Source organism: Nycticebus coucang, chromosome 18 (genome assembly GCF_027406575.1).
Source record: "Nycticebus coucang isolate mNycCou1 chromosome 18, mNycCou1.pri, whole genome shotgun sequence".
Classification (NCBI taxonomy): Eukaryota; Metazoa; Chordata; class Mammalia; order Primates; family Lorisidae; genus Nycticebus; species Nycticebus coucang.
This window is the reverse complement of record NC_069797.1, coordinates 52,986,497-53,108,392: the sequence shown is the minus strand read 5'-3', so window position 1 is coordinate 53,108,392 and position 121,896 is coordinate 52,986,497. Positions and strand designations below refer to the sequence as shown.

The window sequence follows — 121,896 nt, the reverse complement described above, 5'->3', positions numbered from 1 at the left end:
CCAAGACCAAGAATAACTCAGAGTAAGAAAATAATTTAAAAAATGTCTTAAATGTGAATATAAAAAATAGGAAATCACTACCAAATACTACGTGCCAGGCAGTGTTTGAACATTTCTCGTACACACCATTTATTCTTCCACATCCTCCATTGTACATCTGAAGAAATGAGAGTTGTACTCCAGAATGCCATCTACCACTCTAAATCAGGAACCTGAAGTGTCTTCCAGACTTTTCCGTAATAGAAAAGGAAGGGAAGGGTGTGGAGGACATGGCTAACTCTCCTCCTCTACAGGTGAGTAGGCTGAGACTAGAAAAAAAGAGGTCTCAGCCAAACACACCTGAGGTATTCTCAGCTGCTGAGAAAAGAATCCTTCCTATTTGTCTTTAGTCTGATAGACCTATCAGGAATCAAATGAAATATGAGGGTAAGAAATGGGTATAATCAAGCTCTGCTCTGGTATAGATTGGGTTCTATAGAAAAGAGCACATATTCCCTTTAATAATGTTAATAATTGTTATAGCTTACGTCTATTTATTAGGAACTATTCCAAGCATTTTACACATATTAACTCATTCAATCCCAACATTCACCCCATAAGATAGCAGCTGTTAGTATTCCCATTTTGTAGATAATGAAACTGGGCATGGGGAATTAGGCAACTTGCCAAGGCCACAGGGCTATGAAGAAACAGGATTGGGTTGGAACTCAGATATCCCAGATTTTCTCCGACTCCCTGGTCTGGCACTCTGACTCATTTTGACCTCCCTCATTTGGTATCTGGAGATCCCTTCCTATCCACACTTCCTCCTAAACCCCTTCCCACCAATTCCTCAGCAGCCCACAGTGTTGGCACAGGCAAATTCACAACAAAGAAATGCACATTAGAAGTCTGAAGAAAAAAAAAAAAAGAAGTCTGAAGAACTCTTTAGGATTTAAAACCCTCTTTTTCTTTTTCTCTTGTCCAAGAGATCAAAGGATCTCACGTTGGGAGAACAAACGCTGAGGAAAAAAGCAAAGGAAAGAGGGTAAGTTCACACTTGGGCTGAGAAACAGATGGCACAGAGGCTTGACTGCCCCCCTCAACTGGTCTACAGGGTTGGTGGGGCTCTCCTTGAAATCCTTGATGAACTTTCAACCAGCCCCTGTGACTTCTCCTGTGAAGAATCAAGACAAAAAAAAAGCCCTCAAGATTTTTATTTTCAAACTGGACACATTTTTGCAGATGTGGAAAATGGAAATGTGGGGACAGAGAGAGTCCTTTCAAATTTTGCCAAAAATATACTTTCAGCCCTCCTGTTAAATATAATTCCTCCCTTTCCCAGGGCTGTGAAAAAAAAAAGCAATCTTAAAGGCTTTGAGGATCCTATGAGTGAAGCAGATTGGCTTCTATTCTGAAAAGTTCAACAAGGAAGACCATCAATTGAGTTCAATGGGAACAAAATGTGTTTTTGTTTGCTTACCATTCTCTCCTTTTGTCATTTGTACTGGGAAAATATATGGTAATCATTTCTTTCTCCAAATAAATGTTTTCTGTGTAGACCTGCCTGAGGCCTCAGGTTGCAAGTGGGACACAGCAGGAAAATGCAAAGTGGGGAAGGGGTCAAGATCCCTGCATCTAAGAAGATGGAAGGCTCATAGATTGAGTCTGCCCCTGTGTTAACAGAGAATTGATTTGCCCCTCATTCTTCCCTGGAAGAATCTGATAGTTTCTTTTACTGGGACAAAAAAAAAAAAACAGCCCGTCTTCCCCTTTCCTCCTGTCCCTCTACACTTCTCCCACCCCACCAGTCAGCCCCAGTCTGAAACCCAGCTCCTCCATCTTTCCTTGCGGTGGGCTTCTCTCTAACCACTGATTCTCCCTACTTTCTTGCTCACTTGTCCAAATTTTGGAAGATCCACAAGTACCCCGACCAGAAAGCTCTACTGGATCGCACTAAATGGCTCCAAGCAAGAGGAGTGCCCACAGTCTGTCCTCTCTGTCAAGGTGACCTCTTGGGGGAAGCCAAGGTTGGTGGCAATTTCAATTAAATGCAGAAAAGCAGTTAATAGATTTTTTTTTTTTTTTAAAGACTGAGGGCAAGACATCAGCCCCTGGGAAAGTTAGATTTCCACTTGCAACCCACTTCTCTTCCTCTCCAGGTGGGCTGTGCAATTATTGATAACTGCAGCCCCTCCTATAATGGCACCAGTTTCCTTAGGAAGCAAATGCTCAGCGTTTCTTATGTACATTCCTAGCGCTTTCGGCTGCCTCTCTTTCTTTGAAAGGTCACGAATTAAAGAGATGAGAGTGTGGATAAGACGCCCCACCTTGGTCGCCGCTGCCCCTCTCCCCTCAGGGCACGTGGGCTTTGGGGGTAAACCCCAGCCGAGGCCTAAGGCCCGCTTCTTCTCGACGGCACCGAGGGGCGAGTGAGCCCTGGAGGTTTGTCGAGCGACCTCGGAACTTCCTGAGTCCCGCCACCACCCCCACTCCGCTGACCAAAGGTTTGCCAGTGGGACCCGCCCAGAGACAATAGGCGCCCCCGGGGGCGCGCTGTTAGCTTGTTTGGAAAGCCCAAAGGCTCTTTGAGGTAAAAAGGTCAGAGCGGGATCCCGGTTCACCTCCGTCGCCTCTGGCCACCCGCAAGCCCCCAACTGTTCCTAGACTTCCTCTTCTTCACCACCTGCAACGCCTCCACCCCTCCCCCACTTCGGGCTATCACCTGTTCTCCCGCATCCATTTCACAGCCACCTCCTTCCTGAAGTCCAGCTTTTGGAGACAGAGGGCAGGCTTGGGCCAAACTCTCAAAGCCACTGGGGCCAGACATCCCCGCAGAATAACTGTGAGGAAGGGCGTTGGGTTGGGGTGGTGGGTTTAATCTGTATGCCAATCTGGGGTTTGTCAGCGACCCATGGGTCTATGCCGGGCCTTGCTCTGGGCAGGAGGAGGGAGTTGAGGGCTAAAGGAAGGGGTACTTTGATCCGCCTTCCCCCACACTTCCTCTTTTTATACCCCCTTTCTGTGCTCTCCAAACAGATGTTTCTCTTCTTTCCTGTCTTCTTTTCAAGACCCTCTGGGAACTGTTTTATCCCCCTGGTCTTCTTCCTCCATGCCTTTCTGGGTTCTCCCAATGACCAGTGGACTGACCCTTGTCAGGCCTGGGGCCCTGGGGCCCAATTCTGCTTAGGCCCAAACACAGTCAGTCTTTCTCTTTATTTAGCTGGATCTTAAAGCTCAGCTCTTTCCAGCCCAACCAGCCAGAAACCACTCTTTCCTTACCTGTTCCCCAGGGCTTATGGAGTGTGAGGCCTCCTCTAACCCTAGATGGAGGAGCAAAGGCAGCTGAGAAGAGGGAAAAAAACACAGACTTTATTGAAATGAGGTAGTTGGAGGTACAGAGAGAACCTGGCTTGCTTGGAGCTCAGGTTTTCAGAAACTTGGATGGGGACTCCACTGTCTTCAAGGTAGAGAGAACCTGTGGCTAAGTCCTCACTGTACCTGCACTTCCCTAGGTTGCCCCCAGGGGTGGGGTGGAGATAGATAAAAGAGTCCTGGGTTTTCCAGGAGGCAATAAATAGGGGAGGAGCTAGGGGGGAGGCGTGCCTGCACCTTCCTGGTTGAGGTTTAGTGGGAGCAGGCCTTGCACAGTGTTCCAGAAGTCTCTAGAACACTTTGGTGACTTACTGATGAGGGAGGAAGCAGGTGGGAGGAGGCAGGTCTCAGAAAACCACCTTTGGGGGCTGCATTAGTGCAATACAAATGTGTCAGGAGAGGGTGAATAGGGTTAGATGGGGAGCTTTTTAGTTTGTCACAAGGCAGCTGATGCTATTGTAAGATCTGTGGTGACTAGATTAAGGAATGGTAATATTGGCATCACCCCAAATCTCCCACATAAGAGCATTCAAGGCCTTCTCTCTGCCCTGGGCCTAGAAGAGGGAATTAGGGTAAGAGTTCATGAAGAGAATCCTTGAAGCTCAAAGGCACTGGACTGAATAAACAAACTGCAGTTTGAAGAGAAAAGAGAATCCAGGAGGATTTGGCTCTGGATTTGTCTGGTTCCCACTCCCACCCCTGTGTTGAGGGTGAGCTGATCCCCAGATGGAAGGCCTTCCTTCTACATTTGACAGTTTCCGTGCCTCCCAGGGCCTTCATTTGCCCACCCAGATTTGAGAAAAAGGTTTCTCCACCCACCCACCACCCAGCTCTAAACCAATGTTTCAGCTTTGGAGAGGATCAACGGGCCAGTGAAGCCGGAGACCCAAATTGAGGAGAGCCTAGGAGAGGGCTGACTGGGGCGCTCCAGTGCTTGGAAGCCCTGCCGGTAATAAAGTTCAGTTCAGGAAGTGATGGAGCTGGGTGAGGCTTCAGGGGAGGTGCATGTCGACTGGTCTGAGGCATCTCCTGCCGCCTCCTTGGAGCAGCCTGGTGGGACTGGGGGCACCCGGCCTCCCTCCCGCTCGCGCTTCTTCTGCTTCATGCGCCGGTTCTGGAACCAAATCTTGACTTGCGTTTCATTGAGTTCCAGGGTGGCGGCGATCTCCACCCTCCGGGCGCGGCTTAGGTACTTGTTGAAATGGAACTCCTTCTCCAGCTCGGTCAGCTGGCGGGTGGTGAAGTTGGTGCGGAGGCCGCCGGGCGCTCCCGTGCCAAGCTCGGATACCTTCGCTAGGGGTGGGGCAGGGAGAAAGGCCACTGTCAGTTCTCTCACCTCTTTCTCCTTTTCCTCCCCTCCTCCCGGCACAGCTCTGCACCTCCATTCGCCATTCTGTCTACTTTCAGTTCTCAAAGTTCCTATAGATCACCAGGATCCCTGTAGTGATCTCCAATCTGGAGGAGCCTCCGGCATACGTCCATTCCCTACAACAACGCACACTAGACCCTGGGCCTGTGCTGGGTGCACAGATCCGGAAGTGGAGTGTGTAAGGACGCTTACTCCTGGGGATGCCCAGGCATTTACTGGGTTGGGAGACTTCACCTGATCTGAGATGGGGTGGAATGCTCTTACCTGCTTCTATCAGGGAGGCTGAAGAAACCAGCCCAGGCCACCTCAATGCCCGGCTATAAAGCTACTTTGGGCCCGGAGAGGGGGTGACCACGTTTGAGCCCTACCTGTCTTGGGTGGGTTTCTCTTAACTTTCATCCAGTCGAAGGTCCGGGCTGTGGGGGTGCTGCTTTCTGACCGGCAGGACGATTCCTTGTCCTCAGAGAGGAGATCAGCGTAGGCTGGTGCAAAGCTCACCGCCTGCTCTGTCCCACATGGGGGCTGCGGCGGAGGGTACGGCCCTGGGCCCGCTCCACCGGCTCCGAAGCCGTCGGATAAACCCCCTAGCTGGGCCACGTAGCTCGAGGGATGAAAATAGCCTTCGTCTCCTTCAGACTGACCCAGAGGGTAATACTGAGAAGGCCCATAGCTGGGTCCACAGGCGGCCGGGGCGTACCCCGAGGGCGCGGAGCTGGGGAAGGGCACCCCCAGCGCTGAGGGCGGCTGCTGAGCGGGATAGCCCGAGTTCTGCTGGAGTGCCGGGCTGGGGAGCCCCCCGCCATAGCGGCCCTCGCCTGTGTAGCTGTCAATGGCCGGAGCTGAGCTGATGGGGAAGGAGGTTGGGGCGCTGTGGGCGCTGTAGGCGCTAGGTCCCCGGTTACAGAGTGGGTACTCTAAGAAGGAGTTCATCCTATTATAGTCCATGCGTAGAGGCCGCAGGAGGGTCGGCCCGTTTGGGGGAGACACCCTCTTGCCCTACAACCTTTCGGCAGTATGTCACAGCGCTGAAGCTTGCATCCATGGCCTGGCCCAGCTCGCCTGGGCCAGCGCTCCCCTAGGAGAGGATAGGGAGTGGGGGGGGGGGCACATGTGATCTCTCTCAGGCCAATGGGTAAAGCGGGCCAGAGTTTGGCAGCCCCAGCGCCCATCCATCACCCCCCAAGCATTAGCATGACAAAGACACTTCAATCACCCACAGCCCATCCATCTGAGAGCGACATGGAAGCGTCAAAAACATCTTTCTTCAAAGAGTTTTGGAAAGAAGGGACCAGAGGGAGAGGGGGGAAAAGTTAGAAGAATATTCAAGACTTTCCTCCCCTCCCAACCCCCAAGGCCTTCAATAGGCTTCTGGGTTATTAGATTTGGACAAATTCAACCCAGCTGCCCCTAACCCTTCCCACCCCTCAGAGAAACCTTTCCCCCCACCACCACCAAGGCTGTAGACCTGGAGGTGGGGAATCTAGCCTTCTTATTTTGCCCAGAACTCTTCCATGTTTCTTTCCCTCAATTTGTCTGGGGTTGATGGGCTAGGACAGCCGGGTGAGGTATGTTATCTTGGGCCAAATGGATGACTGTGAAGGGAGGGGGTGCAAAAACACCTAAGGGTGTGAGGCAGGGTCTAGAATCTCGAGGAAGAATTCATTAAGTGAGGGGTGGGAAAATGGCATTTCAGGGAGCAAGACAGGACTACAGAAATACGGAGAAAAGAATTAGAAACGCCCCATTCCTCTCTCTATTTCTCTGTATAAGCGCTCTCTCCTCATTCACACATCCATTTCTCTCCCTCAGCCTCTCTTTATATTCTCTCTGTCTCAATCCATCTCTCTGTTCGTCCATCTTTCTCCATATTTATATTTGTTCCCTATCTATCCATCAACTCATCTCTCTAGATGTATTTATCCTCTCTCTAGCCATCCATAGCTGTAGCTGGCTCACTCACTCAGACTTAAATAACTCTCTATATCTCTCCAGAGAGCCACAATGAGCAGAGCTAGGTGATGTTTACAGGGGGTGTGAAGAGGAGGCGAATTTTTATTCTCCTCCGCAAGTGTTCGAAACTAGTGGAGACCCTACATTCTGGTTCCCTCCTGCTACTCTCTCACTCATCACCCTCATCCCCTTCCAAAAAACAAAAATTCCAAGTCTCAAATCCATAAATTCAATACCAGTTCAATCTTAAAGGTTACTCAAATTTTCAGTGAATTTTTTAGAATTGATATAGGGAGTTTGCTCAGAGAGTGGGAGAATCCGTGTGGAGGCCCTAGGCTTTGAATTCTAAGGTTCAGGAGTGGAATTTCACCCCTTTCTGCTTCATGTGTCTGTTGGGGAGGAAAACAGGAAGTGCCTGCCTTCCTCACTCTCTCAGACCCCAGACCCTGAAGGGACTGGAAGAGAAGCCCTTCGGTAGAGCCCATTGATTCTCTTTCCTCTTCCTTCCCACAGACTCTGAGAACAAGAGCTTGGCAATCTAACACCCACACTCATTTGTAACCTGTCAGGGTGTCTGCCTGGATGGAGGCCTGAAGCTGGAGCTCGGGCAAGTCCAGGAGGGCAAGAGTTCAGGAAGGGATCTCTGTAAACAACAACTGAGCTGAAGAAAGGAAGGGGAAGCAGGTGGGACAGGTTCAGGGAGGATCCTGGAAACTTTCTAAGTTTCCCCACACCAGAAAGGGTAGGATGAGTGCTCTTCTCTTTCCAAGGGGCCCCAAAGTTGTCTCTGTGACTCTCCACCCATTTTCCATTGCTCCTGGTTTTGCTTGTCCTTCTTTATGGTTGCCTCTCCTGCTTTCTATTCTGTATCATCAGCATCACACTGTCTTTCTCTTCTCTGATAACTGTGGGCCTGGCTTACCCCCCAACTATGAAAGAACTCAAAGCATTTCCCAGAACCCCTGTCTCCTTTCCCTCAGTGTGCTCTGCTTCAGACCCTGCTCCCAGTGGGGGGAAGGGACCAGCTGGTAACTTCCTTAATGGAGGAAGAGTGAGAGAATGTTCACTTGCCAAAGGGGTAAGAGCAGACAAAGGAAAGAACTGAGATGTGAGGTGGTGGGGAGTGGCCTGGTAGAGAGATTGAAAAGGATCCTTGAGGTGGGAGCAAGCTTTTTTTATTTTCTATTGCACCTTATTGAGGGAGGGATTTATAGATGCTCCCAATTTTTCCCCGTCATTTTAAGATTTCCTACACACAGGCTAAGACCTTGGGAGAAGATTTTGGGTAGAGAGAGCCAGGATTTGTCTTCTAACCCTAAATCTGAGCTAAACCTATATCTGATCTGGGTATCCTGCTTCTGAGAGACTTCACTTTCCACCTTTTCCTCATCCTAGGGAGAACTTTCTTACCCTATCCCTTGCCCTCCTCATTAAAGGAATAATTTGAGGTCTAAAGGGAAAAGCAAATTTCAAATCAGTTAATAAAGTCACACAAATATGTCTAGGAGTTGGGGAAATGCATCCCCTCTAGAACAGTTAAAGTCACCAACAGTCTGTTACTAATGACAGGAAGAAAAGTGCCTCAAGCTATACAATCCTTTGCAGTGTTTGCTTTGGCCTCAGTCCTCCAAATTCACTATGCTCTCCAATTCATTCCTAAGTCTTGCCACCATCTCTTGTGTAGCAGGTATTTTAAAACTTCCCAAAATTCCTGCTGAACCTCCCAGACCCAGCAGAAAGGACTGGGAAAACCAAGCAATTTAGCTCCCTAGGTTCTCAATCTCCTCCTCCTCCGTAAATGAAGCTTGACCAGCTGGAGTAATCTATGGACTATAGGATTTTTTTGTTGTCTAAATTAAATTCATTAGAGAGGGTCTGTGTGGACTAAGCACCAAAATGAAATAAAGTTTATTTCCTACTTTATACAATCTGCTTATACATGTAAGAGAGCAAAGAAAACATAGAAATGTTTAGAATCGAAATTATCTTTGAGAGTTGATCAGTTTTATCACACTGAGAATGCAAGGCAGAGAGACCATTATAACTAGAATGGGGCTATGTTAGAAGTTTAAACCTCAGATTATGATCTGTGGAGGAAGCTGCTTTTGGCTAGGGGTTTGGCAGGAGCAATCTAACAGTTTTTTCCTGAGGCTTTAAATGTCTCTATCTCCTCTCATCAGCCCAAATCTTGGGAGGCCAAACCCAGTATCAAAGGTTGGAGCTTAAGAACTAAGAAGATACCCAGTGTTATGATTTTTTCATTGTAACAGATGTCTTCATTTTTGCAATTTGGGCTCTTGTAGTGTTGAAAAAAAATAAAATTAAAAATAGAGATGGTTTTTTGTTACCATTGGAGGAAGAATGAAATCTGAATTCAATGTTGTTTCTTTTAATGCATACTAGTTAAATCATCATGAATCTGGTTGAGAATCTTAGACTGTCTGGAAGGCTGAGGCAGGAGGATCCCTTGAGCTCAGGAGTTTGAGACCAGCATGAGCATGAGCAAGACCTCGTCCCTACTGAAAATAGAAAGACTAGCCAAGCTTCATGGCACACACATGTAGTCTCAGCTACTTGGGAGGCTGAGAAAAAAGGATTGCTCAAGTCCAAGAGTTTGAGATTAGTGTGAGCTATGACCCATGGCACTCTATCCAGGGCAACAGGTTGAGACTTAATCTCAAAAAAAAAGAGAGAGAGAGAAAGAATCTTAGACTGTGGTGATGCATATGGTAATAAGATGAGTAGTAGGTTTGAGGCCAGAATACTTGTGTTCAAGTCCTTACTTGGCCATTTTTAACGTTATGACCCTGGACAAGTTTCTTGACTTCTCTGAGTCTCAGCCTCCTACAAGAAGAATGGGTTTAATACTATTTACTTCATTGCATTGTTTAGTAGTATTAAAGTGAACAAGAAAATGGCTCTGTGCCTGTGGCTCAAGCGGCTAAGACACCAGCCACATACACCCTGAGCTGGCAGGTTCAAATCCAGACCAAGCTGCCAAACAACAATGACAACCACAACCAAAAAATAGCAGGGCATTGTGGCGGGCGCCTGTAGTCCCAGCTACTTGGGAGACTGAGGCAGGAGAATCGCTTGAGCCCAGGAGTTGGAGGTTGCTGTGAGCTGTGATGCCATAGCACTCTACCCAGGGTGACAGCTTGAGGCTCTGTCTAAAAAAAAAAAAGTGAACAAGAAAATATAAACTATAGAGAACTCTCTAAATGTATATTAACCATGTACATTCTGAAATAACATGTCAGTCTTATGTTTTTTAATAGAACTAGTATATTAAAATATGGAAATATGTGATAGTAGAATAGTATATATGCTATATTTTCATGTAACATATCACCATGTATTATTCAATATGTACTTTATTATATGAAAATTTCATTGAGGATTGAGAAGTTTGGCTCTGAACTAAAGATCTTTATGAAAACTAAAATCTAATGCTTTGTATCTATAAATGATTCAAATTGGCCGGCACCTGTGGCTCAACGGAGTAGGGCGCCGGCCCCATATGCCAGAGGTGGCAGGTTCAAACCCAGCCCGGACCAAAAACTGCAAAAAAAAAAAAAAAAAAATTTAAAATTGTAGTAGATGGTGCTTACACCTATAATCCTAGTATTCTGGGAGGCTGAGGTGGGCAGATTGCTTGAGCTCAGGAGTTCCAGACCAGCCTGAGCAAGACCCCATCTCTACAAAAAAAAAAAAACAAAAAAAAAACTAGCCAGGCTTTGTGGCAGGTGCTTGTAGTCCCAGCTACTTGGGAGGCTGAGGCAAGAGGATCACTTAAGCCTGAGAGTTTGAGGTTGCTGTGGGCTAGGATGCCACGGCACTCTATCCAGGGTGACAGAGTGAAACTCTTTCTCAAAAAAAAAAAAAAATTGCAATAGAAAGGTTTGAGGTTGGATAGTGTGAATGACTTCTTGATTTTTCGGGCGGCACCTGTGGCTCAGTCAGTAGGGCGCCGGCCCATGTACCGAGGGTGGCAGGTTCAAACCCGGCCCCGGCCAAACTGCAGCCAAAAAATAGCTGGGCGTTGTGGCGGGCACCTGTAGTCCCAGCTACTCGGGAGGCTGAGGCAAGAGAATCGCTTAAGCCCAGGAGTTGGAGGTTGCTGTGAGCTGTGTGAGGCCACGGCACTCTACCGAGGGCCATAAAGTGAGACTCTGTCTCTACAGAAAAAAAAAAAAAACTTCTTGATTTTTCCAAATATTTGGGAAGTTTTCTAGGGAGAAGGTTGTCTCTTTCCATAAAGGATTTAGCTTAGAAACTGTCCTTCCCAGACAGAGAAGGGGCTGAACCTGTCTTCTGGGATCTAGATAGATCAATAGGATGTAGCCTCTCATCTTGAGTGAATAATTGGGGGCACAATTAAATAAAGATTGGGATCTTTCCAAAAGGAAGGACTAGAGTGACATGAAGAATTGAAATAATTTTCTACTTATTGGGTTTATCTAAGTATGACAGTTTGGGCCAAAATACCCACTTTGGAAACTTGTCAAACACTGATCACCTGAATTTGGATCTGAATGACTGGCCAGACTGTGATTTTTCTGTGGAGACTGAGACTTAGAGATTTTAAGAGGGATCCTTCACTATTTACCTTTTCCTCTGAGGAAGAAGCAATTTGTTAGATCTGCTTCAGCCACTAAATATCTGCCTCACCACTGCGTGTGGAGAAAGAGATGGGGCATTGTGGGGTGGAGAAGAGGAATGGGGCAGAACTAAGCTGGAGAAGTCAATGGAGAATCTGGGATATGCCAGGGTCAGCAGGCAGAGGGGATGAGGGGGCCCTAGAAACCACCTTCTGCGAAGTGAGGGCATACAACTGTGAGAACATTCCAAAAAGAGGTGCAGTGGGCGAACAAGTGCTTGCCAGAGACTTGAGAAAAAGGTGGGTGGGGGAATTCGACAGGGCTGTTTAGGGAGACTCAGAAGATGTGCCTATGCTCTGATGTCTCAGCAACCAGATAAAACCTAACTAAAGGAAACTTTCGAAGTCTAGTATGCTATGTCAAAGACAAACTTTGGTGAATCTTTTTATATGAAAAGGCCTACTATTTTTTTTTGCAGTTTTTGGCCAGGGCTGGGTTTGAACCCACCTCAGGCATATGGGGCCAGTGCCCTACTCCTTTGAGCCACAGCGCCGCCCAAAAAGACCTACTATTTTAAAAACAAAAGTAAATATAACCTTAAATATTGAGGAAGGTGGCAGAGAATGAGAGCCAGAGGAAAACCTGGCTAGGACACTTTTTAATACTCATATTTATTGACTACCTGGCATATAGCACTGCACCCAAGTATATACTTGTTGAAAAGATTTTTCTCCCTGCTTATTTAGATAATGATTGAAGCATGATTTTCAATATAAAGATATAAATTAAAATTTTTAAAAAGGCCCGACCATATACATGGAGGGTAACTTATGTTCAAACACCAAGGGTCACTTAAGAGCACATGACATTGGCCATAATAAATATTTAATACATTGCTTGTGAAGACTAGCAAGTATGCATTTGGCATATATTAATGTAGAGTACATTAGAAGCATTTATTTCAGAAGATGAGAAACTGAGGTCCAGAAAGGGTAAGAGATTTGCCCAGGCATAAGTTAACTTTTTTTTTTTAATGACTCAGGGGTTATCATGACTGCAAGTAATGCCTCAATCTAATGGTCCTTTGCTTTCACCATAATATTAATGAGCCATGGATCTTAAAAGAATAATCCAGTAAGAGCAGGGCAGAGTGACCAGCAGCTTTCTGGGCTGCACTGAAACATTCCTACTCCAACCACAACCAATTTATAACCAGTTTACACTATAGACCACTCACAGTTGGTCCTGACCTAAGAAGACCCTTGCCCCAGTCAAGACAGGATAAGTAAGAGCAACAGCCTGGTGCTGCCCTCTAACTTTGCACCAGCTCTGGGGGGATGAGCTCCCTGTCCCCCTGTCCAGGAACCACTCCTATTCCCCTTCCTTCCCTATATCAAATGGGAAGGCTTGGGCTAAACAGGATGACCCCAGAAGTAAAACAAGGAAAATGAATTGACTTGGAACACAGGAAACCTGACTCCCAACCTTTTATGAATCCCAAATTGCCAGCCATTCCTTCGAATTTGAAGTTGTGTGGGGAGATTGAAAATGAGAATAGTTTCCTTCCAGAAACGGATTGCTTCTTTGTTCTGCCATGGTGTCACCAGAGTTAGTGAGTTTTGTGAATTTGGGAAAGGAGAGGGACAGAAAGTCTTGTGTGTTTCCTATAAAAAGAGTTGCAACTTCTCTCCAATAGTCAACCGACAGGAAATACCTGGACTGGGAACTTCACACCCCTAGGATATCCAAAGTACCTGAATCTAAACAAGTAGATTGAACCATGGGCTGGACCCTCCTGGCTTCTGGGTCACTTTGGCAATGAGGAATCAGAACTGCTGCACTCCCAGGCAGGAACAGAAATTCCCTGCTCATTGGGGCACTGAGTTTAGGTTGGGAGATTGGTAGGCAGTGGCCAGGTAAAGTAGATCCAAAATTCTTAAGCATGGAGGAAAGCAGAAAGTAAGGTAACATTGTAATCTAGCAGTACTTCTCCAACTTGAATGTGCATACAAATCACTTGGGGATCTGCTAAATTTCACCTTTTGATTCAGTAAGTCTGGAGTGGGGCCTGAGAGTTGCATTTCTAATAGCTGGTAGTGCTGATGCTGCTGGTCCATAGAGCAGCCAGGCTCCAGAGAACTGGCACCTCAGGGGCCACTGAGTGTTGTAGACCATCATTCTAGGATGGGAATTCTCTTCAGCAAAGCAAACTCTGCATTTTTTGCTACTGAGAAGGGTGCTATCCTTTTGACCAAAGAAACTGGAAGGCGAGCCATCAGCCATTAGCAAGATTCTTCTGGCATTCTTAATCTTCGTAACACCCTGCTATAGCTTCAAGAACATTTTTAATTAGACCAAATTATTTAGTTTGGTTGTCCATAGAAATCAAAGCCTCAGCTGAAATGTCTGTTTCATTTTGCTAGTGTAGAGTGCAGTGATTTTTAAGGTGTTCAACACTGCCTGTGGGCATATTTTATGGAAAAATAAACACACAGCCCAATGAGATCTATAGTGTGGTTTTAATATATTATATATTCACTTATTTATGGGGAAAATAAACACACAAGCCAATAAGCTGTGTATTATTACTTTAATATATTGAATTTATTTCATACCTATATATTTTATGAGGGAAAATAAACTAAGATACATGATACTATTATAATAACACATCTAATTGTTCCATATTAATTTATTTATGAGATAAATAAGCGCAATTCAACATGACATAAGATTATTTAATGCATGAGATGAATTCCATATTAAGACAGTTTAAGGGATTAAATTCCAGCTAAATAAGATGTATATACTTTTTTTTTTTTTTTTTTGTGGTTTTTGGCTGGGGCTGGGTTTGAACCCACCACCTCTGGCATATGGGACCAGCGCCCTACTCCTTGAGCCACAGTGCCTTTCTACACTGAGGGACCTGTTAAAAATATATGTAAAGGGCCTGCCTATCTAGTCCTCTGTGTCACAACCTAGGTTGGCTCCCAGCTCATCCTGATACTTGCTGACTAGAAGTGCCTGGTACTCTTAAGTCCAGTTCTGCTAGTTCAGGGGAAAGTCTGAAAGGCAGGCCCAAGAAATAAACGGCTTTTAGAGAATGGCAGCATCTGCCCAAGAAGTAGCCCCACACACAGTGTCTGTTTCTGAGCCAGAGAAATATTAAATAAACCTAAGGAGGATGGATGGCTTTCTAGGGCCTTTTCAATCTCTGTGTTCTCAGAACAAACTAGGAAGCAGATCGGGAGATCGATCCTTGGTTTACAAGGAGCCAGGCAAGGTGGGGTGAGGGACTGGATATACTGTTAGGGTGGAAAATGAAGTTGTTGGCTTAAGACAGGTGAATCTGCATTTGGAGAAAGCCCTGGCCTGGCTTCAAATCCCAGAGCAAAGGATCAAAAGTCAGACTAGGCCAGGCAGACCTGCCGCTCTTCTTTCCTCCCTACGTCCACAGACTTTTCTTCCATCTCGCATCCTCACTATCCGTTGAGGTCATTAAAAAAAAAAATAAAAAACCAGAAAGCAAATAACTAATGGGACACTGCCCAGCTCCCTTTCTTCCCTGGCGTCTGGAAGGCCCAGCGGGAGAGGGTGGAGGCGGGAGCGGATCCCCGGGCTGGGCTGAGCAGGGCGCATCCCGAAGCCGCTGTCATGGCGGCCGCAGGCTCTTCCCTCGCCCTCCCCGCTTCGCCGCCCAAGCGCCATTTTGAGCATCTTCCGGGCTTCCCGGTCTCCCTTTCTCCACGCTCCTCCTTCCCTCCCTGCGGGCTAGTGTCTCTTGATGTTGCTTCGGCCTCCGGGTGCTTGTGGCCTAGCTGCTCTTCGGATGCTCTTCTAACCCCAGCAACACCAGGGTGACCCACAGCGCCACATTTCACAGCGGACCTCTTTTTTAGCCCACTTGGAGGCCAGTTACCATCCCTGTATGAGGCTTTACTTCCCGAGAAAACCCCTGTCTCCACTTCCCTCTTTGGCTATCCTACAGCTCCCAGGAGCCCAGCTTGTGCCTCAGGCTGCCCGTTCTTAAGCTTTCTGCGTTCCAATAACCTGGGAAGCCCTAGTATCACTCTCAACTCAACTAAACGTCTGCGCCCCCACCATGCCCCTGAAACCTGTCCCCAGACCTCCACTCTGTTTGCAGCACACTCTCTCCCTCCATTCGCCCACCTTTATTTCTAAGTAGAGGGCTGGGGAACACCCGCGCAGTGCCAAAGGGCCTCTGTTCCTCTGTGTGTGTGTTGGGGGGGGACCCAGCTTCCAGCAACCCACCCCCCCACTCATCGCCGAGCCGTGGCAGAGAAGCAGCCACCAGTCGGACTACTTTTGTACCATCCGGACTTCGAAGGCCCAGGGGGCTTTCTTATCCTGTGGGCCTTTGAACCTGATCAACTTCACTCAGGTCCTGGAGGGGTGAGGATGGGCTTTGGGGACGTGGGGAAAGGGTCTAGGTCCCATTACAAACACTCACATTTGTATTATAAAGACATTTATTTCATCTATGAAAATAATGTACAATAAATACTTTCCCCTTTTCCTATTAAAGAATTTTAATAAATAATCTACAGTCTAAAACTTAAAAAAAAAAGAAAATAGGTCCCTCTAGTCCTTTTTAAGAAAGCCCCCCCTAGAGTTTACTTATTCCTGAGATTTCGTTGGAAGGAATCTACCAAACGGAATTTTTCTATGTGATTTGAAAGAGACGCCCAAGTGCCCAATATTTAAAAAGAATAAAAGGGAGTGGATTGAATGTTAATTCAATAATACCTGAATTTTAGCAAAATACTTGTCTACAGGACTTGGGGAGGGGGACGTGGGAGGCTCAATTTTTCCAGCCGATTGCCAAAGAGGGAGGGGGTCCAAAAGGCCGGGAGGAGGAAACGGATTAAGGAAACTGTAGGTCGATGGCACAGAGTGTGCTAGTGAAGAAGTCCAGATCTTCCTCACAAAAGGGGACAGGGCTGTCGAGAGAACCCTGTAGGCTGGAAGAGAGGCCTCCGGACAGCTGGAATAAGGAGTCGGCCGCGAAGAAGTTGAGGTCGGGCAGGAAAGGCGAATCCTGCCGCTCTGGGAAGGCGTCTTCTGGCAAGGGTCGGGGCTCCAGACCACCGGTACCGCGCAGCGCGCGGCCGGGGCTCGGCTCACCCGCGCCCTCCAAGCGATCGGCAAAAGGCAGGGGACCTGGGGCGCCCAGGGGTCCCGGCGCGACCTCAGACGCGTGACAGCAACCTTCCCGCGCCGCCTGTGAGGCGGAGGGGCCGCCTGGACTGGCCGCGGGCTCCTCGGCAGGGTCTCCGGTGTCCTCCAGGGCGCCAGGGCAAGCTGGCTCCCCGTCTGGCGGCTCTCGGTGCTGCGTTTGCCGCTTGTGCTTCATGCGCCGGTTCTGGAACCAGACTTTGACCTGCCTCTCAGTGAGGTCCAGCAAGGCCGCGATCTCCACGCGGCGCGGACGGCACAGGTACTTGTTAAAGTGGAATTCCTTCTCCAGCTCCAGCAGCTGCGTGTTAGTGTAAGCCGTACGCAGCCTACGCGCCCCACCGCCTCCAGCCTCCGGCAGTCCCGGGCCATCTGTAAGGAAAACAGGCTGGGTGTCACAGCGGGCCCTGTCCTCAGACCAACCTCAGTTCAATTGAGATAAATACTAGCCCATCCGCCAAGAACAGTATTATCAGTCGCCCCTTCCTTCCCCACCCCACAGCCAATGAGCCTTACTCTCACTGCTTTTCGGATTCTTTCTGTTCTCTTCCTAGCCGACAGCCTCAGTCTGGGTCAAGGCAGAACATTCAAAATCTCCCACGGGCCACGGGCTCCCTTTCGCACTCCAAACCTCAGAAGCCCTCTCCTCAGTGGATTCCTCAATTCGGAACTTTCCAACCCAACCCAGGACAGGGTTCACAAAGATTGTTCCTCACCGCTCTTCCTAGCTCTCAAATTCCCTCTCTTCTAGAGCTACAGGAGGGAGGATCCCATCTTTTCCTGCCTCCACTTTCGATCCCAGCAACAACACACTCATTCCCCTACAATTCACGGGTGAAAACCCCAATCGAATTCTTTTCTTCCAGCAGAGAAAAAGCGCTTTCCCAACCAGCTTCCAAAGTCTGCTGTGGGGGAAAAATTGCTGGCTGCGGCTAGGCCTGAACCCCAGCGGGATATTCTGCTTCTCCACCCCAGGAATGGACGGGACAAGGAATCCCAACCGGCTCGCCACTTTTTTTTTAACCTCCCCCACCGCTCTTTCTCCTAGGGTCTTCGAGCTGCCCCTCACCCCACCCCATCACGCTAACCGACCTGCAGGCGATCCGACCCCGGAGGCTGGGACGGAGGAGGCGGCCAGGGAAGGAGATGTGGCGGATTGGCTGGGTTTCTTGGCGGATTTCTTCTCTTTCATCCAGGGGAACTCGGGGGCCGGGGGGGCAGCGGGGAGCGGCGGAGGTGGCTGCGGTAGAGCTGGCCCATCTTCGGCTCGCTTTTGGCTCCCGGGTCTCTGAAGGGTGGAGGCGCCGGGCTGGAGGCTGAGGAAGGTTTGCTCGAAAGGAGGAGGTGGAGGAATTAATGTCGACTCTTTGATTGATGAAGTTTGAAATGTCTCCAAGACAGCGGGGAAGGAAGTCAGACACTCGGCGAGCGATGGCTGGCTGTTTATAAACCCAATCTCCCTCTCAAATTCAAAATTCATGGCTTTCAATGGTGGGGGAGGGGGCCTGCTGGGGGGGGCGTCAGGAGGGAGGATCGGAAGGGACCCCACCTCCTGCCCCCCCCAGGTTTATGTGATGGAGAGATTTGGGGAAGAGGAGATTTTGCGTTCTTTCTCTTTTTTAAAAATTTGGGCCTTTATAATTGTATATTGCTGATAAATACTAGCGTATGGGGACTCTCTCTATTAAACCCAGGACTCCGCGAAATTGCAGGGAATTCTTGGTCACGGGACCGGCCTCGGCCAATCGCTCGTCTGGGCCTGGTGGAAAACAGAGAGCATTATTTGCTTTAATTGATTCAAAAACTCCAGAGGACCACGACCTGGACACCATGCACCTCTGTTTCTACACCAGTGGCTCACACTCTCTCTCTCCAAGGCCTCCCTTCCTCCAGAAAAGCTAGAGGAACCTCTTCCTCATCCTCTTCATAGGATGGAAGGTTGTGGGAGCCTGGGAAATGACAATCTAAGAGAGAAATCTTCCCTCTTTTCCACATATTTTTAATAGAATAAATTAATGCTTTCTTTATGGCCAGCAACATCCTCTTCCCCACCTCACCCCACCCAAAAGAAAGAAGAATGAGAATCTTAATGTTGGAGGAAGAGTAGAAAGAGGCTAGTGTTAAGATGCAAATAAAGAAGATTTGCAATCATCAGCATGGGTATCTTCATTCCACCCTTCAAAAGAATAGTTCAATCTTAGAAAATGGACAGGCAATTCCAGGCTGACAGGAGTGAGGTAAATACTGAGGGGCACTTTTAAGGCTTCAGGTCTCTATAGCTGTGTGGCCTGGGTTCTCTCGTATGCCCAGTGTTTACAGCACTGGCTCTGCCCCTTATGTCCATCCACCTGCCTTCTTCACTTGTGGCATCCACACTCCTCTATGAGACCTCCTTTCCCACAGGCAGGGTCTAAGATGCATATGTACTCACTCAAGCCTCAATATCCAGAGGCATTGGATAAGAATAAGAACCAAGGTAGCCACAGATTTAACTTAGAGCACTCTCAAAGCTCAAGTCAGTGTATGGGTTGGGGGAGCTTTTTCTGCTAGGACAAAGAGCCTTTCCCTCCCATTTTTTACCATTGTGCTAGTCTCTCTCTCTCTCTATATATATATATGTATATATATATAATTCCTTAAAGATGAGGGGTGGGTGGAAGTAATGACCACTGAGATAATATTCCATTTTTGGCCCCTGGGGGAAAATGTTTTTTTAATTTATTTTATTTTGAGGGAACCAAGATCATCTGAACTTTAGAGGGTGTTGTAATTTACTTGAGGGAGGAGGCACAAGACTCAGAGCCCTAAGCATTTGGTGGAAAAGTAGGCCTCAAAGCAGAAAATGAAAAGTGATCTGAGGGAAGATTTTTAAATAAGTGGGTCAGAGGGACCAAGAGGCGATGAGGCGATCAATCTTAGCCCCCTGACAGCTCCCTCCTATTGCATCAAAGAATTTTGGTCTTTGAGAAAGCATAGGCAACAGCAAAAAATTCACATCCCTTAAAAAAGGCGGTGGGGGGAGCGGTGAGGAGAGAAAGGTGATTCTGAGAGAGCCGGGGAAACAGATGGGGAATGGGGGAATGAGGACAGAGGGAAGGCGCTAAGTTGGGTGGAAAGTTTGCCTTGAAAACTCCCACGGCTCTGGCCTCCCCTCCCCCTCCTCACCCTCTGCTGCCCAGTCTGGAGGAGAAAGCTGGTTAGCAGAGAAATGGCAACTCAGCCGGGAGCTGGATTAGAAACTTTCTGTCAGTGTAACATCCGCGTGGGTGGTGGTGAGTATTTAAAAAGAAGGGCAGAGACCTCTTGAGTAGAAGAAGGGTGGGGGTAGAGGACAGTGGGGCTGGAGAAAAGGGGGGCTGGAAGAGGTGGGGGCTACAGGGACATAGGAAGGAGGCTCTGGAGGGCTCAGAAGAGAAAGAGCTGCTTTGACCTGGGAAAACTGGCCAGAGACAGTTGTGTGCAACTCGGATCCAAAGAAAATAATTTTGGCCATTTGGAGATGTGGATGGGGGGGGCACTGAAGAATCCAAATAGTAGCTGTCTGGAAGTTGTGCAGGGAGGCCTATGAGGGGGTTCTTTTTCTGGCCACCCCCTTGAGTACCTCTGGAAGTTTAGTAACAGCCTCTCCAGCTGGCTGCAAGATCTTGAGCTTCTCTCTGCAACTCTGTCAGCCGAGACTATCTCTGCAGGAAATACAGCTCTCTCTAACCCTAGCTGACAGATTTTACAGCCAGATTAGCGAACACTGGAAAACTTGGGTGTTAAAAGGGGCCAAGAGAGCCCTCCTTCCCAGAGACATCCCTCCTCCGCCCCCCCTGTCGTGCTGTGAATCTTACAGCACAGATATTTTACCCAGGTCTTTGGCTGCTTTCGCTGAATGCCTGGAATCTTCCCAACAGAAGACTAGGAAACACCAAGCCAAGTCATTTCTTATTTTTCTTGTTTGTAATTCCAGCTTCAAGCCAAAGCTCTGTTTTTCAAACTCAAGTTAAATTCTCTCTTGTCCTGCCTCTCTCCCGCTAGATAAATAAGCAACCCAACGCACCCCCTAGAGCCAAACATGGCGCTTCATCTGGTTATATCATTCAGAAAATGTTATTCAGGGAATAGGAAGAGAAAGAAAGAAAAAAATTTTGAGCACTACACATTATTTGATCACAAGCAAACTTTGCACACTCTTATGCCTTTAAATTATAGCCTGACCCAGTGGTAAATTACTTGCTGCTTGGATGAGCCGAGTCCAGTTAAAATTCTACTTGGTGATAGTAGTGGTGGGGAGGGTGTAGAATTCAGGTTGCTTTTTTATTGTTATTTATTGTTGCATAAAGACTATAATTACTAACCTTGGACTGTCAGGATGCAACATAAAAATGAAAATCAGCCTTTGCTTTAAGGCTGAGGGCCTGGAACGATTCTCACTGTCCTCCCCCTACCCCAATCACTACCTCCAAATATATGCTCCTAATTAAGCAATGCGGGCGCATCGCTTACAATTAGAATTATGCAACTCTTCAGCAAGCAGCCATCGCTTCTCTTTCAACGAATTAGCTCCATATTTCAGCCGTCCTGTCTCCTGGCTCTTATCGGCTACAGCGACGGGCGGCGGTGACATTTCATCTTTGACAGACTCTCTCTATTCTCCCTCCAATGTGATAAAACTTTTATGGAATCACGACTAAGAAATGAAGTTCTCCCGAGAATGGTGGTAGAGCCTCACTTTAGCCTGGGGACCACTTTATTTACGCTTGGATCCAACAGCTTCTCCCACCCTTCTCTCCCCTTTCTCTGTGAGGAGAAATCAAACACTTGTCTCCTCTTCCTCGGCCCCGAGTTTTATTTAGTGATTTAATTTCACTTTGGTTTTAAAGTTTGACCTGATAAGTCTAGGCCTCAGATTTTTTTTTTAGATTAATCATTTTCCTTTGTTTTCATTTTAGACCCAATGGTGGTTGGGCTTCGGGTCACGTGACGACGTCTTTGTAGCTCCGGAAGAGGACTGTGAAGTTTAGGTTGCTGGAAGAAACAGTAATTGACCAGATTTGGGGGCGGGGGTGGGGCGTTGCGCGGGAGTCTGCGGCCGAAGCGAGCAGACAAAAGGTCAATGAATGAGAAAAAACGGGAAAGGCAAAGAGGACAAACAGAAAGACTTACCTAGAGCACTCCAGTCCCCAGAGCACCCCAGTCCCCTCTCCCCTCAACTTGTTACTTAAACTTTAGCTAAAGAACTTGGCAGAATGTTCGAGGCTATGTGTGAGAAACCGTATTTAAAGCCGAGACACATAAAGGCAGAGACAGGAACCTGTGCACTGGACGAACAGGCCAGGAAAGGGTCTTCAGTGTCCTAGTCTTCCCTGGAGGGAAATTTGGCAGTCAGCAGCCTTGCTCTGCTATCTAAATCGGACTACTAGGACAAGATAAAATTGATAACAGAAAATTTTATTTAAGAATTGTTTGACAGACAACTCTTTTAGGTAAAGAAAAAAGTAACTACGGAAGAACAAAGAAAGTTCCAACAGGGAATTAACTCTAATTCTACAAATTCAGGACTATACAGTGACGATTAGGAGCTGAGGTTCATGCCTTTTAGAACTAATTACAATTGCTCATAAGTACGAGTTTAACATAAATCTACAGCTCTTTTCTAGAGTACAATAACTAAAATGGCTGGTTTTACATGACAGGAAACACAACGTCCTTTGTAACAAGTAAATACTAAAAAAGTACAATTTTTTCCTTTTTCCCTCATATAAATACATAATGTAGGGGGGATAAATAATACAAAAAAAATATTTTAACAGGCTATAACCAATAAATATATATGAAAATGTTCACTAGAACACACGCTTTTTGAGCAATGCTGGACTTCTGCAGGCCCAGGCATCTCTCACAGTTGTTTTTATATCCATTAAAATGTAAACTCTAAGTGCAACAAAAGTGTCCTGTCAGGAGGTTGAGCAAGGCACACAAGCCCAGCTGCAGCTCCTGCCTGGGACAGACAGTTTGTTCAAATATACCCTGTTTTCACGTTAGGTCAAGAGAGCAACAGAAGAAAAGTGTAGAACCTTATGTCTCTGACTGCTTTCTGTGGAGAGAGGGGGATGGATCTGGAGCTGAAACAGAGGCAGCAGAATGGGCAAACCTTCAGTCCTGACAGCTTGCCTGCTCTGGCCTCCTAACTTTTTCTTAAAAGAAAAATATATATATATTTATGATATAGGCAGCTCTTTCAGGATCTCTCACCATCCCTGAGCCCTCTAACAACTGTAATTGATGGGAGTGGGGTATAGACATTAATGTCCTAGAGCAGGAAAAACATGGGGTTAGAAATAGAGAAGGGGCTCCAATAAACTTCCCATAGATGGGAGGAAATTTAAGGTTTCAGGAAAGTGAGAGGGGAACGTGCTTTGTGCCCTTAGGTTTGAAATGTGTTTTCTTATTTTTTAAAAGGAGAATTAAAAGAGTAAAAAATTAAAATTTGGGAGAATTACCTGCAGAGATGGAAAGTAAGTTGGTTAGTGATGGCCTAGCCATCTTGTCTGTTTTTTTAAATGTGCTTCTCTGCCTTGTTTTTCTAATTCGTTTTCCTCTACCCCACTGCCCTGCGTGGAATTCCAGCTGCTAGTGCTAGAGCCCTGGGGTTGATGGAGTCATCTCCAATCTGCTGTGGATTCCTTTCTCATGTGTTGGCAGGCAGATGGAACTAAGGATAGAGGATTTAAAAGCAACCTCTCAGGCCAGGGGGAGGGGAAGGAGCCCCAGGCCCGAACTATCCAGCAAGCCTGGCTACCAGCTCCCTGGCCTATCTGATACCAGAACTCCAGGCTGCCCTCCCAGAGCTCTGCAGTCCTCCTCACCTCTACCCTTCGCCTTTGACCTGGCCCGTCCGCCCTCCCTTTCTCATCACAGGTGAGTTAATTTGGGCGCTTCTTGGATTCTACCCTGAGGTGGAGGCGCGTGGTGAGAGGAGAGGTCTGTGTAGGTGGGGTGGGGGTCGCAGGGTCCGTGGTGCTGGCTGGCGGCCATAGGGGGCGCCCCATTGTAGTCCAGGTTCCCCGAAGGGTGATGGGAAAGGTGGTTGAGGCCATAGAGGGAGGGGCCGGCAGGGGGCGGCAGCGGATCCGCGTAGCCTCCACCGCCCACGTACACCGGGCTGCCCTGCATAGTGGGCGTCCCGTAGGCGCCCCCGTTGGCCTGGAGGACGTGGGGCTCATAATCCGGCGCCGGGGTCGGAGGGTATTTCTGGGGGGCGCCGCAGCCTTTGAGAGGGGGCTGATAGTTGGAGGGCAGCGCGTAGGCATTCTGGTGGGCTTTGCCGAAGGCAGGCGGGGACGGGCTCTCGTAGCTGGGTGTCATGGAATGTAAGGCGTTCATGAAGCCGGCAGTGGACTGCATGGGTTGCGGGGGACTGCCGGCTGGAGAGGGCCCCCCCGACGACGAGGCCAGCCCCTTGGCCTTCTGGTCCTTTTTGTACTTCATGCGCCGGTTCTGGAACCAGATCTTGATTTGCCGCTCGCTGAGGTTCAGCAGGTTGGCCATCTCCACGCGGCGAGGCCGGCACAGGTAGCGGTTGAAATGGAACTCCTTCTCCAGCTCCACCAGCTGCGCGCTTGTGTACGCCGTCCGCGCCCGCTTGGACGCCGCCGACCCCGGGGGGCTCTTGTCCCCTCCCCCGCTGCTGCCGCCGCCGCCCCCACTGCCTCCTCCGCCAGCGCTGCCGCCGCAGCCCTCTGCTGGAACCGAGGGGGAGGGGTGGAAAGGGGAGAAAATGAAATAAAAGATAATTACTGAACACGCCGAAATTGAATGCATCGTTTCTTAATAAATCCAGGCCTGGACTCAGAGCCCCCGCCGCCCTCCCCTTCGCGTCCCCGCCTCCTCCTCACTACCCCACTCCCACCGCCCGTCGCATTAGCGGACACTCTATAATAGTGGCATTTATTAAGAGACCTGTTCTCCTCTCGATGCCCCAGCTTATGAAAATTTGATCATGTCTCACAGAGCCGCATGGCCATTTATTTAGGGCTGGATTTTCACGTGTGTGCTTCCTCCACCTTATACCAAATTTCAGATCTGGGAAGACGTTCTCCCTACTCTGCCCCATGCTGCAGACACGGTGGGTGACTAAGGAGAACCCTTGGGGGAAATGTGGATATTCGTGGGCAGGACCCTGGAATGTGGCGCCAAGAGACTGCCGTGCCTGGAGGCCGGGATCCGGGGACATCAGGGCATTGTGATTAATACCCACAGTAATCATACTTAATAATAATCAATCCTGGATGACTCTTCGTCCTTCCAGCAGCACCTCTTGGCTCTGCGGCCTTGGGAAGGTCTCTAAGGCCCAGTACCCAGCCTTCTGAACCTGACAGCTCAGGTGGAGAGTGGATGGAGGGAGAGGGTGTTTGGCGGTGTCAGGGATCATCAGGCGGTGGTGTTACCGAAAATGTGCTGCCACCTGCTAATGTCCTCAGGCCGCCTCGTGGGCACCTAGGGGCTGGGTGCTAGAATAACAGCGACATTCCTGGCTTGGACAAAAAAAGCTGATGAGAGGAAGGCAGAGAGCTGGTACCTGTGCCGGGGGAGCTGTTTTTCAGCTTGGACGTTTGCCTCGACTCTTTCATCCAAGGGAATATCTGTTTGGTGAGGGTGGAGTTGGAGCCGGGACCGCACTTGGGGGGACCGCTTTTGCTGGGCCCGACCCCATTACTGCTGTTGCTAGTGGTACTGGTAGGTGCGGCGCTGGGCGGGGGTGAGCCGGGCGGGGCGGGCAGGGGCTCCGAGGCCCTGGGCCTCATGCAGCTGCCGTTGAGCTCCTTGCTCTTGGCATGAGGGGCAGCGTTGCCCAGGGACTGCAGCGAGCAAGCTGAGCGTTGATAGTCACCCTCCAGGTGCGTGGCAGCCTGAAAGGGGGGTTGAGGGGGGCCGTCGTAGCCGAAGCCATTGCTGCCAGGGTACGAGGAGTAGCCTCCGAAGAGCGCAGCCGTGGCGTTGTCGTAGTAGGTGGCTTTCTGCATCGCTGGGTGAGGCCCGGGCAGTGGGTGACAACTTGCAAGGGCCTGATACCCTCAGGATCGGACATTGGCACCCCTGAGGGTCACATGACAAGCCGGACCCCCTCCCCTTCCCCTCTCTGCCCCCCTCCTCCCGGGTTTGTTCCAAGCGGCTGACCTGTGGGGCGAGAGAAGAGACACAAGGGGGAGAAGAGGACTGGGGCTCCGCTCGAATCCATCTTAGGAACTGAAAAGGGAACTGACATCAATAGGCTTTTTTCTTCTCCCCTCCCCTACATCTCCAGAGCAGATGCTGAGGCCAGGTCCCTGACCTGAAGTGGATTTTTCTTATTTCAAAAATTTAATTTTCAAGGGGAAAAGCCCACCAGTTTTCATTTCTACTTAAAAAAGAAGGACTCTACTCCTTTGGGGACTGCCTAGGTATAGAATTCTACTACTGCAAGCAAGGGCCGTTGCTTCTCTCCGGTCTGTGCACTAGGCTCTGGCCTCTCCTACCCTTCCTACCTCCTTTCCCCCCAACTCGGGGATAGAGTGGCTCAAGGGAGGGAGCAGTAGGAGACACCAAAATCCTCAACACCCTGTTGTGAGCTCAGCAGCTTCTCTGACTCCTGCCTTTGCTTCCCTCCATGTCTGTTTAGGTCTCTCATCCAAGCAAAGTCTAGCCTGGAGAAAAACCAGAGGATCTCAGAAAAAAACAGCAGGGAGAAACAAGTTCAGCAGGGAATCTTCTCTTGTGAGGTATCTTCCCCTAGGCCCTCCCACAAAGGACAACAACAGCCTGACCTAGAAACTTCTGGAAGATTTTTAACCTCCAGAGCCAGCTAAACTCAGCTTCAACCATCCATGGCCCTGCTGCAGGTACCAACACCTCCAGTCTGGGACCTGGCAGCCAGCAGCCCCATGGGGGCCTCAAATGGAGCAGGATTGTTTCTATTTTCCAGGCCAGTTGGTGCTGTGACCATTTGGCCTAGGTCTCTCTCCTCATCTCTCTTTTCTCCTCATTGCCCTTTCCTTGGCAGTCTGTTTTTTTTTTTCCCCAAAAGAGAAGAAGAAAAAAGAAATTGCATAACTGCTGGACTTTTCTACCAAAAATAGGAGAAGTGCCTTCTAAAAGAGAAAATTATTCCTGAGGAAAAAAATCAACAAAGCAATTTGAACAATATTATTTTCTGGGTTGGAAACCTTGTTGACTGAGGTTCCACAAGGCAAAAAAAAAAAAAATGCAATCGCTATTTTAATACAGCCTTTTAAAAGTGTGCCAGAAAAATAAAGAATCAAGCTATCATAAGATTTTTGTTTGTCCTAAAACTTCTGACTGCATTTTTTCCCTCTTTCCTAACCCTTCACCACTTTTCATAAAACCTCTACACTGACCCTCTCTCCTGACATGTGCTTGGAAAACTCAGAATCTCATTCAGCCCAGCTGCTCAACTCCAAAGAAAATAAAAATAGGAAAATAAAAGGACTGCAGGTGAAGGAAGTCCCTCCCACACATAAATCCCCTTCTTAACGGCACAGATTTATACTCAAAAGGGAGCAGGAGTAGCCCTGAGTTCCAATTGGTTTGTAGAAATACACATGGGTCTGCAAAGCAGCAGGTCCTTTCAGGGAGAACCAGAGTTCAATTGACCAGGCTGACCCAGTCCCTTTATTATTATTACCATTAGCCTCTGATGATTTAACCAAAATTAGCTTGGAAGCAGCCCTTGCTGAAGGGGGAATTAATTAACGGCATCGGTTGAGTTTGTTATTAATAGAGAAGAGAATGAAATAAAAACGTTGGCGGGGTTGGCTGGATGGACCCTGGCTTTATTTAGTCTAAATGATTGTTACAGCAATAATAATGGTGATGATGATGGTGATGATAGTAATAATAATAAAACAATAATTTGACTGGACGCCTGAGGCCCAAATTCCTGTCGCTCCCCCTGCAATAAACCCCAAACCATCGCAGCACCGAGACCAGGCGACTGTAGGAAGCAAAGAAGCCAGAGACGCAATAGGAAAGAATGGAGACTCCACTGGCGGTGAGACAGGGCCGGCAAGGTTTGCGCACCCCGGTAGCCCCGACTGCCGCCCGCCGCCAGACTGTCTCAGCCACTGCTGGCTGGCGATGCAACCAGCCGACTATGCTGGCCCAAGGAAGCAAAGAAAAAGCGATTAGGACACCAAAACAGTTATCAGCGGCAGGTTCCAAGCACACCGGCCGACCGAGGGCCGAGCCCTGCAGGCAGCAGCAAGTTTGGGCGCTGGAGGTAACCGAATTAAAAAGCGCCGTAGCAACTCGGCTTCCGGACTTGACTTAGCAGAGCTCCGGGCTGGAGCGCGCGGAGGCCTGGCTTACGTACGGGACAGTGGGAAGAGGGAAAGGTGCCACGGGGATCGGAGATCTGGGATCCAGAACAAGAGGGGGTGGGGAACAGATCTACCAAGCCAAACATATCTATTTCCCTTGCCTCCATGTTGGAAAAATTCAAGCTCCATATGGCTCCTCCGGAGGGAGGGAGGGAGGGAGCCGGTGGCTCCCGACTTCCCCCAAGGGTCTCGCTGGACAAGGGAGGTGAGTCCCCCTAAGAACTCCACGTTTCCAGGCATACCCCTGGGAAAGTAAAGGGAGGGTAACAATAGCAGAGGATGCCCTGGGAGAGGAGATAAGTCACCTTCCAGGACTTAAATTAATGGAAGGAAAAAAAATAAAAGAACAAGAAAGGAAGAGAGAAAAAGGTTGGTCTCTTCTTAGCAGCGGGGGCGGGGGGGGGAATTTAGCCTTGGATCTGGCTGCTGAAAGAAAGAGAAGAAAAGGAGAGAAGCAAGAAGAGAGAGGGAGAGAGGGAGAGAGAGTGAGGGAGTGAGGGAGGGAGGGAGGGAGAGAGAGGGGGAGAGAGAGAGTCGCTGCGTGGAAGGAAGCTTAAAGCTTGTGAACTCTTCTTGAACCGAGATTGGAGTCATATGGGCCATAAATCATTGAGACATACTCTCCGCCATTCACAAACTGATAGCCTATTTCAGTCCAGCTTACCTTAGCCACCGACGAGGGGAGAACAGGCAGACATAATATATATTCACATCGAGCCCCAGCACGAGCGGCCGGCGAGAAATCTCCCCTCCTTGAAAGCAAAGGAAAAAAGACCACTGTTTAAATCTGCGTTGCCCCCCCCCCAAAGCCACCCCGGCTGGGGAGCCCGAGGGGCAGACCGGCCAGAGGAGCCGCGCAGCGTCCGCTTCAATTCACTCGGCTTAGGAGTGGGGGTGCGCAGGAGGAAGGGGGTGGAGGAGCTGGGGAAAAAAATAGAAGACCGAAAGGTGACGGGGCAGCTCAGTTCGCCGAGAATCCAGCTCTCGGCTCCAGCACGGCCAAGCCGCCACAGTGTGGTTGCCCTATAAGACTGGTACGCCCTACTCTCCGTAACAATGGCCTCTGCTTTTGCACAGGGAAAAAAAACCACACAGACACACACACACTCACTCACACACAGGCTCACACACATCCCCACCTCTCCCCCTTTAGCAAGCTTAGATGCCTGATAAGGAGGGAAGGTGGTGGTGGTGGAGGGTGGAAATTTTAAAACCCACACCCCCCAAAAAAAGAGTGAAAAGAAAAGAAGGCAGAGGGCGTTCCTTTTATTTTTAAGAACAGGTAAATTTTAAAATTGATATTGGGGGTTCAGGGAGGAAGAGGAGAGCAAAGGCAAGGAAGGCCAGTGAAGTTCACAGCTCCCCCCACTAGTGAACCCTTATGCTAATTTGAAAAGTAGCGATGGGAGGCTGAGTCAAAGGCAGGCCTCCCCCTGGGTGGGGGTGCAGGATGCCCCTCTGGAGTTCATTCGCAGTTAGAACACTAGGACTTTTTAAAGAAGTAGTTTCACTCCTGCGGACTGGTGGCTGGGTCTCCTGCTTCTCCCACTCCGACTCCCTTCTCCTGAGCCTCCGGCCTCTGCTCCTCCACACCCTCTCTATTTCAATTTCTTCTTTTTTCTCTCTTTCTGAAAATCTCCAGGCTCAGTCTCTAACCAAGGGAGGAGGAAGGCCGGACCTTTTTTATTTTATTTATTTTTTTTTTAGAACAGACAACAAGCGGTGAGTGATGATTTTTAAAACTCAGAACATCTTGTGGGGGGAGGAGGGTTGGGAAGAGGGTGACAAAAGGAGGACCCTGTGTTTAGCTTAAGGTCCAGACTGGCTGGCAGTAAAGATGCTGTAAGAACTTTACAGAGAAGTTTCTGTTAAGATTCTCACCTCTGGATAGGCAGAAGGGGCTAAGAGGTGATAAGGATATTTGTGCTTCTAAGAAGATGAGAAGAACTAGCAGAATGACTTAATTTTAAATGCACTGGCAGAAGAGAAGGAGAATAGTTATTATTATTATTCAGAATAAACCTGTTTGTTTCTCTCTGCTCTGCAAGATTTATGACTCTTGGCACAAGTGAGGAAGGCCACAAAAGCTAAATTTTTCTTAGGTTGTATTTGAGCAGAGTGGTAAAAGGCAAGGAGGAGGCCCGTAGGAGGAAGAAAGGAGCTAAGAATGTAGGTGTCTGCACATTTGAAGTGGGGGTGGGGAAGTCATTGGAGAGGAGGAAAAAGACAAAAAGAGCACCGGGACATTTCCCAAAGCAGAAGTGTTTGCAAATCTGCCTAACTGCTGACTCAGAGCTTAGGGGATAAAATAGAAGGCAGAAAGTCTCCCTTTTCTACAAAAGCAGTTTAGAAAACTGGTTCTCTTAACTTCGAATAGAACCAGCCACTAACTTGTCATTTCGTGGTTAGGATACTTGGCTTTTGCCTTCTCCCATCTGGATGCACCAGGAGAGGCCACTGGGACTGGGGAAGACAAAGGTGAGAGATGGTTTCCAGCTATGGTTTCCCCTCACACCCTCTCATTCCCCACTCAAAGGCACTGCTTTGGGATGAGGAGGGAGTGGTCCCTGGCCTCTGTTCCCCATTTCTTCCAGGTCAGCTAAGTCAGGCCAGGTGAGTTGAAGCGCTGGGGTTTCCTGGGACCTTGCTAAGCAGGAGGAACCTGTAGCCTTCCCTACCCTCCAATAACAGGGGCCACATGCAGAGCCTCAGGCTGCGATGTCCTTAGGATCCTATCCCCTGCCTAAAGAATTGGTCCCCTGCTCTGGGACAAGCTGGGAGAAAGGTGAGGATGGAGGGTGGGAGCATTTTTCTGTGTTTATTAACAGCAACAAGAAAAGAAAATGTCTAAGCCAGACCCAATGTTGGGGCTGAAGCCAAGATCCTCAAAGAGACCCGCTAGGGCCACCTCAAAGAAGTCTGCCCTGAGATCTCTAAACCCTGATTAGAGACCTTCAGGATTAGACCCCATGTAACTTTGGTCCTAGTGAGTCACGGACTGGCCCAGGGAGGCTCCCAGAGCTTAAGGGAACCAGCACCTTTGGTTATTTTTCTCTCTCCCTTCTGAAAATAAAAAAGTTGAGACTGCCTCCACCCCTCTCCTAGCTGTTACTACTACCACTGATGACTGGGAAATTGAGAGAAAAGAAGAACCTATTGCTTCAGGGACTGCACAGCTTTGCCTTGAGGAATAAGAAGAGAGTCCAAAGGGCACCCAGCCAGCTGCTGGCCTGTAAGAAGAGAAGCGGGCCTGGGCCTGGAACTGAGCTGTGGGCGGAGGAGTGTTCCAGAGACAGCGGTGAACCTCTCCTCTCCCCAAGCTTCCTCGACCTTTTGTGGTCCCTCTGGCTACACAAGACAGTAGGGTGGAGTGGAGTGGGAATGAAAAGGAGGGCTGAGGAGCAAGGAAACAACCTGGAGAAAATTTCAGAGGACATGTACCCACAAATGCAGAAGGAGATGAAGGGAGGGCTTCCTAATTTTGGACAACAAAGCCCATTTGGGCAACTAGATCCCAGTTCGGTTTCTTTCTTCCCATTTTTCTTCCTTTCTCAGAGGCTTCTGGCTAAGAGGCCGGGTGCCCCTGATTGGGGCTGGCAGGCTGGAAGGGAGATGATAGAACAGGCACCCCCAAGAGTGCCCCTTTCATTCGAGGTGTTCCTGCAGGCTAGGGGCTTTTCCAACTTCAGGGGACAAAGATTGGGTAGTAAAGAGCTTTAGCAGGGAACTTGTGATGGTGGACACCCGAAGGATCTCAGGGAAGACTTTGGGGTGTGGGAAAAAATGGGATGGGGAGAAGGGTTTAATCATCTCTGACAGTGAAGTCATGATTAAGAGGCAGACTGGAGAGGAGGGACCAATTTCTTCCTGGATTCAGGGAGAGAAATTTGGGCAACTCTGTGTGTGTCTGGGTGTGTGTGTCTGTGTATGAGGAGGAGGGGTTGGGGAGAGAAAGAGAAATCGAAAAGAAAAAGAAAATTGAGAGACAGAGACATTAGTGTAAAGTAATAAAGGCAACAATAATAAACGTAAAGATTAGAGAAAATGTCCCTCTTCGCAGACATCTTTTCCTCTTTCTTTCCATTTCCACAGAGCCACAACACTCACTAGGGGACAGGGAACACTTTTTTTTTTTTTTTTGTAGAGACAGAGTTTTACTTTATCACCCTCAGTAGAGTGCCATGGCCTCACACTACTCACAGCAACCTCCAACTTCTGGGCTTAGGCAATTCTCTTGCCTCAGCCTCACAAGTAGCTGGGACTACAGGTGCCTGCCACAACGCCCGGCTATTTTTTGTTGCGGTTTGGCCGGGGCTGGGTTTGAACCCGCCACCCTCGGTATATGGGGCCAGCACCCTGCCCACTGAGCCACAGGCGCCGCCCTGAACAGGGAACACTTTAAACTCCCCTAAGCAATCACTGGTCACTGCTTTTCTGGACTTTAGTGGTGGAAGTACACATATTTGCCTGTTTCTCCCTCCACAAATCCATCCACAGGCAAACGAAAATTTTTTCAGTAAGGGCAAACTGGCTGGCTCCTTTAAAACTGATTTTGGATCTCAGCCTTGGAGCAAACAAGGATCCTACCCCCAGCTCAAACAACAGAAAATTTGCCTGGCCCACCATGCTCACTAGGGAGCTGGGACCTGGAGCAAGGTGTTTAGGAATGAGTATTTCTGACCCTGTTTGGGTTCCTGGTACCACACCCTTTTCCAGTTTCACTGCACAACTTTGTGGCTGCGGCAGAGTGGTCTAAAATTCACACACTCAGGTGGCACCTGTGGCTCAAGGAGTAGGGTGCTGGCTCCATATACCGGAGGTGGTGGGTTCAAACCTGGCCCGGCCAAAAACTGCAAAAAAAAAAAAAAATTCATACACTCACCCATCTCCTCTTTAGTATTAATAAAGATTTCAAAACTGGGGATTGTAAAATGGAAATTGCTAATGAAGAAGGCTCCTGGCATTTGGATCCCCAATCCTGAACTCTAATATATCAGAGTAGGAAGGAACAAAGGGGTACGGGGAATGAGCAGATCTCTGCCCCTCCACAGAACCCTGTGCAGACCCTGTTCAGCAGAATCAGAATTGAAAGAAGAAAAAAGCCACTACAGTAGGAAGAGAAATATCCAAACTGTACTTTTCCCCATCCTAGATGTGGGGTGCCGCCCTCTTCCTGGCTAAGCATGAGAGTGGGAGGCAGGAAAAAGTAGGGCAGCCAAGAGGGTCTGCAAAGTCTGCTCAGTGACCCACAGAGGCTGCCTGAACACAACTCTCTAGTGCTGTGAGGGAAGTTGGGAGCCTGAGCAAAGCTGGTTCGTTGGTGGTGATACATCCCAGTTCTGAATTAGGGCTCCCGCCTCATTTGCAGTCTTAGACTGGCAACCCACATCCTGCCCCAGGGAATGTCCAGACAAAGGTGGGCAGAGTAAAGAAGGCAAAGGGAGAAAGACTTATCATCTTCTAATCTTGCATAGTTTGGGGGGTAGGGGTGCCGGGAAAGGAAGGGAGAAGCCCAAGCTGGCAAGAGAGGGACAGGGGCCCAGTCCACTGAAAGTGTCTGTGCAGATCTCTCCTGACAGATTGGATGTCTCTCTCCCAGTGACCTCTATTTAGCAGACAATAACTCACTGGATTAATGGCCAATCAAATTGGCCTCCAAATATAAAACCCCAAAGTCAGAATGGGATAGGGCCAAATGCTGGGCCCGCCAACCTTTTGCTTTTTTCCCTTTCAAAATAGTGTTTGAGGCTAGACTTTAGGACAGGCGTCTTCAAACTCTTTAAACAGGGGGCCAATTCATTGTCCCTCAGACCATTGGAGGGCTGGACTATAGTTTAAAAAAAAAACTGTGAACAAATTCCCATGCACACTGCACAAATCTTATTTTGAAGTAAAAAACAAAATGGAAACAAATACAATTCACACTGCTTCGTGTGGCCCACGGGCAGCAGTTTGAGGACGCCTGTTTTAGGAAATAGATTATGTGGCCATAGACTGAGATTTTCAGAGCCCCAAAGATGAGGTGTTTCCAATCTCTTCCTACTCTTTCCTCCCCTAGAATTCATATCTTAAGCCATACTTCCCCAAGCAGCCTGGAAGCCTCCCCTCCCCTGTGGGTTTCCTCATATCCCTGATCACACAAGAAATTTCCTTGTGTGGCATGGTGGCTCACACCTGTAATTCTAGCACTTTAGGAGGCCAAGGCAGATGGATTGCTTGAGCTCAGGAGTTAGAGACCAGCATAAGCAAAAACAAGACCCCTTCTCTACTACAAGTAGAAAAAACTAGCGAGGCTCCAGCTACCTGTAGTCGCAGCTATTGGAGAGGCTGAGGCAAGAGGATCACTTGAGCCCAAGAGTTTGAGGTTGCTGTGAGCTATGATGCTATGGCACTCTACTATCCAGGGGAACAAAGTGAGAGTCTCTCTCAAAAAAAAAAATTAAAAAAAAAAATTTTTTTTTTTTTTTGCTTTCTCACAACCATGTACCTGAGAAACTAGCTACCACTTCTTTCTAATTTTATCTTCCCCCCAATTGGGGGAAGAGATAGAAAATAAGAGCAAGAATAAAGTGTGGGTCTTCCACCATGCAGACCTTCTGTCCTGGTTGCCCTGAGGAGAACTGATAGAGTGGTGTGGCGCTGTGTGTGTGCCTCATCCCAGGAAGAGAGGGCCCAAAGTCCTAAGGGCCTGGGTGAGGCTGGGGAGGTGGTATCTGCTGTCACAGAATCTAAACTCTGAAATCACCGTTCAATCCCTGGGTTGGGTAGGAGGCATCTCAAACTACCATATTCTGAATAACTCCAGCCTTAGCCCAGCACCTGGCAGGGAAAGGGCCTTGCTCAGTGAGATGCAGCTCCTCCTTCCTTAGCTCATCTCCAAATACCAATCCTAGCTAGCTAGCCCCTCTCCACTGCCTTCCATTTCCACTGCTCTCCACTAGGTTCTTCCATGCTGAGAATAAGGACAGCTTCAGGAGAGGAAAAGCCCAGATTTCCTGGAGCTTTCCAGATTTTCTGGAAATCTGGAGCAGATTTCCTGGAGCTAATCTACAATCTACATAACCAACCACTGCTGGAGGCATATTTGTATGTCTGAATATTACAAATAAGCATGTAGTAACCTATACCCTGATGCCCACAGAACTCCAGGACACCCCAAGGAGCTGCTCCCAGAAGTTAAATACACAGAGAGGTACTCAATGTCAGAAGTGGGGAGAACTCAAGCAATGTCCTCTCCAACTCTGCCATTCTTACAGATAGGGAAACTGAGTCCCAGCAAAAGGAAGTGGTTTGTCTAGAGTCATGCTTGGGATAGGCCTGGGAGTTGGGAAGCTTATATTCTAGGCAGTCCGACTTGGCTGTGTGTTAAAAGATAGGATACTCCTTGAGCCTGTGTCTCCTTTTGTAAAGCCTGGACATATGAATGAGGGGCTGGGTTAGGCTAAAGGATCTCTAAGATCCCTTTTGGGCAGAAAGTTAATGATTCTTTATGTGCAGATATAAAAAGTGAGTGACAATAAGCAGGATTAAACTGAGTTTAGACAATTACAGGCACCATCTTGACTAGATGCAGAATATTTTTTCTTGGGATTTAAATGCTTATATCCCTAACCCTACTACTGAGCACAGACCCAATTCCTGGTCCTCCCTTGACCCACCGAGGCTCATGTAGTAAGTTTTACTGCTCTGCTATTCTGTGGAAGGTGGGGTGGGTTGTTTTCTATCCTCATCAAAAAATCAAAAGTGTTATTTTTGGACACAGCAACCTGAGCAGTAAATAATTAATTTATATAATTAAAGGAGAAGGCTTCAACCTGGCAATTTTTAACCAGGCATCAATGCACCCATTGTACCAGTCTAGCCTTCTCACCCGACCCCCACCTCTGCCCACACACCTACCAGCCTCCCCAGTTGCCTCCCCCACAGTTGGAGACCAGCATTCCCCAGATGGCCAGCAGGGTCCACAGAGCCAGATTCTGCTCCCTCCCAACAAAGTTCCATTCTCTACTATTGGGGGGGCCTACTGGGGGAGCCCACCCTCAGCCAGCAGCTGCCCCTCGAAGCTTGCTTTCCCTACCCCTCAAAGCTGTGCTGGGCTCTAAGTCCAGGCTCTTTGCTCTTGGGAAACATGTAATCCACCTTCCCAGTTCAAGATGCCTCAACAATGCAGCGAGTTTGCATTTCAAGAAACTCCCATTAATATCAATTTACTTCACTGAAACCTCGGGTTCTTCATCAAGTTGATGATTTATGATAAAATCAATTAAATTACGGCCACTTAGGGCCCAGCCGCTTCCTCTCAGATTTCATTGGTGCGGGGCCCAAGTGTCTGGTGGAAAAATGCAAGTTTAGCTGGAGGCGAGGAAAGATAATTCTGCGGCTGAGAAAATTTAATGCAAAACAATTTCCAGGCAAAGCTGGGTGTCTGCATAGAAATGCAAAAGCCACTAGTTGGCCGGTGGAAATAACTATCTGGGAGTCAAACTTGCATGGCTCCCTATCTTTGTCTGCCTTTGTGCTCATTTGACCTTTGCCAAGCAGAGACCTTGGGGGAATTTGAGCAGTAATGGTGGGCCCAAGTTTGTCATGGCCCACTCTCCAAACACATATCTCTTGGATGTCCTGAGCTCTACCATACCAGGCCTTTTCCTACGTCCCCCCTCCTTTCCCTACTCAACTATGCTCACTAATTCCCTTCTCTCACTGCAAAGTTAAAGATTCAAAGTGAAGATCAAGCTATAGCTACGTGGGCAGAGGGCACAGGAGGAGGACGAACCAGTGGAGAAGCACAGGCTAGGGGCCAGACCAAGTGACCTCTGTTGCATGTGGCTGTGAGGAAAAAAAGCACAGGCAGGAAGAATCACTACCTCTTGGACAGAGCAATGGGAAGCAAAGTGTGTCCAGTGCTACCCCATCCCACAGTCCCAGAACAAGAGAACACGGAATCTCCCTCCCAGCTTCCAATATGCCTGCTCACAAAGCGATCCTGCAAATCCATCCAACAAGCCCTGACTAGAGCACACACTTCTCCCATATGCAGATGTACTCACACAATACACAAACCCACCTACACATGTGCATGCTTGCACACTCCTTATACCTCACACAGACCTACCATACCAGGTGCCTGCAGAGGGACAGTTCCCACTATCTCCCCCACATCTGGGAAAATAAATCTCAGCACATCAGCCTGGCATCACCTCCCTCCCACTCCGAGGAGAGGGTCTCTCTAGCCTCTGCTCTGTTTGGTTTTTGGTTTCCAGAGCAGGCAGGGAGTAAACACAGCTTCTCTGAAGCCATAAATCACCTCCTCTCCTAGCTTCTCAGCTTAACACCCAGCCTCAGCTCAGCCCTTGTGGTTTTAGCTTCAAATAACCCGCTAGGTGCTAAAGGGTTGAGCCATGGTGGCAGCTGGACTGTGGGAGCAGGACTCAGCAGTCTTCCACCCCCAGTGGCCCCAGCAGATCCCCCTCACATTTCCCTCAACTCCCACAGCTCACAGCTCCCCCGGAAAACCTTCCAGAGCATCCAGCACTCTCCTGGGCAGGAGAGCTCTCCCGGGAATGCTGTCCACATCTCACACGAATAGCTTCACATTCTCCACACTCGCCCTACACCCCAGGTCTCTTTACGTCCTCTCAGCCCCCACCCCGACCCTCTAAGTTGTTCTCATCTTTGTCTTCCTTTAGGATCCAGGCCTGTCCCAGGAGAGAGGGCTGAGGACGGGGCTCTGCCCACACCTGCCTGGCCCTGAGTGCCCCGGCTCAGCAACGCACACTCACCTGTGCAGTCTCCCGCTAGGGCGCGGGCAGCAGCGGGCTGCTGGGCACCGGGGGCGCGCTGGAGCCGACTGCCAGGCCTCGGACCCTCGGACCCGCCTGGGGCTCTGCCGCCGCCGGCCGCCGCATCCCGGTCACTCAACCCCCAGCAGCCCCCGAGCGTCCCGCCGAGCTGGGGGAGAGGCCCGGATGCGCTGGCCCCCACCACGCCCCCGCCCCCGCCCCCGGCTTTGTTCGGTCGCCGCGCCGACGGCCGAGGCGCGCGCGGATCCTGCACGCCGGGCGCTACTCGACCTCTTTTCCTGAGAACCCGGAGCTCCCACTCCACCAGGGCCCTCGAGGGGCTGCGGAAAGAGCGAGCCCGTCTGGCACTGAGCTGGGCTCGGGCTTTGAGAGCGGGCCAAGTTGCCAGGCGAGAGGAGCGGCGACTGACAGAGGGACGGCGCGGGGAGCGCCGGGGGCGCCATGGCGGAAGGCGGGCACACCGGCGGCGGCTCTTCAATGTCACCAGCGAAATGGGTTCCATATGTCCGACCCGGCGGAGAAGGGAGGGAAAGGGAGAGCGTTCTGGGCAGGACAGAGGCGGGGTGGGGGGTAGGGGGCGCGTGGAGGAAGCAGAGTAATGGCGAGGGGGCAATAGGAAGGATTGGAGAGTAGAGAGAGGTTCTCCATTTTCCCTCGAGTTTTCTAAAGCTGCTTAGTCTGGTAGGAACTTTCCCCTTTTCCTTTCTCCTTTTCTTTCCTGAAAGATGAGGGAGGCAGAAGTTAGTAAGGGAAGCATCCCCTTGTGAAGGTGGAGGGTTTGAGAGAAGAGATGTAGATTGGAGGTGAAAGCTCTTAGGTGATGGAACATCAACAACTTCTTGTCCCTAGAGAAAGAAGAGGCCAAACTCACAATGGGGAAGAAAAGCCAATGAAGAATCCCGGAGTCTAGGTGTCCAGTCTGGCCTCAGTCCCCGCCCTACCCCCATGATGGAATTCAGCTTCCAGAGGTCCCAGTGAAGACTTAAGTGTCCAAGCCATCTTGGTCATTCCCTGACACTTCAGTACCTACCATGGCTGCCTCACACCTTATTTAGCACCCCCGGAGGGGTGGGGTCTACTGTAGGATCCTTCTGAGATGGCCTGGCTTTGGGCAGCTTCCTGTAAAGAAAGCTACTAGAAAGTTAGGAAGCAAGGATCTACAGGAGCTTCTCCCTGTGCCTGCTTCCCAAGGGAGTTAGACTCTGTGTTTCTGTCTGTTTTTCTCTTCTCCCTCTCTGCCTTTTCTAACCATTTCTATTGTCTCTGTTCCTTTCTCACACTACCTCACTCCTTGTCTTAGGTGAATTTGAATTGAACCTTGCAAAGGACTTAGGAGTGTCTCCAAATATCACTTCCTGGCTTGCTCATTAGCTGCCTCTTTTCTTACCCTTCCTTTGTGGGGGAACTACCTTATCGTGGAGAGATCCTTTTCTAGAGAGAAAGGGGCAAAGTGAGTGGTTTCCTTTCCTCTTCTGCTCTTCTCTCTTAACTCTATATATGTCCATCTGGGTTGTGGGGCTCCTTCTTCCAGGACAGGCTCCCTTCCCCCGACTCGTCTTTGTCTCTGCTCTGTCATCCTCTTCTTGGGTTCAGGCTTGATTTCTCAGCCCAGAAAGGGTACTTGTTCTCTCTCTGGGTTCCTCTCCTTGTCCTTCATCCTCTCACTCTTCGTCTTTCTGTCTGATTCCTCTGGTCATTAAAGTGTTAGCAGCCAGGCTTCTTAAAGGCAGGGAGATAAACACTACAGTTATACAGAGAAAGAGCATACCAGCAAAGAGTCTGGGGAGAAGATGGGATCAGCAGGCTTCCTAAAGCCCTGTCCACCAGATGCATTCTGCCTCATCCCCTGAACAAAACAAAAGCAAATCAGAGGGGTGGGGAGTACAAAACTGGTAAGAGACAGGATGCTTAATGAACATATATATATATATTAAGCAACAACATCTTTTCAAACTTGCTGATTTGGGGGTTAGGCCCAGATGCCTGGATGGGAGGCATCCGGCCTCACATACGGGGATTTAGTGTGATCATGGTAGCAAAGATGATCCCCCTGCTTTGTCTCCTGGGGAGGAATTTGTGTGTGTTAGGGAAATGGAGAAGGAGGGGGATATCCATACCATCTCTCCTTCCCAGAGCCAGGGAAGACAAAGACCTGAAGGGGGATGAGAGAATAAGGAAAAAAGGGGGGCTCAGACCTCCAGTCACTGGTGGGAGGGGAAATGGAAAAGGGGTAGGAGGAGGAGTTGCAAACATAGAGGTAAGGGGCCTGTGAAACTGGCTCCCAGATCTGCCTGCTAGCTGTAGCCTCGCCCAAAGAACAAATTCTTCAGCCCCCCACTTTTATTCCCCATCCTCTGAAATAGGCTGAATTCAGAAGCTAATAAAAACGATTCTGATTCTACCTTTTCCTTCATGTCTTTCTTTCTGTCCAAGGAAGAGGCAATCCTTCTTCCCCTCTCAGGGACTCTTAAGACTTTGGCCTAAACTCTGGAGCATCAGATTGGGGGGTGAATTAACACCCTACCCTCCACTTTGCAGGTGAGGGAAAATTAGAAATGCTCAGTCTCCCACACTCAAAAAGGGAGTGGAGAAAGAGACTGAAAGTATTGCAGCCTCTCCCCCCCAGACTCTTTGCTGCCTCCCCACAACATTCAGCTTTGTCAAAGCTGCCTATGAATCTAGACTCTCTCCCAATTCCTTTTATCCAGGACAGGCAATGCCCTTACCCATCCCAGCCTACAGTCTTGGCCTCTCCACTTTCTCCTCAGGCTCTTTTCAGCCCAGACTCCCAATTTGGGAGGCTTCGCCCACTGTGCAAATCACTCGTTAACAAGGATGGGGCTCAGTGTTCACTTAAAGCAGAGTGTGGGAGTGAGCTCCTGGAGGTTGCAAGGACTTTGGGCCTAAGTTGCCACTCCACGATGCTGATGCCATGAATAATTAACACCTGGGTGCATGTCATTCTAAATTTCCTGCCCAAAGGTTTACACTTGCAGACAGAGTTAAATATCATATCGAAGATAATTGTGGCTATAAAGTCAGTTGGTCTGGCTCCCGTCAGGGAATAAGCAGCTAGCAGCCCAGACTGGACTTGGTAAAGGCCCTAGCCCTCTGCCCCTCTATTCCATTGCAGGGGCACAGTGCAGGATGTCCCCCAGAAGCCACCTCTGGCTTTGCTCTTGACTAAGTAGCCTTTTTCCTAATGGAGAGGAACTAGAACCTCCACCTGAAACTACAGGGGAAAGTTACAGCTCTCTTCTCGTCTCAGTCTGCATACCATTTGCCCCCTGTTTGGATGGGAGCTTAAGGAGAGGAACACACCCCATGTCCTGGAACACTCTCTACCTTTCTGGGACCACCTAGTTCCTAGAACATTTCTTTTCTAGAAAAACTTGAAAAAACTTCTCTTCTCATTATCCCTAAACATACCCACAGCCCCTCACTTGGCTCAGGAAACTTTTCTTTGTTTCTAGAGGTCCGAGGAAGGCTCCTGTGGTGTGAATTCATTTCCTTGTTTTGTTAGCCTGGAGGGTGGGGAGCCCAGGCTTTTAGCTTCTTTCCCTGCTCTTCACCCTTTTGCCTGCCTCCATTGTCTCCCCCAATTTGGGTAACGCTTTCTCCACCTGCAATGATACCCCAATATACACATCTTATAAATCAAGTTTTAATATCACAACTGAATCCCTTCCATTCCTTTCCAGTTGCAGAGAACTTTGATTTGGTCTCCATCGATTACAATCTTTGCCTTCAACTCCAGTAATTTCTTTCTCGGCTTCCACTTCTCTTGCTCCCAGGCTCCTTATAAGTCAGAGTGGGGTTTGTTCACCCAGAGCTGGAGTTGGAGAAGCCAAACTCCTGGAGGGGAACCGCTGAAAAATGAAGCTCTGTCTGCAGCTGGAGGAATGTTGGCTCTATCAGGCTCGCAAATATAATTTTTATATTAGGTCGTGGTCTTTGACTGGGTTTATATGCCAATGAGGCATTTCTGGTTTACCAAATTTATACAAATCTCGCCTTAATTGATAATCACAGATGCTGTAATTTAAGACCTCCAGCTATAGAGCTTTCATATTAACTGCTGATATATTACTGTAAATCATCTGAAATAACCAACTCCTGGGAGCAAAGCAGAGAGGGAGGAAGTGCCTTGGAGAGTGACTCTCTCCCGGCCACAGAAACAGCCCAGCTTCCACATCATTTTCCATGAGAAATGATTTATCGGAGACATGGCCATAAACAACACAACTGGCTCACAAACACACGCAGACGCGCACACCAGAGCGCGTGCACGCACACACACACACAGAGGTACACAATGGTTGGCATGCCGGCCGAGAAGCTGACACCCATATTGCTATAAATCAAGAAAAAGGTTGGAGGAGAGAGAGAGAGCGCGAGAGCAGGAATATTCCTAAAATCTCTATGCAATGCCTTGATGGGTATAAACACACAGAGTACCGTGTGAAGAGAAATGGCAGGAAATGAAGATGGCTATTTGTCACATTTTACGACAATAACATTAATAACAAACAATAAATTTACATGGACATATAAGACGCGGTAGGTAGTGAGAAATCCCTTCTACTTACAATACCCTAGCCCGCGGTGTGGCTCCGGCTGCGGGGCTGTTTTATTGCTGCCTCCCTTTCTTTTTCTCTCTCTCCCTCTCTCTCTCCCCCTCTCTCTTTTTTTTTCTGGGGGTACAGGCTTGTTTTTCAAAGGACAGTTGAATTGCACGTCAGAAACAGGGAGACCGAGCCTGCGATTTTCCTGACGAATACATATCTATTCTGCAACCTCGGCATTAATTATTTAATGAATCACGTGACAGGGAGGGGGAAGGGGGTCTTTCGATTTCAGGCTCAAAGGACCACTATGACCTTCCCCTTCAGGAGGAGAAATTTTCCTGCAAAATAAGTCCCCCTACCCACCAATGGAATAGTAGCCAGTTCTCTCTCTCCCACACTCTTATCTGTACCTACTACCTCTGCAGCTCCCTAACCACCCCCAGACACACACTTACCCACAGCCCACCTCTCCTCTTTCCCTTCTCTTCCTGCTTCTGCTTAGTTCGTGGAGGTGCAGAAATAGTCTGCAGGGGTGTCTGGGGCGTGGGGGTGGGGTGGGCGCAGAGCCCTTCTCCAAGCCCCCGGATTTCTCAGCTTCTAACTCTTCTCTCCGTATCCTTTAGGATTAAGATTACCTCCCCAACTCTTACTTTCTCCCCTACTCCCAGGGTATTTATTTTAGTAGGACTCACTCCTTTTCTTCCTAAATAATTGACAAAATTTCTAAGGGGACTAGCTTAAAAAGAAACGCTTTGTAAGTCTATGTTATGTATGCATAAGGAATAGCACTTCTGGCTTTAATTCTCTTTTTGATCTTTTTTGGTACCTTTTGGAGGAACAAGGAAAAAAAGGACAGCATGAAGCAAAGACTCTGTAGCTTGTAGAGTTGAGAATAACTGCAAAGGGGACTTTTTCTGTTATGTTGTTACTACCATAGGTAAACAAATTCTACTGACTCTTTGAAAATAGGCTCTAGAGACAAAGACTGGGATAAAGGTTTCTAACAAAAGAAGTGGACATTCAGTCTCTGTCTACCTATGTCATACCCTGTTTCTGTTCCCCCTCCCACCAACACACCCTGAAGACAGCTGGAGATTTGAACAGGAGTGGAGGGAAAGGAAAGAAAGGCTTTGAAGTCTGCCAGGCAGCCCCAGGGTCCCTATTTCCTAGGTGTTAGTACCCTGAGCTTCTAATCACCAGACAATAGAGACTGATCAATGGGAAAAAGATGGGGCAGTGGGGTGTTAAAGGGTTAAACATCAGAGATAAGGTACATCTAACCTCTAGGCCTGAAGAGAGATACTTATACAGACCCCTTCACCTCAAATGCAAACGAAACAAAATTTTAAAATCTCCCAAACTTGACCAGCTATAAGCAGAATCAGAGTTCTTGGGCCAAGCATGAGGTGGGGGTAGGGGTGCAAAAGGAAGCAGAAAAGACATTCCTAAAGAAGCCCCCAGCTGCACATTCCCAGTCTTATCTATCTTCAGCCCCTACTGGGGTAGCCTGGACCACAGCTGCCTGGATAGGCAGGGAATGGGGGAAGAAAAAACATAGTTTAGGGGAGCATGGGGCTAAGGGGCCTTCCCTGGTTTGTATGAAGGGGGCTGAAGCAAAAGCAACTCAATTTGGAAAAGGTTGAGGACCTGGTCTTCTTAACAAATACCAAAGAAATAGCCACCCTGATGGAGGTTTCAGCTGTAGCAGCTATACCGCCACTGCACCGCTCCTACCAAAGGCTCTGGAATCCAGCTCTGGCTGCATGGGGTGGGGACTCTAGCGGGTCCAGACTCTGTAAAGGAAGGGGTGGCCGGCTTTGATTGTCCAGATACAAAACACAGACTGGTATTGAATTCAGCCTGATCCTGATGTGGGCCCTGCTCCTGTCTCCATTTAGGGTAATTCCTTGCAAGGTTCTGGCCACAAATTCATTAAAAATGGTCCTCCAAAGAAAAACACTCTGCTAAAGTCCAAAACAAAAATAGTGAAGAGAGAGAAGAGGAGGGAAGGATACGAATGAGGACATGAATATAATATAATATGCCGGACATAAGAAGACAGCAATCTCTGAAAATGAGATATTATTTATAAGAACAAAAAAAGAAAAACAGCAAAATGACATGAAGGCACTCCGGGCAGGTTCTGTTAAAATGCCCACACTCTTTGCAGACCCTGGGAATCTCTACATTCAAATAAACAAGCGCCTGAACGAGAGCCGAGTGCTTTCTTGCTGCCGATAAAGCGAACATTTAGACTGTGAGAAAGGCAAGATTGATTTACGAATCTGAACGCACTGGTTTTATGGCTGATCACAAATCCGTCAGCGCTCAACTCACGCTGGGAAACTTCCCAACTCCGTTTTCCAACCAGACCCCCTCCCCAGCTGCCGCTTCTCAGGGAGACCTGCCACTACCAGTGCTGGGGCTGTCTCAGAGGCTCTGGCAGGGCTAGGTAGCCCCTCTGCCCAGGCCAGAAGGTGGAAATAGGAGAGAGAGTGAGGAGGGCCCAGGGAACTGGGAGAAAAAGAGAGAGCAAAGTCCAATATTTAGGAGGACTGGTGCAACCCTAAACAGTTTAGGAGTGAAGGAAAGGGGAGATCTTGCTGCATGGGGCTGTGAGGCTTTTAACAGTGTCTCTGGTCTCTCTCCTCTTTTCCTTTGATAAGTCCCTAATCCTTACATTGCCTAGAGCAATTTGAAGCAACTAGATCTTTGTCCCATTGGATCTATAAAGGGTCCACAATTTGTTATTTGTCCTTGTGGGTAATGTACAAACATCTCCCCTGATCCCAAAATATTTTCAGTCCAGGAGTGTCCAAGCTCCCTGGTCTGCTCCACCTCTTTCTTTCTTTCTTTTTCTGCTCTACCTCTTTCCTTCTTGAGGACTCCAGCCCCTCCACTTATGCCACCCACGGACAAAGAAGAGGATATCAACCACTTAATTTATTTCGCCTGCAACAGAGTCTCCAAATTACAGGAAACAATTTGCAATCTACAAACCAACAACCCACACTATCCCAGCAAGGTTCTGTCTCTCCTAGTCTGAACCCAAGGGGAGCATTTCCTCTTCCCAGCCAGAGTCTGTCTGTCTGTCTCTCTTCCTCTTTGTTTCTGTCTCCCTCTAAGATGATGACTGCAGGCGTGGATTTTCAAGATTTTCTGTGTTCAGGGCTTACCTTCTAGCAAATCCTCCACCCATCTCTTAAAATTAAGTTTCTGGAAACTTTGCTTAATAAGAGCTGGCCCTGGAAAGTGGTCAGAACAGCCTTTACTGATTCTCCTCCCATTTCACTCACTCCTCTGGTGGGTGAGGTATTCCAAAAGCTCTGTATGTAGAACATGAGGATTAGGGAACAAGGGTAAAGATGATTATAGAAATAGTTTCCTAAACAAAGGAACTTCAGAAAATGGGTTGAGAGGCTATGGATTTGGATGTCAGCCCCCAGAGAGATGGCAGCCTCCAAAGGAATGTTCATGGTAGGAAGCCATTCTCTCTTTACAACCCAGGGGCTTATTCCTCTGGCCTTCTGAAGCCCCGTGGATTGAAGCCCTCCAACACCTCATGTCATCTGTCTTTGTCTTTCTTCCCTCAGCCCCCTCTAAACAAAAAAAGGAAAGGAAGGATGAACTGGACATGGGGTGGGGGGGTTGGAGCCTGGCTTAGAGAAGGGCCTCTATAGAGAGAGACAGATCAGTGCCCTACTTTTCTCCCCCAACTGGACCCTTGGGCTAAAGTTTTTAATTCCTTTTCTCCTCAATGGATAATAATAGAAAAATAATCCAGAAATTCCAAGATAGGGTTTGAAGGCTAGAGGGGACATAAGATAGCCCAAGGACTCCTCCCTGCGGAGGTGTGACTTTCCCTCCTGGGCAGGAGGCAAGAGCCAGCACATTGTCCAGTCTCAGGGAGGTCAAGGGGCTTCCGAGGTCATTTTGTGGTTCTAATACTGAGCTAATCGCCTAGAAAACGTGGCCTCTCCATGAACTCTCTCCTGCCAGCCTCCCGCCTCCAAACTCTAAGCGAGGCCTCAGGGAAAAATGGCCAGCACATTTCGGTCTGACGCAGAGCCCACTAACTCCCTTGGCTGAGAAGGAAAGGAGAGGAGAGGAGAGCACGGGTATCCCCAAACCAAGAAAAAAAAGGAAACCAAAGCAAACACCAAGACTTTGGGGGGGGCAGAATAGAAGAGGAATATTTATTTCTGCATCAATGCACCTCGCCTATGAACCGAGCAGTTGCCTGCGCCACAGAGTAGCACACATTTATCTAGAATCCTAGACAAAAGAAGAAAAAACCAAACATCCACTTATACCCGCTCCAAGACTGGAGCATTCTATCCAAAAACTGGTGGCAGTGACAACATCCCACAGGTCAACAGATGTAGGGGATACAAGCTCCCCGTGTAGACAGGCAGAATCACAACAGGAACACTCTGACCACATCCACAGTCACATTCATGTGCACGCGCTGGGGCTCAGCTGTGCCCATATGCATTTTCCAAAATCAGAAAAGCACTCTGAGCTGCTTCACAAACGACCTTCTTTTCAAGGCTTTTTTGCCGAGTCTGCCTCACAAACAACCTTCTTTTCAAGGCTTTTTTGCCGGGTCCTGACACCTCTGTCCTAACCAGTACATTCTCCAGGTCTCCAGGCCCCTCTCTCCCTCTGACCCAAGCATCTGTCATCATAAAAGGCAGCAAACCTGCCGAAGCATCCACCATAAACCCCAGCAAAGATAGTTGAAAAAGAAAAAGAGGAGGCGAGAGTTTCTTTTTTGCTTGTGAAAAGAGCTCATAAAACGATCAAAATGCCAGCCCGGGACCGGGACTTTGTTACCTTTTTGCCTCTCGCCTCCTCTCGCCTGAGCTCCGCAGATCACATTCATGACGAACGGCTTCTTCCAAACTGAGAGAAAAAAGTTTTCAACTTTATGGTTCCAAATTTTTTCCCCCTCGCAGATCCGGGAGAGACGGCTAACACTTTTTTCCCCCAACAGCCGGTCTGCGGAGATTTGCTGTTGAATAATAACAAAGGAGAGAGGATACGTATTTAAAGAAAAGAAGTGATTAATGGTTTTCTGTATAATTCTCACATTTTTCTTAGCTCTTGTCTACACAGAATGGCTGTGAACTTTAAGCTCCATAGAAATCTCTTTTTAAAAATTCTATTCATACCTTCCAAGGAGCAGCTTTGATTTGGTTCTTTAGAGACATTCCTGGGGGGGGCATATGCTTTTTAAGAACTATTTTTTCCCTAGACTAAGGGTTGCCCCATCCCCTTGGAGCTAAAACATCACACCAAGATCCTACCAAACAAAGCTCACCCCTTGCTTTCTCCAGGTCCAGGGCAATTTTTTGTATGACTCGCCTAGCAGCATTTAAACAGGGAGTTCAACCACCCTTTCCCTTGCTAGGGACACTGGCCCCATCAGTTCCAGCATCCTCCAACTACCCGCCTGCTGCAAACCAAAGGAATGTAAAATAATAATACAACATACAGATGGGATTGGCTTTTTTTATTTTCTGAAACAAGATGGGACCAGGAAAAAAAAAAAAAGTCTTCTAATTGCATATGCTCTCTGGTGCCCTGAGTTTTTTGGAGGCAAGGTGGCTGCACCCTGGGCTACCACCAGACCAGAGACCTGAAGGCTGGAATCCCCAGACTTCAGAACTTTTCCAGAGTGCTGCACAAAAGCGGCCCAAGGCTGACAGAGCTTCTAAGGGTCAACCGCACCCCTTTCCCCTTCCCCCACTCTATTCTAGGGGTGACTGGGACCTCAGAGACAAAAAGCTATTTGGTCCCCAGTCGTACTTTCGATACTTTCTATGAGAAAGAAAATGAAAATTAATACAGGAGCAGGGCTTCACAAAAGAGGCCATTTGTCTTCTTGATTATCTATTTGCTTCTCAGAGTTTGAGCTATGGCACTGGCTAGCTCCTTTGTAATATAAAAATACTTCGAAAACCTGCAAACACCCAGAAACATCTGTGCAAAAAATTAGACTCATTAAAGCCTTAAACACCTCAGAGGAAAGCGATACCTTCTTATGCTGGGAGGAAAGAAGCCGGCCTCGCAGAATCCTCTCGGACTTTAATAACCAAAGAGCAGTCTGTCTAGTAGGAGACAGCTTAACCGCATTTTATTTGCTTATGACAAATAAATCACAATATGAATGGCTTTTCCATACTTAAGCCTCTTGTGTCCTACAATGAAACATTTTCCCCCATTAGGGACTGGAATCAGCCCTCCCAAGTCCTTTCAATCCATTTTTGGACTGGAGGGAAAAAATTAAAAGCTCCGAACAAAATACACCCACCCCAAAAGAAAAACAAATGAGCTACCACAATTTGGAGTCCTCTGAGATAAAAATTCCCATCAGACTCTTTGAAGAAAATCTTCAACCACACACAATGTGAAGCTGAACCCACTAGGGTGCTTAGAATATATACTAGGTGGCATTTGTCCATATCTTTACATCAAGGTTTCAACAAAAACACACGTGCTGGTCACAAGAAACCGAACATTTATTTCTATTGTCACTCTGTACAGGACACACATTTTCACGCCAAGGAAAGGTTCTAGACTCAAGCAGCCCCAGAAATGGGAAGGGGCCTGGTTTGGAATGTCGGAAAGAGAAAAGGGGAGAGGACACACACACACATGATATAAAATAATAGTCATAATAATAGTCATAATAATAATAATAAATGATGCAACAATGATAAACTATAGGAGAGGGCTCTGCAACATCCTCCTCCCAGACTGGGAGGGGCAGGATATTTTTTCTTAGTTTCACATTCATTTTCAATCTGGGAGAGAGGCCTCCACTGTACAACTGTGGATTGGAGAGAGCTTGGTACTCCGCTCCCAGAATTCAACTGGCCCCTCATCCTGCCAGGCATGACTTGGCCTTCCAGAGGAAAGCCTTTCCCGTATCTGAGTCTGTCTTTTTTCCTCGGACTCAATTTCCCTGCTGCTACTGCATTGTCAAGGCCACCCTCTCCCCAACTTGTCCCCTTTCTTCTATTCTCCATCCCCCTAGCCCCAATGTGAAAGAAGGGGATGAGCAGTCACAGTCCCCAGTGAAGGGTACCGAGGAGGGGGGAGGTTGTGTGTGTGTTTGTTACCGTGGCCAAAACACTGCACTATCTGGCAGTCAGAGGGTGCTTTCGCTGGGTGTCAGGAGTGGGGGACAAAGAAAGAAAATCCAGGCTGTCTTCCAGCAGCGGCAGCAGCAGAGGCCGGGCCTCATTTGTTAGCTGGGTGTCGAGGTAATGGTCGCCACCGAGGCCCATCCTCTCCTCGGCAGAGTAAACAAGACAGATGGGCCTGGGCCTGGCGTGATTAAAGATGAAACGTGGATCCATCTTCACCAAAGCTGAAAAGGAGGAGAAGCTGCCTCCAATTCTCTCTCTTTTTTTTCTTCTTCCTTTTTCTGTTCTTTCTTTTCTTTTCATTCTTTTTTCTTTCTTTTTTTCCTTTCTCTTAAGGAAGAAAGCAGGAGACTTGAACCTTGCTTCTGGGGGGCCTCCTTCCCTCCCTATTGTCATTTCTATAAATAAAGCTTCCCCTCCCCCTCTTCTGCGTTTATTCCTATATAAAGTGGGGGGAGGGCAGGTAGGTTTTTCCAGGCCTAGGCCCCGGCCCCCTCCCACCCACCTCCCACCACCAGGCGCTCCATGCCCACCCCACACCAGGTTCATGACTCCTTCAAGGGGGACACTAAAGCGAGGGGGGGCCTCCACTGGGCCGGCCAGGAGGCCCTCCAACTGCGCCTGCGGTGCCACCAGAGCGGATCTTAGTGTTGGGCAACTTGTGGTCTTTTTTCCACTTCATGCGCCGGTTCTGGAACCAGATCTTGATCTGGCGCTCAGAGAGGCAGAGCGCGTGGGCGATCTCCACCCTCCGGCGCCGAGTCAGGTAGCGGTTGTAGTGAAATTCCTTCTCCAGCTCCAAGACCTGCTGGCGAGTGTAGGCGGTCCGAGAGCGCTTGGGCTCCCCGCCAGCGTAATTGGGGTTTACTGGACACACACAGAGAAAAGGAGAAAGAGAAAGTTTTATTGCCCCCCAAAAGAGGAGGAAGAGCCTTTTTTCCAACTAACACAGTGTCTCCTTTCCTCCCTCTCCCAACACGTCTTGCTTCAAAGGGGACAAAACCTAAAAAAGGCTAGAAGTGGGACCCAAGGAAGAGAAAGAGACCCCCAAGTTCTGGGAGGTATTGCTGTCCTTGTTCTTGTTTGGGAGTCCGGGGGTGAGGAGTGAGGAACCTGTCCAAGGTTTGAATGGCTCCACTCTACCCCTTTGCCTGGGCTCTCCTGGAATGACAGACTGCGGGGTAGAATAGAGGGAGGGGGTGTCCCTAAATCTTCCCTCTGTTCCGTTCCCACCCTCAAGCTCAGATTCCAAGTAGTGCCTGCCCTGGGTAAAAACTTTTGGTCACTTCTCCAGCCAAGGAGTCAGACTAGAAGAAAGGAAAAAGTAAATACTGGGAGTTGACTCAACTCTGCTTAAATACGGATCACCTCCTCCTTCTCCTCCCCCACCTCCTACACCCCTCCCCAACTTCCAGCTTCACTGAGACGGCATCTCCCTGGCGAAAAAGTCCCTGGTGAAAATGGCGGAGAGGATGGGGAACCGACTTCAAAGGCGCAAGGCCCACCAAGCCATAAAAATTTATGGGGGATGTAATTATGTGGCTCTGAAAACAGGCGACCGTAAATCTCTGGCAACGGCGGCGAGTTTATAGTGGGGACAATTGGCTTCCCCCAGCTCACCCGCCCCCCCATGCCTCGGAGGTCCCTTCGGTGTAAAGCGCAAGGGGGGGGAAGGGATGCCCACGCACTCACCCGTGCTCACGTGAACTTTGCGCATCCAGGGGTAGACGACGGGCTCTTTGCACGCGGAGTGGGATGGGCTGGGGTGCAGGGGGTTCTGGGCGCAGGGAGGCGGAGGGGGGCTGCCGCTGACCGCCTCGCAGCGCTGACCCGGCTCCGGGAGGAGAGCCCCGGCGGGTGGCGGCGCAGGAGCCCGAGGGGACAGCCCCGGCGGTGGCGGGGGCGGCGGGGGTGGTGGCGGAGGCGGCGGGGGCCCAGGGTCCCGGCAGGCCGCGTAGCGCTGCACTGTGCACGCCGTGCGCCGCCCGAAGCCCGCCTCCGGCTGGAAGCTGCTCTCTCGCCTCTGGCCGCCGGCGTAGTACCCCGGCGAGTGGTCGCTGGGTAGGTAATCGCTCTGTGAATATTCCTCGCACGGAGGGAACTTGGGGTCGACATAGTTTGAGTTGATCAAAAAAGAACTCATAGCCATTAATTTCTGGGAATTGCCTACAAAATATACTAAAATTTATTCCGACCCCTGACTCGTTTTCCTGTTTCCGAAAGCCCTCCTACTTACTGTCAAGTGAACAAAGTTAGGGGCCCACGTGATCTTCCGAGCCAATGGCCGCCCTGCCTGCGATTCCCGGATAAGGAAATCTGCTCACCCGGACCCTACTCCAGCCAAAGAGGTTTATTTCCCCTTCTCTTCCCCTCCCTACACACCCAACACCAAGATTTACATAGGGCTTCTGAGGGCGACCCCTTCCTCTCCTTGCTCCCTCTGGGATGAGAGAGAGAGGGAGAGAAAGAGAGCTCGCGCAGGTTGCGACTAGAGGGCCTCTTCAGGAGCTGGCAAAGCGCAATCCCTGTATTCCCTCCGAAGTTGGGGCTCTGGGAGTAGCCCCTCCTGTCTTGCCTCGACACTGCTGAACATTCTTTGCCTTCAGAGTCTCCCATCTCCTCCCCAAAGCGGGAGGGAGACTATGGGCCATGCATCTGTTTGGGGAGTTAAGCGACCTGTGGTTTGGGGGCTCCACCTTAAAAGGGGAACCCGTATAGGAGCGAGGGGCACAGAGCTTGGGGCTTTTTTCTGCAACCAGATGGGCGGAGTAGGGGGTGAGAGAGGAAGCATCGAGAGCTAGAGGGCGGGTGCACAGAGGGACTTGTCAGAGATGAATGGAACTGCGGGCGGATCGATAGGAAATTCATGCACTAATTCGGGGAGACCTCGCCTTCCAAATCGCATTTAGCTGAGCGATTAGCTTGACTGTGTCAGTCAGTCCGTCTGTACCCCTTCTCCTATCCACTACTCCTTTTACCCCACGCAGCCCAAGACAGCAGAAATGACTTGGTTTCCCACACTAAAGATGAGCGCTCGAGTGAAAAACCTGTAACTTTTAATAGCAAAATTGGGTAGTAATTTGATAATTCCAAAGCCACAGGAGCAATACAAACCATGGCGCTTAGATATTCTAATGTTCTAATAGTCGCTAATGCCGCCGCCTCCGCGGGGAGCAGAAATCTCACCTCTTTGTGATGCTGGGGATAGGAGACCTAGAGGTGAACCCCACAAACAATAATACCCCCTCGTAACCGCGTATGTCCAGGGCATCTTGTGCTGAACCCAAACGGAAAGGTAATCTCAGCATCCGTTTGAAAAGCGAATTTCCTTTGCCTTAGTACACTGACGACAACAGTCCTTTTTTCAGAATTTCCAATAAAGCCTCGAACCCGGAATAGGAAATAAGTGGGCTTGGGGCAAAAGGAAAAAAATTAAAATATTATCAACGACAATATTAACCTCTACAGAAAAGTGAAAAAGAACCAAGGCTCCTAGGGGCAGGCATGAAGAGTGTTCAGGTAGATGATTCCTCTGTCCCTAACCAGTGGAGGGAGGAAAAGAAAGGAAGAAAGAAAAAGGAAGGAGTCTTCGCGTGGTAGTCACCGGATTGTCCTCATTTAGAAAAATAATAGATTTTTTTCTTCTGGAAAAAAAATGAGCGGAGTGTTTATGTCAACTACATATTCCCCTAGATACGAATTTGTGACCACAAAATTCCTTACACAAATTCGGATCTACAGGGTATATACAGAAGACAGACAGATCTTCTTGGCCCAGAAATTTTCCAGTTCTCTTACTTTCCGCGTGTTCTTCGTTTGGGGTGTAGTTTGAGTGCTTTGATTTTATTTCGTTTTGTTCTAGTCTCGAGCTTTGGGAGCAGAAAAAGACACTGAGGGTTCATTTGGGGGATTACAAGGTTTTCAACTCTCCTTTCCTATTAGAGAGAAATAGAAGCAGCCGATTCGCAAAAGGACGTTAACCTCGCGGCCGCTGTGCAACTCTCGCCGGCGCATGAATTATGAGATGTAAACATTAGCTAAGCACAAAAGGAGGAAGGGTCATTCTGAGGCTGCGGAGAAGTCAGATTCAGGCCTTTCTGGGTGCCCTCGAGTCCCTCCCCTCCCCCTAGGACTTTTTTTTTTTTTTTAAGAAAAAACAAAACCCCAATCGGCTCCTCCGAGCCCCCTTGAAGCCTTTAGTTTGTGATCAAACGAATATCTAGATATTTTCCAAAGCGCCTCTCAGTGAAGAGAGGAGGGAGAGATGGCTGGGTGTGAAGGGGGTGTTATAAAAGTCCTTTTGGAAAAATTCAATGGTAAAAAGAGAGAGAAACAGCTGTAAAGAAAAATGCTGGGAGACCAAGCAGATGGGGCCCTGGATATTTAATGACAGGGCAATTCGGTTTACAACCTGAGAAAAAGATCAAAGGCGTTTCATTTCCGAATGAAGGGCGATGAGGAACCATAAAAGATGTAGCCAGATGATATACCGGCCCCTCCCAATCTCCCACACCTCCTGGGGGCCGGAGAGGGAGACAATCCTCTGGAGGTGTGGGGAGGAAACCCATTTCTCCACCTCTCTCGCCCCAGGCAGGTCCTGTAGGTCTAAACACACATACTAACTTGCCCCGTCACCTGTTTGGATTATTGGTATTGGGGCCAAAATGGGGATCTGGGGTTTCTGAACTGACTTCCTGTGATTCCCAGGAACTATGGATTTACTAGAAAGGGATTGGGCTGGGGGTGGGGGGCGGAGTACCCAGGCTTAAACTGTGGAATCTGCAACAGTGTGAGAGAAAGTGTGCACAAAAGCCTTTTTCTCCTCACCCAGACTCCCGACCTTAATCTCTAAATCTGAGAAATACTTACATTACCTAGTGAGCAAGTCAGAATAATATCAATTTCATTCACAAATACAGCAACAATGCAAAAATAACTCTTTACCATACTCCACAGGCCTCTGCCTACCCCTAGTCCTGGGACCCTTGCAGGTGGGTAGGTCCAGAGACCCTCTGAATTTAAAAAATTCCAAATCTAGGCATTACCAATGTTATCCTGTGGGGCTGATTTCTAACACCAACACATTCTGGGCCAGGTTTGACTGTACATATTTTGGGGAAGAAAATCAAACTATTACATTGTAGCTGTTATCTTTGCCAAGAGAGTTCCAATAGGTAGTCTCAGACCCCCATTTGGGCACTCAAGGAAACTGGAGTCTGGCCCTGGGCCCACAGACCAAATGTCCTTCTAGGATCCCCATCAGCCTTAGGGTCAAGTAGGGACCTTTCCAAGTCTTCTTAAAGGCCACTCAGGGACTCCAGAACCCACTCCAACCAGCCGGCCCCTCCCCCACCCCATACCTCCTGTCTTTCTCAACTCAGGCGCTCTCGGAAACCCGTCCAACCCGTCGGTGTTTCGGAAATTTGCCAAGGCCGCTGGGCCTCTCTGTTGGTCTACACTTCAGGAGGGATATGGCACAGGTACCCAGAGCACCCCAAGAGAGAGGAATGAGGGGCAGAGCCACTGCGGGGTTGGGCATGGTTGATTCTAGGGCCGGAGAGCAAAGATTTTCTCTTCAGCGCTCTGAGAGTAGCCACCTGCCAATCCCACCAAAGCGCCGCAGCCTCCCCCCACCCCCAGCCGTCAGAGGTGGAAGACAGGGTTTATCAGCCACTCCCAGTAGGAGTTTCGCCGGCGCTGGAGGCTGCCTCTCCCCTGCACCCCCAGAACACTAACACCAATACGCATAAATAATAAAGTAAGAGCAGGGGCTCGGGCGCGTTCAGAACCATCTCCCCTGCGCTCCCGGGGGTTCTGTGGCTGGTCGGCCGCCTTAGCCTGGCAGCCACAGGTTGCTGGCCTGACTTCTTGCTGCCCAGCACCCCTCCACCGTCCTGGGCATGCCCAGCCCGTCAGAAATAATCCACCTTTTGTCGGGCGGGTAGGAAGGGACGTAGCGATAGAGAGAAACCAAAAGGCAGAGCGGAGGCGAGTCCCTTGCACATCAGTAGCCGACAGGCTCGCGGAGGAGAGGAAGGCCCAGAGCAGGAGAGGGCAAGAGTACTCACCCGGCACTCCCCGTGCCCTCCCGGCCGCTGCCCTGCCTGCGGACTCGCTGAGCTCGCTCTTGTCCACTATCTTGTGTCCGGAAAACCGACTGCAGCAGCCGGCACAAGGAGCTACGGGCCTCCGGAACAAGACTTTTTTTTGTGTGTGTGTGTGTGTGTGTTTTTGTTTTTGAAGCGCAAGATTTTCGTATTAATCTCATACTTTGGCAGTCTTTGTTAAACAGCTGGGCGCGTCACGAGGCTCTAGAACATTTTAATAATTTTTAGACGCCGTGACCTGCGGTTCACCCCTCTCTGGTCCTCCCTCACGAGCAGACAGTTACTATAATATGCTCTTGCAGTTAGCTCCGTCATGTTGAATTTTGCCTAGGTCATTACTTGGCAGAAAAAATGATAGAGCAGGAATCTGGTTCAGCTCACTCCCTCCAGCTCCACTTTTACCCAGAAACTTCTCTTTTCCTCACCTGGCCCTCACCTCCCAAAAGGTCCCATTGGGATAGGAGTCAGCCATCCCTGCCGTCCCTGCTTTGCTTTTCCATCATTTCTGTATTTTTGTCAGCTCTGCTTTCAGGGAGAGGGTAGAATTCGATGGGGGACACTTTCAAGGCCTGAAAAGGAGGCTGGCACAAGGAAAACGGAAAATTTGCCTGGGCATCTTTGCTCCATCCAGAGAGTAGGCCTGAGTCAGAGGCTCCTTCCCTTGACCTTCTCCCTAAATGCCTGCACTAGTAGGGCCAGTATCTGGACCCCTTTGCACACTCCATCTGCTTTATTAACTCCTCTAGGTGCCAGAGATACATCCACTTTTGGAAAAAAAATTGGAGACTCCAGGGCCCAGAAATGACCCCTTCACCTCTTGAGCCAAAATTTATGCCCATAGCCCAGCAAGATTGAGAGAAACAGCATCCTCAGAGAGAGACTGGATAGCACAGGTCGAAGGTGGACTTGGCTTTCAGAGGCTTTAATTATCCTTTTAAAACAAAACAATACTCCCCCCCCCAATTTCTTATCTGTACAGTAACTCCTTTGCCTACTACCTCCATTACCACCACAGGAAGTTAACAAGCCAACCCCGGAGACATTTTAAATAGTGATATTTTCTTAGATTTGTCTCCCCAGAATTAGGATCTGGGGGATTGCCTACAATACACTTCTCCCTTTCTCCAGCCTCCTGGGGACTAGCAGAGGTGACTCTCCTTCTATGTAGTTTGAGTCTTGAGATGGAGACTGAGACTAGGTTTAGGCCTACGAAGAGTTGGCAGAGTGGTATCCCCCTAACAGAGAGGTCTGGAAAGAGCTCCCCTAAGCACTCAACTTATTCTGGATAAGTCTGGATATTCTGGTTTCTGGATAGCAGAAACCACCTCTTCCCTATCTGGAGGTCCCTCTAGCCAAGACCATGCACTTCTCCAGTATAATGCACAGATCCCTGAATTTGCTAACATCTTGTCCTGAAAGGGAGGAAAAGGAGACCCAGGGGGAATAGGAGATGAATTCTTCAGGCTTTGATCTTTACCTCCTCAAGACTCCAAGAATTCTTCCCTGACCTAACAGAAACTGACCTGAAAATTAAGTAAAAATAGGGATTTGTACCTAGTTGGTTTGGTGAAAAACAAAACAAAACAAAACCTGGGGTAAAATTGATTTAAAATTTGATATTAAACTTTTGTCTATTCTCACCATATTTCAAAAGGTTTCTTTACAGAAACTCTTAGGTTATCTCCATTCTAGCAGGACAAACACCCACAGTGCACCTTCTATATTAAATGCTTGGAAGAGAATATGAAGACTTCTCATAAAGCAGCAGTCATTTAAATACCCAAAATAGGCATATGCCCTGGTGTTATAATTACAGAGTCTCTCTAGGCACTTCGCTTATGAGTTAAGCTTAATGCATGGAATCAAGGTTCATTTCAGGTCGCCTGTTTCAACTCCAGTTAAATAGATCTCCCTTAGGCCATTTGGTATTTTTCCTTGCAATTTCCCCTCCCTTGTTCAAATAGGAAGAGAGGGAGTCAAGATGAACATACTGGGAGAGAGTGAGAGAATTAACAAGCTAACCTTTCAATATCCAAGTTCTTAAACCCATGCAATTTGGAGAGAGGAATGAGAGTCTGGAAAGCCTCCAATACTGGTGGTGGTCATGAGCCCTAGCTGCCTACACCCAGCCTTGGGGTTAGAGGATATTGAAAACAGACCAACCTCTCTGAAGGGAGGGAAAGGGGGAGAGAAGGAGCTAGAAGTTTGGGCCATTTAGGGCAAGCAGTGTTGATGAGAATCAAACCTTTACCATGGACGCCTTCTTTGGCGCAGACAAGCGTCCTTACAAAGATTCATGGGTAATTGAATTTTTAAAATGTGTGTGCGGCTGGATAGTTTTTAATTAAATTTATTATGGTGATTCAAAGGTTGTCTTTGGGAGAGAAAATGCACGAAGGATTCAACATGTCCTGGGTGCTCTTTTGTGCAGCTTCCCTTTGGGGGGAAGAATTTCTTGCTTCCTCACTTTCTCCTCCTCCAGATATCTGCCTTCTCCCTGCCCACTTCAGCTCCCCACTTCTCCCAAGTCTTCCTTACCTGGAGCATCCTTTTCTCTCCCCTTCCCCCTTTCCTTCCTCATCCTGGCCGCTAGACGACTAGAAAGCTGTAAACTTTTGACCCTCCAACTTTGCGACCCCTCTGGCAATAACACTGGCCTCACAGCCCAGGGTCTCATTCTGCTTGGCCCACTGCAGAAATCCAAGCACAAATAGCCTTCCTTACCCCTCCCCCTTTGCCAATGTTCTCCAGCGGTCCCACAAGGCCCTAGACTTGGGGAAGAGGAGTCTTTGCTATTAAATCTCCTTGGGAAATGCCACCAACTCTACTTCCCATATTTTCACTGATCTTATGTTGGAATGCTAAGGAGGGCTTTTGGCCACCCACTCTAAATGCTTGTCCCCAGGGTGTGGCCAAGATTGCTGGGAAAGGGTTCCTATAGGCTGACCGAGAGAAGGGTATTACTGGGGCGAAGAGTGGGGAGAGCTTCGAGCAGGGGCTTCGAGAGAGCAGAGGGAGCCACTGTACCCATAGGACTGGAGAGAGAGCTCAGCGTCCCAACAATGCAGGGCCCTGGGCCACCTTGCGAGGCCGATCGCTGACGCCTCGGAGGCCTTAGCCTGGCTGTGAACTTGGTCTAAGGCGGACTCTACTGGTAGCTTGGGGACGTTACAGGCTCTGCCGCTCGTTCAGCTTGGCGGCTATGCGGATGACCCGCACGCTTTCGGTTTCCTATTCGCCCAAATATCTCCTCCCAGGCCCCCCCGCCTCTCACCGTTAGGAAAAGTTTCCGTTTTTTCGTCCGTAAGGGCCCTTGGGAATCGGAAAGGGAAGACTAGAGAGCGAGTTAAAGAGATGCACAAAGAGAGAGAATAGAACAAGTCTGCAGAAGCCCCTATTTAGGGGTTATGTTTCAAATCCCAGAAGAGAAGACCCCCCCACGCGCTGACACTTTTCTTCCACTTCTCCCATAAATGTTTCTTTTCATGCTGACGTCCCACATTTCCATCTGCCCTGGGACATCTCTTGGTTAGGCAAGCCTGTCTGGGACTGGCTAAGCACCTTTCCCCCACAAGACGCATTCATCCCTACCGAACAGGGCTGCGAGGTCAGCGATCGCTGCAACCCAAACCAGCTGCCGTGCTAAGAGGCTGCGGACTAGGCTGCAGCTGCGGGGGCTCAGCCCAAATCCATTCCCAGAGCGAGGCCAGAATGCGGCCCAGCAGCCTGTAGGCTGTGTCCAGTCAGCAGAAGCTAAAGCATGCTGCAAAAAGTACATTTTCTTCTCCAAGAAGGATTTAGAGAGAGAAGAGACAGGACAGGCGATGTCCAAACCATAGAGAAAAGGAAAAAGAATGGAAAAGGGGAGAGAGAGAAAAATTAACAGTTGGGCAGGAGGTGATTTTCGGGTCTGACAGGTGCCAAACTGCCTGAAGTCCAATCCTCTCCAGGCCCCCAAATTCTCCTCTTCCTCTTAGAACCCACAATCTAGGTCTCAGTGAATTCACTAAAAGAGAGAACGAAAGATACACCTAAACCTGTGGGCACGCCCTGCCCCTGGCCTGGAGCTGCGGAGGTGGCTGCAGTAGTGCGGCAGGACTGTAATGTATGCGGCCCGCTGCTCGCAGCCCTTGTAGGCTGGCGCTGCGGCCCCCGTCTGCTGACCTCTGTGTGATCCCAGACTCTATGAATTATTGATGAGATATGAGCGTTGATTTCCCCTTTCAGGATGCAAACTCCATTATATTGTTAAAATGGCGATTTAATCGTTGAGAATAGCTTTGGTGTGGGTTTTTTCCCCCAACTCATTTGTGCCTCCTTCCTTTTCATTTAACTCTCTTAATTAAATCCTTTAACAGATTTTAATCACTTTTTGGAGGGAGAGGTAGGAGAAAGGGGAAGACCATAACATCATCACTACCAGCAACAAACGGGACACGGACACTAAAACAAAACAAAACAAACCCAAAAACCATCAAAAGTTTTTTACCTTTGGAAAGTTGAAAGGAAGGTGAGGAGGGGGTGTTAACCCCTCTAGAAAGGTCGTGGTGGTAACATCCACCAGAAACACAGCATTGGAGCGCTACCGACAAGGAGAGGTCAGGTGGGGGCCTTCAAGAACTGGCCTGGGGGTGTTTAATTCCACCCCCTAGGAGATGTGTGGGGAGTCCAATTGTGGAGACTGAGTCACTCTTACCCTTGCTGAGAACTCCAAGTACTTCAAGCTTGGGGAGGACCAAAGGATTTGGTGGAAAATAACTCTCCAATCTGGGCCTCTGGGCACTTAGGGAGAAATGTCCATTCTCTGTAAAGGGCCCCTGTTTCTCCCCTCCCCTTCCCATCCCAAACAGCTCCGTTTCCAGCCTTGTCTGGGTTAATTAATATGTATGTGTAACAGCACTGAAGCAATCGATAAATCCTGCTGTGGGCAGATCCCAGTCTCAGAAATCTGATTACTCTGAGAAACAGCCCCAAATGGAGAGGATTACCAGTAGCTCCTCCCCTAAAAGAGAGGACTTGGTTCTTTCTAGTCCTGTCCACTAAAGTTGACCAGGTTAGTCCCCAAGTTGGGGGAGCCCATGCAAGGGAGACCAGTCCTGGGAAGGGACTGAGTTTGGAAATTGTGTCAAGCATCTGTCTTCATCTTTGCTCTGAATCTTTGGCTTCCTCCTCAGTATCCAGATCCCAGGGATAAAGAAACCTGACATATGAATGAGCTTCCTTGTGGATTTCCCCATTCTGTCCACAGCCCTCATTGGATAACTTCTGACAGTCAGGGAAGGGTTAAACGTCCCTGCCACAGTTATGGAGAGGAAGCCGATGAAATATGGGCGCTTAGAACTCCAGGCCCAACTGGCTTTCCTGTTTACAGTTCTTTGTACTTCCTCCCACCCCTTGGCCTGGGAGAAACAAAACAAAACAAAACAAATAACAAAATAAAACAAAACAAAAAAATCAAAATCAAATTGCCCACTGAGTGATGGCCAGGCTGGCCTCTTATGAAAAAGGGAAACTACAGCCTTAATCCTCAGCTGTCACGTCTTGGGGCCAGTCCCAAGTTGAGGATTTAGCCCGAGGGTGTTAGCTTATAGTTCAGCAGGGGAGAGGAAGCTGTAGGAGAGGAGATACAACAGAGCTGAGGAGAGAGCAGAGCAGCTTCCCCAGAGAAAGAAATTACTTGAGGGAAGGCGGGAAGGGAGGGGACAGGTCTGGAGCATACGATGGAGTTCTTTATAACAGAACCCCCTTCACACCTCTCCTCCCTTCCCCAACTTGTCCTAGTTAGGGTTCAGGAAGGAAGGTTGCTCAGAGAGCCAGAATGGGGAACAAGAAAGCCCAGCAGTAGGATGTCTTTGCTAGGATCTGCTTAGAGAGAGGAAACCCTCCAAGGGTTTGGTCACTGAGGCGGAAGTGGGCACCCCTGCCCAGGGATACTGTTTGCCATTCCAGAAAATCTGTCCAGTTATGCCCAGCCCAAGTACCGGGGCAGTCATCCACACACACTCTTTATCTGTTTGCAACTGACATATGAGGGGACCAAAAAAACCCCAAAATCTTCAGGGGCAGGCCTGGTTAACTAGGGTTTAGGAGTCCCGGGAAGGCTTCCAGAGAGCGAAGCACATTACCATCATGAGACCAGGGCCATGTTAGGAATGGGGTCACCTGGAGGTCCCAGGTCAGATCTCTCCCTGCTGCTCTCTTCCTTGAACCACTCTTAACCCCTTTGCCTTGTAGACAGTGGAAGCCTGTGGAGCTATGCCTCCATAATATATTAGTATTTTAAATGGTGCTGGGGATCTTTTTGGAGCTAACCAGAGTCTCCTTCCCAAGAGATACAAATGCCCAGCATTCTTGGGATGATGTATCTTCAAACCAGGGCGACTCTGCTTTCAAAACCTGTTAAGATTCTCCTGCAAGACTGTAAGTCAGGCTTGGGCAGAGACTGAAGGGAACAGAGAGTGGCTTCAGGAGAAAAAAGAGAGGGGGAGAGTTCCAGTGTCCCTTAATGGGAAACAGGGAGGCTCATGACCCAATGATCATAAGCTCCTTGAGGTGCCACATGTCCAATCCTAGGAACTACCCATGGGAGAGTTGGTGAGCTAATCAAGAAATGATGGACTGATGAAGGGAATAGTGACAGAGTGGTTGCCCCGCGGTCTTAAAGTGGGGTTGGGATGTTTAACTTGGTGAGGAAGAGGACTCTGACTTTTAGAAGAAGGGTGACTTTTCCTTAAAAAATAACAGGCCCTCTTGGTTCAAATCCTGAAGTCCCTCTGGTTTGTGGTGGCATAAAACAAAGGAGCCTTTGAAGGTGTGCCTAGGAGAGAAGAGGAAAGAAGAGAAAAGAAAAACAAAGCGCCTTTCCAATTTTCTCTCCTAGCTCCTGAATCTCTTTTTTCCCCTCCTGACAGTTAGGGGGTGGGAATTTGAGTTCTTGAGCAGGTTTTATTTATGAAGGGCTTGCCAGAGATGTATTTAAACACCCAAATCTTCTCAAGAGAAGAAGCTCTCCCCTGCCCCTACTCCTGGCCAGGCATTAGGTTTTGGATCGGAAGGAATTGCCTCTCTCTGCACTCCCTACTCTGACCTCACGATCCTACTTAGAGTCAAATAGAAGTATTAGCTTGGGACCAATATGCTGAAGGTTGGTGTAAAAGGGCTATGCTCCCCATTCCGGACAGCCCTGGTGAAGCAATGGAGAACTGGAGGGACCCTCTTTTGTAAGGTTCAAAGATCTGAAAGTCAGCAAGTACCCCAGGGCAAGGCAGCCCACAGCAACCACTTCCCCTGGTGCTTTTTCTTAGCTCAGATATATCCAGATAAAAGTGTCCAGTGGGCACCCCCACATCCCTGAAGAGGGAACGTCATAAAGTTTATTTTCCAAGGGTGGAAGGATATCTGTGTGAAGATACCCAGCAGAGAAGTAGCCCCCTACAGCGGTCCCTTCTTTCAGTAATACGCACCCCTCATTATTGCCCCCTAAGTTTCCAAGAGCACTGAAAGAACGTGGAGCTCACACAACCCCTTTTCTGTGATGAGTCAGACACTCCTGTAAATAAAAACCAAACACCCAACGCTCTGAGGCCTTATGGAAATGAATGCCCTCACTTTGGGCACCCAGTTTTTCAGAACTGGATGTAAAAAACAGGCTAAATTTCCCTTACATCATCTCACAGCCCTGCTAGAAGCAAGATTTCCTTCCTCCAATCCCAAGTCCCAGAATTGCAAGGGGAGAAAGCGAAAGCTGGAAGCTACTTACTGCGGGAGTGCTGGCCCGGGCCTCCGCTGCCTTCTGGGCTGATCCGGCTGCTCTAGGCTGGGAGAGCGCTCACCTACCTCTGCCCCCTTCCCCACCACAGCGAGCAGTTAAAGTGTCACTTAACATTCTGGAGAATGTGAAATATACCGCGCGGTGTCAACTCCCCAAAACCATAAAACTAACTTTATGGATCTCACGTGACTTTCTCGAGCCAGTGAGGGGTATCTGCCTGACTTCTCGGCGATTTTTACGATCTAACTTCGAGATAAAACCCTATCCATTTGACATCTAAATGTCATAGCGACTTTTGGGATAGTTTGCTATGGACAAAGGGGGACAAAGTCAAGGGGTGAAGGGGAAAGAGGGCCCAGTAGAGCCTCCACGACCCTCGGCAGCCTCCTCACCAGCTCCCCTCCCCCCATATCCAGTAAGAAGTTGAGCCAAGCTGGAAGGGATTGACCGGGTAAGTGTCCAGACTTGACTCCTGTGCTCAGGGTGGAGGCTAACTTGGATGGAAGTGGACTGGGCCCTGGCCATGGGCTAGTCTGGCTGGAGGGGAAACTAGGGGTCTTTCAGGAAGAGCCCCAATTCCTAATCAAGAAGGAAGATCAGTCGGCCCCTGCAAAGGAGTCCTTGAGAAGTGTAGACAAGGCTGAGTGAGGATGAGAAAAAAAACTTTGAAATTGAGCTGATCTTTTTTTTTCTTTTTGCCTTAGTGGCAGAATTGAATTGGGATTTGGAGCAGGGAGCTGGTCAGGCCAGGAGCCTCCTGCTTAGGACTTAGGCCCAAAATATGTTCCCTAAAGAGTTTTCCAGAGGCTTTGCTAGCCAGCTGATGGAAAGCCAGAATGGAGTCCAGTTCAGCCTTTCCCATGCCCCAGCCCCACATGGGGTTTCTGGGCCCCTCAGTCCCCCAGGCATGAAGGCCTGTTCCCTGGCCCAAGCACTCTTGATCAAGCCAGGCATTTAGGTAGCTGACAGTGGCTGCTGGGAAGCATCCTGCTTTCCATTCCCTATACCCCAGATCTATTGAAAATGGTCTAGAATGTTCTAAGGTGTTCCAGTTGATTGGACAGGCAGACCCCCCACACACACCCAGAAAAGACAAGTGGAAGGGCAGTGTGGTGGGGAAAACATTTATTTGACTTCAAGGAAAGCTACAAACAAATACCAAAAGCGAATCACTGAGACAGGCCCGGCAAAGACAGATTTCACACGTAGTACAGCATCCACTCGCTCACTACAAATGGTCTTGGAATCGAAATGGGTAGGGAGGAAAAGATGGGTCTGACCTAGACTATTCCCATATTTACAAGCTTTGGGCCCTCTAGCCAGACCTATGGATTCACAGAGGAATACACAAGACACTTCACACTGAAGAGTATTTTTGTTTCCTTATACTCCCAGACCAGGCCTTGTGCGGCCTACCCAGGCGGCAGGAACTTAAATCTTAACTGTTTTCCTCCCCTCTTCTCGGCATCACTCCTTTGATCCTGCCTACCCCCTTCCTACCCCAGGACCAAGTCCCTGGAAGACCTGGGTCTGGGAAATGGGAAAGGAGGAGGAAGAGGAGGGTGAAAAAGAGACACAGTCATGGACTCCATCTCCCAGGCCAGCTCAGCTGGGCCTGAGACGCGGCACTACCCCACCTCCAATTGCCGCCTCTTAGAGAAGTTTCCAGCTGAAACTCAAAATACAGCAATTATCCTTTTATATAAATAAGTTAGAACACAGATGGGAAGGGGAAAGTTCACATTAAACATGCGAATTTCTTTTTTCTTTTTCCCCGGGGGGAAGGATTGCAACCACAGACACGAACATTCAGAAACATTGGCAGATTTGGGACCATCGGAAGGGAGTGGGGAACGTGGAGGGAAAATAATAATTATTATTATTAACAATAATAACAAGATAACCAGTCCAGGAGAGAGGGAGCCACAGGAAGACCTAAGACCAAACGAAAAATCGTAACACAAGGCCGGGGCAAGGCAGGCTTGTGGGAACCGGTCCCCAGCGGGCGGGCGGCTGCAGCGGGGAAGATTTAGAGGGGCTGGGACTGGGGTGACGCGGGCTCTTGGGCCGCCCGGGGCTCCTCTGGGCAGGCTCAGGGCTGGAAGGCGCTGCCGGCTGTAGCCAGGCTCATACTTTTCAGTTTGTTGTCCTTCTTCCACTTCATGCGTCGGTTCTGGAACCAGATCTTGATCTGGCGCTCGGACAGACAGAGTGCGTGGGCGATCTCGATGCGTCGTCGCCGGGTCAGGTAGCGGTTAAAGTGAAACTCCTTCTCCAGCTCCAGTGTCTGGTAGCGTGTATACGCGGTCCGGGCCCTTTTCCCGTCTGGCCCGGTCATATCTGGAGCGGATAGAGTAGAGCCGCAAGGCAACTGTTAATTCCGGTTAAGGGAGGGGGCACTGGGTAGGAGGGGGGCGGGGGGAGCAGGACCCAGGCGTCCCCAGCACCCAGCTCACCGCAGCACCAATCCTCCCTACTCCAGATGCTTACACCCAAGCTGGATGTCTGCACCCCCTTCTCCTACAGCCCCCACTTCTGCCGGCAGCTAATGCGCCCGGCTTTGTCTCTTGCTCCCTGCCAGAGCCTCACCCTTGGCTGGGCTCAGGCGGCCGCTCGCCCCGGGAGGGAGGAGAGAGGTTGCACTTTTGCCCTGGGAAGCATTTTACTGCTCTCCCCTTCTTCGCTAGCGGCAATCTTAAAATTTCAGGGGTAAGAAGGACCTTTTCCCATATTACATAAAGCCCATCCTTCATCCTAAAGCTGGTGCAAAGCGAATAAAACCTAAGCCGAAGCTGGAAACAAATTATTTAAAATATCCCCCTCCCAGATAGAGACTCTGTTTGGCTCTGTCCACAAAGCCCTGAGGACCCTCTTAGAGACTTCTCCCCCTTGGAAAAATAAATCTGTATTTGAGGAAAAGCCAAGCTCTCCTTGCGCCCCCCCCCCCCGCCCCAATGCAGAGAAGGAGAGCTGAGAAGACAAAAAAGAGAGAGAGAGAATTACCATGGCTGATGTGAAGCTTCCTCATCCAGGGGAATATCTGCGGAGTCTGCCCCTCCGGCGCGGCTGTGGAGGTGGCCATGGGCTCTGGCTGCGCCCGAGCTAGGCTCGGGCTGCTTAGCTGGCTTGCAGCTTCCTCAGGCTCCGAGGACGCGCTGGCCTCGTCTATTTCGGTGAAATTGGCGCTGGAGCTGGCCGGGGTCGCCTGGTCGGAGGGGGACGAAGCAGTGGGCTTGGCGCCGTGGCTGTCGCCGTTGGTGCAAGGCAGGGACTCGGGCGAGGACAGGGAGCAGCTCGACGCCGCTTGCCTGAAGCGGGGCTCCTGGGCTGGCGCGGGGAAGGCGCGCGAGCTCTCGCCCACCGCCCCAAAGTGGCTGGAGGAGGCCGAGGAGCGGTTGACGCTGAGGTCCATCCCATTGTAATTGTAGCCGTAAGAGCCGGTGTGCATGGCAGCGGGATCCCTGTAAGAGCCGCTCAGAGAGCTGCCACTGCCATAATTTAGCAACTGATAGTCCGGGCCATTTGGATAACGCCCCGAGAAGGAGTTTACAAAGTACGAGCTCATTTGGGTGATTTTGGAGGGCTTGATTTGTGGATCGTGGTCGTTATAACCCTGTGCTTCACGATTTATGATGTATTAATGAATTATAGCGATGCACTGTACTTCGTTTTGCTATGTATGCGGCCAAATATGGGGGGGGTTGGAAGGGGGATGGGGGGGCGTTAGGGAATCACGTGCTTTTGTTGACCAGTCGTAAATTCTCGCTGATGACCTCAAGAGGTAATTCATGCTCTATGGTTACAAATAATGACGATCCGAGAATCGTTAGGGCCGATTCAATGTGAGCCTCCAAGAGAGGGGGAAAAGGGAGAAGGGGGAGAAACAAGGAGAAGGTTGGCGTTGGCCTCTGAGCAGAGCGCGCCACCTCCCGGCGATTGGCGGGAGCGCGGGCCCAAGACCTCTATGGCGGCGGCTGCAGCCTCCCGGCTGACTCCCCGCAACCGCCGGGAAAGAAAGAAACCCTGGCCGTGGCTCAACCGTAGGGTTGAGCATTTTAGAGGAGGGGGTTTAGCTTTTCATCCACTTTCTTGGGGGTAGGGTTAGTCTGTTTGTGTCCTTCTCCCTATCATCATCATCATCATTTTAATTCTGGATGAGACATGATCAAAGATTGAATAGCTTTTTCCTTTACTTGGGCTTTGCAAGTCTCCCAGTTGGGGCGGAAATGGGGGGAAGGGTTGGAAGTTGTATGTGAAAAACAATTATTGCAATGGGTATCCCCCACCAGCTCAACCGGGCCTGCTTCCTGGCAAAATTGCAGAGGACGGTCCACAGCGCCCAGGCCGAACGCGAGCGAGCAGGGCTGAGACGGAGGCTTCAAGAAGCAGCAGGAGAAGCTTTCACTTCTCCTGGGCCCCATGGAAGTTTGGAATGCTCTTCCTAGCCTCCTTCTTGTCCTTAGCCCAAGCCTGGGGTATGGCAGAACAGTACAGGGACCCCAGAGAACAAGCACCGCTGAACCTAAGCGGCCTACTTGCCGAAAGGATTGCAGCGGTTACCGCATCAGCAGCGGCTTGGGTTTGGGTGGTAACGGCTGAGAGTTTGGGGTTAAAGTGAGATCCCTTGGCCTCCTGATTATTGGGGAGCCCCACTTGAGGTCCCTTGCTGGAGGCTGGGCAGTTTGAGAATTTGTCTGGTGGCCCACCGCCTTCCGGAAAAGCGGTTCCGAGGACAGCAGTCTTGCTGTGAGCGCTGGGCTGCGAGAGACCACCGCAGCAGGGCCCCTTCTGCCAGGCGGCTATTTTCTTTAAAAATAAAAAAGAGAGAGGGAGGGAGGAGGAAGAAAGAAAAACAGTGTCAGCAGCTTGCCACCTGGGTGCGGGTGGGAGCGGAGAGAGAATGGGCCATTTTGGGTTGAGAGGATGAGACCAAATGCCCCATCATCTGGCCTCGGTCCTCGGATCTCCAAGGAACGAGGGAGAAAGTCAAACCCTTCCATCAGTGCATGCTGGCGGCTTTACATTCCTCTACTTGAGCTTCTCCTTAGGTAGGAAAGGGCACCTAGTCTCTTTGGCTGCATGGTGGAGAGATACCCAGTGGCCCCATTTTTCTGTCTCCGGAGCCACTGGCCACAAGCTGAGGACCAGGACTGGAGGAGACCTGGCCATGTGGGAAGGCCAAAGCCAGGTGCCTCGGCAACCATGAGGATAGAAAATCCTGCAGAGGTGCCTAGGCTCTCCAGGCTCAGACTTTGCAGGGGCTCAAGATTGGGGACCTTTGGTGGCCTCCCTCAGTGCTGTGGACAAACAAGGAAAAGCTAAAGAATGACGTCCCCTTTCCGTCTCTGAAGTCTGCAGGCGGAGAGGCAGTCAGTTGTGAGCCTCAGCACTGTCCAGGCCCAGATCTGGGGCCTGGAAGGGACTGATCCCTCCAGCCTTTATCTCAACTGTAAGTTCCGAATTGAGTGGAGCGCACTGGGGAAGTCCCAGGCTGCCCAGGGCTCCCACCATAGGACACAGAGTGGGTGGGGGACAATGAGAGGGGAGAGAAGAAAAAAAAATGGCAGGGGAGGATTGGAGGTTGACTGAGTGGCAAGTTTTCACGTCTTTATTATTATTATCATCATTATTAATAATATTAATATTATTACTGAAGTATTTCACGTCCAGAGCTAAGACAAGACTACAAACACAACACATAGAAAATTAATAAAATAGAACTTTGTTTTCTTCTGAGGCTCCTCTTCTTAGCTTCTAGGTAGTATGTGCTCTTTCCAGTGGCTTTGGGGAGGGAGTGGGAGAGAGGACAGGTCTGGGGTCAGGGAGTCTTCGAGGCCCCAGTTGGGGGACAGCGAATCTATCTTTGAACCGTGCACAGGGACATGGACGAAATGAGACGCGACACGAACAAGAGCACTTTGCTCTGCTTCCAGGAAACATCAAGTTCGATCCTCAGTTCTCACCAGGGAGCCTGGTCCGGCCGAGCAGGTTTCTCAGGGAGGAAGGGGGGTCGCGGGGTGCAGGGTGGCTCGGGGCACAGCCTCTAAGCACCCGCCAAGAGCTCTGCGGGCAGGGGCGTCCAGGACAGCGCTGGGCCCCGCCTGTCGTGAGCTGGAAAGCAGTTCTCTGGGCTCCTCCACCCGCAGATCCTTCTTGGGGCTCTCCAACGCCCTAGGCTCCCTACAGGCCTCTCCCTTCGCAGCCCCCTCCCTTTCCAACACCTTCACTCGGCTGGTTTTTCTTCCTCCTCCTCGGCACTGAGCTGAGACGCGCTGAGCAGTTTGCTCTCTTTTTTCCACTTCATGCGGCGGTTCTGAAACCAGATCTTTATCTGCCTCTCGGTCAGGCACAAGGCGTGCGCTATCTCGATGCGCCGCCGCCGCGTCAGGTAGCGATTGTAGTGAAACTCCTTCTCCAGCTCCAGCGTCTGGTAGCGCGTGTAGGTCTGGCGGCCTCGCCGGCCGCTGGGCCCAAAGGAGGAACCTGTTACGCAGAGTGGAGACGCTGAGGCCTCGGGTCACAGTGCCCAGAGCTCCCCTCCCCCTCTCGACCCTCAAACAAGGACTATAGACGTCCCAGGATACCCTCCACTCTCACTGTTCTGTGTCCCCCTTTTCCATTCCTCCAGCGCCCCCTCCAGATTCCCTCCTGATCTCCTAGGCAAGTGCTTTCTATCTAGATTCTCTGTGGGGGGAAGGGAGGAGCAGTTTGAACTCCCACCTGAGCCTGGGGGGAGGGGCTGGCCAGGTGTGTCTGTTCCTAGAGGCATCTTTTCTTTCTTTCCCTTTCCATCCATCTAGGACCCCGCCCCCGCCCACCCAATGATAGATTCAGGCCCTTAATCGGTAATGACGTGAATCGATCTATAGTCCACATTAACGGCTCCTCACTTTGGTGTCCCGCTAATGGACATCAATTGGGATTTAAGGCGGACAAATACTCCAACCAGAGACCCAGGCGCCTGTTTCTCTCTCCCTCTCCCCCCTCCATCTGGTCCCTTTCTCTTTCTATGGCCTATTCTCCCTCTCTTCTCTGACTACCACCCATTCCCTTGTGCCTCTCCTTTACCTAGCTCCCCACCTTCAGGGAAACACAGTCCCAGACAGACCAACTCTCCCTCCCAGTCACACACACCCCCCATGACGCACTCAGTTTTAAATGGAGCCTCTTTAGGTGGAGGACACCAGAGCAAGGGGGCCCAAAGGAAAACAAAGTCAGTGACTGTGGCCCCTGCTTCCTTTCTGGACCTGGACTCTGACCTGGCGCTGCACGGGAGCCCACTTACTCCCCCTGGCTCCCTGTGTAGCTGGGACTTTGCAAACTTTGTAACTCCTGCAGACCCGAGGACAGAGCGGGGAGACCCCATGCAGGCGCCCCATCTTCCCCTGTCTCCTAACTGAGAAGCCCACCTAGCACCCTAAGGGAGAGTGGTAGGGGCGCAGTCTCGCTGGTTGTCTCCGGTGTTGGGGAACCCAGGGTCGGACCGGCAGCGGGAAGTGTCACTCACTGTTGCACGAATTCATCCGCTGCATCCACGGGTAGACTGGAGTGGAACACTTCTGTTCCTCGGTCTCGCCGAACACGCTCTTGTCCTGCGCGCAGTCCGACTTCCGCGGCTCGGGGTGGAACCTGGGAGGCTCGTCGGCGCCCGAGAGCGCGCAGGCCGACTCCTTCTCGCGGTAGAAGGCCGGCGCCGGCCCGTAGTCGCAAGGCGCCGCTCGGCCGTAGCCACTGGCGGCTGGCGGGTAATAGGAGGAAGTGGCAAAGCTCTTGTCCTGGCCGGGCCCGGGCCCATAGGGCGCCGGGTAGTGTCTCAGCGGGTCCGCATAGCCCGACGAGTAGAGCGGTAGCTGGCCCAGGAAGGACTCCTGCCCGCTGGCCAGAGTGACGGGGAAGGTGGAGTTCACGAAATAGGAACTCATTGGGAGGGGAGGCGCGCGCGGCCGCTGCTGCTCCGCCGGGTTTATGATTTGTTGTGTTTTATAGTCTGAGCGCCGCGCCTATTAGTAGTATATCCGAGATTGGGTTTTAGCTGAGGGGGGATGGCGAGGTGCCAGTGAGGGCCAGAAGGAAATACAACCATCTGATCCAACACTGACCAATGGCAGAGGCAGGAATTGTCAAATAGCACCCTGGAGGAGCGCAGCCCGCACGAGGGACCGGCGCACAAACCTATCAACCTTTTTTTCCCTCCTTCTCCTTCTCCTTTCTCTCTCTCTCTGTCTCTCTCTCTCTCTCTTCCCTCCTCCCCCCCAACAACACAACGCGTCCTGTTTCACCTACATAGAACCTGCAAAGACGGGCTGTGCCTTTGAGGGAGGAGGGAGCATTTGGATTGAGACCACCTCATCCCCCAGTGATTAAATAAATATATGCCTCCCCTCACCCCACGAAGGATAGGAAAAAGTTAATTGTGTTTTCAGAAAAGTTAACCCCTGCGTTACTTGGGCCCTTTGCCTCTGGGAGGGGTGGGTAAGTGTTCCTGAATGAATCTCCTTTAGAGAGGACTAAAGGAGAAGGTTTGTTTCTAGGATGTAGTGTTGGTAGAAGGTGATGAGAGTTCTCTGATTTCTGCACCATTTCAGAAAGAGAAGCAAAGAAGAAACACCCTCCTTTCCAGGTTTTGAAAATCATTTCTTCCTGTTTATCAGATCTGCTCTCTCTCCTCTAAACCTGGGTTTATATTATTCCTGCTTCTCCACAACTGTTCCGGTCTGAGGGGCATATCAGATCCCACCACCTGAAAGATCCAGAAGAGGGGGAAATGGCAGAAGGTTCTTAGCCCCAGTTTCCCCTGTGGCTCTGTAGTCAGCCTAGGAGCTTCTTGGAAGGCTGTGGCTGCTGCTGCCCAAGACATCCTGCCTGGTTGTAGTAAGCAGCTGCACACTCTTGGCAGGGGAAGAGACATTGGGGGAAAGGACTAGCCCCCTCCTCACTTGGGGATATAAAGGGTGAGGGATAGTCTTCAGCCTATATGGCTTTATTTGTCTGATCCCCATCCTGCCTACAACCCTCACTCCAGTAGCCCCTGGATACTCCAAAAGGCATTAAAAATATCCTGGGTTCAGATTTGTAGAAATCAAGAATGCTCAAGTAAATCTGGGCACAAGGAAGAAATTGTTCCTCTTGCAATTGTGAGTCTCCAAATCCTCCTGATTTTTAAGGCAATCAGAGGACCACCAGAAGAGAGGAGTCTTTTCCCCTTTTCCAGTCTGTCTAGAAGCTGGCAGTTCTTTTTAAAATTAATTCTTTCCCAGGACTTGGTTTTGCTTTAGTTTTATAAGGAGAAAGGTGTTCCGGTCCTCCTGGGGACTCAGCAGGCAGTTTCCAACCATCAGCCTACATCCCCTTCTACTTTCTGTTTCTCAGCATCTGTACAATCCCTCCCATACCCCACATTTGGATCATCAACTTTGCTGCCTTTCAAGCTTGGGTGTGACGGTGTATGTCTCTGGTTCTATCATCCAAGGAAAATGAGCATGGAGCACAGGGTGGGAGACAGGACCACAATGCACAGGCCATCCAGTGCAGGTTGACAATATTCCAATCTGGGAACAGGAAGGGGGCACAATGTGGGACAAAGTCTGATGTCTGGCCAGACTGACCCTCCTCTGCCTTGTCCTCAGGGCTCCCTTTATGACTTAGATCCGCCCACTGGAGATGGTGCAAGACACTAGAGAAGGTGGTACAGGGCTGAGGTTGAGTGACCAAGGGTGAGAACTTGATTGGTTGCAAAATAGTCTCCAAGGCTCTCTGAACTCAGGGCAACTTTGAGACTGTACTTTCATGGCAAAGTGGCCATCCTGGATGTCCCTCCAATCACTTCCAAGCCGGATCCCACTGGAGGTTGGGGAGTTGATAAGATTTTAAAAGAAGAAACTCAAAACCTCTAATAATAAAAAAATTTCAATGTCCCAAATCTAGCTATGGTTGGGCTCACTCTTACGAGGAGTAGGGGCTATACGAACCAGATAGGGAAAGAGTCATTGCATGCACCTCCCTCCACCCTGACACTAAGACTGAGCTCTGGGCCTCAGTCCTCTCTGCCCCCTTGCTGGACACAATGTTCCCATCCTACCACTGGGCAGTATGGTCCCCCCCCACACACACACACAGAGTCTGGGCAAAGTAAGATGAAGTGAGGAAGGGAGCCCTTCCCTGTGATAGAGGCAGGAAAATAATTGCCTTATTCTTAGAATCACAACTGCCAAATTAACCTCACCTCTGCAGGTTGCCTGTTGGGAAATGAAGCCACTATGTGAGGGCCTGCCAGGGCGCCTGGAGTCGGGCATGAAAGGAAATAGCGCCTCATCGCTCTTATCTAAGCCCAGAGGTATTTATGAGCGTTTATTCATCTGATCCGTTTGTTTGGGAAAAAGAACAGGCAGGCAGAGTGGGCCAGAGACTGCCTGGTTTCTGGAGCCAGATCTATTCGAATCTATCTGTGTCTCAGTCCACCTCCGTCTGTCTCTGGGGTAATATGTAAATACACAGCAGGCACAGCCTTCTGCTAGTTTGGTGGTGTCTATGTTCCCCACCTCAAGGAGGAAGTGTATCTTCAGAGCAGTAGATATAAACGTATACCAACTCGTGAGTACATAACAGAGGTATTGTACAGATAGATACACCACAGGCAAGATTTATAATTGTAATTTTCTTGGCTGTGAATCTGCAGTCCTGTGGGCAAGCACACACATTCTAACTCCCAGGAAAATGTTTCTTAAGTTGTGTTCAGTTCAGAAGTAAAATTCTTCTTGAAGGGTAACCTCAGGGAGGAGTATTTGCCTATATGTATGTGTAGTGGTGGGGTAAGTGGGGGTGAGTAGGGATTGTCCAGGCTTTCCATTTCCTCTAAGCTACCCCGCCTCCAAGCCTCCTATACCCAACCCAGCTCTTTGGGTTCTAGGCACCTTCACCTATTCCCAACTTTGGCTGGGGTGGGCCAGATGAGAACATCTCAACCCAGTTCTCTCACTGGACTTTAATTCTCTTGAGCTTGGGGAACATAAATGTTCCCAGAGGTACCCCTGTGCTTCCTTCCATAAGCTTGGAGGAGGCTCTTTATATGAGACACTTTGTCCTAAAATTGGCCTGTCCAAATTGAGTTACAAGATCTCATTTCCATTATGCAAATGAGCGGCATCCTTTCTGATCTTGGGGGGTGTGGGCGATGGCTCTGAGCCGCTCTGTTTGTCCCCCACACAGGTCCATAGGCTCCCTAAGAGCCCTGAAGGATTTCAATCCGGCAGCCCGACTTCCTCACCCTACCTGTCTTTCAGATTGCTCAAAAGAAAACTAATCTCCTAAGGGCCCAAGCCTTCCATGTTGTCTCCCTCAGGGCTCCCCGAAGACCCAACTCACTGAGCCGAGCCTTCTAGCTGTCAGAAAGTCACTCCGCCGCGGAAGAGCTGAAAGAGCTGCTCCAGAGGCCCAACCTCAAGAGGCTCCGAGGGCGCGGGGGTGGGGGGGCTGGGGAGGGTGCCCCGCAACTGCAGCGTTTGCCTCCAGTACTGCTAGGCCCCTTGACCTCGATAGCTTCGTTAGCTCCGGGCCAGACCCTAGCAACACCCCGGCTTGCTTGGCACCGGAGGCAATTTCCTGGAACACCCACCCCTCGCCAGGAATTAGGGCCACAGTACCTTTAAAGGAGAGGCCAGAGCTTCCTCCTGAGACTTGAAAGCCTAAGCTAATCAGTAACCCGTGAGACAGGGGCCAATATTCAAACGCCGCAGCAGAGGCTCGCACTGCCGCCCTCACCACCCCCTTCTGGGAAAGCGGTCGCGTTAAGTGGGTGGAGGGGTGCGGTAGAAACGGAAATTATGGTGGGTTCCTTAATGATTTAGCCCCAGTCCCACTCCCGATTTCCCCCCAAAGCATATTTGCGTCGATTTCGCTAGAAACGATCGAGAATGGGGGAGGGGATGACACTTGAGACACCCTCAGTTTCCAGAAAACTCGGTTCAATTCCTTCACCACAGACCCACCAGCCAAGGAACTGGCAAGACCAACCAGCCAACCGGGAAAACACAGACTCGGTTTGTCTTTTGACAACCGAGTGGAACTGCCTGGGCCGGCGCCTTCCCCTCCGGCTCCTTCCTTTAGCTGAGAAGAAAACCAAATAAACCTTGAACAGCCTTGGCCTCACATCTCTCCAGCGCCCGGATCTTCTCCCGAGCCTTGGTGGGGAGGAGGAGATCGTGATGGTGGGGGTTTTGATGGGTCTGTTCTACCCTCAACCCCTTGGTTTAGGGTCCCTTGCCCGCTGAATGTAGCATCAGTCCTCTTTAAATACGCCCTGGGAAAAGCCGATTCCCCTGGTAGCCACCAAGTTTGGGGCTGGGATGGGCGGGAGACAACGTGCAGTATGACATTGGGGATGGTGGACTGGGGAGAAATGTGTTCCATTCTCTAATCTACACCCGGGGACCAAGATCCAGCAGGGAGCGTCGGGGTGGGCCGGTTATCTCCCGAATCTTCTGTGCCTGGGGCTTCAGGCGTCCGGCACTGCATGAGCAGTGCCTTGGGGCTTGCGGAGCCAAAGCCGCGTGTCTTCGAACGGACGGTAGATGGCAGCAAACCGCATAATTTGGGTCAGAGCAAACTGTCTTAAGGGAGGATTTATAACCTTCCAAGACTACTGGAGAAAAAGACCTTTAGGATGGGTGGGTTTGGGGGAATTTTTCCTTTGAGGCTAGGCCCCGAGTGCCTTGGGTGTTGGCGGAGAACGTCTCTCGCTATGAAGCCAAGTGATACCTCTGGTGCCCAGTCTGTGCCTGTGCCTAGGATATCTACCTGCGCCCCCAGGGCTCCCCTCCCGCGCCACAAGTGGCTGCCGTCCGTTCCTCTCTTGAGAGAGCCAATATACACCCACCCCTACACACACTCCCCAGGCTCCTCTGTTCACCGGCAACCAGACGCCCTAGGATGAACGCCCTGCATCTGGTTTTAAGAAAGAGAAAAGCAATCACCTATTTGTGCAGACAAAACTAAATCACAGTCTCTCTTGCCCTCCTCGCCTAGTATCACTTATCTCTGGGCTAGAAGCTTCCCCAGAAGCTCTGTCACCCCACTTTTAAGTCCTTGCCTCAAGGCTTGCGCCTTCTTCCACCCCACCCGCTACTTTAGGAATCTATTTCCCACTCAAAGGTTGTCACCTCTCCCCTTCCCCAGGAGGCCTGACTGGGGGATGAAATCTGGGCGCCTGAGGTACAGGACTAGCTAGCTGTCCAAGCTCAGCGCCAGTCTAGGCTTTCCAGTTCGAATACCATCAAGTCCCATAACTGGGTTTTCTTTTTCTTTTCTTTCTGTTTTGTTTTGTTTATAAGTCTAAAACAACAACAGGCTAAACGGCTTTTTCACAATCACCACGTTTGGATAAGTTTGAAATGTTTCCACATCAGACATACACACGACAATCTTCTTCTCCTCCACCAAAATCCACACGACCCATACCAACACAAGTAACAAGTCGATACAGTACAGAAACCAGCACGCTGTGACCTACCGCGTTAAAACCACAAAACTGTCTCCCTGCAGAGCGAAGCTCCTTCCTGCGGGAGTGGCCAGAGACCTGGGCATTCTCCGGGAGGCTTCCTGAGGGGGGTGTCTCCCGCGCTTTGGGGGCTTCCACACACAACCTTTTAATTTTAGAAATGTCACCAAAGAGAGACAGTGAACACTTTTCTGTGAATTGTTCTTTCTCTGTCTCTCTAGCTGCCTCTTTGCCCTTGCCGGCCTCTGCGGAGATTCCAGGCCCTACAGAGACCAGGACATCCCTTAGCGCCACCGCCCCGAATGCCAATGCTGCCGGGAAACCGCCGACATCCGCACCAGGCAAGAGAATTCCAGCCCGGGAGCAATTGGGAAAGGACAGGGCAAGGAAGGAATGATAGGAGGGAGGGGGCAAACCCACAGAGGCCATAGCGACTGGCTTCTTCGGGTGCCGTAGAAGCCAGACACCCCCATCCTCTCCTTCGCAGTCCCCCCTGCTTGAGCCTCTCCTCCAAGCTTAAAAAGGCGACTTAGAGCTGGCCTCGTTGCCTCTTTCTGTTCCTCCTCCCATCTTTGACTGGGCTCCCCCTCCAGGAAGCAGCCACCCCTCTCTCGCTACCGAATTTCCTGGGAAGCCTCTCCCTGCAGCGCCCAGAGGTGGGGTTCAGCCCCGTCTTGGAGGGGGGGAGGAGGGAGAAAAACCCAAGCCCCACCCCCTACAAAAGCCATGCAAACGAACAAGAAGAAAATTGTAGAATCTCCCTTACCTTTGCAGATCTTGGGATTTTTCCCCCCTCCGTATTGAAAGGGATGGAAAGGGCTGGGGAGAAAGGAGCGTTCAGTTTCTTCTTCAGCTTCCAGATAATATTGTCCCAACCTGAGAGCCGTCGCTTCCCCTTCTCTGACTTGGAAGAGAGGGTGTTTCGCTTTTCTGACATTTGCATAGAAAATGGAGTAAGTTCTGGCTTTGAAAAATGATATCAGGCTGCAGTCCTGGGCAGATTGTCCATTTACCCTCCATGATGACTGAAATCCCAGATCAGCAAGCAAATTAACTTAGAAATCAAAATTATTTTTGGTTCTCTTTTGTGTAATTCCCACCCCTCCTTCTCTCTCTCTTTTCTCTTTTCTCCCCCCTCTCTCTTCCTCTCTCTCTTTTGCTCTATTGAGCTGATATTGAAGTATAAAAATATCAAGAGGCTGGAGCCCTGAAGGACGACAGTGCTCCGACCTAGGTGTGGTGTCCAAAAGAATGCTGCATTATAACCACCAGGGAAATGATAAAAAGTTCATGTTCACGATCGCCTGGCCACATGACCGGCGCTGGCCAATCGCTGTATTCAACCACTCATAAACTTCTATCACAAAGTTGTAAATTTTCATAAAACAACAAGGAATTTATTGCATTTCTTCATGGCTGCTCCACCAGCAACCCTTTTCTCAGTCGCCATCTTCTTTTCTTCTCCTTCTCTCTTTTTGGGGAAACCCTAATATGAACAGGGGTGAGATTTTGGGGGCAGGGAATCAGAGAGGGGAAGCCACACGAAACCAGCCGAGAAGGGGGTTCTTTTCTGAACATCCCTATTTTCCACAGGAACACAGCCAGCTCTTCTAGTAAAAATTCACCCCAAATCCTCCCGATAGGGACTGTTGTAAGGCAATGGGGGGGGGCAATAGTGGTTTCTAGAGTTGCCATCTGAACCAAGGCAAAATGAAAGCTCCAGTGTCCCCCCTCCCCCTCTGAACTGGCTCCTTCATTCCTAGCCCTAGAAATGGCAAGACCCCCACCTGTGTGGTTTGCAGCACTGGGGGCCTTAGATCCTCTAAGGCTAGGTTTTTGCCCCAGGAGGAAAAGTGGCCTGGAAGGGGGCCAAGGCAGATAATATAACACCAACCAATTCTTGTCTCTGCACCCCAGAAACTGGGGGAGGGCAAAGCCAAATCCCAGCCTCTCCCACCCAAATGCAGAAAGTCTAGGTTCTGTAAGGCAGCCCCATGCTCTCTCCAGGGGGTTCTCCGATCCTTAATGGGGGAAACTGTAGGTTTTGGAGCCTTTTTTTTTTTTTTTTACAAATTCAAATGAAACAGATTCTCCTAAAACCAACCCTCCCCCCTTTTCTGTATAATTTCTGTTCTTTACATTTAAACATGCCAGGGTTTATAATCAAATTTATACTAAAAATCAATCCCGCAGGTCTAGCTGCCTAGACACTGTCCTATAGGTTTTTGTCTCACAATCTGGGGAGTGTTTTCAAACAAAAAGTAAAATTTAAAAATCGGCCCACGTTTCCCAAGTCCCCTGAAAACCCCAATATTTTGAGTTGAGTGGTTAGTACCCAAATGCAAAAAACGAAATAATGTCCAAAAAATACTTTTTTCTTTTTTTCCTTTCTCTCTCAGTTGCTCCGGTGTAGGTTCCAGATTGCCGGCGGCGCGGAGAATGAGCAGAATGTCCTCCTGGAGGAAGTCCCCGGCGGGCGGCGCGGCCAGGCTCAGAGGCGGGCGTGCCGCCACCCTAGCCTGGTAAATTCGCAAGGCTCAGGCTCTTTCTCCCGGACCCGTTGTCCTCCCTACCATTGTTAAATTTTATTTGGGTTACCTGTGTCAATTTAGAATGAGACAAATTAATACAAATGAAAATAAAATAAATTGAAATAAAAGAAAGGAACAGCTCTTGCCGAAAATAATTGCCACACAAACGAGAAACCCTGAGCGAGCACCTGAAGTTAGGGGCTGCTCTGGGCCAACTGCGAGGCCTCTACTCACGGGCCTGGCCTCTATCCAATGCCAGCCAAGAAGCCAAAATGAATTTGGGTGTTCACTTTCCCTTTCCCTCCACTTTTCCTTCCCATGAGGCCTACCATTTTGGATTTCAGCTCTGTGTTTGTGTTGGGCTGCCGCCCAAATCCTACAGGCTGGTTTCAAGGCCTGGATGAGGAATAGGGTTTATGGAACTATGAGATTTTAAAATTTTGTTTTATGGTTTTGTGAGTGTTTGTAATTGAGCATGGGGGCTCATGGGTGTGTTTACTTGGGAGCAAATGTGTATCTATGTGTTTATAAGCCAATGTGTGAATATACATTGATATATATCAATGTGTCTGAGAGTGAGCATGAATATGTGTTTACTTGTGTGTGTGAATATGAATGCGTATTTTCTGGGCATGGAGCTGAGATTATGGGAATGTCTTTATGTTTATTTATGAACATATAAATTTGGGAACATGTGTATGACAGTGTGTATAATCATGTATGTTAGCCTGCAAATAAATGGGTGACTGTGTGCATTTGTGTATGTATGCATAAAGTGTAAAGGGAATGCATGCATGTAATATTGGGATTCACTAGTTGGCAGCTTCCCAGAGCTGGGAGGATCAGGAAAAAGAGCAGACCCAGCACAGAAACATGCCCACAGAAGAAGTCAGAGCAGAGGGGCTCTGGGATGCCTTCCCATCCTTAACCATGATACCCTCCCATCCTGAGGGAGACACAGGAAATAAGGTATCTGTTTGTTTTTAATTGAGTTTTATTTTTCTATCCTTTAGATACACACAGATTGTGAAGAGGAGCATGGGATGGGGATAGGGAGCTGACAGGAGCAGGGAACAGCCGTCAGGCACTGGCGGGAATACCCTAGTTGCTGGGGGAACACCCTAGTTGATGGGTCCTTGGGGCTCCCTAAGGCCCCTTTGGTGCCACTACTGGGAAGGTGGAGGCTCATGAGGGTAAGGAACCACGGGCACTAAGTCCAGACCAAAAGTCCACAAAGACAGCATCAAAGGGGGCTTACAAAACAGCAAGATTTTACAAAGACCTTACAATAGCAACATAGAAAACAGGAGGCAAATTCCAGAAAGCTACAGAACAAGAAGATAATGTCCTTCTCATATTGTACAAAACAAACCCAACAGACTTTCTATAGGTAGTATTTTTTTCAGTGTTGAGAAATCAAAATTTCACCTTTCTCTCTCCTTAAAAACATTTTTTAATTGCTTTAATTTAAATAGTGTTTTTCTTCCCTATGACTTGAGTTTCCTGGTTCAGTTCCCAGAGCTAGGATTCATATTCATATTCTTTCTCCTCTCTCTCTCTCTCTTTTCCTTTGCCCTTTCTCTTTCTCTCACTCTTCCTCTTCCTCATCTGCTTCTGCCTTGTCCTGGCTGGTGGTTCCAGGGCCCGTGGTCTTATTTTCCTTTTTCCACTTCATGCGCCGATTCTGAAACCAAATCTTGATCTGTCTTTCTGTGAGGCAGAGCGCGTGCGCGATCTCGATGCGCCGCCGCCGGGTCAGGTAGCGGTTGTAGTGAAATTCTTTCTCCAGCTCCAGGGTCTGGTAGCGGGTATAGGTCTGGCGACCTCGCTTGCGGTCAGTTCCTGCAAAATGTGTTTAGAGGAGAAAAATCAGTGACCGGGGAAAATTCCAAAAGAGTTTTCCCTCTTAGACCCTGTGTGTAAAGTCTGTGAACAGAAGTCCATTTTTCCACTAAACTAAATTCTCATTTTCTATACCTCAGCACATAGTCTTTGTTGCCCATTCCCCCAAATGTGCAGAACATTCTACAAGCCTCCCAAAGCAGACATTTCTATTTTCTATCCAAGAAGCTTGGAGTTTCTGAACCCAGGAGGATCTAACCTGCTGGTTCTTGAAGGTTCTGCTACTAGTGGGTATGTGTAGGATGAGGTTAGGTTAATTGTCCTTTCACTTTCTGGGATTAGGGCTCTGATTATAATTCTTTGAGGTAGAGGACAATGGAAACCATGCAAGTAGCCCTGGAGTGGGGCTCCTCGCCTACCCTGAGAAAGTTTCTCAAGAAGAAAAGGAGACAAAGGGGTCTCACAGGCTCAGTTTCCCCTCCATTCTGTTGCAGAATGAGGTGAGAATTTGCAGATTTCCTTGGAGCATGGCCTTAGTCTGAGAGCAGCTGCCCTCTGATGATTCTTTTCCAGTGATTGTCTGAGGCTTTGCTGGGGCCAAGCTGTCCTGCCTGCCTGCTTGCCCAGATAACCCAGCTCTCCAAAGCAATTTTTGGGCCTCCAGGAAAGCACAGGGGAAGAGGAGAAAAAACAGAGTTAGGACAGAATATGGAGTATCTAGATGATGAGAGCTGAAGGGCAGAGAGGAACTTCCTAAGTTAGGTCCAGAACCTGAAGAGATTTGGGAAAGGTGTTGATGTCAGCTCTCCTGGGAAGGAGACAAGGGAGGGGCCTAGTTTCAAGTCAGATAAAAGCCAAGCTGAAATGTTTACGAGCAGAAAAATTGGAGCTTTGATAAATCAACTGGAAAGGAAGTTGAATTATGGAGCAGATAATGGGGACTGTGACCACCAATACTGATAGTCTGAGAACTGAATTTCCCCTGGCCCCCAACCCTCACTGGATGGATGCCTCTGACCACAACTCTTGGGCCTTCTGGACATTGGGGGCTTACCCTCAAGTTCATCTGTCTTGGGACAGCACTAAATAGGATGTGGAGGCAAGACTGGCAGAAGACCCAGGGAACCCTTGGCTTCTTGGAGTCCCTTATCAGCTGGCTGGGTGGCCTGCAATCTCTAAGTCTTGATTTGACCCCACGGAGTCCTGGCCCCTCCCCCAAGAGGAGATTCACCCTTCTAGAGTGACACCTCCAAACTTGTTGGCCAGTTCTCTGGGGGTATATAGAAGCCCTAGGAAGGGTACCTGAGGAAGCCAGCTGTACTCCCACCAGGCCTCTTATTCTTTCTCTAGTTCAGTGGGGGGTTGAAGCCTCATCTCTCTTGGCCTCAACCCCCTCCCTGCACCTGCCTCTCTGGCTCTGTGTCCCTGGCTGGGTCCTCATCTCCTCCCCCCCAAGCCTCTAGAGCTCATTTCTAATTGTCTTATTGGGAATAATGGGGGAGTGGGGTTGGCTGAGAAGGAAGGGGGAGGGGAGAATTGCTTAGCGCTATGCCCCCTCCCCCATACCTTATCCTAGCTGGGGCTGGGGGACACACCCAGAACTGAGATCCCAGGCGGGGAAGGGGGGATAGAAGGGGGATAACCTAATGGCTGTTTTCTGTAAACCCCAGCCTTCCTCCGCAAGACAAACGGCCTCATCTCCAGCCTGTGCCGGCGCTGCTGATAAATATTTAAAGCTAAAAGGCCGGGAGGAGAGTGGGGGCGAGATGGGGGCTCCGAGGAGCGTCGCGGCGTCAGCGAAGATAGATCCGCCGGGAAGCACAGCCGGCCTGAGAGCACCCAGCAAATATGAGGGTGGGGGCAGTGCGCTGCGTCTCAGCCAGGGGGGTGCCGCGTCCCCAGGGCTGACCTTGGACCGGGAGCACTCCAGACGCGGAAAGGGGTGCCCGGCAGGAAAGGGGGGGCGCCTTCCAGGGAATGTGCCGGCCGGCTGGGGCTCGGGACAGCTTGGTGCGCGGCGTTACCTGAGCTTCGCATCCAGGGGTAGATCCGGAAGTTACTCTCGGCGGCCAAGTCTGAGTCCCTCTGCTCCTTGGCGCCTGCCGCCTTGGCGGAGTCGCCCGGACACACCCCGGAGAGGTTCTGTTCAAAGGGCGCGCAGTGCATGTTGAAGGAACTCGGCTCGAGCCCATAGCCGGCCGCGTAGACGCCGGCGGCACTCTGGCCCGCCATGCCCCCCCCGCCAGGATACAAGCTCTGCATCGAGGCGGCGAAGGAAGCGCTCGAACCTGTTCCATAGCCCGGGCGCTGGGGGTTGGCAGCAAACGCACAAGAAGTTTGTTCGGGGAAGGCTCCAGTAGCGAAAACCGAACTTGCGGCTGGATATTTAGAAAATAAAGCATTCGCATAATACAATGAACTCATAATTTGGCCGGATGATTTGTAGGCAGGGACGTTTTAGTGTCGGTTTTACGAGATTCCTTGATATATTACAGAATTAGAGTACAGATTTACACCAAAAAGGACCCCCTTTTTCCTCTCCAGAACACGTGACGCCAGCTCACGTGACGTCCCCTCAGCCAATGGCCCGGCAGCCTCCCTACGGCTCCCGGTAATGTGGAAAAAATTGTGTGGCGTTGGATTTATAAAATATGATCAATAATGAATGGGAAAGCCGAGCCCTGTGGATTGGGGCTGGGGGCTCAAGGGCCGCTACCGACCCCTGCGGGCTGGAGGCAGCTTGCAGGCGAGATTTGGGGAGAAAGGGATTGGGTGGGAAGGGAAAATAAATAACCTCCCAGCGATCTGTGTTGTCACCCTCCACCCATCCTTTCCAGTCCGTTACCGACAGAGCGAGAGACAAACGCAGGAATTGAATGCACGCAATTGGGTTGGTTGGTGGGTGGTGAGTGGGGAAGATCAGTCTTTATTAATCCGGGCCAATTCAGCACAGCCTTTGGGTGAAGTTGGTCCGGTTCTCCTAAGGCGAGGAACGAGGTAAACCTGGGCTCATGGCTCTCTCGGTGCCCCAGATAAATGCGCAGAGATGGAGCGAGACATCATAGTTGCTCCTAAGGCACAGGATCCAGCCCGTGAGCATTGAATGCTGCGGTGTCTGGTGGCTAAAAAAAGGTTTGAAAGTAAAAAGAAAAGGGGGAGGGGATTGGAGGTGGGTAAAGAGAGAAAGGAAGGGTAGAGGGCGGCCCAGGCAAGCTGCTCTCCTGTTTCCTGGATGCTTCAGTGAGCTTTGCTATCAGAGAAGCAGAGGCGGAGAAACTAGGCCTTAGAGCTGGGCAAAGGTGACCAAGTGCCAGAGAGGGAGAGGCGGGGAAGAACGTCTCCATTCTCCTCTCCTGCTCTCTTCATCAGTATTGGAGAAAAATAAAAATATAAGCAAGCTCATCATCCTTGCGCTCCACCTTTATCCCCTACCGCCCCCCCAACATAAGACACACACCAAAACAAAGAGGGAGGTGGAAGGGATACAGCCACCAGTTTAGGAGAATCTCTCCAGCGTGGCCTGGGTGCCTCGGGTCGGCAGGTCCCAGCAGCCTCAGAAAGCAAGGGGAGGGGGTTTCTCTTGGCTCCTCTCCCTCATTTTTCTCTCCTCCAATCACACGCAGTCGCCTCCCTCACCCCCTGCCCCCTGGGCCAAGGGACTCACACCACCTGCCTCCAGCCTCCGCCCCCTGCTCTCCGTGGCCTAGCCTCTGCAGGCTCAGGAGCCCAGTGACAGGCTCCCCCCCAACCTAGCCCTGCAAGGCGCCCAGGAGCAAATGAGCGCGGGCCTGGCCAGTCTCGGGTTCTTGCTTGTAAACTTTATTGTAACTCTTCCGCCCTTTTCAGGCTCAGACAACAGAACAAAGTATAGAGGAACAACAAAATATATAATTAGCCCTCCCTCCCCCCCATAAAGCAATTCACGGATACAGGATACATTCTCTTCACAGTAAACCTAAGAACACTTTTAACAATTGCCCACAGCGCGCATGCTAACTAAAGTAACCTCTTTTGAGAAACACTTAAGACGAAATTGTCAAACCAAAGGAGGGGAGGAAAAGAGAGAGAAGCAAGAGAGAAAGCCAGCGAGCTAGGGAGGGCAGCGGGGAGAGAGGGGTTGGGAGGGTAAATGAGGACGAGAGAGAGAGAGAGAGAGAGAGAGAGAGAGAGAGAGAGAAGAGTGAGGGAGACAGAAAGAATTACGGTGTGAATAGGCAGTTTCATGTTGTTGGGAGAACTTAGCAGAAATCTGTACCTTGGTCTTTACAAAGAAGCACGTTCAAAGGAAAAAAGGACCATTGCACAAGGAGGCTTTTTACATGGGGCAGGGACAGAGGAGCTGGGGGGGTGGTGCTCAGCCGGGCCTCGGCCGCTCACCCTCACAGGGCGAGGGAAGTTCTTGCTTAAAATCCTTTTCTTCCCCCCCCCGGCCCCCAAGAGAAGGGAAGGAGATCCACGGTAGCTCACACACAGAAGCTATTACGAGACTCTACCACTAGCGGGGACTGGCGCGGCGGGGGACGCTGCGGTGGGAGGCTCGGCTCCTGGCTCTGCTCGCGGGGCCGGAGCTCTCCCAGGCCAGGGTGAGCGGCGGCGGCACAGTCAGGGGACCGGCGGACGTGCGGGTGGCCGCGGCCCTGGCAGTCCAGCTGGAGCCTACTTCTTGTCGCCCTTCTGCGCGTCACCCTCATCCGCTGCCTCCGGGGCCCGCTCCAGCTTCTGTTTCTCCAGCTCCTCCTGCTCGCATTTGCTGCTGGGGAACTTGTCTTTGTTGTTCTCTTTTTTCCACTTCATCCTCCGGTTCTGGAACCAGATTTTGACCTGTCTTTCTGTCAGTCCCAACGCATGCGATACCTCGATTCGCCGCTTGCGAGTCAGATAGGGATTAAATAGGAACTCTTTCTCCAGCTCCAGGGTCTGGTAGCGGCTGTAGGTCTGTCGGCCTCGCCTGCGTCCGGCGGCTGCTGGGAATGGGGGAAAGGGCGAGACAGAGGGGAGGGGAGGAGAGGAGAGGAAAGGATGGGGGAGGAGGAAGAGACGAGAAGGTTCAAAGATTCGTGAACGAGCCTAGGAGACCAGTATAATAAGGGCAGGGGACCTTCTACCCCATGCGGGGGCGGGGGCGCGGGGAGGCCGCGATCAGCAGGAGGGGGGGAGCGTGAGGGGGATCAGACACCAGTGAATCTAAGGGAGTCAGAAAGGGCAGCCCCCTCCCCTGGTAACCAGCACTAGAGTTGGGTGGAGGGTGGTTCAAATCTATTAAAAGTCCCATAAAACTTTAGAAGGAAGGATGTGAAGGAGTGGGAAAAATAAGAATAAAAAAGCCAGGTGGGGACGAATGGACCCACCTTGAAAAGCCCCCAGAGCCTCTGCCCCAGAAGAAAAGTTTCTTCAGGGTAATTAAACTATAAAGCAATTGAGAAGTGCAAAAGTTGAGCGCCCCCACTCCCACCACCCTCTCTACACTACCCCCATAAAACAGTAAAAGAAAAAAGAGGGGAAGGAGAAGAAAAGTAAAGCAGGGTGAGGGGTTTATGGATTCAGGAAATGTCGTTTAGCGACTCCCCCTTCAAGGGAAACAAAAAGGAAAGACAGAAAGAAACCCAGAAAAAGAAAGAACGGAGAGAAAGAAAGGAAGAAAAGGAAGAAGCGGGAGGCGACCGGAACAGAGCCGGCAAGTCTTCCAGTAGCTGGAGGAAATGGCCCGGGCCTGCCCGGCCTCGGGCCTTCCGGGCCCGCTCCTGCCCCGCCGGCCCCGACGCGAGCTCACCTTGCGGACGCATCCAGGGGAAGAGCTGTGTGGGCGACGGGCTCTGCTCAGAGCCCTCAGCCTCCTCACCCAGGCCGCTGGCGGCGGCGAGCTTGCAGTCTGCGTACTGAACCAGGTCTGGATCCTGCGCACCGAATAGGCTCTGGCGCTGCAGCGGATCGTAGCCGTAGAAGTTGCCCGGGTCCCCGTGACACGCCACGGCGCACGGGTTCTGCTGGTAGGGAGCCGTGGACAGCGACGATGGCCCGTGGTAGAACTCCTGGATTTGCGATGGGTGCTGGAAGCTGCCGCCGCTGCTGGGACCGTATACCACGGTGGGTCGGCCGCCCAGGTCCTGGGCGAAGCCGCAGTCATAATAATTGGGGCGCAGGGACTCCCCGGTTTTGTATTTGGAGAACAGTGAGTTGACGAAATAAGAGCTCATTTTATTGAATTTTGAGGCGGCGGCGGCGGCGGCGGAGGCTGTAGTTGGGGGCTGTTGGGGAGGGGGTGGGGAGGGGGAAAGGGAGGGAGAGAGAGAAAAAAAACGCGGATTCGCCGGCTCCTAGTCACCCTCGCCAGTAAAGGAGAGGTAAAGGGAGGAGGAGAAAAAGAGAAAAGAAAGAAAAGGCGAAGAAGATCTCGAAGCCGCCACACTTTTTGTGATTTCCAGGAATAGAAAAGGACAGAGAAGCCTCCAAAAGTCTAAGCTTGCATGGCAGCCGCGGCTCGATCGCCCTCCCCCCCACCCCCCACCCCCAAACAAAAATATACCGCCACTTAAAGAGGTCCTCGCTTTACATTTCGAAGAAGGGATGCCAGTTCATAAACAGTTTTCGGTGATTTACTTCCCTGCAAATGAGTTGTTTCATATTTTGCACTGTCTTTTCATGATCATTTGCATCCATTAGAGACCCCGCATCCTATTGGCTTCTTCGTACTCCTCCCGGACAGAACGCAGAGCGAGGGTGCGAGCGAGAGAGAGAGCTAGAGCGAGAGAGCGCCAGGGAGTGAGGAGAGAGCGGAGGAAAAAAAAAAAGGAGGGGAAGAAAAAAAAACACCCAGGGAGAGAGGGGGAGAGGGGGAGAGAGAGGGGGAGAGGGAGAGGGGGTGAGAGAGAATGAATACGGATTAAATCTGTTTAACTACCTACATTAATGAGATATCTCTCGCCTCACAACAAATCAAATACCTTCGCAGACCACCCCCAAAGACTGATGTGGGGGAGTCACGGAAAAAACCACGCACACACACATACACAACGCGCCAGGCGTAGGCACGCTGTTAATTTCGTGAATTTAACGAGGCAATTGGAGTCTTTCTAAATGTCAGGGTCGCTTCGGAAAAATGTAAAAGAACACGGTTTAATTGCGCCGAGTTTTAAAAGGTCCTATAAATGTAATTGGTATTTTAATACAAGTTATCAAATCATACAGCTTCCTCTCCTAAACATATTTTCAAACAAACGAGGTAGTCATATTTAAAGCTTTAATGATCAATTTCCTTATTATTGATAAAGGTTTAACTATCGTGTGGAGGGAATTGGCTGGGTAACCGGCCCCCCAAAAAAACGGCTGTAAACTCTTTAACAAACTATAAAACGCAATAAAGCTGGAGTCTGTTGTTGTTTATGCCGCAGCGCATAAAAGCTGTTAGCATTTTACGAGTTCTTTCCTCTACAGCTATAAAACTGCAGCTTCGATCGCCCCCGCCGCCTGACTGCAGCACTGTGGGGGTGACGAAGCTGAAATGAGAACGATTATGGTTGTTTTTTTTTTTTTTCGGTGCAAACAGGCGACTTTTCCCGAGATTTTTGCCTCCTTCAGCCTTGGCAAGCACCTGCCCCCAGCCCCGCTCTAGACCCCCCCAAAGGTACCCCTTTCACCCTGCCATGGCCAGTCACACAACTTTCCCTCATTAAACAAACAAACAAACAAGATTTTCTGTGGTGAAGGGGTCTGGGAGAGCTTGCACTAGGATGAGCAGGGGAGAAGAAACTTTCTGGTTTAATGGGTGGTGGTGAAGCACAGAGCAAAGTTCGCCTGCAACTGCAGATTCTGTGGTTCTGCACAATCTCGGCTTGCTGGCAGGAGGGTCCCCTGAATGCACTTCTGCCCAGTCAGTGCTTTCAGGGCAGACTTTATGTGAGGAAAGAGGGGTCATCAAAGAGGGGGCAGCCCATAAGGCTGCCTCACACCTGCACCCCAGGTTTGGGGACACAGTAAACAAGCCAAACTGGCTCCCAATATTTCCTGGCCAGCCCCCCACCTTCTGCAGTGCCCGAGAGTGAGCGGGCACTGTCAACCCATCTACACATCAAAAGGAGAGAAGGGCAATGAAGGCTCTGGCTGGGCACTCAGGCCCTGCCACCTGGCCTTGGTACCTGCTGTACTTGCTCTGGGCTGCCCTAGGTGGTGACTACAAAGTATGTTTTTAGAGGGGGGCATCTATTAGTCCTCAGTGTCCCCCAGACCCTTAAGACACTGTCCATTACCTAAACTAACTTGAGGGTGGAGGGGATTCGGATAGACCAAGGCTGATGAGTCACCCGTTTTCTCTCCTCTACCCTTGGAGAGAACCTCTGGTTAAACCCGGCTCTCCCTGCAGTCCTGTGGACCAGAGGCCTGAAACACAGAATGCTAGAACAAGACGACTGGGGCACACTCTATGCCCACTGGGCCTAATATTATTAGGTGGTAGTCAGGCTTTAGAAGGCCTTCAGGAGGCCATTTATTCTAGGGTCAGAATAAATGGCCTCCTGAAGCAGCCTATCGGCAAAGAAAAGAAAAAGGAAGGAAAGGAAGGAGGGGAAAAAATGTTCTAGCAACAAAAGTGAAGGCTTTAAAATACATTGAACCCATTGTTTATTCAAGAGAGAGTGGTTTCCTTTAAGAGGGGCACCTTTTGGACACCCCATATACCCTGACTTTTATAAAAATGAAATTATCACCTTTTCCAAGGGAAAATTACCAGTGGGGTCACACCTGCTACAGAGAATGGGAGAGGGGCAAAAAGGGCGGAGGGTGGAAGAGAGAGAAAGGAAAAAATGAAGGGGAAGAACCACCAGGGTTTTGAATTTTCAGCGGGTGGCTGAGGGGACCATGCATGAGGCAAAGGAAGGCAGAGTTAAATTGTTGCCCAAGCAAACATTTTTATCAAGTGCCGAGGATTTTATGGTCATGATTTGAGGACTCACCAGCGAGGTAGAAATTCAATGGCTTGTTCTAAATCATCTCTACACCGTGCCAGAAATTCCTGATGGAAGGAAAATGTTTCTGTTATAAGAAAAAACAAGTAAGAGCGAGGGGGATAATTTATAAACACCCAACGGAGCGCAGATTTACTAGAGAAACTCAAGATGAGGAGAAACTCCTCTTGCCTCTTGTTCTGGGTCCGGGTGGAAGAGAGGAGCCGCAACGCCCAGGGTAATGCGGGTGTGTGTGTGGGGGTGTGCTGGGGTATCTATCTCTGGCGCAGGTTTGTACTGATGGGAGGTAGGATTCTCAGGGTGCCTGGAGGAAATAGATTTGGAATCAAAGAGGCTATGGACAGCCAAGTGAGGACCTTAGAAGGAAAGTGTGCTGAGTTCAGGGCTCCAGCTTCTAAATTAGGAAAGGACCTGGGGTCTAGGTCCCTGGGCACGAGGGATGCGCGGTTCTCACCTGGAAGCCTGAAGACCCCCAGAGACCTGAGCTTCTGCTTTCGGACGCTTGAGCCTGCCCTCACACCAGCCAGAAAATGCGCATTCTTTTGGCGGCCCAACTGGGGGCGCGCAGAGCATCCCGAGGTGATAACCGAGCCTTCCCGCACCCGGCCAGCCTGGGGAGCCCCAGCCCTTGCCCTGGGTCACCTGCCCAGACCTGGATACGTACAAAGCCTTGGAACCTACACTCGTGCGGAGGCACCCCTCCGGCTTTGGGCAACTCCAATTTCCCACAAAACCATCGTTCCGTTTTCTCCCACATTGGGAACCCCCAGGCTGGTTCACCAGGTTCCCTCTCCAGCCGAAGTTGGCAGTCCCCCGGTGGCTGCTTCTTCATCCGACCTAATTTTGCTCGTTCTCCCCCTCACTGACCTGCTCACCGCATCCGGAGGACATTCCTTTCGCTCCCTCCAGGGAAATCTCATTTTTTCCGAATCAATTCTCCTTTTCTTATTTGGGCCCATTATTCCTATTATTACGCTTATTCCCCGTTTACACGCATTTGTTGCCCCACCGAGTACAGCAACTAGGTGAGAAGCACTGAGTCCTCCTCATGGGGGAAATTCAGAAAATTAACCAGTTGAGGAGAGGGGAGGAACACCATTATATCTAAAATCTACAAAATGGGGGAGAAGGCCATAACGGACCCTATTTTTTTATTACGTGCAAATTATTCCTGACTTTTGTAGCGCTCAGTTCATAGATTCAGGGCGGACCAAGGGGCAGCACCCAGTCGCGGGCGTCCGCAGCCCCCCACACTGGAGATTTTCACATGGAGCAAGGGTGCCATCTAGCGGTTGCTCTACCAAAAGGCGTCGCCGTCAACGGCCTGGCCAGGTTCTAGGAGAGAAGCAGCGAGCCGCAAAGGCTGCAACGGAGAGAAACTTTCATTATTAGTGGGGAAAAGGGAGGGATACTAGAGTGGACCAGAAACAAAGGCATCGGTGCCAGGAAGCTGTTCATGAAATTGTGCAGATAAGCTAAAAAAATGGAGGGAAGAGGAACAAAAGAAGTCATAAGCTTTTTTTTTCTACGTACACTGCCCCACACACACCAGCCCGTAATTTTTTAGCTGAGACCGCTGAGCGGTGGGCCGTTTAGGGCCCATAAAGGGGGAATTGAGCACTTTTCAAACTCCATACGATTGTTTCAAATTCCGACAATAAACAATTGGTCTTTTTTTTGGGGGGGGGGAGAAGGCTGAGAGAATGGGATGAGACTGTAAAAGGATCAAGAGGCTACCCTTACCCAGACGTCTGGCCCCGCCGGGCCTGCGTGTGCGTGTGTGCATGTGTGCGCGCAAGCTCAGGGGGCTTCTCATTTATGATGCCTGATTCTGGAGGGAGTGTGAAGAACAAAGAGTCTGTCCGAATTGCCATCTCTGAAGCATTGGCGACAACAAAGTGTTCTTCCCTCCCCCCTTCCCTGATCTTCCTTCTTTGCCCCCTGGGGCCCCGGAAGCCCCAAGCCCAGAATTCGCGGCCAGTGAAGGTGGGGGCTGCGAGCGGGCCCACCCATTTCCCCCGCCAGGCTCGGAGCCCAGGCCCAGCTGCGGCTCTCTCAGCTCCGGAAAGTTTCCCCTCACTGTTTGCTTTGCTGCTGTTTAGTTTCTTAACCTTCAGAAATTTATACGCTATAAACTTTTATAGCGGTCATATTCTTTTATTGCTGCGCACACGGCATTGAATTCCTCTCCCTGCTTTTCTCTGCCTCGCACTCTCGCCGTCTCTCTCTCTGAATCTCTCTCTCTCTTTTATGACAACTGATTTCCCCATCTCTGGCTTCGGAGCCTACATCTTTGCCTTTGTTTGCCTTTAAAGAAGCAACCCAACTGGGACTCGAGATCCAGACGCCGCAGCTGGAGGCCCCTCCGGGCGCCTGACCCCCTACCCTGCTACACTCCGTCGGCTTCCAGCCCCACTTTGTGTTTCCTTTTGGCAGAAACCCGCCTTCTCGGCTCACTCCCAGCGCCAGCCGGGACTGGGAAGCCCAACATAGGGAGGGAGCCCAGTCTACACCAGCAGTAATACCAGATTCATTTCGTTTCCCCAGTGGAACCCTCATTGCACCCAGAGCTCCGCTTCTTCCGGCCTCCTGCCATCTCTCCGATCCTTTCGCATCACTCTTTCGTTCGAGGAGGGTAGGCCTGGGTTTCTAACTTACTTACGGGCTCCCTTTACTGGTGCTATGCTTTGTTCCCACCACCACCCCAACCCGCAAGATCTCTGCAGGCCTCTGTGTCTCCAACAGGGTGGATCTGGTGAGGGGCTCGGGAACGTCAGCTTCAAAGAAGCGGAATCCTAACGCCTGGATGAGAAAGGCAGGCTGCCGAGAACTGCAGTCTTCGTAAGAGGCTCTGGTGGGACACCACAGTCTGAGAGGGACAGAAAGGTGCCTTTTAAAAACGAGTTAAATTTTGAGGTCCTTTGGGGAGAAAATTTTTTCTCTCCTGAGACATTTCTGATCCACACGCAATGCCTTTTCCAGTCCTTGGGAGCTGCTCTCCCCGGGTCTCAGCCCCTCTCATACCCAGCCTGACTCAGACTAAGCGGCTATCCTGTGGCTCAAATTGGTACCTCAGACTGCAAGTGGGGCTAAGAACCCTAAGGCACTAAGTGCCTCTGGGTAGAAAGAAGAAGAGCCCGGCAGCCTGAGGTCTCTCTCTCCACCCAGCCACCTTGCTGCAGGGAAGAGCAGATGGAAGTTGCTGCTTCCTTGCATGTATTTTTAAATGGCTTGACCAAGGTGATTTTTCTCAGTGGCTGAGAGAGGAACTGCTCCCAGAGGTTGCAGAGCTGACTTGCCTTCCCTCCTGCTCCCAAATAGGCAGAGAGGTCTCCAGTGCAACTTTGTTTAGGGGAAGACTCAATTGCTCCCCAAGACCCAGTCCCCTCTCCAAACCACCGATATTTCCTTCCCTTCCAGTTCTCTTGTTGGAAGACTGGGGCTCACTTTAAGCAGTGGTTTTGGGACCTTGTGTCTGGGACCAGCTGTCAGCTCTGCCAGAGCAGGGAGCTCTGCAGAGGCACCTTGCTCTCCAGGGTCTGGGGAGAAATCTCTTGGGCACAGCAGTTCTTCTTTTTACTTGGGATCTTGGCAACTGGGATCTTTATCTATGGTCAGGCTGGGAAAACTAGCACGGAATAAGACACAAGGAGAGATTTATTTTCCAGAGTGATATATTTTTGTTCTTTTTCATTTTTTCTTCCAAAACAAACAATTAGAGCTCTAGGCCCCTCACCCTTCCCACTCCCACCCACAACCCTCCTATATAAGTGACAACTGAAAACAGGCGAGACAATCACCCCCAAAGAAATCACAAAACACAAGCACAATTTCACAACAGCCACTGACAAAGCAAAAAACTTCTACTGGAATGTTCCCTTGCAGGATCAGGAGAAGCAGGAGCAAGAAGGAACTGGAGGGTATTGAGAGCTAGGGGAGTAGGGGAAAGGAAGGGAAGCAGAGAATAACCTTCTGCCTGATGCTTAGGTGCGATTTTCGCTTCTGTCCTTTGCACGCGGGACTGCTACCCCGGAAGCGTGCGCACGCACCAGTGGGGCAGATCGCCATCTAAGCCGATGTAGCGGTGGCACAGCCGGCACTGGGGCCAGTCTCCACTGGCGCTGGGGCTGGGGCTGCCTAGCCCAGGGCTCCTCCTCCTGGGAAGCCAGCAGGATAGGGAGCAATGCACCTTGCTCTAAGCGCTGGAGCTATAGCTCCTCCCTGTCCTGGACAACTTACACCGAAGGGTGCCTGGGAATCGATTCACAATAAATTCTCTATAGGGCTTTCCTGACCTGGCCTTCCTGTCTACAGTGGGGTCAATTTAGCCAGGAAATGCAGAGGGTGGTCAGGATTTTCTACAAGAGGCAGCTTGCCTTACTGGTGCAAGGTGGATTTGGCCAGAAAGAGAGTTGATTTCAGAGCCAGGAAGGATGCAGAAGAATGCAGGGTCCGTGTGGAGAGAGCAAGAGAAGCTACAGTCTGTCAAGTGGGGCACAAATGAACAGGAGGACGACATTGTCAAGGCTCCATGACCCACACAGTTTGACTTCCTTTTATTGGAAGGAGAGGAAAGCATCATGCAGAATTAAACAGTTCCTGCAATAAAATGTGGGGAGTAGGTTTGCGGGAAGATCCACCTAAGGTACCTTCATAAAACCGCTTTTATGCTACCTTTTCTTGCCCTTTCGAGGCCAGCCAGCTTGGGAGTAAGGAGTTTGCCCTATCTACCTGAGGCCCCTGGCCTAGGTAGAGTTGGTGACTCCATGGGATGGTATCACAATGCTGAGACCTTGGGGGCTGCAGCACCTCATTCAGGAGTCTCTTTCTGTCTCTAGACATCTTCTCAGTGTGTGTTTGCATCAAAGGGTAGAGCTGGGGTTGCCTGATGGTCCAAGGTCTTCTGACAGATTTTATGTTTGTCAGTCTGCATTTGGGGTGTCACTACTTGACTGAATTGTGGTTGTGAGCTTTCCCTGTAATTACTGTGGACTCCAGGATGTATGTTTGTGGGTGTCTGCTGGGCTGTGTGTAGTTGGACTGTCCCTGGGCGACTTTTGGGCAGGTGGGGGAGGAAACAGATAAGCTGGAAGAGGCTGGGGTTCCCAGAAAAATTACAAGGGCTACTAGGAGCTTGATGGGTCTCTCTGTGTAGCCCATCACCTTCTTAGGAACAAACTACTTCTAACTTCTACATCAAAACTTTCTCCTGATGCCCAGGGAGAAGAGAAAGACAGGTAAGGGCAAAGGAAAAGAGAGAGGCTCTAGGTGCAGATAAAGGACTTGGAAAGTAAAGATTGCCTTCCCCATTCACTTGAATAACATCCCAGACAGCATTGGCTTTGCGGCCATCACATAAATAAGAGTGAGATGGGGAAGAGCTGGGAAGGGCTGAGGGTAATCTTTACTCTTTGCCCTGTTCTTTATTCATTTTCTTCATTTTCATCCGCCGGTTCTGAAACCAGATTTTGACTTGTCTCTCACTCAGATTGAGGAGTCTGGCCACTTCGTGCCTACGGTCCCTGGTGAGGTACATATTGAACAGAAACTCCTTCTCTAGCTCCAGCGTCTGGTATTTGGTGTAGGGACAGCGCTTTTTCCTGGAAGAGCGAGCGTGCAGCCAGTTGGCAGAGGGGTTGGCTGAAAGAGAAGCAGGGATAGAATCAAAGAAAGGAAGAGGGGTGAAGGGCCCCAGACCAAGAGGGTACAACCCTAGTCTCCACTCCCCATCTTGCTTTGGAGAAGAGGCACCTGGGCCTTCAAGCTCCTTGAAAAGGTTCCAAAGATGGGCCAGCAGTTGGTAGGCACGCCTCCAGGTGAGAGTTTCTTTGGAGAGGATGGAGCCAAACTGTGCTCAGGCTTCCTCAGAACTTCCAAATCTTTGCCTACCTCAACTTCTCTCTCAATTTTTCTCCATTTTGTCCAAACTTCTTAGGACCCAGGTCAGAGCCCAGAATGGCTGAAGCCCCACCACCAGTGCCACCAGACTGCCTAGGGATGGCTGACCTGGCTCTAGATCTAGGAGGTGAAAGGAAGGTTGGGTGCGGAAGGAGGGATTTCTGTTCAGCCACAGCCAAGAGACCTCTCAGCCCTTCAGTCCATGGAGTATACTCTAATCATGGCATCTTTAGGCCACATGGCAGCAGGCGTGTGTGTCTGTGGAGAAATCTCCCCCTCTGCCACCACCACACACCACAAATACAGGTTTGCATTTAGAGCCGAAAGCCTCCAACACACTCCAATTCACACGCAATGCAATTGCAACCATTTATCAACTCCGGCTATGGACAGGGGACCTCCAGGGCTCACAGATAACTTATGGTTGCAATAGTCTCTCTTTTTTGCTCCTGCTCAGCTCATAGTTTGGTTAACACAAATTCAGGAAAACCGGGGAGCAAAATTACTCCAGTCCTAAGGTGGGGAGCCGGGGATGATGTGACGGTAACCGAAAGCCCTTCACAGCACGCTTAGCTTAACTGACCCTATGTGTTTGAGGAGGGGGCAGGGAAAGAGGTAACTGAGTAGAAGAGGAGCAAAAAGAGGAAAATATGTACAGGCTTTTCCTCTCCTTAGCATCTCACCCCCTACCCTGGAATGCAGAAAACTTGCCAAATAAAGCCAAGCCAATTAAAAATAACAGCCACACGCTACTAGCTTCCTTTTCCCCAAATGAAAAGCACTGGACTTTTTTTTTTTTTAATTCTGTGCATCCTACACTAAGTACCCTGTCTTACCAATTTGCACTGCTATTTCCTTAATGCGATTGCCTGGGATGGGACCTGCAGCCGCATTAAATATGAAAGAGAAAAAACTGTTAATAATTGATCTCAGCCAAATGGTTGCCTTGCAATAATAGGCTTTCCAGGCAGAGTTTTGGGGTTTGGGATGGAGGAGTCTGTTTGCGGGTGTGGGAAGAGCTTAGAAAGCGCCCTGTTCCCCAAATGCCAGCTCTTCTGATTCAACCTGGCAGGTTGGAGGTGGTGGGATTCTGCAGGGACCTGAGAGGACGGGGACAGCTCTTTGCTCTCCAGCAAGCAAGGGTGCCCCAAAGGGACCCTTTTCCATTCTGTTGGTGGGAAATATGGTAGGGCAAAGACAGGCTAAAAAGTCTGACTCCCTACTCCCCCCAAACAACCAAGGATAAGATTGCGCGGGGGTGGGGGTGTGATTGTTTGAGACTAAGAACCCCTAGCCGATTTGCCCTTTTCAACCTTAAAAATAAATTAAAAATATGAGAAACCCCCCCTTCTCTGATTGAGTAGCATCCCATGGAAATTAGCCAGACTTGGGGTACTGGCAGGAGAGTGTTTGAAGAGTAGGAGATGAAGGGAAACTACCCAGTAACGGTAAAGTTCTCCGCCTCTCCGCAACCCTCTTCCCCCACCCCTTCTCTCCCTCAGGTCCCTTCGGGATGCTCCGAAATTCGGAAGCGATTCCCAGACTCCCCGCGAGGAGGACAGCCACAGCTGGGGCTAGGGAGTCCTGCGGAGAGCAGCGGGAGGGAGGGGATAGCCCTTAGAAAAGGAAGCGGCGGCCCAGGCAAGGATACCGAGGAAGAGAGGGGGCCTCCGGAGGGAAGACTCCCGGGAGGGGCCAGCGCATCCGGGGAGGGGGCTCAGTCCCCGCGTCCTGGGCTTCCCCCGCCCCTCCTGGTGCCGGCTGCGGACCCCGCGCGGCTACTGCGCGAGATTTGCTAGGAACAATCCTCTGCCAAGCTGTTGCATCGCAAATAAAATCCTAATGAGCCCCCTCCCCCTTCTCCTTGGCCGGCTTTTACCGGCTGCGCGTGGCGCGGGGAGCTCTGCCAGTCGCGCGGTCTCGGGCACCCCCGTGTGCTCCGGCCCTCGCCTGCGCCTGCTCTCGGCCAGCGAGGCCACCAGCCCCGGCTCCGGCTAGCTCCTCTCCCGGCGGTCGCGGGTCCTTAGCCCGGCTTTCAGCGGCGGCCTCCGGGAGGGCGAGAGAACGGCGAGTTGATCCTTGAGCCCCAGTTCCCTGCAAGACTTGAAGTAGTGGGGGTGACGCTCCTCCGACAGCCTCAGTCTCCCCTTCTGGGGTACCCAAGTTTTACCTTCACTCCTTCCTTCCTCTTTCCTCCTCCCCCCGCTCGCTCTCCCGCCACCGCCGCGGTTTCCCTTCACATTGTCCGCAGTTTATTGCCTCTCCCCTCCCCTCCCCCTCGCTTGGCCTTCGGCCTGGGTATTTCCTCACTTTTTATAACTTACTTTGATCCGGCCTCTCTTTGTCCTCGCTTCCTTCGCAAATTTTATTGTCCCCGTAGCCGGGTCTTTGATTAGACAGGACGGCCTCCCTGCCCGCCGAAGTTTCCAAACTGTACTCGGGCGTGCCCTGTTTGAGCAGCTCCCCAGGCGCGCCCAGCAGCGGCTCCGCCTTCACCGCCGGCTGGCCCTGCCCCGGGGCAGCTTCGCCGCGCGGCGCAGGCTCCAGCCAGGTGCGGAGGTACCTGCTCTCCGCCGGCGGGACGCCCTGGGGCTGGATGTAGGGGTGGTAGACGGACGGCAGACTTCCGGACGTGTGAGGGCTCAGCGGCGCCCAGGAGGCGCCGAACACCGGCGCTTTGGGCTGGAAGCTGCACGAGGGGAACTCCAGGTGCTCCGCGTGGCCCGGCTGCCGCGGGCTAGCGTACTGGCCAGAAGGAAACTTGGCTGGAGGCGCGTCCTCACTCTCGTGACTTATGATCGAGTCGACATAATAGCTGCTAAGCGTCCCAGAAATGGACATTCTCAGACATTATCCGGGCGCTCGCAGGGGGAAGGGAAGCACTCGCGCAGCGGCGCCCAAGCAGGGAGAGGTGGCACCCGGACCGGTGTGAGGGCTTTCGGACGCGACCCCCCCAGCCCCCCACCCTCCCACCCCCACCCCTTGCTCAACTTCTCAGCCAACAAAGTACAGTGGAGCAGCCCGGCTCAGCGCTCCTTGCAAAATGATTGGTCAAAGTTTTTCCGACTGCCTGATAAAGCGTCAGCTCCGACATAAATCAATCGGGCGAGGGGGCTGCGCTCTCGCTGTCATCCGTCCGCACCGCATTCCATATCGAGGATGGATTGTTTTATGCTGATGCAATGTGCTATCACGTCAGGGCTCCGGCGGCCACGTAACCTCAGCCGGAGCTGCCGGCCCCCCGCTCCCCCCGCTCCGCCCGCTGCAGGAAAGGGGGGAGAGTTCTCGACGTGGGGCGGCGGGGGCGGAGGAGAGGCGGAGGGAAGCAGCAGGCTGCCTCGGGAGAGACGCGAGCTGCGGAGCCCTCTCCCCAGGCGGGTCGGGGAGGAAGGGGGGGACAGCCAGGGCAGAGGGAGGGAGAGAGCCTTAGCTCAGGGAGCAGCCTGAGAGGCCCGACAGGATAATTAAAGAGGAGGTGGTCTGCACACACACCTCCACCTCCACCCCGCGGGCCCTCATTTCCTCTCCTCTGTCCCCTTGACAGAAGATGTTTATTAAACAGCAGCAGCAGCAGTAATCCACAGGAGATGAAGTAGAAGGGATGGGGTAGAAGTTAGAGATTTTAGGACGTTTTCAGATTTGTTGGGAGCTCTATTTATGGAGGTTTCTGTGACTGGGAGCTTCCCTAGACCCTTCTGTAGCTGAGAGGGGAATAAAACAGGAGTGTCCAAAGGATCCATTATTTGTCCTGAAATTGGAACCTGCACTAGGTTAAAGGATTCATCAGGCCCAGGAAATTTGAGTCACGAAAGAGTTTAACACAAAGCTCCTTTAAATTTCTAGGGCTTTTCTCTAGCCCTGGCCAGGGGGATGAATGAACGGGATAGGGGAACAGGCCATTTCTCCACTCAACACAACCCAGGCCCTTAAAATTCCCCAGGGGAAAGTTGAACATGAAAAAGGGTTAAAGGCACTTTCCTGAAGTGTCACCAGGGCAGAGGCTTGGGAAAGGATCTGCAACCAGCATGGGGGAAGGGGTCCCAATTACCTCTTTGCCACCCAAAGAGGAAGGAACCAAGGCGAGTTTTCCGCTGTCACTGGGGGATTGCCGCTCTGGGTGACTTCCAAATATTGGTATAGACTGTGGACAGTGAGCGACCCACTCAGGCCTTCCTTCCTGCAGACCTCATTGGAGCTTCCAAATAAGTCCCTTTTATTAGTAGGCCCCACTATAGGGCCTTGCACTGAGACTCCCCTTGGGCCACTGGCTAACTTCCTGTCTCTTCTCCCAGCCCCTGATCCTCCAGCTTCTGCCTGGGTGCAGTCGCCTCTACTGCCATGGGGAGCTCTAAGGAGGTGCAGCTTCCGGACAGACCCAGTTCTCCTTGGGCTGGTTTAGAGGCAGATTGGGGTGGATTTCTCGGCAACGCTCTGACTCTGATCAATTATAAGGGCTTCCCTTAGTCCAGTCCTTTTTAAAAAAGTGAGGCCACTATATCTTGGGGTTTTATCTTTTTGGCTACACACCCCTCTGCCCTGGAGAAAGCTGTGGATCACCTCCACACAAGCACAGACACAATCCCACCCACTTTTCTTTCCAAATGAAGCCATCTCCTGTCATTACAAGTGAAATACGAGGGTGAAGCGCCATATTTCTTCACATTATGGCAATTTCAAAATGATTTTTTAAAGATCAATGCCGGCGCCCAGCTGGCTCTCTGCTTTTCCAACCCTGCTCTCCGAGGGCAATAGCCCAGCAGATCTGGAACCAAACAGCATGAAGCTCTGCTTTTTTTCCATAGAACCCAAATGGAGAAGCAAAAATCCGAAGCAAATTCTTCCAAGTAGCGGTTGGACACTTGGGAAAGTCAAGAGAGCTTCCTGACTTGCCAGGGAGAAAGCTGGGCGCTGAGCGGCAAATGAATGAATCACAGTTAAGGCAAAGCACCTGTTCGTGACTTGCCAGCCGTATGGAGTCTGCTGTCAGCTTTACTTGTAATAAATATACTCGTCACCAAAAAAAATCCCCTCCCCTGCCATAAATAATAGCATTATGAGCATGGCAGACTGAGTATATGATTTTCTGTAGTATAATAAATTAGGGTCCAAAAGGACATGTGGACTGGGGCTTTTTTAATTTATGGAAGTCACAGCACTGGGCTTTCCTAAGACCTTAGCTATACAGGAACTGGGTTCTATCACCCTCCTGGTTCCCCTTCCCCGGCATTGTGGCTTTCTCTCTGCAACAAGAGAGGAGTCAAGAAAGCCATTTAGTTTAGAAGTTAGAAGAAGAAGATTTGGTTTCATGACTTGTGCTCAACTAGAATGAACTCTCCAGACAGAAAGGTTCAGGTTGTGGGTTATGTCCAGCCTGGGAAATTTCCCTAGTACCCGGTGGGTCCTGGGTGCTGGGTGAGGAGGGGACCCAGGCCTCATTTTTGAGATTGGAGCTTAGCCTTTGCTCACAAAAAAAAGCTGGAGCATGGGAACAATTTCAAAATGACAAGTTTTGGAGGTCTTGATTAAGAAGAGGTGACTGCAGAGGGAAGAGAATAAACTCTAGCCCCCAACCCCAGCCCGGACTCTGCATCCCAGCTCATTGCATCCCAGAGGATGTGGATACGCCAAGGGATCAGTCCTACACCCCCTCCATGCTTTCTAGAAAGCATTGCTGCCCCAAATTGGAGTTCAACACCAGCCTAAGCAAATGATTAAAGGATTAGTTGAGAAGGCACCCCTTGTGTGGGTACTCTGAAAACCTGTGAATTCCCCAAAACCTTGTTGTCTACCCCAAATAATAGCACCCATTGTGGTGAAGGGGAGAAAACAGAATTTCAGCCCCTAGAGCTCAGCTTCCAAAGATACTTAAAAGAGGGGTCTCTTCAGTGGGGATCACTTTGTCCTGAGAGAGCAAAACTGCTCCATATCCCACCCCCAATCTTAAAGAAAAAGAAGGAAAAACTCTGCCTTCTCTTGCAGCCTCTTACCATTCCCTGCACTGAAGCCTCCCCTGAACACAGCCGGTAGCTTGGGGAAGGGCAGGCAGGGAAAAGCGGCAGCTCCTGACCATACTGGGACCCTGAACAGCTTAAAAGTAAGATTGAGGTTTAAAGAACAGAGATGGAGGATGGCCGGAACCAGCTGGTGAGTGCCTGTATTTGAGGGGTTACTTTTTGGAAGGGTCTTTGGCAATAATAAGGTAGAGAAAATATAGAGGGAGGGATGAAAATGGGAAAATGTAGAAAATAAAAACAATAAGAAAGAGGAAAATTGTTTGTTTTTAATTAACAAGCTAAGCTTAAATTTATGCATGCTGTACTTAATAGATGTGTGTATGTATATTTCAAATCAATATTTCTGTATGGGGATCCCAGTGTGCAAATGCTCTGTGCTCTATACTTGGTATAGAGTATGTAATAAATAAATCTGCCCAACTATAATACTAAATGTACTTGGGTGTTCATATATAAGATCTAATCATGCATATGTGGATACACATAACCTTTTGAGTAATGCAGGTTTACGATTCTGCTCATATACAAGATGAGTGACTCAAAAGTTTGTGTGTACATTTTAATAACCACCGCACACCTATTGGAGAAGGCAAAAACCTGAATATTGTATACTTGAATTATGGCTTTAAAATATTAGCTAGCGTGGAAGTCTCACTTGAAAAATCTGTCCCTTGACTTGATATTCAAGGAAATTATATACCGCATCAACAAACAAAACAAATGCATGACTTTGAAGCTGGATTCTATTACAACTTACTTCCAAAACATATCTCAGGAAAGTGAAGAAATGTTTCAAATTGGCCCAAGAGAGATTATGAAATTTTGTTACTTTTTTTGTCTGACCAGGAAATCCTTTCCTGCCTTTCTTACCCAAAACTGCAGGGACAGTGTATGTTGCATTGTGTGAAGCTTATTTCATGGTAGTGATGGCGCAGGGGTGGAAGCACAATTACTTGTGCGCACATGTGTCTCACCCAAGTGTGAAGCAGAGATGGACAGAGCTGAGCTGAATGTGAAAGTCCACAGGCAACTATGGAGGTCATGCAAAAGAACTGCTGTGCAGAACAAAATTAGGAAAGTCCCCGAGTCTATGTTCCCAAGCACCGGAGAGATTTCTTCTGACTCAGGATCAGTGTCCAGACCCGCTCTGGGAAAGAGTGAGGCATAAGGACACTTGTGCCAGTGGGGGAAGGCCCACAGGTCCTAGAACCCTCATCCTTCACACAAAATTAGTATCATGTTGGATCTGCATGACTGGGTTCAAACCTCAATACTTCTGCACTCTCCAAGTGGGGATCTTAATTGTGAAGTAATGAAATCTTCTGCCAAGCCTCCCTCCCAGGATGTCAGAGGTGAAAGGAAGGACGGAGAGGTCAGTGGCCCAAGCCAACCTCAGGAATCTTCTTACCAACTCTCAGCCATCCAGGATATCCAAGGCAGTGGGGGTGGCTGACTCCTTGGGAGGGGATATCCAAGAGACCAAACGGGGTGGGCGGCTGGCCAGCGGAAAGGAGGCAAGCAGGTAGAAGGTTATTACAGAATTGCTTCCATAAAACCTGTGGCTGTTGTAAAACTCTGCTTTCCAAAGACTTTATTTCCTCCTTTCTCTCTAATATACCCCTTTTTTCTTTTTACAGCACTTTTCCTGGGAGGGGATGGCCAAGGGAGGTGAGGGATAGAAGATAGTCAGGCTCTTAGTGACTGGGCAGGTTTCTGAAAGGCTCAGGGAGAAGAGAAATAAGACTGCAGGGACATGCCAGACCATCTTCACCCAGACCAGAGAATAAGAAACTGTCAAGAGACAGCGTTGTTAGCCTTTGCTTATCAGGACAGTGGGCTGAAGGCTGCATTTCCCCTGGGCTTGGGAATGGGTTTCCCCAGTGTTCCTCTGCCCTAGCAGAGGCCCCTTGTTCAGAGACCCCCCCTGGTCTTCCAAGTCAGCCTGGCGCCAGAGTCTCATCCGGTTGGGCCTATTTCTCTGGGCCCTTTACACATTTCCTCTGCCTCAAGCAGGGGGGAAAGTTTGGGAACAAAAGTTAGCTTATGCTTTGGAATAGTCCCTCTCCTTCCACCAGCACTTCTGGATTTTCCTTTCCTGGGCACAGAGCCAGAAGCCTTAAGAGGGCTAGGGTCCCAGAGGGTCTCACAGTCTGGCCCTGCCCACCCCCCCTCTTTATTCCTTGTTACTGCATCAGTCTGTGTTGAGTCACCCAATAGCTGGGGCTCCCCAGTAGTCTGTAAGGGGGAGAGGGAGGCTCAGGACCTATGTGAACCTCCAGCCTACCCTAAGGGCCAGTGGGAAGCCTTTGGTCACTTGAGTAAAGAAGGAGTCAACTGAGAAATTAGAAAAGAAAGGACTTTTTAGGGACCTACCTCTTTAGGTCTGGTCCCACTATGGGGTCCTAGGCCCAACCCAACCCTAAGACCTCTATGTTTCTCTTTCAGAATGGAACCCACTGACCTCTCTTCAAGGACCTGAAGCTTCCTACTGAGGTGGAGCCCCTAAGAGTTACAAAAACCTCAAGTACCCTGTGTCTCTGTTGAAACCAAGTGTTTGTGAAGCTGAGCTCTTCTCTAGAAGGTTCTAAATGTAGACAGAAGTCCAAGATCCTAAGGCAGGAAGCTTAAAGGACTGTCATCCTTCAGCTATGCACAGCAGCTCAACAACTGCCAGCAAGGTGCATTTGGAGAACTGAATGCTCCCCATCTGCCTTTCATTCCAAAGGCCACTAAAAATATTCAGAAGTAGGAAGATACATCACAGAGCATGGCTTCTTCTTCGGGGAGCATCCTTGCTGCTTCTGGATAAGGAACCTCAAACCTCTTCACCATTTTACAAAGGTGATATATATACCAGTCCCGGATCTGCTCTTCCTCCCCCGACTCTTTCAGCTAAGCGGAGCAGTAACTGCCGTGGATCGGGTGGTTTGATGTTGTTGTGTTCAGAAACGCAGGCCCAACAACATGAAACTACCTAATTCACTCAGCAGTTCCAGTTCAAGCTCCAGGTCAAGGGCTCACTTGGGATAGGCCCTGTGGCCATTTTTTGTGGGTTAAAAAGCCACTTAACTTCATTTTTCTCCACCTCTTTCCCAACAGAAGAGCCCAGTTGTTCATAAATAACATATCCAAAGAACTGAACCCAGGAACCCAGGCAAAGGCATTTTGGAGCAGGTCCTTGCAGATTCCAGACTTTTGCTGTCTTCCAGGAGCCCTGGCCAGAGGAGAAGATCCTAGGCTCATCTCTGGGCCTGGGCAGGGCCACTTTGATATACCTGCTTGGTATTGGCCTCTCAGCCAGTTTCTGCGGCTGAAGGTCTCCACAGACAGAATTCAACTTCAAACCGTTATGAAGATGTTTCTACACTCATCATCTGGCTAGCCGCTGTATTCCAGGGACACTCAGCCTCCCAGAGTAGTTCTGAATAGGCCAATTCTTCAAGCCCTATGTCAAACTTTGAGACTGGGGTGTAGACAGGAGAGTGGGGCAAAGGAGCACTGAGAAAGCAAAAGAGAGAGAGAAAAGATGGGAAAGCAGAGTGCCGGGAAGTATGAAGAGTTCTAGGGAGTAGAGGAAAAGTGTGGTTTGGAGGGGTAAGAGGGTTGATCTGACAGTTGTTGTGAAGTGCCTCTCACGGAAACGTCCCAGGACCCTGGCTCTGCAGACGCTGAGCTGCCCCAGGTAAGACAATCCATTTAAGGACTAAGGACTGGGACGGAGACGCAGAGAACGAATTTGCTTCTTCCTTCCTACCTTTAGTCTGGGTCCTTAAGCCCCTCACATCTCGCACTCCTGCTCTCCACCACTGCCTCTTCAGATACCCGCATCCTCACAAGTGCTCAAGCTCGCACCCCACACCCATCCACAACCGCGGACAGGCGTGCGGGGGCCGAGGTTGACTTACCCAGGCGGCGCCGGCCGGTGGTGCTGGGCGGGAACGACCGTCGGAAGGTGCGGACAAGGGTTCGCGTTCCCGTGAGGCCCGGCTCCCTCCCGCCCTCGCCCCGGAGGCGAGTGTCCGAGTAGCCACGTGTCCGGCGGGGAAGTCAGAGGTAGCGAGGGAATCCGCCTGGCCGCCCGCTCCCCCTCCCGGGTATAAATCTTGGGGACCGGAAATACAATAAAACTTCACCGTGTTGATGAACTTCAAACGGTTTACATCCCCTCCTGTCCTGAAAAGAAAGACGGCCGGGGCGATTAAAAGGAAGGGGAAACAAATTTACGAGCTGCAGAAGCACCCGCCTCGGCCCCTTTCTTTTGCCTGCACCGACTTTGTCCGCGTGGAGAGAAGCAGCCTCGGCCCTCAGCCCTTTGCCTCGGCGTTCCAGCCACCAGGCGTGCTCTCCCCAAGCAGAAGTTGTCCGCTCTGAGACTGGAAGCCACGGCCTAAAGTGAAAATTCACAGGGCCCCGCGTACATGCAACGCCCGTCCGCCCCACCAGGCCAGAGATGAGGCTCCCAGCTCCTCGCCAAGGCACGGATGGGCGCGCTGGCGCTTCCTTGCTAAACCCGGCTCTCCCCACCACACCCTGTGGCCTCCGTTCTTTGCATCTTTCCGCTGACAACGGGTTTTTTAATATTTTTTTTTCTTTCTCTCTCTCTTTCATTTTTCGTCTCCAGCGGCCAGACCTTTGCCCTGCCCAGCCCGTTTATTGCCAGGTACTTGCTAGAAAGAGACAGAAGATAAGACTCCCAAGGCCTAAAGTGGGCTGAGCCGGCCAGGGACTCCCAGAGGAGAAAACCGAGGAGCCGGTGTTGGTCGGAGCTAGAGAGAAAACCCGCGCTGAGAGGTGCACAAATCCGCCTCTGTCGCGCGCCACCACCGGCTCTTCTCCTGCTCCTTAAAAGCTTCAAAATCAAACAAAAGCAACCACTACTGGGCCTCAACTTTCCATAGTTATTTTCTGCTCTGGACCATTTGTTTTTTCCAAAACTTTGTGGAATCCAGATTTTGATACTAGGCCACTGTGAATCAAAACTAAAAAAAAAAAAAAATTTGGTTTTGGGCTTCAGGATTAACTGGATGGAAAGTTATTGACGTCCTGCTCCGTTTGTCAGCTCCAGACTGGTTAGCTGGCCGGAGAGCAAAATGATTCTCCATCTTGCCTTACAGTTGCCCCCAAACACCACAGGTTCAGGTCTGAGACACACTAGAGGGGCCAAGATTAGCTTAGGCTCTGGCGGGGCTCAGGCACGAAATCGAGGCCCAGCTGCAGGCCCCGGAGTGGGTTTAGTGCACTAAAGGCATCCCCTCTCCCACACACACACACACAGGTGCAACCCTGACCCAGCCAACTCCACTTCCCCTCCAAGAAAATGCGCCAAAGTGCTGGGGGAGATTTTTAAACATGGATAAAAATTGGAGCGGGCGGGGAAAATACTAGGCTGCGTTCTATAATTTCCAAATTTTCTGAAAGGCTAACTCTGTTGCAAGCAGTCCCACTGTGCCCCACCCTATCCAGAGGTGGGTGGTGGTATGGTAGGGGAGTGCCCCGTGGCCCCTTCCTGGCACCAAGAGGGAGGAAGGGGGGGAGCTCTTTAACAGCTGGAAAATGGGAAATATCTCATGTTTATCCAACATCCAAATTTCAGCATTTGCATGAGGAAACCCCTCTAACTCTCCTCATCATGTGCCCCAACTCCCTCAATTTGCTCTTTATCATGTTATATTTTTATTTAAAATATTGAGAAGGCTCTCATGCTATCAGTCCTATCAGGATTTTCCTCTAGCAGCAGGGCAGGAATGAAGGGCCAGCAGTTGTCACAACAGGGCTGTTATTGCCCATCCCCTACAGGATGCCTGGTTAGAGCCTATACTGGGGCCAGGTAGGTCAGGTGCTGGCCCTCAGCCTATTGCTGGTCTAAGTCTCCATGGCTGTGTGGCTGAGGTAAGGGGATGGAAACATAGTCTTAGACTCTTTGGAAAAGTGAAGAGGCTGAAGCCTTAGAACCTTATACGCCTGCCACATACATACATTTTGCATCCATTTTAGGGACTTTGTAGCTTCTCCCTACACCTATCGCCAGAACCTAGGCCTTGGATCCCGGTTTTAAAAACTAAACACTCTGAAAGGGGCTGAAGGACACCTCAAACCCATTTCCACAGATGCCAGCTGTCTCCTTCTGAGGTCACCCGAATCCAAAGGAGAAGTCAACTTTCAAAAGCTCATCATGGGTTCAGCTCAAGTGGTTAAGGCGCCAGCCACATACACCTGAGCTGGTGAGTTTGAATCCAGCCTGGCCCTGCCAAACAATGATGGCTGCAACAACAACAACAACAAAAATAGCCAGCGTTGTGGTGGGCGCCTGTAGTCCAAGCTATTTGGGAGGTGGAGGCGGGAGAATTGCTTGAGCCCAGGAGTTGAAGCACATTCCTTAAATGTCCCTCATACACTAGCTGAGCTGATGGTCAGTGAGTAAACACCATTTCAGCATTGCTTCCCAAATGTTTTCCAAATACCTTTCCAAAAGAATATTGATCTCCCCAATTATTCAGAAAATTGCTAGCTAAGTTGTAGGTTTTAGGGGCAACTTCTCCCTACTCCCTTTCTTCCTTGAAGATAAAGCAAAGTTCTATTATAACTGGAGAGGGCTGGACAATTTGGAAGGTGGAAGAGGTAGTGTAGACACAGACGAAGAACGCAAGATCCTTAAAGAAACCCAAATTGAGCCCCTCTTCCATTTTGTGAGAGCCACAAGAACAAATATTTCTGCCTCTTCCTGGCCCCTTCCCTTCCAGGGGTTCATTGTGGGGGCAGGAGGGTGAGAAGCAGTCATCTCTGTCAGAAGCCAAGTCCCCAGACCCAAGCTGGATTTTTTTTCTTTTTCTTTTTTTTTTTTAGTAACTTTTGGCGGCAGGCGGCTAGAGGCTGGGGAAGCAGCTCTGTGGTCACCGGTGGGTGAGGCCGAGGCAGAAACAGACCTCTAGGCGGCGCCCTGACGTTGAGTCCGGGCTGAACAGGATTCTCGCGCAGCTCTGTGTCCCGCGCTGGGTGAAGGGGCCGGTTTCTGCCCGCGCGCAGGGCTTGGCCAGAAGGAGCCGGCAGCCCGTACGTCGCCTTTGGCGCCCTCTGCCAAGCAAGAGAAACAAGGTTAAACGAGTGCGCTGAGAAAGAAATCGACAGCTAATCAAAGCCCCATCCGCTTCAACCCGCCCCCACTCCCTACCCCCATCCCGGACGCTAGGGAGCCTTACACAGCCTGAATCTCCTTTGATCTCCCCAGCAGCCAGCTAGAGGGCAGCGCCAACATCTTTAACTCCCTCCCCCAACTTGCAAAAGAAGACATTGAGTTCTGAAAGAATTAAGTGTTTAGCCTAAGATTACAGCAGCTACTAAAAGTGGTGGAACTCCAATTTGAATGTTCTTATACCCCAAATTATGAGGACCACCCACCCCAACCCCTTTCTTCTTCTCTTCTCTTGTCCATGTATAATGTATTCTCTTCTCTTCTCTCTTCAGGAAGAGTAATCTCTTTAGGTTGCCCAAGTCGGTCTCAAAGTCCTGAGATCAAGGCGCTAGATCCTCCTGCTTCAGTCTCTCTAGTTGCAGGGGCTATAGGCTTGCACTCCTGCATCAGGCTTAAAAACCATGTCTCTCTTGTAAGCAAAATTCATCTTCAGAAAAGGCAGCCTTTGGGGATTGTCTGTTGGAATTCTGGGGTCTCTTGGCCTTCAAATTTAGGGGAGTGCATAAAAAAACTGGGGCAGCTCAGTCAGGATTCAGAATCCAGACAAATCCAACCCCCTTCTTGGGAAATGGCCAGCCAATCCCTTATAACTTCCCTAGGTGTGTGATCATGGCCAAGTACCTTAGATTCTCAAAGGCCCAGATGAAGACGACCTGTTGGACGGGGATATGTTGAAACATGAACATTTTGTGGGAGCGACCCCATAACTGAAGAGAACTTGTTGATGCACTACTGCTTCATAAGCCCAAGGCATTTGGGGCTGGCAGCCGGGTCACTCTCCTTGGCCTGAATGGAGCCTCTTTGTTAAGTTTTACAGTGTGGCAAGGAAAGAGAAGCCTTGTCCGAACCCAGCCCCATTGAGTCTGAGCGCAGAGATAGCCAGGACCTTGGAAGAGTCCCTGTTCCCCTTCCCCTATGGCAGAGGCACCATTTTATGCTGCAGAGCCCTCTGCAAGATATTTCTCCGAAGTTATTCCTCTGGAGGGCAGAGGTGCCAGACAATCATCTAAGTGGGAGGAAGAGGAAAAGGGGGCTCAGGGTTTGCTGGGGGCAAGGCAGCAAAGGGCATGTGGCTATTATAGGGCAAATTCAGATGGGGCACCTGCTGGGTTCTGTGGTCCCATGAGATTCAAGTTTCCCAGCCAGCAAAGGCTCTTGAGGACGCCTAATTACTGAGCACACATCTGGAGCAGCTGCATCCTACCGTTGCCTTGGACACATTATTTCATGCCAAACCTCATTTTCATTCCCGAGGCTGAGTCATAAAGGACTCTGGAGGCAGAATAAAGTCGGGTCTGTGTGTGTCAGCATTCCCGCATGTGTGCGTGCACGTCCAGGCTGTGTCTGTGCAGCTCACTGTGATCGTCCAATGGATTCACAAAAGTTAGGGGGGAAAATGGAGCAACATCAGGCGAATTCAACTGCGAACATACTGTCGGCCTCATTATACACCCATTTCAAGGGAAAGCATTTGGGTCTCAGAATTAGCCAGTTAATTGCCTCACTTCTTTGTTCACTTTAGGGCAGGAGAAACGATCTGTATTCTATTAAAACATTTTATATTTTAAAACTTTCAGATCGTCTCATTCTCAGTTTTCTTTATTTCCATTGTTATACCACTTCAGCGTTCAAATTTGTCAATAACATCACTTCAACCTTATTGAAAACACACACACGTGTGCATGCTTCATGCTGGAAAACTAACTTCTAGTTTCTGCATCTGCAAAATCTGGGTGTTTTAACTCTTCAAATTGTTGAAAGGATCAATGTATTATGTGTCCAGCATACAGCACAGTGCCTGGTTCACAAGGAGCATTTAATAAACAGTAACTGTTAATAAGAGGAAGATGAGAAGAAAAGAGGAAAAGGGGAAGAGAAGGTAAGAGGAAGAGCCTGCTTTATTTTTAGATACCCAAACCAGGATAGAGGGTGTATGTCCTAGCCTCTATATGTATCATGTATTCTTTTGACTTAGAGCAATGTCTATAAAAGTGAGGCCCCTCAGACCCCTTGGCCTGTAACTACCTCTTCAATAAAGAACAAAGAATTGGGGCAATTATCTGGCTCATTTCAGGTTCAAACTCCTTTTAGCCTGAAGTATCTGGATCTCATGGGGGGAGGGAAGGGCTGGGAAATGGTAGCTTATATTCTTTGGCTTTTAAGGGAGCCCTCCCCCTTTGCTGGAGTGAGCAAGGTCTTGTGTTAGAAAATGGGTAAGAAGGAAATAGGTGGTCAGACAACTGGGGTTAAACAAAGCACCAGAGAAACATTTGAGAAAAACTAGGTCCTGCCTTGGAGCTCTCCTTCACCTACCACAGAGACTCCCAAACAAATCACAGGCTTTTGTCAGCTTGGGACTTTCATTCCACGTTCAGCAAACATTTCCTGAGTGGCTACTGTGTGCCCAGCCCTGGGCTGAGCTCTGTGGCTCCAGCAGAAGACACCCCCCAGCAGTTGGTGGTGCTGACTTGCAGCCAGTAAAAGGTCTTGGCTTCCAGAAACAAGTCCAAGGGACTTGGGAAAGGGGATAACCCTGCTGGGCAAGAACTTCTGGCCAATCCCAGTGTTGCCTTTTCAGGGCCAACGTCCTAGTGCAGGGGTGGAGCCAGAAGGTGGGAGCAACCCCCTCCAATTGTCTACCAGAAAAAGGCCAACTCCACGGTAGGGATGGCCCTGTGGGGGGAGGGGTGGGGTGAAGGGATGACTACAGGCTCCTGACCCTCAGTCGGAAGTTCCTGAAACACCAATTAGCTTTCTTTAATTACTAAAGTAGGAAGCAAATGGGCATATATTTCTTCTGCTCTGATTAAAGGCATTTAGGTCAGGTTTTCACAGCCAGGATTATTCAGTTTAAGCTGTCCCAAGCAGAAAATTATTTATTTTTTCCTTTTATTTTCAGGCAGGGGTCTGAATACTATTAGCTACCATTGATTTCTTGTCATAGCCCAGAACTGCTGGGCAGGCAGGTAGGTGGTGGTTCTGCTAGCTCAGACAGGGGCAACTAAGAATAGGTTTTGGTCTTTCCTGCTCCAAGACACATTTGTTTAAAATGTGTACACAACTGAACAACATCTAGGAACAGCTCCCATTTGGAGTGTATATATATATGTGTGAAAAGGGAGGATCCAATTTGCTAGATAATTTTCAGTTTCCCTAGTTTTTCTACACATGGTCTTAGAAAAAGAAAATTAGTTAATTTCCCAAACCCAAAGAAGCCTGACTTCTGGGAGATCTAGTTTGGTCAATTCACACAGGTGAGAAGATGTCCAGGAAACTTTTAATAGGCTTGGAAGAAGATTTAAGTTCTTTACTGTCTGCATCTAAACAAAGTCACAACACATGAGACTGGGTAAAATTAGCAGGTCCCCCAGAATTATCACGGGTCATGCACTTCTTGGTTCCTACAAACAAGATTACTAAAATATTAAGAAGCAAATTTTTCCCCACTTAGTCTAGAGTTTTGTATTTCCCAGCCTCTAACCTTGGCTAAGTCTTCAGCCCCATGCACAGTTCAGATCCCCAAGGAAACCAAATGAGTAGATTAATAAGAGACACAACGGAACATTCAATGGTCCAATCTCTAGATCCCCATTTGCTTAGCTCACAAGACAGCATTAGTTAGAGGGCTATTTCCAGGTTTGCTTCTCCTTCCCAGGAATTCTGGTATGATTTTTAGTTCCTAGCTGGATTTCCCTGCACCCCTTGGCCCTTCTGCTGGCCAATCCAAGACCAACTTTCCCCAGCAAAGCTCTTCTCAATTTCTCAGGCCCCAGCTCCTGGGGAGGAAAGACTTACTTCCACTGAGATCCCATCCCTATAGATAATGGGAGAGGAACACTGTTGTCTGGGTGCTTTTAAAGGTGAAGGTTGGCCTGGCAGACATGGAGATATCAGCCAAAGGAAAATAGTGAAGATTTACATAAATCTGCTATATTTGGTCTCAGTGTTTCCTGGACACCAGCTTTTGATCAATCCAAACAAAGTGCTTAACCTGGTGTCTCAGGAGGAGTCTGAAACCCTGTGAAATTGTAGAATTTGATGAGTCCTACATAAGCAAATTTTTTTTTCTAGGTAGAGGGGCATCACTGTATTCCACCAAATTTTATTTTATTATTATTATTATTATTTTTTTTGTAGAGACCGAGTTTCACTTTATGGCCCTCGGTAGAGTGCCATGGCATCACACAGCTCACAGCAACCTCCAACTCCTGGGCTTAAGCGATTCTCTTGCCTCAGCCTCCCAAGCAGCTGGGACTACAGGCATCCGCCACAACACCCGGCTAAATTCCACCAAATTTTAAATTATCAGGGAATGCTCCCTAAAATATTAAGGACATATCATCCACATTTCATACAAACAACCAAAAATGTGAAGCAGAAGAAGGCATTGAAATAGGCTTGGTTATCTGACAAGACACATTAAAAGAGAGAACAGATAATTTTATGTACCATGAGGGGTTGGGGTGGAGCTACTGTCACCCAGACTTCCCTGGAACACCAGGCACCTTCTCACAGGTGTGCTGAGGACTCCAGGGCAGAGAAGTACACTTGCACACATGGAGGAGTAGGCAAGGTCTCTATCTCTAATCAAAATGATATGGAAGCTTTATGCACTGGGGCCTGGACCTTTTCCTGCCATTTGCTGCCTTGTCCTGAGCTGGTCCATACCAAAGTTTCAGAAACCATTTTCCCCCTGCAAGTACCCCCCTCTTTGGGGAGAGGGTCTTTCCCTGAGTCTCCAGCTAGTACAGTTCCAGCCTGATCTGAGGAACTGCTTCTGAGACCCAGAGCAGAGACCCCTACTGTGTACTGCCAGCTATGACCTGTAAGTTCTCTTGGCCCTCCGCTAGGCCTGAAAAGGGTGCATAAGACAGCTGGACAAGTAGATAGAAGTAGGCACAAGGAAAGGGCTTTCAGTGAACTTCAGATAAAGGAGGGAGAATGACAGGGAAGAGTAATAACTGAAGGCTGGGAGCTGGCACAGTGGCTCAGGCCTGTAATCTTAGCACTCTGGAGAGTCGGAGGCGGGTGGATTGCTTGAGCTCAGGAGTTGGGGACCAGTCTGAGCAAGAGCAAGATCCTTCTCTACTAAAAATAGAAAAACAAGGTGGGCGTTGTGGCACAAGCCTGTAGTCCCAGACATTGGGGAGGCTGAGGCAGAAGGATCATTTGAGCCCAAGAGTTTGAGGTTACTGTGAGCTATGACACCAGAGTACTCTACCAAGGGCGACAAAGTGAGACTCTTTCTAAATAAATAAATAAGAAAGGAAAAAAAAAAAAGAAAGAAAAAGAAAGAAAGAAATAGCTGGATAAGAGGCAGGAGATGGAGCGTAGTAGGCAGGTGGAGCAGCCAAAACCCGCGTGCTGAGAAGAGCCCAGAGAGGCGCGGAAGCGACCAGGCGCGTCTTGGCTCCCTATCTTCATCCGGGGGTTAATGACTCGTCAGCACCCCACCCCTTCGCCCAATTACAACTCCTCCGGCTCCTTAATGCTCTCGAATTAATTGGAGGGTTCGGGCGGATGGAGGTGCCCCTCTGCCAAGGTTCTGGCAGGATTTCGCTAGATGGTTTGTTAATTGTGGGAAGCATTTTCTAGATACAAATTCAGAGTTGGGAAAGGGGTTAAGGTGATGCTGGCGCCAGCGGCCTGGAGGGAGCAAATGAACTATTCAGGGACAGTCAAAGTAGTCAGGAGCACCGAGATCCAGAAAGTAGGACCCACTCCCACCCGGAGCAAGAAATCAGGAAGAAGATGCTCACCCGGTAAGGGCAAGGGAGCCCGGGCATGACGCCGGGGGCCGCACTCCGTAGGTCTTCGCTACCACTTTGTCCCTCTCGCCAAGATCCCGCTTGGGGCAAGGCACTGGGTCAGTGTTTACAGTCGCTCCCTGCCCTGGTGGTTGGACAGAACTTCCCCGGCCCACTCTACCTATTTCCATCAGGGAGGTCGTGGGTCTACTGGCTTTGCGGCGTCTGAGGGAGTACCTGCGTAATTGCGACCTCCTTTAGTCCCTTTAGGTGCTGCTTCCGGACGCCAAAGCTGGGTAGAAAACCCACCTTTCTAATCCCTCTGCTAGGTCTCAGCCCCGGGACTGCAGGGGCTCCAAACCGGGCCTTCCCAGGCTTCCAGATTCCACCCCTGAGGCGGGTCTGTCTGCGGATGGGCCTGGAAGCTTACGGAATCCCCAGGTGCCCCTGATCCGTCTTTGCCGCTCCGCGCTCGGCCACCTCCGGGTCTCCCAGACATCCTGTCCTCCCGTTCACAGCGGGGAGGCAGTCGCGGAGCAGGCTAATAGCTTGCGCCGAGATCTTCACTCTGGGCTGAGCCAGGAGACGAAAGGAAGGCGCTTGTCCAGAGCAGAGCTCTGTGGGGTGCGCTGTCGGGGACAAGGAAATCCTAGACTGAGGACTGGGGTTTCCTCACAGTCGCAAGCAGATTAGGAGTCCGCAACGGGGGACATAGCGGTCTCTAACCCCTGGTCATGACTTCCCGGACCACTCCAACCCCTTGAGACCTGGTTCTACGGCAGTAACGCTGTCTGCCCCGGGAGCCACAGCTGGAACAGCAAAGCAGGGATCTCTGAGCCTCCAGGAGGAGCCCAGAAGAGAGAAGGTTGCTGAGGGCAGCCATGTCCCTTCTGTTCAAGTCGTCTAAACCCAGGAGACCGGGGTTCCCAGGCCAAGGAGGGATCCAACTGGAGGTAAGAGGTTTATCTAGTAGAAATTTGGACCTTCTCCCCTTTCATTGTTTTAAAGCCTGAGGTATCTGAACATTGGCTCCTCTTCCATAAAGGAGTTTCCAGAGTTCTGGCCAGTCCTGCGGGTCTGTGCATAGTGTGGGGGTGGGGGACTTTTCTAGGTAGTTGAGGCTTTGGAGTTCATAGTTATTAAATAATTACTATTAATATTACTTAAGCCCTCACCTTCATTCCAGCCGAAATATGGCATTTCTTCAAAAGAGAAGGGCTGGGAAGGAAGCAACGTAGACCAGCTCCCAAATGGGTCATGGGTTAGGGGTGGCCCTGCTTTGGCCTTAATTATTCCTGAAAGGTTGGCCTGAATTATCCCTGCAAAGTAAAAGCTGTTATTCCTATAGCTGCAGCTGGGGAGAGGGCAGGAGGAAGTAAAGAAGAGCAAATGGGTTGAGGATAGTCACTCCGGAATCTTCTTGAGAAAGGAGGCATTTGATTTCCAGGCCGAACTTTTAGGCCCTGAGTGCTATTGCCCTTTGCTTTATTCAGACAGTGGTGGCAAGAGGAACACTGATACCTGGTGTCTTCAAAGGCCAAGTTTGACCTGGTAAGCTCTGAAATCAGCTAAAGGAAAAAAAAGCAATCAATCATGATTGCTGTCGGCATTTTCTAGATACAAACTTCTCTGATCAATCCAAGTAAGCATTCTTAATCTAAGGCTCAAATAGTCTTGGCACCTTTTGAAATTGTGGGATTTCAGGGCTCAAGGCTGATGTTACTTTTTGAGAAAGTTTAGGAGAAGAAGTATGTAAGAGGTGGCATAGGGAAAGGAGGAGAGAAGCCACAAATCTAGCACTCTAGACACTGATCTTACCTCTGGACCCCCATGCTCTGAAATTCATGCTAACCCCATCCGTATGTTGCCAAACTAAGTGAAAAGTTGGGAGGCAGTCAAAGAGACAAATCTTCTCCATGGATTTCAGAATGAATCTGGGAGTCTAAGTATATTACAAACCTGGACGTTGTTAATATTTTTTTTCTTTCAACTATTCCTGATTTTGGGCCCAGAGTAGGTTCTGGGGCCCTTGAGGCAGATAGGGAGGAGAGAGACCTTGACTTCCAGACCCCTGATCTCACATCTACCTAGTGAAGAGCCGGCAGGGTCAGATGGCTAGCCTTGCCCCATCTCTCCCGGACTCAGTACTCCTGTGAGCTCAGGCATCCTGGTCAAATCACAGACTCAGATTCCCTCCACATCTAGCCACCAAAATAAAAAAGGCAATTTTTTCTTTTCTCATTTTTGAAAATTACAGAAGCCCCCAATCCTTAGTTCCCCTTGAAGAAGATAGTGTGTGGGATCTTGAGATGGGGGTGGGAGGTTGTAGAATCAAATGACCTCTAAGCCTGGGAGGGCAGTGGTCTACTATGACAACTTGGTGGTCTCAATCACAGTTCTTGGTGCTGCCTGGATGGGTCAAATATTTCTTGCTACTCCTCTCTATCCCCGCCCTCAAAGCCCAGAAAAGTCAGGGATTTTCTGTGTTTCTATGTTTGGAGAGACAAGAAAAGACAAAACCTGGAAGCAAGAGAGAGATGAGGGGACAGAAAATGAGGGAGAGAATCCAATGGATTAAAATAATCAAACTCTCTTTCTCACCCAACAGCACTTGAAACTCTGATGTTTGTTTTAATCTGGCCAGGAAGAGGAGTTGGAGGCAGAGCAGGTGGGAGACTTAGCTCCCAGCCTAAGGGATACTTCTGCGTTGTGGGGTCAGTGCCTTCTGAGGAATTGAGAAGGTAGAACTGAAAACCATCTGTTGTGCGGGTGGGAGGAATGTACCTAGGTCTTTTAAATTGCAGTGTGGAAGAGTGGGGCTCTTCTTGAGGACCGCTGGTGTCTCCCCATGGCATCTTGCCTGGGCTTGTAAAGCTTTCCTTGCATTTCTTCTGGGGCAGCATGTATGTGCATGTCTGTGTGTCCAGATGGAGTTCTAAACCTCAGCAGAGGACAGAGGGTGGACAACTCTCTTGAGGAGCCAAGGGTTATATGTTTGGGGATGGAGGAGAATGCATCCCTTCTGGACTGGGGGAGTAGGGAGGCATCTCTAAACTTGAAGCCAAGTGCTCCACACTTTAGGGAAAGGGAGGACCTGCAGCCCCAAAGGGAGTTTTGGAGGAAGAACATATTAGGAAAAGCCCAGACTATCTTCCTCAAAGGATTAGGGACTGCACTCAGAAATGGGAACTTTCACTCACATCTTTGTGCTTCTATTTATACTGGAAAGCACAGTCCTGTGCAGTAAGTTGGTTACATTTAATGTGAAACATACTGTGCATTGTTCTACTTTGGGCTTTGGTGGGGTGATATATAGGTGAAAATATTAATTTCCATCTGCTGCCTTTATTACTGAGCACAATTGGATACACGTAACTTCATGTCTTTTTGCATGTTTGTAGGAATCTTTATGCGGCGCTTAAGTACTCTGAGAGGCACATTTGCTGTCCAACAGGATTCCTCACTGACTCACCCAGTTATTAATTCCTTGGAGACCCCACACTGCCCATGATGGCGATGGCGGATACACACCCCTTTATGCTTGCTTGTCTCCACATGCCTTTTCAAAGGTGAATAATTTTTGTATTGACGCATGAATCACTTCATACAGATCGAGATACTTTTCCTGCCTCCTGCCCACTCCCATAAAGAACAGACCCCTTTACCAAAATGCACATGCACCGTTTTTGTGAGTTTCAAGTAAGATGGCGGCGCCTGGCATTTCTTTTCAGCATTCAGATACAGGGCTCTCGCTCAGGCATTTGGCCGCTGAGCCCCATCACAGTCCTGAGGGGAAGAAAACCTCCTCCCCTTACCGACCCAAAGCCCAAATTAAGAGACTCCCCTAAAGCATTCTCCCCCCATCCCCTCCGCCGGGGATGGAGGCGGAACAGATTCTGCACCTTGGGGACCAAGGGGCTCCCTTCTGGACCTAGAGTTCCAGGCCAATGTCTAATTTCTATTGGAAAAGAGTGGCCATTTTTCCTTTCCAAGCAATTCTCTCAACCCCAGCCTTGGCAGCTCAGGGCAGATAGTCCTAGTCTCTCTGACTATATCCTACCTCTGCTTGGAATCCAGGACTGTGAGCAGGAAGACCAGGAGGAGAGGGCCTCAGGCTGGGCGGGGCACACAGCACTGGGCTCTGGGGAGCTAGAGTTGCGGATAGAACGAGGGGAGGCGATCCTCTTCTCCCATACACACACCTTTTCTTGGAGAAGGGTCTGGTGCTAGCCAGCAGGGAGGTCAAGGCGTTTCGGTGCGCCCTGAGGCCCCACCAAGAAGCTGGTATGGAGATCAAGGTTATGCTAGTGGCCCTGGTAGCCCTAGCTTGCCACTGCCAGTCAGTCCTCAAAGCTCGAGCCAAGGAGCTCTCCAACCTGGAGAAGGCTTTTTGGCCACAGCTCTGATCTGTGTGGTCGCAGCCCCCCAGCGGCGACAGGAAGGGCAGGAACCGCCTCACCTACCTCTCAGAACCGCGTCGTCTTCCGCGCGTCTTCATAGACTGTAGAAACCCGAGGCGTCTGGGGACCGAGGTGACCGCGCCCAGGGCGAGGGGTGAGGCGGATGCCGCTTCCTGCCACCCGCTCCCGCCCCTTTGAGGCCTCTCTGGGCAGTGTCTGTGTCTGGGGCGGCGACGCCGACGGCGCTGGTTGCGTGAAGGGGCTCACGAGACCTGCGTCCCTCTGGCGCCGGTGAGTAGGGGGCGACGACAGGGCGCGGGCGGCGGACTGGCGCCGGCGCTTCCTTCCTCCGCGTCTGCCCTGGCGGGGTTCCCGCCCATCTCACCTGCCGCAGCCTTGGGGCGCCGTCGGGTCGCCGCGTGGCGGTTTCCAGACTGGGCCTTACGAAAGGCCAGAGCCGGAGAAACCGCACAGAGAAGGCCGCCAGAGAAAGAGGGTGTGTAAGAGAGGGAGAGGGAAGAGTGGGGGGGGGGGAGAGAGAGAGCGAGAGAGAACAGACAAGAAAGAGAGAAGCAGATCCAAGGAACATTCCCAGAGAAACCATCCAAATAACAGAAATAGACAAAAGAAGCAGAGGAGAAAGCAAAATCCCGGGGACAGAAAGAAGCCCGGGGCGTCTGGAGCGAGCGACAAGTTGTCCTTGGGAGTTGGAAATGTGAGAGGGAGGGGCGAGGCCGAAGGAGTCTGAGAAGGGGAGGAGGCACGCAGACCCCAGGCGGGAGACAGCCATCCACGTTTAGGACACGGAATCCCGAGAATGAGAGCGGGGACCCTCCCCCTGTCCGGTGGCAGCCCATCTCTTCCCGCCCTCTTCAGCCACCCAGGCTCTGCAGTCTGAGGCTCAGTCCCTCCTGGAGGGCGACACCCAGCTGTCCCTCTAAGTGCCTCCTTTCTTCTGTCCGCTGGGCTTTAAAGGGGGTTTTCCCCCATTGATGAACAAGACAAGTGAGGCCAGAGAGAATGACCTTGGACAAGGTCAAAGAAAGAGTTTAGAAATTTCACTTTCCATCCCAGCCCTCAGGATCCCATTGCGTTTTAGGGTCACTAAAGAATTATCCCGAAACTAGGGGCTCTTCTCTTTACTTCTAGCTGAGACCCAAGTAGAAGTTCCAACTTGCCTACAATTAGTGGAACCTATGACAAGCAGTTCCAGCCTTCCTGACTCCTCAGCAGCTGGCTTGTCTCCCAAGTAGTTGCCCCATCTGCCTCACCTCAGATCTGAGACCTCCTTCCTCAGCCAGCGTGACACTGGGGACGGATTTATAATCTAGCCCTTTCCTTCTGGATTGTCCAGGAGGCCAATAGGAGTGTGTCTGAGATCTGTATTCTAGGATTGGCTCTGCCAGTGACTTATGGCGGGACATTAAGTCCTCTTTAGACCTGTTTTTTGCCTCTGTAAAATGGGAGCATTTTTTTCCTCTGTAAAATAGGAAGAGTGATTTATGTTTTGCATCTTCAGCCTCCCATTTCAGGTTCTGGTGAGCTTGAACCATTGAGAGAAAAATATATTCAAATGGTGATTTTATTCTAGGTCTACTCTAAGCATGAATGTCAAAATATGACATAATTAAACTTTGCGTCCATGAATGGACCTGTTTTCCTATTTTTCTTTTTATTTCTCTCTCTCTCATTTTTTTTTTTTAACAGAGTCTTACTGTGTCACACTGGGTAGAGTGCTATAGCATCTTAGCTCACAGCAACCTCAAGCTCTTGGGCTTGAGCAATCCTCTTACCTCAGCCTCCCAAGTAGCTGGGACTACAGGTATGCACTACTTCACCCAGCTAGTTTATCCTTTTTTCTTTTCTTTTGAGGCAGAGTCTCACTCTGTCACCCTTGGTAGAATGCTGTGGCATCACAGCTCACAGCAACCTCCAGCCCTTGGGCTTAGGTGATTCTCTTGCCTCAGCCTCCCGAGTAGCTGGGACTACAGGCGCCCGCCAACAACACCCAGCTATTTTTTGTTGTTGTTGCAGTTTGGCCGAGCCAGGATCAAACCTGCCACCTGCGGTATATGGGGCCGACACCCTACTCACTGAGCCACAGGTGCCGCCCATAGATTTTCTGTTTTTAGTAGAGATAGGGTCTCGCTCTTGCTCAGACTGGTCTCAAACAAACTCCTGAGCTCAAGCAATCCACTTGCCTCAGCCTCCCAGAGTGCTAGGATTATAGGTGTGAGTCACTGCTCCCAACTTATTATTTTTTTTAACATTACAGAGTCATTTAGGGATTTTTATTAATTCTGTTTTTTTGTTTTGTTTTGTTTTTTTGAGAGGGTATCTAACTCTGTTCCCCTGGGTAGAGTGTCATGGCATCATCATAGCTCACAGCAACCTAACTCCTGTGCTCAAGCAATCTTCATGCCTCAACTTCCCAAGTAGCTGGGACTACAGGTACCAGCTGGGACTACAGTTACCACAGTGCCCAGCTAATATTTCTCTATTTTTTTAGTAGAGATAGGGTCTCACTCTTGCTCAGATAGGTCTCCAGCTACTGAGTTCAAGCAATCTGTTGGTCTCAGCCTCCCAGGGT

General features: G+C 50.0%; 9 protein-coding genes and 1 long non-coding RNA gene across 18 annotated transcripts; 1 reads left to right on the top strand and 9 right to left on the bottom strand.

The window, feature by feature from the left end:
- Positions 1-4,224: 4,224 nt before the first annotated feature.
- HOXB1 (homeobox B1) lies at positions 4,225-5,672 on the bottom strand. Its single transcript, XM_053569671.1, has 2 exons — positions 5,092-5,672; positions 4,225-4,647 (listed from the first exon to the last, which is right to left on the bottom strand). The coding sequence occupies exons 1-2, from the start codon at positions 5,666-5,668 to the stop codon at positions 4,319-4,321; spliced, it is 906 nt and encodes a 301-aa protein (XP_053425646.1). The 5' UTR covers positions 5,669-5,672; the 3' UTR covers positions 4,225-4,318.
- A 10,077-nt stretch (positions 5,673-15,749) lies between these two features.
- HOXB2 (homeobox B2) lies at positions 15,750-18,872 on the bottom strand. The gene is made up of 2 exons (XM_053570145.1): positions 17,563-18,872; positions 15,750-16,842 (listed from the first exon to the last, which is right to left on the bottom strand). Exons 1-2 carry the CDS (start codon positions 17,948-17,950, stop codon positions 16,160-16,162), a joined length of 1,071 nt encoding a protein of 356 aa, XP_053426120.1. The 5' UTR covers positions 17,951-18,872; the 3' UTR covers positions 15,750-16,159.
- Positions 18,873-21,885: 3,013 nt separating this feature from the next.
- Positions 21,886-77,633, bottom strand: HOXB3 (homeobox B3). Of its 7 annotated transcripts, none has more exons than XM_053570127.1 (5): positions 63,225-63,366; positions 47,041-47,218; positions 28,498-28,585; positions 25,037-25,635; positions 21,886-24,197 (listed from the first exon to the last, which is right to left on the bottom strand). In XM_053570127.1, the coding sequence occupies exons 4-5, from the start codon at positions 25,479-25,481 to the stop codon at positions 23,371-23,373; spliced, it is 1,272 nt and encodes a 423-aa protein (XP_053426102.1). In that variant the 5' UTR covers positions 25,482-25,635; positions 28,498-28,585; positions 47,041-47,218; positions 63,225-63,366; the 3' UTR covers positions 21,886-23,370. The 7 variants fall into 7 exon arrangements, with proteins under 7 accessions (XP_053426102.1, XP_053426108.1, XP_053426103.1 ...); XM_053570133.1 differs by lacking the exon at positions 63,225-63,366 and adding an exon at positions 48,245-49,806 and having other exon boundaries at positions 25,037-25,704; XM_053570128.1 differs by lacking the exon at positions 63,225-63,366 and adding an exon at positions 48,245-49,806.
- LOC128570742 (uncharacterized) lies at positions 28,576-32,087 on the top strand. Its single transcript, XR_008375620.1, has 3 exons — positions 28,576-30,311; positions 30,428-30,446; positions 30,662-32,087. It is a non-coding gene; the product is annotated as an uncharacterized LOC128570742 (long non-coding RNA).
- On the bottom strand, positions 49,690-53,019 carry HOXB4 (homeobox B4). The gene is made up of 2 exons (XM_053570136.1): positions 51,051-53,019; positions 49,690-50,225 (listed from the first exon to the last, which is right to left on the bottom strand). The coding sequence occupies exons 1-2, from the start codon at positions 51,505-51,507 to the stop codon at positions 49,927-49,929; spliced, it is 756 nt and encodes a 251-aa protein (XP_053426111.1). The 5' UTR covers positions 51,508-53,019; the 3' UTR covers positions 49,690-49,926.
- On the bottom strand, positions 64,349-68,342 carry HOXB5 (homeobox B5). The gene is made up of 2 exons (XM_053570135.1): positions 66,240-68,342; positions 64,349-65,576 (listed from the first exon to the last, which is right to left on the bottom strand). The coding sequence occupies exons 1-2, from the start codon at positions 66,799-66,801 to the stop codon at positions 65,329-65,331; spliced, it is 810 nt and encodes a 269-aa protein (XP_053426110.1). The 5' UTR covers positions 66,802-68,342; the 3' UTR covers positions 64,349-65,328.
- On the bottom strand, positions 68,823-77,990 carry HOXB6 (homeobox B6). 2 transcript variants are annotated; one of them, XM_053570140.1, is made up of 3 exons: positions 77,495-77,990; positions 70,744-71,268; positions 68,823-69,719 (listed from the first exon to the last, which is right to left on the bottom strand). In XM_053570140.1, exons 2-3 carry the CDS (start codon positions 71,156-71,158, stop codon positions 69,460-69,462), a joined length of 675 nt encoding a protein of 224 aa, XP_053426115.1. In that variant the 5' UTR covers positions 71,159-71,268; positions 77,495-77,990; the 3' UTR covers positions 68,823-69,459. The 2 variants fall into 2 exon arrangements, with proteins under 2 accessions (XP_053426115.1, XP_053426116.1); XM_053570141.1 differs by lacking the exon at positions 77,495-77,990 and having other exon boundaries at positions 70,744-71,430.
- Positions 77,991-80,733: 2,743 nt separating this feature from the next.
- On the bottom strand, positions 80,734-83,666 carry HOXB7 (homeobox B7). Its single transcript, XM_053570143.1, has 2 exons — positions 83,126-83,666; positions 80,734-81,101 (listed from the first exon to the last, which is right to left on the bottom strand). Exons 1-2 carry the CDS (start codon positions 83,523-83,525, stop codon positions 80,848-80,850), a joined length of 654 nt encoding a protein of 217 aa, XP_053426118.1. The 5' UTR covers positions 83,526-83,666; the 3' UTR covers positions 80,734-80,847.
- Positions 83,667-84,899: 1,233 nt separating this feature from the next.
- On the bottom strand, positions 84,900-87,867 carry HOXB8 (homeobox B8). Of its 2 annotated transcripts, XM_053570138.1 has the most exons (3): positions 87,625-87,866; positions 86,872-87,346; positions 84,900-86,065 (listed from the first exon to the last, which is right to left on the bottom strand). In XM_053570138.1, exons 2-3 carry the CDS (start codon positions 87,293-87,295, stop codon positions 85,758-85,760), a joined length of 732 nt encoding a protein of 243 aa, XP_053426113.1. In that variant the 5' UTR covers positions 87,296-87,346; positions 87,625-87,866; the 3' UTR covers positions 84,900-85,757. The 2 variants fall into 2 exon arrangements, with proteins under 2 accessions (XP_053426113.1, XP_053426114.1); XM_053570139.1 differs by having other exon boundaries at positions 84,900-86,062; positions 86,872-87,867.
- Positions 87,868-93,719: 5,852 nt separating this feature from the next.
- Positions 93,720-98,886, bottom strand: HOXB9 (homeobox B9). Its single transcript, XM_053570137.1, has 2 exons — positions 98,281-98,886; positions 93,720-95,698 (listed from the first exon to the last, which is right to left on the bottom strand). The coding sequence occupies exons 1-2, from the start codon at positions 98,795-98,797 to the stop codon at positions 95,463-95,465; spliced, it is 753 nt and encodes a 250-aa protein (XP_053426112.1). The 5' UTR covers positions 98,798-98,886; the 3' UTR covers positions 93,720-95,462.
- Between the last annotated feature and the right edge of the window lie 23,010 nt (positions 98,887-121,896).

Excerpts from the sequence above, each read along its gene's own strand:
- HOXB6 (XM_053570140.1), bottom strand. The coding sequence starts at position 71,158 with ATGAGTTCCTATTTCGTGAACTCCACCTTCCCCGTCACTCTGGCCAGC. Across the intron at positions 69,720-70,743 it reads GCGGATGAATTCGTGCAACA|GTTCCTCCTTTGGGCCCAGC; the intron begins GTGAGTGACACT and ends TCTGCGTAACAG.
- HOXB5 (XM_053570135.1), bottom strand. The coding sequence starts at position 66,801 with ATGAGCTCGTACTTTGTAAACTCCTTCTCGGGGCGTTATCCAAATGGC. Across the intron at positions 65,577-66,239 it reads GAAGCTTCACATCAGCCATG|ATATGACCGGGCCAGACGGG; the intron begins GTAATTCTCTCT and ends TATCCGCTCCAG.
- HOXB7 (XM_053570143.1), bottom strand. The coding sequence starts at position 83,525 with ATGAGTTCATTGTATTATGCGAATGCTTTATTTTCTAAATATCCAGCC. Across the intron at positions 81,102-83,125 it reads CCCCTGGATGCGAAGCTCAG|GAACTGACCGCAAGCGAGGT; the intron begins GTAACGCCGCGC and ends CACATTTTGCAG.
- HOXB3 (XM_053570130.1), bottom strand. The coding sequence starts at position 25,481 with ATGCAGAAAGCCACCTACTACGACAACGCCACGGCTGCGCTCTTCGGA. Across the intron at positions 24,198-25,036 it reads AAACAGCTCCCCCGGCACAG|AGGGCTGCGGCGGCAGCGCT; the intron begins GTACCAGCTCTC and ends CGGTTCCAGCAG.
- HOXB1 (XM_053569671.1), bottom strand. The coding sequence starts at position 5,668 with ATGGACTATAATAGGATGAACTCCTTCTTAGAGTACCCACTCTGTAAC. Across the intron at positions 4,648-5,091 it reads GAGAAACCCACCCAAGACAG|CGAAGGTATCCGAGCTTGGC; the intron begins GTAGGGCTCAAA and ends CCCCACCCCTAG.
- HOXB2 (XM_053570145.1), bottom strand. The coding sequence starts at position 17,950 with ATGAATTTTGAATTTGAGAGGGAGATTGGGTTTATAAACAGCCAGCCA. Across the intron at positions 16,843-17,562 it reads CGGGGTCGGATCGCCTGCAG|ATGGCCCGGGACTGCCGGAG; the intron begins GTCGGTTAGCGT and ends TTTTCCTTACAG.
- HOXB9 (XM_053570137.1), bottom strand. The coding sequence starts at position 98,797 with ATGTCCATTTCTGGGACGCTTAGCAGCTATTATGTCGACTCGATCATA. Across the intron at positions 95,699-98,280 it reads CAAAGAGAGGCCGGATCAAA|CCAACCCCTCTGCCAACTGG; the intron begins GTAAGTTATAAA and ends CTTCTCTTTCAG.
- HOXB4 (XM_053570136.1), bottom strand. The coding sequence starts at position 51,507 with ATGGCTATGAGTTCTTTTTTGATCAACTCAAACTATGTCGACCCCAAG. Across the intron at positions 50,226-51,050 it reads CAAAGTTCACGTGAGCACGG|TAAACCCCAATTACGCTGGC; the intron begins GTGAGTGCGTGG and ends GTGTGTGTCCAG.
- HOXB8 (XM_053570138.1), bottom strand. The coding sequence starts at position 87,295 with ATGAGCTCTTATTTCGTCAACTCACTGTTCTCCAAATACAAAACCGGG. Across the intron at positions 86,066-86,871 it reads CCCCTGGATGCGTCCGCAAG|CAGCCGCCGGACGCAGGCGA; the intron begins GTGAGCTCGCGT and ends CCCCATTCCCAG.